At 47.0% G+C, this 144,179-nt stretch overlaps 2 protein-coding genes and 1 long non-coding RNA gene across 7 annotated transcripts; all 3 read left to right on the plus strand.

Annotated features, from left to right (window-relative positions):
• The first annotated feature begins 7,187 nt into the window (after nt 1-7,187).
• On the plus strand, nt 7,188-18,671 carry hmgn7 (high mobility group nucleosomal binding domain 7). The gene is made up of 6 exons (XM_085995342.1): nt 7,188-7,388; nt 9,767-9,790; nt 9,911-9,940; nt 10,030-10,080; nt 15,793-15,936; nt 17,980-18,671. The coding sequence occupies exons 1-6, from the start codon at nt 7,374-7,376 to the stop codon at nt 18,025-18,027; spliced, it is 312 nt and encodes a 103-aa protein (XP_085851468.1). The 5' UTR covers nt 7,188-7,373; the 3' UTR covers nt 18,028-18,671.
• Nucleotides 18,672-18,795: 124 nt separating this feature from the next.
• On the plus strand, nt 18,796-95,466 carry LOC147124960 (uncharacterized). 5 transcript variants are annotated; one of them, XM_085995329.1, is made up of 4 exons: nt 18,796-27,087; nt 27,458-27,566; nt 50,970-51,132; nt 51,280-52,493. In XM_085995329.1, exons 2-4 carry the CDS (start codon nt 27,516-27,518, stop codon nt 51,975-51,977), a joined length of 912 nt encoding a protein of 303 aa, XP_085851455.1. In that variant the 5' UTR covers nt 18,796-27,087; nt 27,458-27,515; the 3' UTR covers nt 51,978-52,493. The 5 variants fall into 5 exon arrangements, with proteins under 5 accessions (XP_085851455.1, XP_085851437.1, XP_085851447.1 ...); XM_085995311.1 differs by lacking the exons at nt 50,970-51,132; nt 51,280-52,493 and adding an exon at nt 88,053-95,466; XM_085995321.1 differs by having other exon boundaries at nt 18,796-27,566.
• Nucleotides 40,588-48,796, plus strand: LOC147124961 (uncharacterized). Its single transcript, XR_015079311.1, has 2 exons — nt 40,588-42,846; nt 48,191-48,796. It is a non-coding gene; the product is annotated as an uncharacterized LOC147124961 (long non-coding RNA).
• Nucleotides 95,467-144,179: the final 48,713 nt, after the last annotated feature.

The raw sequence follows: 144,179 nt of genomic DNA on the forward strand, positions 1-144,179 counted from the left end.
TTGAAGAACACATCAGATCACAACCCAGAAAGCAGAACTTAATACCAAACTTACTACTACGTGTTAAAATTCAAGAAATGAACATTTTGAACATTAGATATTGTAAAGCATCTTGCTTATTAACCCTCCCACCCCAAGAAAGAAATCAACTTGAAAGAACAATTTTGCTAAGTTTACCTTGCTACAACCTACAAGCTGTGTTTGAGGAAAAAAAATATGCAGTTATACTTTTTTAAAGCAAAACTTAACATGACATTAACATCTTGGGAATAACAACAGAAAACGCTGGAAAATCTCAGCAGGCCAGGCAGCATCTGTGGAGAGAGAAACAGAGTTAACGTTTCAGGTTGAAGACCTTTCGTCGAAGACCTTTCGTCTGTTTCTCTCTCCACGGATGCTGCCTGGCCTGCTGAGTTTTTCCAGCGTTTTCTGTTGTTATTTCAGATTTCCAACATCCGCAGTATTTTGCTATTGTATTAACATCTTGGGGCCTTGTGGTTAAAATGTGCATAAAGTCTATTTATTAAAAAGTGACACATCATAAAAAATGAAACATTTATTATTCAGAAAGATGAAGCTTGAGTTTAGGATCCCTACTTCATCATTGTGTTGCGACATACTGAAGGTGGCACTACTTCTAACTGCACACATAGCAGTAAATAGAAAATATATTAGAATTAATTAAAAATATATGGACCATTTGTTATTCTGCATCTCTACTTCTGGACTGAGTGCTTGGACAGGGCAGCCAAACAATGCATTCAAAGATCCACAATTGGACTCACGAGACATCAGTTGGCCACTCTATCCAAGTGTTCAGCTGTTCAGTTTGCTGTCGAAAGACTGCTAGTAATTCCGGGAATACCATAAAAAAGTGTTCATCATCCCTAACAGCTGGAGCCAAGCAAGAAAATAGATATTCCACTGAACAGAAGAATCTAGACACAAGAATACCTGGGGTGCAAACTTCCTGAGCAGCCGAAGAAAATCCCTGGCTCATAGAATCATAGAAATTTACAGCACAGAAGGAGGCCATTCAGCCCATCTTGTCCATGCTGGCCGACAAAGAGCTATCCACCCTAATCTCACTTTCCAGCACTTGGAATAGAAAAGCAAAATATTATTTAAATGGAGAGAGACTACAGAATGCTGCAGTACAGAAGGATCTGGGTGTCCTCGTACATGAAACACAAAAAGTTAGCATGCAGGTATAGGAAGGCAAATGGAATGTTGGCCTTTATTGCTAGGGGGATGGAGTATAAAAGTAGGGAAGTCTTGCTACAACTGTACAGGGCGTTGGTGAGACCACACCTGGAGTACTGCGCACAGTTTTGGTCACCTTATTTAAGGAGGGATATATTTGCATTGGAGGCAGTTCAGCGAAGGTTCACTAGGTTGATTCCTGAGATGAAAGGGTTGTCTTATGAGGAAAGGTTGAGCAGGTTGGGCCTATACTCATTGGAGTTTAGAAGAATGAGAGATGATTCTGAGGGGACTGGACAGGGTAAATGCTGAGAGGATGTTTCCCCTCGTGGGGGAATCTAGAATGAGGGGGCATAGTTTCAGGATAAGGGGTCGCCCATTTAAGATGGAGATGAGGAGGAATTTCCTCTCTCAGAGGGTCGTGAATCTTTGGAATTCTCTACCCCAGAGAGCTGTGGAGGCTGAGTCAGTGAATATATTCCAGGCTGAGATAGACAGATATTTGAGCTACAGGGGAGTCGACGGTTATGGGGAACAGGCAGGAAAGTGCAGTTGAGGTCAAGATCAGATCAGCCATGATCATATTGAATGGCGGAGCAGGCTCGAGGGGCCGAATGGCCTGCTCCTGCTCCTATTTCTTAAGTTCTTATGGTCCATAGCCTTGTAGATTACGGCACTTCAAGTGCATATCCAAGTTCTTTTTAAATGTGATTAGGGTTTCTGCCTCTACCACCCTTTCAGGCAGTGAATTCCAGACCCTCACCGCCCTCTGGGTGAAAACATTTCTCCTCAAATCCCCTCTAAACCTCCTACCAATTACTTTAAATCTATGCCCCCTGGTTATCGATCCCTCTGCTAAGGGAAATAGGTCCTTCCTATCCACTCTATCTCGGCCCCTCATAATTTTATACACCTCAATTAGGTCTCCCCTCAGCCTCCTCTGTTCCAAAGAAAACAACCCTAGCCTATCCAATCTTTCCTCATAGCTAAAATTCCCCAGCCCAGGCAACATTCTCGTAAATCTCCTCTGCACCCCCTCTAGAGCAATCACATCCTTCCTGTAATGTGGTGACCAGAACTGCACGCAGTATTCTAGCTGTGGCCTAACTAGAGTTTTATACAGTTCAAGCATAACCCCCCTGCTCTTATATTCCATGCCTCGGCTAATAAAGGCAAGGATCCCGTATGCGTTCTTAACCACCTCATCTACCTGTCCTGTTACCTTCAGGGATCTGTGGACATGCACTCCAAGGTCCCTCTGATCCTCTGCACTTCTGAGTGTCCTACCATTTATTGTGTATTCTCTTGCCTTGTTAGCCCTCCCCAAATGCATTACCTCACACTTCTCTGGGTTGAATTCCATTTGCCACTGTTCTGGCCACCTGACCAGTCCATTGATATCTTCCTGCAGTCTACAGCTCTCTTCTTCATTATCAACCATACGGCCAATTTTTGTATCATCTGCAAACTTCTTAATCATACTTCCTACATTCAAATCCAAATCATTGATATATACCACAAAAAGCAAAGGACCTAGTACTGAGCCCTGCGGAACCCCACTGGAAACAGCCTTCCAGTCACAAAAACACCCTTCAATCATTACCCTTTGTTTCCTGCCTCTGAGCCAATTTCAGATCCAACTTGCCACTTTGCCTTGGATCCCATGGGCTTTTACTTTCGTGACCAGTCTGCCATGCGGGACCTTATCAAAAGCCTTGCTAAAATCCATATAGACTACATCAAATGCACTACTCTCATCAACCCTCCTTGTTACCTCCTCAAAAAATGTAATCAAGTTAGTCAGACATGACCTTTCCTTAACAAATCCATGCTGACTGTTCCTGATGAATCTGTGTCATTCTAAATGAAGATTTATCCTGTCCCTCAGAATTTTTTCCAATAATTTTCCCACCGCCGAGGTTAGGCTGACTGGCCTGTAATTACTCGGTCTATCCCTTTCTCCCATTTTAAACAACGGTACCACATTAGCAGTCCTCCAGTCCTCCGGCACCACACCTGTAGCCAGAGAGGATTGGAAAATCGGGGCACCTGACTGAACTACCTGAAAAAGGATTAGCATGCTTTCTAATCAATCCGTGAGCAGTAAGACCACTCTGGCCAAGGTGTTGAATAACTCCCCACATGTGATGGGTCCTTAAAGAGCGGCTTGTGACTTTGGGAAAGCTTCAGATCAGATCTGTGGTAAATGGACAGTACAGGAAGTTGGCTTTCATTTGTTCTTCAGGATTTGTCTCATTGAGTCAGTTGTCCAAACAGATACCCATGGATCTTCACTTCTGCTCAGATCATTATCACTTCCAAATGACCCCACTGAGGGTATCAAATCCACACTTTCCCAAGTATTAATGCACAACAATCCTATCACCAATTGGGCAAAATTTTGAGATTTGATTCTTGATTGGGTTTTGATTGTGGAACAATTCAGGAGAACAGTTCAGAACTAATGATGGCAGGGGGCTATATGATGGGAAAGTCATGACTGAAGGAATGAAACAAGTACCGATTAGGGTATCTGGAATTATCTGCTGAAAGCACATTTGCTTTTAAAAAAAATAAATGTTTAACGACATATTTATTTAAAGTAACAGTTTTTGCAGGGGAGAGGATTAAGTGATGTAGTGGGTTAGCACACTATCTTATCTCCTCTGAAGAACCTGAGTTCAAATCTAGTCGGAACTGTTGGGATGAATTTGGCAGTCTTAATTTGGTTCCCAGAGGACACAGCCCACAAACGAATCACTGCCTCCAATTTACCACAAATTAGCAAATTCTCTCAGAGAAGCCACAATGAAGGCTGGGAGATAGAAAAATAACATTCGTGCAGATGAAGATAGTCTTTTGAAACCTGTTGTTGGAGCAGAGTAATGCAATGTTTACTCTGCATCTGGCCATTGCTATACCTGGGGAGTGTTTGATGCTGGCACTGGGTGCTCAATATGCTATTTTTTTCTGATTTTCCTGTACTGACATTGATAATGAGCATAAGAATTACATAATTTTTAAAAAACATTCTTTGAAGCTATGTCAAATATTGACAGATTTAATGGGCTCAACGTGCAGAATGAATTCCAGTTAGTAGATCAGTTGTGTCCTTATACAAAACAGTTGGACACCAATTTCAGGAACCTCTATTCTAATCCTGCAGCCACCAGATATAAGGTGGAGAACATATCTGTCCCACTTCTGCAAACGTCCAGTCATCGACTGCTGTCAGGCAGGGTCCACAGCTGGATGGACACTGAGGAATAATGAGTTTATCTAATAAGAAGCTACTGAAAGCCTGTAGCCTAGAGAAAAACTACTTTTATAGAAAGGTTTTACAAAGCTGTGACATCACTTTACCAAAAACTGTTAGAAGGTAAAAGCTGTCATGTAAGGTGCTTCAAATGGGATTATAGAATATTCTGGCTATAGGAATGATAAACAGCAAAGCAGAAAAACATCAGACAAGATAGTAGTTGTGGAATAATGGGACTACCTATGTTGGTTCCCCTTTTTTTTTAACCACCGATGTCTATGAAATCTGTGCACAGTAAAGTATTGAAGAAAAAAACTATTCATAGTAACAATTCCAATGTCAGGCAATATTGAAGATATTTTACAGCATTCATTATTTTCTGATATTCTGTCAAGTAAAATATTGTCTACACATCCAATATTCAGTATCCTTTGTCTTAAATCAATGGAAACATTTTGCTGGGGCTCATAGCAGGCTTGAGCAACACTAAACTTATGTTGGGGGGTCACTTTTTATTACATGAAATTCTGGGGGATTTGCTGTCGTTTTAAGGATTCACAATCCTATCTGTGTACATTTGAGAACATGAGTTCATGGTAACTAAGTCAAATTCTGATTTTTTTAAAGGAGGAATTCTGTGGTGATTTTGGCGGTGGAATTCGGTGATTCCCGATATCTCTCTGCGAAAACCATAAATCAGTGGCCTTGTTTTGTGTTCAAATACCCCTTCATGTGGGAAATTGTTCATTTGATAAATGAGTACGTACCTATACTGATGAATATTATGAGCCCAATTAGTCCCACACACAGTCTAGCACATAGACTTCTTCTGAGTTTGCAAAGGGAATGATAATGTTTGTAGCCACTTGTTTTGGTTGATTGGGAAGGGGACGAGTTGGTTTAAAAATATTGTGGCGGGGGGAGTGGGATATCTTAGACTGCCGACTCCTGTTGATTTTACAATACAGGGTACTTGAAAATGTGTCAACCTCCCACCACCACCCCCAACGTTGTTTATGAAGGAGAAAACCTCCCGTTCGGGACCAGGGCTTTCATTTTTCTCATACCTGGCTTCACATTGCAAATAATGTCGCGGCGTTTTTAAAAAATGTATCAACCAAAGTCATTCCAATTAACACAGCATCTTCGATTTGTCAGAAGATATACGTATGTTTTTCGAGAAAGTTGATGTGAACTACCGCTGCAACCTTCTCTCCACCCCCCCCCCCCGCCACCCTGTTCACGATCGTTCTTTGCAAATTACCCACGCAGAATTTCAGATCATTTGCACTGTACTAAGGGGAGTGTGAATACTCGACCGTGTACTGTCAGATCATCGTCTAATTAAAATATCGCCCGCAGTTTTGACTTTTAACAAACTCGTTAGGTTGCAAAAGCAACGCCGATAAGCTTTAGCGCAAATTGACTCCACAGCACTGCCGATTAACGTCCCATCGCTCTTTATCTTGCATTTCATCCATAAAATTCTTTACAATTAAATGATTTATTCGCTGTTTTACTTATATTGTTTGCTTAGACCACCCGAAAAGGATTTGAATTTCGAGCTGCAGAGTCTGGGATAGTGACTGCACGTTCGTTGCATGCCCATCACCAATGTCAAGATTTGGGGCAGAATAATTCTGCAAGGATTCCTCCACGAGTATCGTGGTAACGAAGCAATGGAAACACACAAATTTGCCGATACATCAACATATTATTCTGGCGTGCTTAGGAGCCTTGCGTTTTAAATCTACGAATATCAAAAGATGCAATAGTTGGAAGGACCAATCCTTTTTGAGTGTTGTACAGTGGTCAAACAAATATGGAGCTTTTTAAGCCACCAGCTAAATCTCAAGCCATATGGAATCCGAGGCGTTTAGCATTCATTGCCAATGGGTTTCAGAAATAAAGAGATGTAGGTTGCTCGACATTGAACACAATAGCAAAGCACAAACGTGTAAGTTTGCACAATGTGACGTGCGTGTTTGTGTGTGTGTATATACACAAGTTGCACTGTCTGCAATTCACCTTTCAAACTGGCTCAATTGAAAAATCAATGCAGAGCATGGACATTTAGTAATGAAACGCAATTTGAGCATTTTATTATAAAATGGATTACAAATATATAAATAAAACCGATAAAATAATGCAGAAAATCGATTATTTTCGGTCATAGTAACGGCTGTGCTGCGACTTGACGGCGTTAGTAGCGTAGCAGTTTGATGTAAAATAAATTATTTTAAAAGACTGGATCTTAAATTTGTCCTAACGGTCAAGGGTCATTTATATTTTGGGCCATCACGTGACCTGGTCATATCCAACCACGGCCCCGCTTTGCTCAGATCTGGTTTGAGCCGGTTTGAGCAGATTAAACGTTTTTATTTTTTTAAAATATAACGGATCTTTCATTTAGCATTATTGTCCTGCAATTAAGAATCACATTATTCGCCCCCAATTGCGTCGTCACCCAACGCAACATTTATGTAAAGCTTCTTAAAAAAAAATTTTTTGCATTTAAAAAAATCACGGCCAGCGGCGATGGGCATTGGCTTGTTTTGCACAAACCGCTGCTCGCACCAACCTGGCGAGCGCGCGCCCAGGTCCCGCCCAGCCGCGCCTCCGATTGGCCGAACCTCGGCGGGGGGCGGCGCCCGGCCGCTGGGCCCGTGCCCGTCGATTGGCGGAGAGCGCCGTCAGTCAGCGCGGCGCAGCGCGCCGCACCAGGGTTGGTTGCAGTGTGCGACTTGCTGTGAGTGGCCATTGGTGGTACTAGTGTGCAAAGGGGGGAGGAAAAAAAACCTGTGGGTTTTTAAAAAAATATATTAACCGTTTGCACGAAAAACCGCTCTTCGGGTCTTTTTTACCCCTTTATTTTTTTTTGGAATTGATTATTTTGCTCAATCGAGTCACCATGCCCAAGAGAAAGGTACGTGGAGTAAGCGCCGAGGTGTCGTGTTAAAGTTGCGTTAATGGCAGTTGCGAGTTGGGCAGCGTTTGACATTGGTGCCGATGCTGTGCATTTTCCACTTCCACACGCCCTTCCCCCACCCCCTCCCTTTGGAGTGCGCTAACTGGCTGTCCGTCTCCCTGCCGGACACCCGAGTTCGCGGGGGCCGCTCTGGTGTCTTTTCCCTCACAATCCCCCTTCCTTCTCTCCCTTTTCCTTCATGGTCGGGGATCGTTGCAGCGGTGGCTGGGCGGGCAGGGAGAGGGGGAAGGGAGTGACTGAGCCGCGCGGTCCTTTGTTCTCGGGTCCTGGCTTGTGGCGCAGTGTCGCCTCCGGCCGTTAGACGGCGTACGGCCGGGAGGTGAACGGTGGAGGTGATTGAACATTTGAAACAGTGGGGGGAGGGGCGGAGGGCTCATAACGACGTTGAGGTTCGCGCGCGCGCTTTTCTCTCTAGGGGAGGAGCCGATAACACGCGAAACCCCACCAACATGCCCGGCGGGCCCCTCCGACTACAGCATCGCTTTGCCGTGTGAAGTGACGGGAGGGGGCGGGGTGTTTGATTGACGGCCGCCTTCGCAGTTTCTAAAGTGGCTGCAAGCCTGGCCGCGCTTCCGCCGGCCGCCTGGGCTGTCGGATGGGAGGCGGCGGGCTCAGCCTTTCCGTCACCGAGTGGAGGAAAAACGGCGGGAAGCGGGACTGGGCGCGCTGACGTCATGGCGTCGAGCCGCCGGCCCGGCCTGGGTCAATGGGCTGGCGGGGCCGCCAGGATAAAGCAAAAGCGCCGCTTCCCGTGTGCACAGTAGATAACATCCACCCCCATGTCTCTTAACTGGGGCCCCTAAATAAGCACCCGTTCAAAATTATATTTTCAAATCACTGGTCTCCTACTCTGCAGGATTTATGACGCACCGTTTAAACGCCAGTTGAATCACGCAGCCTTAACGTAATGTCTAAATGGGTACCCCATCCCCTCCAAATAAAGCTTCCCACATTACAACAGTGATTACACTCCAAAAGTACTAATTGGTTGGAAAGCGCTTTGGGGGACGAAAGGCGCTATATAAATGCAAGTGTTTAATGCTAAATCTCCATCATTGATATAGATGGACACTTTGGGGCAACTGTATTAAGAGCATTTTTTTTGTGGTTAACGCCAGCATATTGACAGAATCGTGCCTAGATCTGTTAATAACTTGTCGCAGTGTTCCGGCAGATATCTTTTAACTTCCCTCCCTTCCCATCCCCGTACCCCTGGAGAGGAGAGTAATTTCAGCGGGGTTAGTTATATAGATTTACATATTATAGAATTTGTTTCAATAAGTATTTGGGAGATTTCGTTTTAGCTTTTAGCTCACATTGAACGTATTTTTGCGCATGCCTTTTGGATTGTTCAGACGCAAAAGTCTGCAGCTGATACTTAAATTTACTTAAGGTCCACTGTTGCTATCCAATGCCTAATTCTAAGACTACTTCTTCAGCTGTTGGATGTTTGAGTCTGCATTATTATGCTTATGGAAGAGTTCTGTTTATTTAGAGGTAGTTTGCTGAAAGTGCTGCAGAATAGAATGTTTTCTGGCTTTTTTCTATTCACAGATTGGATTTTAATCTGTTGTATGATTTTCCTGTAGTGCGATTATCTAATTAGTGTTATATACTTTTACTTTTATCTGCTGGTCATGCTGGGTTGGAACTGCTCAAATGATTTCAGGTGGAGCTGGTGTTTCATCCTCTTATCCGGAACCTGTACTTTGATTGACTGTCAGCCAATCTCATTGTTGGGTTATTGGGTGGGTAATTTTTAAAGCCAAAACTGCACCTGTACAGCATGGACATATACTTCTTGGAATTGAAGGAATATTGGATGCATGAAGACTCCTTCCAAATTCATGTAGCTCATGACTTGCATGTGGATTACAACATTGAGAATTGATTGTAACACTTCATGTTTTGTGTTGATTCTCAACTGTCCCCTGTATTTGGAGAGACTCATCATCCAGTAGAACAGGTTTTATGAGGAGCATAGTAAAATTGTAAATGTCATGGCTAACTGCAGAACACTGATTTTTAGATAAAGAAATTACTTAAGGAGGTTTTAATAACAGGAAAATCTGAATTCATTTTTTTTGAAAGGCCATCATATTCAAAGTGTTTTGAGGTAAGCTATGTTTTAAAGCTGTTATAGATTTACTTACATCTAGATAATCTACCTTTGGTGAATAATGGCACTATTGTAAATGACTAGATCAGAACAGGAGTCTGGAACTGCAGCTTAGTTTCAATCACTTTGTTTTTGAGAACTTTTTTATTAAACTGGCAGGTGTAATCAATAAAAATGTATTCTTTTGTTTTTGCAGACTGATGGCGAGGCAAAAGAGGAGGTTGGTGTCTTTGCTTTTGTCAATTTTAACAGGGCTAAAAACCTGTAAGCTTTTGGACATTTCTTGTGTAAATACAGATTTAAGCTGTTATAAAATCAATGTATCTTTTATTTTCTAAAGCCAAAAAGGAGGTCAGCAAGATTGTCAGCGGTAAGTAACTCTTGTGTACAGTATAATTCAATATTTTATGAAGTAATTGATGGGCAGAAGATTAGTTGTATGTCTTTGCTTTATTGCAGAAACCTTCACTTCCAAAACCGGAGCCAAAACAAAAGAAGGTGCCAGCTAAAGTAAGTGGCTTGGTTTTACTGTTATAGCACTTCGTAATGCATGCAAAGCATGATGTACAAGTTGTTTGTTCTTGCACCCTGAGACTTTAAAAAAAATAATCATAGTTGTTTACTATTTGAGGAAGGGAAAGGAATTTCATGAGAATTCATAGAATCATACAACACAGACGGAGCTCATTCGACCCACCGTGCCTGTGCCGGCTCTCTGAAAGAACTACCAATTAGTCCCACTCCACACGCTTTCCCCATAGCCCTGCAGTTTTTTTTCCTTTAAGTATATATCCAATTCCATTTTGAAAGTTACTATTGAATCTGCTTCCACTACCCTTTCAGACAGTGCATTCCAGATCATCATAACTTAGAGTTTAAAAAAAAAAAAAAAAAAATCTCCCCTCTCCTCTGTCTTTTTTGCCAATTATCTTAAATCTGTGTCATCTACCACTGACCCTCATGCCACTGGAAACAGTTTCTCGCTATCTACTCAAAACCCCTCCATTTTGAACAGCTCTATTAAATGCCCCCTTAACCGCCTTTGCTCATAGGAGAGCAATCGCAGCCTCTCTCGTTTCTCCACATACTGAATTCCCTCCACCCTCTCCAAGGCCTTGACATCCTAAGTGTGGTCTTCAGAATGGGACACAATACTCCAACTGAGGCCTAAACTGTGATTTTATAAAGGTTTACCATAACTTTCTTGCTTTTGTACACTCTGCCTCTATTTATAAAGCCAAGGATCCTGTATGCTTTATGAACAGCCAAATCAACTTGTTCTGCCACCTTCAAAGATTTGTGTATGTGAACCCCCCAGGTCTCTGTTCCTGCACCTCCATTAAAATTTAACCATTTAGCTTATACTGCCTCCTAATTTTTCCTTCCAAACTGCATCACTTCACACTTGTCTGCATTACATTTCAGCTGTCTTTGAAATTGCACCAAAATTGTCATTGAAAAGTTTGTGCAGCCACTAATCATCGTTTGTTTTCTGGTTTTTCAAACTTGTCTGCTTTTTGTTAAACTTGTTAAATTTTCACAGCAACTCTATTTAATGTCCACCCGCCCCCATGTTAAGAATTGTAAGTGTGTATACTGTACATCGAAGTCTGTCATGCTAGTCTGAGGTAAAATGACATTTTAACACCCAATCTTTTCTTTCGCTCTTCCTTTCCCTTTCTCCCCTTCCAAATTTTGTCTATTTCTGGCCAACATAGTGAGTTTTGTTGTGATGCTGTTCCACTGGTGTTTCTCTGGTATCTCATCCAAGTGGTCCTTCTTTATTTTTATTTGAGATGCTGACTTTTGCAGTTAGCTGATCTTGGCTGGGGTTAAGATGACTGCAATGCCTCCTAGGTTAGGGAAGATGGATAACAATATTTCACTCTCAGTAACCCATGTATGAAGTAGCCTGTAGGCATTATTGTCTTGGCTAAAGTGAAGATCACCACTTGAGTGAGTATGAGAGATATTCTGGCATTGGGATCCATAAGCTACCGTAGGTCAGTGCTTTCAGGAGAGTAGGAGAGAGGGGATGAAGATTTAATAGAAAAGTGGCTTGTCTTTAATATAAAGAATTTTTTTAATACACAAATTTAGTACTTCCTATTTAGCAATTGACTGACTGTTTTTAGTTGACTTTTTAGAAATATTTCTGAACGTATCTAATTTACTGAACCGTAGCTGTTGGACTTTAACACAGTTTTGTCATGCCTCCCAAGTCATTTGTCATTAGCACTTGCTGATCTTAGGTTGTGGGTTCATAAGCTAAGCTGACACAAGTTTAGTACTGCGAATGTGCTAGTTTTTCCAGAGATGACCTTTCTGATGAGATGTAAAACCAAGGCTTTGGCTGACTTGTTACCTGCTTTGAAGATATCAAGAGGGACAGAAAGAGTGAAGGAAATTATCATTGCAGTTTATTTTAGAAACCTATAATAACATAAGTAGCGATTTGGAAAGCTCATTTTTTACAATTCAAATTTAGATTTGGTGAGTTTTGTGGAAGAGGCAAGTTCTTTCGAAGAGATGTGCTAAAGCTAGATACAATATATTTTTGATTCAAAGTTAGCTTTTTTGCTCTTTAAAAAAAATAAAATAAAAATTGAATTATCCAGTAATTTAAATAAAGAAACATAAATAACTCGAACTGGGAATTCAGTGTTAAAATTTGGATTGTCGGATAAATTGAATTAAGGAGTAGATTGCATACACGAGGACGGAGTAGAAAATTAAATTTACTTCAATTAGGAAATAATTTAAATCAGAAAGTAGAAGAGAATGAAGCAGTTCCTGCTGACATGCAGCAAGACCTGGGTAACATCCAGGCTTGGGCTGATAAGTGGCAAGTAACATGTGTGCCACAAAGTGCCAGGCAATGACCATCTACAACAACGGAGAACATAACCACTTCCCCATGATATTAAATGGAATTGCCATTGCCGGATCCCCCACCATCAGCACGGGGTGGGGAGCAGTGGGAGAGGGTCGCTGTTGAATAGAAACTGAACTGGGCTAGCCACTCAAATACCATGGCTACTAGAGCAGGTCAGCGGCTGGGTATTTTGCAGTGACAAGCTTGCCTCCTGACTCCCCAAAGCCTCTACCACCTGCAAGGCACAAGTTAGGAGTGTGATGGAATACACTCTCCTTGTCTAGGTGAGTTCGAACAACACTCAAGAAACTAGACACTATCGGCAGCACCTCCCAAACCCGTGATTTCCACCACCTCGAAGGACACCAGCAGCAGGATAATGGGAGCACTATCCCCCTCCAAATCATATACCATCCTAACTTGGACATATATCGCCATTTCTTCATTGTCGCTGTGTCAAAATCCTGGCGCTCCCTCCCTCCCTAACGGCATCGTGGGAGCACCTTCACCACATGGCCTGCAGCGGCTCAAGAAGGCCCACTACCGCCACCGCCTTGAGGGCAACTAGAGATGGGCAATAAATGCTAGCCTTGTCAGCAATGCCCACTTTCTGAGAATTTTTTTTTTAATGATCTGGAGAATTAGATATATAATGAGTTAAATAGATCTGATGGGTAAGGTGACGATGCTTTAAACTAAAGCCAAATGAATATAGTGGAACCTATTTGGGATTACTAATGAGAAACTTAAGTCGGCTTACAAACTAGGTCAGTTAGTATGGTTCTCTTTGCTTCAGAAGGTTGTGGGTTTAAGTCCTACTCCAGGATAATCTAAGATGGCACTGTGGTGTAGTCTGCCAGTTATGGTGGTTTTGGGTAGATAGTAAACGATCCTGTGGTACTGTCCAAAGAGTAAGGAGTTCTGGAGTCTTGGCCAACATTCCTCTTTCAATGAATAAACCCCCCCCCCCAAAAAAAAACCTAGTTATTCATAATGTAATTTATGGAATAGCACTGTCAGCAAAAAGCTGCACTGTTAAATGCATAATAGTCACTGCACTTCAAAGTTATTCATTGCACGTGAAGCATTTTGTGGTATTTCTGAAAGACATGCTTTGTAAATGGAAGTCTTTCAGTTAAAGATCATGAAGAGTGTGTAGTAGATAATGGTCACATGGTTAAAACCAGAGGATATGGGTATGAGTTTCACATGGTTGGCTTAAAATATTAAGTGAGGATCTGGGTGTGGCATAATATGTTTTAAAAATTGGCCCAGAAATTCGGGTCTCCACGGGCGAGTACGCACGGGGTACTCACCTGTAGGCCCAATGGAAGTGCCGGTTTCCTGCATGCACTGCGCATGTGTGGGAAACCGGCACTTCCGTTCCCCTGCAAGCAGGGGTTCAGAGGTCGTGCGCGGGGGAGGCTGCGCATGCGCATCGAACTTCGTTTTTTTTTCCAGGTTTGCCCAGGAGGGTAAGCCTGCAGAAGTTAGACATGTAAAAAGCAGGCGTATGGCCTGCTTTTTACAAGGTAAGTGGTGAAGTAATTAAAATTAAAACATTTTTTCCGCAGGTTTATTATTTTTAAATACTTTAAAGAAAGTTAAGTTTATTTAGCCCTGTTAGAAAATAAAATAATTTTTTTCAAAAATTTAAATTATTGTTTAAAATTGTTATTTCATGTAATTTATAGTTTATTTAAAAAATGTGATTTAAAAAAAATAAATTAAAAAAAATTATTTGAAGATTTAGTGATGTTTTGGGGCCCGTAGTATTTCTAAGTTTGACAGCTCTTCCTGTGAGACTTATGAATGGAGCATTCCCTGCTCCGATTGGCTCTCCATGGCCCACGTGATCCCAGGGGACGCATCGAACGAACTGCGTCCCTGGGATACGCAAGCACTGTGCGCCGGCAGCCGGACCAGGCCCCGGATCTGAATTCCATGGGGGCCCACAAGCTCAACGGCCGGCGCGTAAAGTAAGTGCAGGTCGGGGGGGCTTGCACCCGCGGGAAGCCCCGACCCGAATTTCTGGGCCAATAAGAGCAGTCTATTTGAGTGGAAACGTGGCACCTTGATAGATAAATTAGTAACCCGAGAAGAGGAAACCTTTCGGTGGGAGGGGGTGGGGGGACTAATGGTGAAGGACAAAGCATCTTGCAGCTTAATTGTTGTATATGACAGCGACTCAGAATTACATAGAATTTACAGCACAGATATAGGTCATTCAGCCCAACAGGTCTATACCAGTGTTTATGCTCCACACCTTACTTCATCGCCAACCTATCAATCCTTCTATTCCTTTCACCCTCATGTACTTATCTAGCTTCCTCAGAAGTGGCTAAAAATGGAAAATATGCATGAATAAACTGGTATCTAATTTTTTTAATCTGTTAAATATTTTAAACTATTGATGCATACAAGCACATTTCTTTTTGGGAATGAGCTGTTTATTTCTGAAGTTTTTAAAATTCTTCCCCCTTTTTAGACCTCCATTCCCCATGTGTGATACAAGACAAGCCTTTAGCTTCTGGTAGAGTCAGCAAAGAGAGCTGCTTATCTTGATGCCACAAAATGAATTTAATTACAAAAACATTTTTGTGAATCATTTGGAGCATTACTACTTAAGTTCCTTCATTTATTACATCATTATCTCATAACTGCTAATGCGCAGTTCAATGTTTTTTCGTGAAGTGCTTATACCAGCATCTTTTTTTAATAGTGAACAGGTCCCTGAAATTGAAATAGTTAATTAGTTAAACATTTTACAGTAATGGAAGATTGGAATGTAAACTATAAAGTTTATTTTTTTTAAATACGTATAATTTTACATTTTTTCAGTTATGACATCTAATGGTTTTCAATTTTTGCTGGAATGTAAAATTTTGAATTGTACAGTTTGCATCAAAACATTAACTGAACAGACTTATTTCCAACACACACAAATTTCACTAACTTGTTGCGCTACTCCCCTGCACTGTTCCTGCCATATTGGAATTGAGATAATGGAGCAAGAGCTGTATGTAGACAGATACAATTAGCACACTATTATATCTGGCTGCTCCAGCACTTGAATAAGTACCAAAGCTAATAGGTGTACTTTTTATTCCAGTTTTTATCATTTTGGAAAATAACTGAAGCCAAAGTACCAAGTAGGGCTATAAGCAACTTTACTGTTGTACTATGAATATTTCAGTACTATGAATACTCCAGTAGTAATCTATCACACAGCTTTAATGAAACGTGAAATGAGCTAATGTAAATGTTTTTCAAATATATTCAGAAATGACCTGGTTACACTGCAGCAATTAGTTTGGTTATAACATGTGCTGGATTCATTTTAATAGAAAGAGAAAGCTGCTAATGACAAGAAGGAGGAAAAGAAAGCACCAGCAAAAGGAAAAAAAGGAGCTAAAGGCAAAGAAGAGACTAACCAAGAGGATGCAAAAGAAGAAACTCCCTCTGAGAATGGAGAAGCCAAAAATGATGAGGTAAATTTGAGTGGAAAGCAGCAATGTTAAGCTGTGTCTGCTTCACAATAGTGATTACCTACATGTGTTTCTAAAATCTATCCAATTGGGTTTTTTTTGGCTCCCGCTATTTGAACGGTTTCAGTTTGGGTTTTTGCTCATCAAGTCCTCTCGTCGTCTCTTTCCCTCTTCCATTTTACTTCCGACCCCCCTTACTCAAAGATTCATAATTTGGAAAGGCCTAAAATGCATAGCTGGTTTAAAGATGAGATGTCATTTGATCCATCTTGACGCATCCATCCAGAAAGACCGTGGTCACCTTTCCTTGTATGTTATAAACAGTGTTCACCTCCAGTACCTGATCCAGAAGTCTATTTAGTGTTACAAAAGCAAAATACTGCGGATGCTGGAAATCTGAAATAAAAACAGAAGATGCTGGAAATACTCAGCAGGTCAGGCAGCATCTTTGGAGAGAGAAACAGAGTTAATGTTTCAGGTCGATGACCCTTCATCAGAACTGGATTGACCTGAAACGTTAACTCTGTTCCTCTCGCTCCACAGATGCTGCCTGACCTGCTGAGTATTTCCAGCATTTTCTGTTTTTATTTCTATTTAGTGTTAATCACTTTGTTTAAAAAAAACTTCTGATGTCTGTCAAGAGTTCCAGAATCACCTTTTACAATACCATATACAATCGTGTTTACCATACTACGGTCACTTCTCAAATCACCTCTTTCCGAGGCTGAAAATCCCCAAGTTTCTCCAGTCAACAGCTGCCAGATTTTTAATGTCTCCCTTGTCTGGGTGACCAGATACTCAAGGTGTGGTCATTAAATTTCCTGTGAATTGTACTTGAACATTTTGGTGATATAGTTCAGCACTTTTTGTGTGCTGCTCTGCAGTGATTGGGCGTGTTCAGTTCAGTGCTAAACAGATCTTTCAACTTCATTTTTAGCTATTTCAGCATCATTTGTGCACTATTGAATGCCTATTACTTTTTTGTGTTCTGTTCATCTAGTAAAATACAGTAATTTTAAAACTTGCTAGAGCTACTGGTCAGCTGTGGGAGAATGCCTGACTGGGTCCCAGGATGCTGTCTGTTTATTTCTGGGAGATGCTTTGTCTCTGCTTCCAGCTTGCCAGATAGTGCAGCAAAGGTCAGAAACGCTTCAGGAGAAAGTCTCCTGTATGTAATTCAGATACAAGCATATTTTTACTGAGTCCTAATTTTTGGCTAACCGTGCATAACTAGCCTGTTTGTATGCACCTTTTTAAGAAGAAAAATGCAAATATACTTTTTAATAAACTTGATTTCAAAAATTCTAAGTATATTAAAAATCCAAACCGGAAAACAATCAAGCATTTAACAATTATCAGTCGAGGGATCAACTTGTTAAATTGTGACTCGTGGCCCATGCCCGGATGTGGGAAGGTAAAAAGTTCTTGGAAGTCCACACAATACATTGACGCAGGAGGATCTAGTTGATGCTGAGGTTGGGATGGGTGTATGCCCTTTTCTCCCCCACCCCCACCCCCACCCAGTTTCAAAAGAAAAGTGGTTCAACCCGGCAGTGCTTTCAATAGATAGACTAACATATGTCCAATCGTTTTTTTCCCCTAATCTCCTTTCCGGTGTTGTCAACTGTATGAAAATTTATTTGCTTAATGGGCTTTACTTGTTTACCTGCTGAAGGTGTAAGTAGTAACCCTAACCCACCTGCTCTCACCGGTGGCTACACACTTCTGGTGAATAAGACAAATATGGAATGAGAAGGGGAGCATTTACTTCATCTCTTATAACCAACAGAAAGTAACATTCAGTAATCTAAAATGCTTGGCTGAGAGTTATGTCTAAGATTTTTGATATGGGAATGTCAGCGTGACAGTTCAAACCACAACACAATTTTGCATATCAGCCTGTTCGGAATACTGTGAGCTTAATGAGCAAGGATATACTTGACATTTTTCAATTGTTTACGCACTGGTTACAAATAGAAGTAATATCCATTAAATCCAACACTCCTTTTCTACAATTTATGTTTTAACTTTTTTTTTACATTTCAGGCACAGTCCACTGAAAGCTGTGAAGAGAAAGAAGCCAAGTCAGAGTAACTGCATCTGCCCGTCATCTCCATCAATGGCATCCATACCTCCATACTGTATTGTTAACAGAGAGGAATATTTTTATCAACTATTTTATAAATACAAGGTTTTTTTAGCATGAACTTAATTATGGAAACACCCACATCTCAAGATTATTTGGGGGTATGAAACCCTAAAGAATCATTGTTTTAAAATTGTGATTGTTGTAGTTAGTGTGATATGTGGGACAAGTAAATGGTGGTAGTTATTGACTTCTGTCAATGTTTGTCTTGTGTCATACTCAAAAGGTCTGATATTTTAATTCACCAGGTATTTTGTGGTGTTAGGCTATTACAAGTGGGGAAGAGTAAGGAGAAAGTTGTTTGTGTCAAAACATTCCAGTGGTTTTGTGGGTTAGTTTTGTAACCAGGTAAAATATTTTGGTGAAAAAAAAATAAAAATGTGGGGCCTGGAAATCTAATGTGAAAAATATTTTAATTTTAAATTTGTCATTTTTGTAAAGAAAAAACTTTGCAATCATGTAAAACTAGTTTCTAATGGAAATTAACATCTCTTTTAAAAGGGCAGATGGCTGTGTGTCCCCACTTCCTGTCAGAATTTTTGCTGGATGATTTACCTTAATAAAAAAAAAAGCTCCCCAAAGTTTCTCTACATGAAGTATCACTTATGCTATTTCATTCCATTATTCAGTGCATTTTTTAAGAATTGAACAGTACAAAAGCACAATCCATCAATTTATACTTTGCTATAAAATCTTCTGTTGGTGAATATATTCCCTCTGCACTATTTGTAGCACAGTTGTGAACTAGTTTATAAAAAATGTATTTACAATTTTGCTGCAAACAGTGTCTGTATAATATACTTCCTCTTACTATGTGGTATGATATTTCCTACCGAGAACATTTTTGACATAGAGAGCAGCCTGCTTTTTAAAATGGCATGTCATGACAGTTGAGGTGTCTTATATGGAGGCATCCTGCTCCTATATTTATAAAAAAAAAAAAAAAAAATGCCTATTCTTCCATGGACTCGGTTCACTTTTTTTAGCATAAGGTAAATGGGTGTTGCTCTCAAATCTTTCTCTTCCTCTCTGCCCCCACCCCCCCAACACCAAATAACTTTAGAACTGATTATTTTCTTTGTTATCATCTTCCTCTGGAATGTATTTCTTTACTTTAAAAAAAAAACTTGTGCTAGCTTCAAGGGTTGTTTGAAACATCCAAGCCATTTGTTGTGGACGTACATGATTGTTATCTCTAAATATATGACTGCCTGTAACATAGCTGGGCTTCTGTCCAAATGGTAATGGGGTTTGTTCACTTCAAGTCATTGTTACAGAAGAAAAATTGTCAAGTCGCAAACTGCATATCTGTTGGTATCACTCAAATCTCTGACACTGTTCATTTTGGTGTGACCGCACAACCTGTGGTGTCTGGTCTCAGTGAGGAGACCGGTCATTGCTCTAAGGCTGTGATTCTTTGATTCCTGTGTCAGCCCTCATCCAAGGATGCTGCGCTGGATTGTCTTTGAGCATTGGTTCATGTAGTCTTCCCAGCCAGTGCAAGTAAAGAGTCTATTGGTCGATACCAATAAGTATGTTCCAGTCACTGCCTTGTCTGTGATCAAAATAAATTGGCTGATGCATTTTTGCACTCTCTTAACTTTCAGTCTTGGAATGCAGCATGAGGGAAGGCCCCGGTAACCATTGTTATTAACTCAACTTTTTGAAGTCCCAAGTTTAGTGCATCTCTGCCAATCCCCACCATAGCACAGCCTGTGTGTCATGCCATGGTTATCCATAGCATAGTTGGCTCAGATGCTATTTGTTGGTGCAGTTAGGTTCATGACAAGCTTGCAGTATCTTTCAGCTGCAGCCTGTTCGGAGGGTGAGCTTTGGAGTGAGTTGGTGAGTGGCTACTTGATCATTTATAAATCTGCTTCACTATCCAATGTTTGAGTGTCATTGGTGTACTGAGCTGTGTGCAGAGCTGGGAGCATCTGCTAAATGGCGTGGCTTGATAAATAGAGTAGCAACTGGAATTTGATGAGTGGGAATTCAGTGCAGAGAGGGAAGGAGGTACTAAATGCTTTAAACCAAGGGGCAACAGTAAATAAGTAAGTAATCAAACCGGAGGAAATAGAAAAAGTAACACGAGTGACCGAACCCAAGGAAATTAAGATAAGTATATAGGTAAGTATCTAGATATCCCTTTGTGTTTAGTATCTTTAGTGGCAAGTGTTAAGCTTGACTTAGTGTAAGTCAAAGGAAATTGAGGTAAGTGATTAAATTCTAACTGCATATAAAGATGCTAATAACTGATGTTAAATAAATTAGTAATTAATTAACTACATTAAGCTAAATCCACCTATTTAATAAATCTAGACCTCGTGAACATTAGTTCAAGAAATAAACTGCAGGTAGCTAACATCCTAATTAATTAAGCCCAGGCAGTGTTGGGATTGTAGTACATGGGAGATTGTGGACCTTGAGACACTCCAGCTCAGTCGTTGAGCTAGAGACACTCCCAACACATAAGGGAGGGGGAGGAATTACTGGGTAATTTACTTGAGTACAGTCGAGCACCAGAGGAAGCACAGGAAGGGGCTAGTGTAATTTTCCGTTAGCCAGGTAAGGAATGTAGGAGAGGACAGAGGTCCAGCAGACATTGCACCTGTCCAACAGGTACAAAGTACTCAATACTTGTGAGGATAAGGAGAAAGACTGGGAAAGACAGCCAGAATGCTGACCAAGGCACCATGGAGGAGGAAGAGGTGGAGTAGAAAGGTTGTAGTTATAGGGAATTCTGGGAAAGAGCCAGAACGCTGACAAAGGCACCATGGAGGAGGAAGAGGTGCAGAGTAGAAAGGTTGTAGTTATAGGGAATTCTATTAGGGTGAGAAAGTTTCCTTTGCAGTCAAGATCGAGAATCCTGAAGGGTGTGGCCTACCCAGTGCCAGGGTCGGACATCTTGAAACAGCTGGAAAAGAATCTGGAAAGGGAAGAGGAAGGATCCAGTTGTGCTCCTTGTTGGAACCAACAACATGCGAAACAGAGAAGAGGTTCTTCTACGGGAGTATCGGGTGTTAGGCGCTAAATTGAAAAGCAGGACTTCACTGGTATTACCTGAACCACATGCAATTTGGCACGGGGTCAAACCGATTGGGGAAAGTCAACGTGGCTAAAGGAGTGGTGTGGGAAGCAGGGGTTCCATAGAGGACGGAATAATGCCAGAGAACTGGTGGACAGCTAATGTTCTTGTATACAAAGAGGGTGATAGAACCAAACCTGGAAATGAGTCTTGACATCAGTGATAGGAAGGACATGGGATTCTATACTAAGTGATGGAAGAGACAGAAAATACAATTTGAAACGGCAGCAAGGCTAAGTCCTGCTTAACTAACCTGATAGAATTCTTTGAAGAGGTAATGGAAAGAGTAGACCAGGGTAATGCAATTGATGTCATATACTTGGATTTTCAAAAGGCCTCTGAAAAGGTACCACACGGTAGGCTCTTGACAAAGGTTAGGGCATGTGGAGTCAGATGACAAGTAGCTGAATGGATCGCAAATTGGCTTTTTAAAAAAAAAAAAGCCGAGTATGGGTAAAGGGTAGTTATTCAGATTGGAGGAAGGTAGAAAGTGGTGTTCCACAAGGATCAGTGCTGGGACCACTTACTCAATTTACATTAATGATTTGGAATTAGGAATAAGTAACTAGGAAAAATTTGCAGTCTTGTATTATGTTGCATTCTTCCAGTGTTGGCTATACCCCCCCCCCCTGTTTGGTATAGCTAACTGGGGAAGATTGCAATATAATACAAGAAAATATTCAAAAACTTGCAAACTGGACAGTTAAATGGCAAATAAACTTTATTGTGAGGTGATGTACTTTGTAGGGAAAGCAGAAATATCACCTACATTTTGGAAAATAAGAGAAGACTTGGAGGTGACCTAAGAGTGGGTTGGATAGGGTAGATGTGGAGAGAATATTTCCACTTGTATTCATGGCTCAGTTTTTGATTCTCCCACAAGATAGTTTCTAATAATTCCAATAGGGAAATGAGAAATTTCTTTATTCATAGTGGTGTTATAATGTGGAACTTGCTACCACAGGAACTGATTGAGGCAAATTGTTTTGATGCTTGCAAAAGGAAATTAGATGAATACATGAGAGAAAAGGGAATAGATACGATGGGCTGAGATGAGGTAGATGGAAGGGGAGGAGACTTGTGTGAAGTATAAACGCCAGCACAGACTAGCTGGGCCGAATGACCCGTTTCAGTGCTGTATGTTCTATGTAATACTTTCTCCAACTCTTAGGGATTATTGTAAGTTTCTTTGGCAACCCCCCAGTGAAACAGTTGTTCCCTTCCCTCTGCCCCTCTTTATAAAAATAGATAGAAGGTGCTAAATAGGTTGGCATTGTTCAAAGTTAACAAGTCACCTGGCCCAGATGGGATATATCCTCGGTTGCTGAAGGAAGCAAAGGTGGACATAGAAGCTCTGTCCACAATCTTTCAATCCTGTTTGGATATGGGAGTGGTGCAGGAGGATTGCAAGTGTTGCATCCCTATTCAAAAAAGACGATAGAGATGCGCGCATGTTTTTCTAACTGGAGAGAAGTGCAGTGGAGTCCCCCAGGGGTCGGTATTGGGACTATTGCTGTTTTTATATATAAATGACCTGAACTTGAGTATAGGGAGTACAATTTTGATTTGGGGATGGTACAAAACTTGGCAATGTAGTAAATAGTGAGGATAGTAGCAGACTTCAGGAGCCTATAGACTGGTAAAATGGGGAGGAACATGGCAGATACAATTTAATGTGAATATGTGTGAAGTGATGCACATTGGGAGAAATAACACGGGGAAGCGGTATATTCTAAATGGCGCTATTTTGTGGAGGGTGCAAGAGCAGAGGGACCTGGGGTGCATATTCACAAATCTTTGATGAAGGCAGGGCAAGTTGATAAGGCGGTTAAGAAAGTGTATAGGATACTTGGCTTTGTTAATGGGGGCATTGAATAAAAAACCCCAAGGAAGATATGCGAAACCTTTACAAATCACTGTTAGGTCTCAGCTGCAGTATTGTATATCATTCTGGACACCACACTTTAGCAAGAATGTCAAGGCGTTGGGGTACAGAGGATGTTTACCCGAGATGAGAGACTTCAGTTACAGGGAGAGATTGGAGAAGTTGGAATTGTTCTTGGAGCAGAGAAGGCTATGGGGAGACCGAATAATAGGTATTCAAAATTATGAGGGGTTTTGATAGAGCAAATGGGGAGAAATTGTTTCCTGTGGCAAATGGGTCAGTAACCAGAGGTCATAGATTTAAAGTAATTGGCAAAAGAAGTAGAGGGGAGTCAGGATTTTTGTTTTCAGAGGATTAAAATCTTTAATGTACTACCTAAAAGGGTGGTGGAAGCAGATCCCATAGGAAATTTCAAAAGAAAATTAGACATGTACTTAAAAGGACTAATTTGCAGGATTATGGGAAAAGGCTGGGGTGTGGGACTAAATTGGACAATCCTTTCAAAGAGCTGGCACAAGTATGATGGGCTGAATGGGCTCCTGTGCTGTAAGACACTATAATCATGTCCTATTGATGCCCAAGGAAGATAAAAAATCATTTGGACCTTGTGCCCCACACTTCCTATACATTTTGTTAGCACTGATCTCTTTTCTGTGTTCAACTGGCTTAAATTTCATGTAGGAGATAAATCTTGCTCTATACCCCACTGAGTTCAAACAGTCCTTTGCACGTCAGCAACAGAAAACTTAGCACCAAATCCATTAAGTTGGTTTTTCACTAATGGTCATTCCAGTTCTATGCCTTCCCTCAAGCCTTTCTGGCATTTGAGGCTGCCTCTGGTAAAAAAGACCACCCTAATAGAAGACCTAAACATACAAATGAGGTCTGTTTGGTCTACTGTTGGCTATGTCTTTTGGGTTGCCCCATGAGCTGCAGCTGTAAATATGTTTTTCATGCTTTTACGTTATGCGGTGTTGCTGTTGGAGGGCAATAAATGCCACCAACTGAAGCTTGAGTTCCAGGAGAGGTTCAACAGGTAGACCACCTCATTGCAGCAGTGGTTGTCAAACCTACAGGTGTGATGGAGACTGCAGCCCTTGTGCAGCCTATCAATATGGGCCATAACCTGACCTGTACGATTTTCACTGCAGCCACTGAAACCAGGAAAAGCTCTTTAGTCAAACTGGAAGCTAAGTGCAGGTGCTGCTTGATACCTTTCGCACCCAGTTAGCTCTTTCAAAGAGCTGGCACAGCCACGATGGGCCAAATGGCCTTTTTCTGTGCTGTATCATTCTATGATTCTAAATGGAAAGATCACAACAGATGCTTGGATCCAGGCAACCAACAGCAGGGGATAACCTGCATTTTTGAGCCACGAACCATATTTTGAGCGTGGCCTGATCAGCTAAGAGAGCCTCAGCTGCTAGGACCATTTGCGGCGATTGAGCAAGTTCATCTGGATCAGGAATTAGATGTTTTTATTCAATTTGTGCAGTCTTCAAATGTTGAGTGGGTTCTGGCCCATCTTCAGTCTTGGAGCAATGACTAATTTTTTTCTACTTCACAAGTATCTTAAGTACAATAAAGAGTTGCATCTACTAGTGAGGTGCTTTTCTCTAGACTTAGCTTGGCCTCCAGCATGTTCACAAAATATTCATTGTTCCAATACTTCTTAGATAACTGGCTCGTGAAAGCTTCCTGTTGAGACAGTGGATGGCTGTCGAGTTGGTGCTCAGCAAATTACATCGACTGAGAGGTTGCATCTAGAGCCAAAGAACACGATGTTCATACGAGCTTGGAAAACTATTCTTATTCTCGGACTGCTTTGTAGTCCTTCAGAAAGTGGTGCCTTTCTTAACAAAAAGTCAAGGATCACAGCTAAACAGTATCTTTCTGTTTTGCTTTTATGGCAGTAGCCATCTTCATTTACCAGAATGCTAATTTATTCATTACTGGTCTTGCAGGTCGGTTTGTCCCAGCTGGTGGAGATAATCTGAGATTCAGCCTGAACTTAGTTGGTAGTTCCAGGTGCAAAAGCGGGGTTTTGTTTCAACCACCCCATTCTAGACTGTTACTGATGACATGTCTTGCTGTCGAGGCATACACTCAACTGAGCTCAGAGCTAACGGATTACAAAGTTGTCAGTGGTACAACTAGCCCTCAAACATTTTTAGGGTGAGTCACTGTTTTTTGATAGGCACACAACAGTCAGCCAGTATGTTAACAAGCGATGGAACCCAATCTTGGTGCCTATGTCAAGATGCAACATTGTCTGATGGTGCCTGAACCATAAGGGTGGTATTCCTGGCATAATGCCTGACCATGGTGGACAACAGATGATGCTTCAATTCACTTGTTGATTCAACTGCACGAGTAGAAGACCACATTGAGAAGTTAAGAACATATTCTGAAGATGGGGTTACCCCTTTCACATCACTGAACAATCACCCATGTTTCTGCTCAAAGACAGGATCAGTCATTGTGGAGTCTGGAAAATCTTTATTTCTGTGCATGTTTCAGAAGATCAGAGCAGAGGGGTAATAGTGATTATAGTAAGCCCTTGCTGGCTTCACAAACTGACCTTTTAATATCCTAGCATTGAACAGTACCTGTTTGATGTCACTAACTTATGGGAGAGACATTCACTCACAAATACAAGGCAGTAATCTGCATCCAGATCTGGCAGACCTATTAATGGCCTGCCTGTTGAGAGGGAGTGATGGTTGGACCGAGGTCTACCGTTGTTGGTAAAGCACATGCTTCTGGCTACTGGTAAAGCAGCTACTAATAAGGCATCTAATTTCAAATGGATTTTTCTTGTGATCCCTCTTCTGAATACTAATCCTTTCTATTTTAATCCATTTATTTAAGAACACCTGTAACATCTTGTTAACCTATGTGTGAAACCCAGCTCTGTGTTGATGTGGCTGTCATTTCAGCCTTTTGTGATCTTTTTGCCTTGGGTTCATTATATAAAAAAACTGGTGTTCTAGTTCATAAAAGTCGTCTGGTAACTAAATCCAGATAATTCTTCTCTTATCAAATTAGGACTTTAATTTGGTCTTAAATAAATGAATATACACCCGTTACAAACATCGACACCCAATGGTCCAAGATATTTGCCATGGAAAATTACTGCTGGAGGGTCTGATGTGGGCTTAATGAGATTAATGACTGCGTGTTGATCAGCTTGACAATATTGGCCAATTCATCATAAGAACATAAGAAATAGGAGCAGGAGTAGGCCATTTGGCCCTTCGCGCTTGCTCCGCCATTCAGTAAGATGGCTGATCTTCTACCTCATCTCCACTTTCCTGCACTATCCCCATATCCCTTGAATCCCTTAATATTCAAAAATCATGCAGCACTTAGGAGTTTCCTGCCAAAGGTTATATCCCATTTTCGTTTAGGGTAGAGAATGTGACCCCTAATTTTTACCCCCTTTCTCATGGGAGATTGAAAAACATTCTCGTGTATGGACACTTGTAGAGAAGCTTGCCTATGTTGACTATACCAAATCCTTCCACCAATCCTAGCAGTTATTTCTTTTGTAGGGTCCAAGGTATTTGGTGAACTCGTCACCAACTTGTGCCTTGCCAGATTGCTCATAGAGTGTATTTTGCACTATTACCATTTTGCTGGCAGGAGACCAGTGGGATCAGCGAAGGGCCATTCTACCTGTTCCACTATCTTGCAGGGCCTTCTTCGTTCTTCTAAAGAGATTCCTCCAAACACCCTTCACTTACCTAATTATCCTCTTAGGCCTTTCAGGGTGTCCAGTGACATTATTTTCCATGGTATCTTTGGATAAAACAACCTGATGTTCCAGTGCAGAGCCAGCCATTCTGTACTGCACATAAGCTGGATGAGCTACATGGGGCACCTCCTATGTGAAGTCATGACATCGCAAAATGTCTTAAAAGCAGGTCATTCCTTGTGATTTTTTGTTTCCCCAGTAAAAACATGGTCTGGTATTTTTCCATTCCAGTGATGTGTAGAGGATGCTCTTTAGAAGAATTACGGAAAACCTTTAAGGTAGGTAATCTTTCATGTTGCTCCACATTTTGTACCTCACTTTCAATCCATAGAAATAGAATGCATTGTACTCTTGTTTGCCTGCATCCCCTTTTTTAACTTTCCATCTCTACACCAAAAAAAGACTTACTTTGTTAATTTATAATTTTTGTGCTGAGATGTGTAGATCATTTTAATCTTGTTCTCACATTGACGAAAAATCAAACATGATTGAGAGTGTATAGCGTAATTGCGCTCAAATTTCCAAGCACTTTTTGTGATAGTTATTACAGTCTAAATCATAATAGCATGGCTTTTCTAATTTCAGTTTTAGAGCATATATTGAAAATTCTTTGAATGTTTTTTTATTTTCTCAATCAAATCAATTTAGTGTAATTAATAGGTCCTAAAGCGACTGGCTCCACATAACCCTTAAAGCCTGTGCCCTAATGGATAGAGTCGACTTCACTGGACAAGCAGCAGAAGTATTTCCAGCACTGGTGAGCTGTATGGGTTTAGCTGGTTAAATTTCAGCAGCAACAACAACTTGCATTTACATAATGGTTTTAATGTAGTAAAACGTCCCAAGGCGCTTCACCAGAGTGTTATCAAACAAAATTTGACACCGAACAACATAGAGATATTGGGACAGGTGGCCAAAAGCTTGGTCAAAGAGGTAGGTTTTAAGGAACACCTTAAAGGAGGGGAGAAAGGTGGAGAGATTTAAGGAGGGAATTCTAGATCTTAGGGCTTAGGCAGCTGAAGGTACAGACAGCAATGGTGGGGTGATGGAAATTGGGGATGCGCAAGAAGCCAGAATTGGAAGCTTGCAGAGATCTTGGAGCTTTCAAGGGCTGGGGAAGGTTACAGAGATAGGGAGGGGCAAGGCCATGGAGGGATTTGAACACAAGGATGAGAATTTTAATTTTGAGGGATGCTGGACCGGGAGCCAATGTAAATTAGCGAACACAGGACTGATGGGTGAATGGGACTTGGTACAAGTTAGGATACAGCAGCAGAGTTTTGGATGAGCTGAAGTTTACCGATAGTGGAAGGTGGCAGGCTGGCCAAAAGAGCATTGGAATAGTCGAGTCTGGAGGTAACAACAGCATGGATGAGGGTTTCAGCAGCCAATGCGCCAAGGCAGGGACAGAGAAGGGCGATACTGTGGAGGTGGAAGTAGGCGGTCTTGGTGATGGAGCGGATATGGGGTCAGAAGCTCAGTTCAGGATGTCAAGGTTGTGAACAGAAAAGCCTCAGACAGTGGCTAGGATGGGAATGGAGTCAGTGGCTAGAGAACGAGAACAGCAGTGTCCCTGGACAAGTTTGGAGGTCCCTAAGGCTTAGCTGTTTCCATTCTGCACCTAAGATCACTGGACTTGGAAAAGGGGTATGTGAAATTAACGTTGACAATGTTAGCAGACGAGCACTTAATGTGTTTCTATGACTGCTCTATCCACTATTTTAATGGGTATCAACCCATTTATTTTAAGTGAGTTAATACCTGTGCTAAAATAGCTGACATAAGAGCATAGAAATTTGCTAACATTACCAACAGTAACTTCTAGGCTTATATTGGGCAAACAAAAACTCTACATGTGAGAACTTCTCAGCAGCATGGTTTGGAGACTCTAGAGCACAATGATAGGTTTTACGAATGTCAGACACTTGAGTGACCAAAAAACAAAAATTATGGATATGTTGGGATCTTAGAGGACAAGAGTAATGAGATATTGAGCACTTGAGGCCCACAAAAGGTTTTAATCTTGGCAGTGTTTATTTGCAACACCAGTTGGGTTGGACCAAATATCTGATTGGTCCCCTTGGAGGACAAGACACACTCAACAGTTTGTCTGGAATGTGTAACTTGATTCTTCCTGCTGTAGAGTACCTGCAATGTATAATTTGATCCAGTCTTGTCAGACAGCTTACAGAAAGTGAAAGTGTAGTTAGCTTTGTGAAGATCCTCTGTTATCTTTTGATTGGCAATTGTAATTTACCTTGGTTGGTAAAATAAAAGACTTTATACTCTAATTAGTGGGTTAGTTACTTCTTTGAGGTTTTATGTTTTTTTTCCTTCTGGAAGTGATAAAAAAAATTAAATTCAGAATTAAGGTCTGTGTGTGTGGGGTGCATTTGTGTGTGGGTGTGTTTTTTTAAATTCATTCATGGGATGTGGGCGTCGCTGGCAAGGCCAGTATTTATTTCCATCCCTAATTGCCCTTGAGAAGGTGGTGGTGAGCCACCTTCTTGAACCGTTGCAGTCTGTGGGGTGAAGGTACTCCCACAGTGTTGTTCGGGAGTTCCAGGGTTTTGATCGAGCGATGATGAAGGAACGACGATATATTTCCAAGTTAGGATGGTGTGTGACTTGGAGGGGAACTTGGAGGTGATGGTATTCCCATGAGCCTGCTGCCCTTGTCCTTCTAGGTGGTAGAGGTCGCGAGTTTGGGAGGTGCTGTCGAAGAAGCCTTGGCGAGTTGCTGCAGTGCATCTTGTAGATAGTACACACTGCAGCTATGGTGCGCCAGTGTTGGAGGAAGTGAATGTTTAAAGTGGTGGATGTGGTGCCAATCAAGCAGGCTGCTTTGCCCTGGATAGTGTCGAGCTTCTTGAGTGTTGTTGGAGCTGCACTCATCCAGGCAAGTGGAGCGTATTCCATCACACTCCTGAATTGTGCCTTGTAGATGGTGGAAAGGTTTTGGGGAGTCAGGAGGTGAGACATTTGCCGCAGAATACTCAGCCTCTGACCTGCTCTTGTAGCCACAATATTTATGTGGCTGGTCCAGTTAAGTTTCTGGTCAATGGTGACGCCCCCCAGGATGTTGATGGTGGGGGTTTCGGTGAATCCCGTTGAATGTCAAGGGGCGTTGGTGAGACTCTCTCTTGTTGGAGATAGTCATTGCCTGGCACTTGTGTGGCGTGAATGTTACTTACCACTTATCAGCCCAAGCCTGAATGTTGTCCAGGTCTTGCTGCTAGTGGGCACGGACTGCTTCATTATGTGAGGAGTTGCGAATGGAACTGAACACTGCAATCATCAGCGAACATCCCCACATCTGACCTTATGATGGTGGGAAGGTCATTGATGAAGCAGCTGAAGATGGTTGGGCCTAGGACACTGCCCTGAGGAACTCCTGCAGCGATGTCCTGCGGCTGAGATGATTGGCCTCCAACAACCACAACCATCTTCCTTTGTGCTAGGTATGACTCCAGCCAGTGAAGAGTTTTCTCCCTGATTCCCATTGACTTCAATTTTACTAGGGCTCCTGATGCCGCACTCGGTCAAATACTGCCTTGATGTCAAGGACAGTCACTCTCAACTCACCTCACCTCTGGAATTCAGCTCTTTTGTCCATGTTTGGTCTAAGGCTGCAATGAGGTCTGGAGCCGGGTGATCCTGGCAGAACCCAAACTGCATTGGTGAGCAGGTTATTTGTGAGTAAGTGCTGCTTGATAGCACTGTTGATGACAACTTCCATCACTTTGCTGATGATTGAGAGTAGACAGATGGTGCGGTTATTGGCCGGGTTGGATTTGTCCTTTTTGTGGACAGGACATTCCTGGGCAAGTTTCCACATTGTTGGGTAGATGCCAGTGTTGTAGCTGTACTGGAACAGCTTGGCTAGAGGTGCAGTTAGTTCTGGAGCACTAGTGTTCAGCACGACAGCTGGGATTGTTGTTGAGGCCCAAAGCCTTTGTGCTCAGCCGTTACTTGATATCATGTGGAGTGAATCGAATTGGCTGAAGACTGGCTTCTGTAATGGTGGGGACGTCAGGAGGAGGCTGAGATGGATCATCCACTCAGCACTTCTGGCTGAAGGTGGTTGCGAACGCTTCAGTCTTGTCTCACGTGTTGAGCTCCACCATCGTTGAGGATGGGGATGTTCATAGCGCCGCCTCCTCCCGTTAGTTGTTTAATTGTCCACCACCATTCGCGACTGGATGTGGCAGGACTGCAGAACTTTGATCTGATCCATTGGTTGTGGGATGGCTTAGCTCTGCCTATAGCATGCTGTTTCTGCTGTTTAGCATGTACGTAGTCCTGTGTAGTTGCTTCACTAGGTTTGCACCTCATTTTTAGGTATGCCTGGTTCTACTCCTGGCGTGCTCTTCTACACTTATCATTGAACCAGGGTTGGTTCCCTGGCTTGATGGTAATGTTAGAGTCAGGGATATGCTGGGACATGAGGTTACAGATTGTGGTGGAATACAATTCTGCTGCGGCAGATGGCCCACAGCGCCTCATGGATGTCCAGTTTCGAGTTGCTAGATCTGTTCTGAATCTATCCCATTTAGCACGGTTGCAGTGCCACACAACATGATGGAGAGTGTCCTCATTGTGAAGACAGGACATTGTGTCCACAAGGATTGTGCAGTGGTCACTCCTACCAATACTGTCATGGAAAGATGCATCTGCGACAGGTAGATTGGTGAGAACGAGGTGAAATTCCCTTGTGTTGGTTCTCTCACCACCTGCCGCAGGCTCAGTCTGGCAGCTATGTCCTTCAGGACTCGGCCAGCTCGGTCAGTAGTGGTGTTGCTGAGTCACTCTTGGTAATGGACATTGAACTCCCCCACCCAGAGTACATTCTGTGCCCTCGCTACCCTCAGTGCTTCTTCCAAGTGGTGTTCCACATGGAGGAGGACTGATTCATCAGCTGAGGGAGGGCGGTAGGTGGTAATCAGCAGGAGGTTTCTTTGCCTGTGTTTGACCTGAAGCCATGAGACTTCATGGGGTCCAGAGTCAATGTTGAGGACTCCCAGGGCCACTCCCTATCACTGTGCTGCCACCTCTGGTGGGTCTCCCAGGGATAGTGACGGAGAAGTCTGGGATCCTGGCTGAAAGGTATGATTCTGTGAGTATTTTGTTTGTGTTTGGGGTGCATGTGTGTGGGGTGGGAAGGAATTCAGTTCCCCATCTGCATTGAAAGTTCATTGGTGTAGTCACACCAGGGACAATCCGTTCACCTGCTTCGTGTGTGGACAGGGATTCACCCAGACATCATACCTGCTGACACACCAGCGAGTTCACACTGATGAGAGACCGTTTAAATGTTCTAAATGTGGGAAGAGCTTTAAAAGCCCCCGGGATCTGCGGATACACCAGCATGCTCACACTGGAGAGATGCCATTTCCCTGCTCCGTGTGTGGGAAGGGAGTTACTCTGTCCAACAACTTGCTGGCACACCAGCGAGTTCACACTGGGGAGAGGCTGTTCACCTGCTCAGTGTGTGAGAAGGGATTCATTAATTCAGCCGGTTGGAAAAACGTGATCCACGTCTAACAGGGGGGAGAACTTAATCCATCTTCCCATCTGAATCACGTTCTTGCTCTCATTCTCCCACACCGCCCCCCCCCCCCCCCCAAAGACCTGGATCATGTTCTTCTCCCATCCTCACTGTTCTCTCCATGTTATAAACCCCCATCCCGAGCTTCTGACCTCTCTCACCCCTCCGATCCCCTCTCCTCTCCCCGCTCTGAGCTTCTCTCCCCCTTCCAATCCGCTGACCTTCGCCACAGGGAGGAAAAGGTGGTTGAGGCCGCAGTACATCCCTCTGCGACTAGGTGCATGCACATTTGGGACCTCCGGTGCGCATGCACAGCTGCAACGTTGGGTGCGCATGCACGGTTTCAGTGGGGGCAGGACCGTGTCCGCCATATAGACCTTTGAGGTTCTTGAAGATCCTTACAAAGCAACTTAATACAGTAATCTATTTACCAGCAAGAGGGAGGGAGGGAGAATTGCTAATATTACTGGCTGAGTCTGAAGGGAAGGGATACAGGGGCTCTCAGTCTGAAGCTGAGACTAGTTCACCAACATTGTGTCTGAAGGAATATATCTTTAATGAATTCAACATTTTGAGATGCCCTGAGCCCTGAAGGTTCCCCAATAATTCAAAATTATGAGGGATTTTGATAGAGCAAGTAGGGAGTTTCCTCTGGCAAGTGAGTCAATAACCAGAGGTCACAGATTTAAAATAATTGGCAAAAAACTAGAGGGGAAATGAGGAGAATTTTTTCACACAGAGGGTTGTTAAGATCTGGAATGCACTCATGAAAGAGTGGTGGAAGCAGATTCCACAGGAACTTTGAAGCAATTGGACATGTACTTGATCATCAATGAGAATGGTGATTAAAAACCTCTACCTACCCATAGTGCAAATTAAAAATGGGAAAGAACATCTTAACACTATGTACAGCAGCTCAAATATCGTTACTTCAGTTCAGTTTCTAATCCATAAATCCACACTATTTTGGACTAATTACTAATTTGCAGGGTTATTGGGGAAAAAGCTGAGGTGTGAGACTAAATTGGACAGCTCTTTCAAAGACACGACGGGTCATCAAACGAAGCTGAGGAGTGGTACAATGTCAGCCACATTTCCACCAGAAGCATCATCGAGCAAACCATCGGCTTGCTCAAAATGCGCTTCCGATGCCTGGACAGATCTAGTAGAGCTTTGCAGTATGCACCAACCAGGGTGTCCAGAATTGTCATGGTCTGCTGTGCACTGCACAACATCGCACAGCAGCATGGCTTAGTGCTGCCGGACGAACAAGTGGCTCAGCACACAGCCTCCTCGGAAGAAGAGGACGAGGAGGAGAAGGAGCAGGATGAGGAGGAGGACAGGGAGTGACGCCTTGCGGGGCCGGATGTGGCTAATCCAGCAGCGCGTGACCACATTGCTGGCCGTCAGGCAAGGGATGCACTCATCCATGCCAGATTCGAGTAAGCTTATGCTTCAACCACAGGTGGCTGGCACATGGAGATGAATATAAGTCCGACATTCTCAAAACCCCAGGCATCATCTGTCAAATAAACGGTGGTTTGCGCTCAGTGTCACCACCAACATTCTAAATGGAATTCTCCGAGCCCTCACTCTTGAATTTCCATTTCCCAAAACATAGAGGCCACACTTTAGATGATCTCAGCAGATCATGAAACCTTTTTCGCCACTGAACCCATGTGTGTCTGCACACAGACCTCGAACTCACCTCCTCAGCAATTTACAGCCAAGCTGCCTTGCTTTGCTGAGGAGGCCTCCTCCTTCCGTTTCCAGGGAAGAGGACCTCCTGATGATCTATAACTCCCTCCACAAGAGCATGGAGGGAGCCCTCATTGAATCTGGGTGCAGCCGTATTTTTGGCGCTGCCATTCCTGCAGCAGCCAGCACTTTTATCAGAAAAAAGCTAATGCTTCACAAAGGGGACATGGCATCAGAGGCGAGAATCTGACACTCTGCAAGCAATTGCCTGGAGGGAGCAGCACGTCGGATGTAACAAGGCCAATCAACCTAAAATCTTATCGGCGGAGCGGGTCCGGAAGACACCGAGCAGCGGGCCCGCCGTCAGCCCGCCTCCTTCATAAATTTCGAGCCCTAAGATTCTAGATTTGGGTAAGGTTGACTTCAAAGGGATGAGACAGAGATTGTCCCAGTAAACTGGGCAAATCTGTTAATGGGTAAAACGACAAGATCAGTGGGAGATGTTTAAAAAAGAATTTAATGTGATACAAAACCAGTTTATACCCCGAGGGGCAGGAGCTCTACTTGCCAATAAAAAAGCCATGGAGGTCTAAAGATGTAAGGGACATAATAAAACTAAAAGAAAAAGCATACAAAAATGCAAAAAATAGCAGAGATCCTGGCGAATGGGAAAGATACAGAGAACAGCAAAGGGTCACAAAACAGATAGTAAGAGCTACAAAAAGGGATATGAAAAGAAACTTGCAAGGAATATCGAAATCAATACAAAGAATTTTTTACAATTACATAAGGGAAAAGAGGGTAGTTGGCCCTTTAAAAACAAAGTAGCGATATTGTCAATGATAAGGAAATGGCGGACATACTGAATAATTAATTTGCATCAGTATTTACAGTAGAAGAAGAGGATATCATGCCAGAAATCCCAAGGAAACTAATATTCAGTCGGGACAGGGACTCAATCAAATTAACGTAAGTAAAATAACAGTAATGAAGAAAATAATGGCACAAAAGAGTGACAAATCCCCAGGACCAGATGGTTTCCATCCCAGGATTTTAAAGAAAGTGGGTGAGCACATTGCAGATGCCCTAACTATAATCTTCTGTTGTGGAGTATTTTAAACCAACACTCGACACAAGGTTTTAGATCGATAGTCAAGTTGTCTTTATTGCACCGGTGGGGAAACAGTCTGATCTGTCTTAGCCAGACCGTTCCAAATTGGTACAGCAAACACTACATTTTTATACATTACAATACACATGTCAAAATTCATTTCTGCCACCTGATTGGATCTTGGCCCGCATGCAACTTCACTGATTGGTTGCCTATGCCGCATTACATTAAAGCACCGCCTTTATTATCTGAAAAGTATCTGTCAAGCTGTTGTTGCACCTATGACCTCTGTTTATGCCAAATGGGTCTCATACTTCTGGTTCATTTTTCCTCTTTTCCTGCCCCTCTAGGCCTCTTTTACTTCCAGCTCGTTGTTTTACTTTCCTGTCAGAACAGAACTTACATCCTCTTAGGCCTCTTATGGTTCCATGTCCAGTTATGTTATCTCCACTGCCAATTCAGCATAAGAACATAAGAAGTAGGAGCAGGAGTAGGCCATACGGCCCCTCGGGCCTGCTCCGCAATTCAATGGGATCATGGCTGATCCGAATCTAGACTCACATCCACTTCCCTGCCCTGTCCCCGTAACCCCTAATTCCCTTATCTGCTAGGAAACTGTCTATCTCTGTTTCAAATTTATTTAATGTTGCAGCTTCCACAGCTCTCTGGGGTAGCAAATTCCATAGATTTACTACCCTCTGAGTGAAGAAGTTTCTCCTCATCTCAGTTTTGAAAGGGCAGCCCCTTATTCTAAGATTATGCCCCCTAGTTCTAGTCTCACCCATCAGTGGAAACATCCTCACCGCATCCATCCGATCAAGCCCCCTCACAATCTTATATGTTTCGATAAGATCGCCTCTCATTCTTCTGAACTCCAATGAGTAGAGGCCCAACCTACTCAATCTTTCCTCATACGTCAACCCCTCATCTCCGGAATCAACCGAGTGAACCTTCTCTGAACCGCCTCAAGAGCAAGTATATCTTCTTAAATATGGAAACCAAAACTGCAAGCAGTATTCCAGGTGTGGCCTCACCAATACCCTGTATAACTGCAGCAAGACTTCCCTGTTTTTATACTCCATCCCCCTTGCAATAAAAGCCAAGATTCCATTGGCCTTCCTGATCACCTGCTGCACCTGCATACTAACTTTTTGTGTTTCATGCACCAGGACCCCCAGATCCCTTTGTACTGTAGCACTTTGCAGTTTCTCTCCATTTAGATAATAACTTGCTCTTTGATTTTTTCTGCCAAAGTGCATAACCTCACACTTTCCAACATCATATTGCATCTGCCAAATCTCTGCCCACTCACTTAGCCTGTCTATGTCCTTTTGCAGGTTTTTTATGTCCTCCTCACTCACTGCTTTCCCTCCCATTGTTGTATCGTCGGCAAACTTGGATATGTTGCACTCGGTCCCTTCCTCCAAATCGTTAATATAGATTGTAAAGAGTTGGGGTCCCAGCACTGACCCCTGTGGAACACCACTAGTTACTGATTGCCAGCCCGAGAACGAACCATTTATCCCAACTCTTTGTTTTCTGTTAGATAGCCAATCTTCCACCCATGCCAGTATATTACCCCCAATCCTGTGATTTTTTATCTTGATCAGTAATCTTTTGTGTGGAACCTTGTCAAACGCCTTTTGGAAGTCCAAATACACTACATCCACTGGTTCCCCTTTATCCACCCTGTATGTTACATCCTCAAAGAATTCGAGCACATTTGTCAAACATGACTTCCCCTTCATAAAACCATGCTGACTCTGTCCTATTAAATTATATTTGTCCAAATGCTCTGTTACTGTTTCCTTAATAATGGACTCCAACATTTTGCCAACCACAGATGTTAGGCTAACTGGTCTATAGTTTCCAGCTTTTTGTCTACTTCCCTTCTTAAATAAGGGTGTTACATTAGCAGTTTTCCAATCTGCCGGGACCTTTCCTGAGTCCAGGGAGTTTTGGAAAATAATCACCAATGCATCCACAATCCCTACCGCCACTTCTCTCAAGACCCTCGGATGTAGGCCATCAGGTCCGGGGGATTTATCCGCCTTAAGTCCCATTATTTTACCGAGTACTATCTCCTTAGTGATTTTAATCGTGTTTAGCTCCTCCCCCCCCCCCATTGCCCCCTGTTTGTCCAGTGTTGGGATATTTTTAGTGTCCTCTACTGTAAAGACTGATACAAAATATTTGTTCAGCGTCTTTGCCATCTCCATGTTCCCCACCACTAGTTTCCCGGTCTTATCCGCTAAGGGACCAACGTTCACTTTAGCCACCCTTTTTCTTTTTATATAGCTGTAGAAACTCTTGCTATCTGTTTTTATATTTTTTGCTAGTTTACTTTCATAACCTATCTTCCCTTTCTTAATTAATCTTTTAGTTATTGTTTGCTGGCTTTTAAATGCTTCCCAACCTTCTATCCTCCCACTAGATTTGGCTACTTTATATGCCCTTGTTTTCAGTCGGATACTATCCTTTATTACTTTACTAAGCCACGGATGGCTGTCTTTTCTTTTACTCCCCTTTTTCCTCAGTGGAATATATTTATCTTGAAAGATGTGAAATATCTCCTTGAATGTAGACCACTGCTTTTGTACCGTCTTACACTTTAATCTGTTTTCCCAGTCCACTTTAGTCAATTCTACTTTCATACCTTCATAGTCTCCTTTATTTAAGCTTAGTACGCTGGTTTGAGATCCAACTCTCTCACCCTCAAACTGAATTTGGAACTCAACCATGTTATGGTCACTCATTCCAAGGGGATCCTTTACTAGGACATTTTTTATTAATCCTGTCTCATTACACAGGACCAGATCTAAGATTGCCTGCCCCTGGTTGGTTCAGTTACATACTGCTCAAGGAACCTGTCCCTAATACACTCTATGAACTCTTCCTCAAGGCTGCCATGCCTAATTTGATTAGTCCAGTCAATATGAAAGTTAAAATCCCCCATGATTATAGCTGTTCCCTTATTACAAGCCCCAACTATTTCCTGATTTATACTCTGACCAACAGAGTTGCAACTGTTAGGAGGCCTATAGACTACGCCCACTAGTGACTTTTTCCCCTTATTATTCCTTATCTCCACCCAAACTGTTTCACTATCCTGATCCTTTGACCCAATATCATTTCTGACTATTGCAGTGATTCCATCCTTGATTAACATAGCAACCCCAACCCCCTTTCCTTCCTGTCTGTCCTTCCTAATTGTCAAATACCCTTGTATGTTTAGTTCCCAGTCATGATCATCTTGCAGCCATGTTTCCGTAATGGCCACCAGATCATACCATGTGTAGTTATTTGTACCGTCAACTCGTCTATTTTGTTACGAATGCTGCGTACTTTCAAATATGTTTTCTGACAATTTATTCCTGCTTTTACCCCTTTTACTACTTTACCTTTATCATTATACATTCTGTCCCTTCCTGACATGCTCTGGTTTTTAATTCCCCCACTGCTACCTTGCTCTCTTGCCTTCTCAGCTGTCATTTTTATTTTCGCTCTCTTAAAACCTCCCCCCACTAATTAGTTTAAAACCCTCTCTGCAGCCCTAGTTATTCGATTCGCCAGGATTCTAGTCCCAGCACTGGCCAAGTGAAGTCCGTCCCAACGGAACAGCTCTTAGAAAAACAGCAACTTAGAAAAAGATGGTCTTTATTACACCATTCAGTGAAACTGCCAGCGATGTCAGTTTAACTCTTTCCCCACTGCACTTCCAAAGTTTTCTCAATTCAGGAACCGTTCCTTTAGGTTGGAAAGTTGTTCATGTCACTCTGCTATTTAAGAATGGCGAGAGAGGAAAACAGGAAATTATAGACCAGTTAGCCTAACATCTGTTGTCAGGAAATTGCTGGAGTCTATAATTAAGGATAGGGTGACTGAACACCTCGAAAATTTTCAGTTGATCAGAGAGAGCCAGCATGGATTTGTGAAAGGTAGGTCATGTCATGCCTGACAAACCTGATTGAATTTTTTGAAGCGGTGACTAAAGTAGTGGACAAGGGAATGTGTATGGATGTTCTTTATATGGACTTCCAGAAGGCATTTGATAAAATTTCACATAAGAGACTGCTATCTAAGGTAGAAGCCCATGGAATTGAGGGCAAATTATTGACCTCGTTAGGAAATTGGCTGAGTGGCAGGAGACAGAGAGTAGGGATAATGGGTAGGTACTCTACTTGGCAGGATGTGACTAGTGGTATCCTGGGGCCTCAACTATTCACAATATTTATTAAGAACTTAGATGATGGCATAGAAAGTCATATATCCAAATTTGCCGATGACACAAAGATAGGTGGCATTGTAGGCAGTGTATATGAAAGCATAAAATTACAAAGGGATATTGATAGATTAAATGAATGGGCAAAACTGTGGCAAATGGATTTCAATGTAAGCAAATGTGAGGTCATCCACTTTGGACCTAAAAAGGATAGAACAGGGTACTTTCTAAATGGTGAAAAGCTAAAAACAGTGGAGGTCCAAAGAGACTTGGGAGTTCAGGTACATCGATCATTAAAATGCCATGAACAGGTTCAGAAAATAATCAAAAAGGCTAATGGAATGCTGGCCTTTATATCTAGAGGACTTGAATTCAAGGGGGTAGAAGTTATGTTGCAGCTATACAAAACCCTAGTTAGACCACACCTGGAGTACTGTGAGCCGTTCTGGGCACCACACCTTAGGCTTTGGAGGGAGTGCAGTGTAGGTTTACCAGAATAATACCAGAACTTCAAGGGTTGCTATGAGGAGAAATTACACAAATAAGGGTTGTGATCCCTAGAATTTAGAAGGTTAAGGGGTGATCTGATCGAAGTTTTCAAGATATTAAGAGGAACAGATAGGGTAAATAGAGAGAAACTATTTCCGCTGGTTGGGGATTCTAGGACTAGGGGACGTAGTCTAAAAATTAGAGCCAGACCTTTTAGGTGCGAAAATAGAAAACACTTCTACACACAAAGGGTGGTAGAAGTTTGGAACTCTCTTCCACAAACGGCAATTGTTCGATCAATTGTTAATTTTAAATCTGAGACCGATAACTTTTTGTTAACCAAAGGTATAAAGGGATATGGGCCAAAGGTGGGTTTATGGAGTTAGGTTACAGATCAGCCATGAACTCATTGAATGGCGGAACAGGCTCGAGGGGCTGAATGGCCTACTCCTGTTCCTATGTTTCCTATGATAGGGGGGATGAAGGGAAGATTGGGGCCGGCCATCGGAGGATCAGGCTCGGCCACTGGAGGATCGTGGGGGGGGGGGGGGGGAGAGAAAATCGTTGCTGGCCACCGGAGGATCGGTGGGGGAGAGAAGATCATGGCAGGCCTCCGGAGGATCAGTGGGGGGGAAGAGAAGATCATGGCCGGCCTTAGCATCATTGCTGGTGGGGGAGGGGGAGGGGGCAGAATGCCTGGGGGATGATCGGAGGCCTCTTGAGGGGGGTCTCCGATCGCAGGGGATGTATTTGTCAGGGACCCTGGATCCAGGAGGTAGGTATAAAGGCACTTACCTCCTGGATCCAGCAGTCCCTGTCTTGCTGTAACTGCCGGGTTTTACAATTTGTGCTGTATGTTTTTATTCTATGTTCAAAATCCTGGTAACGAAGCTTTTTTGTAACACGTGTTGCCCCTAAGAAGGAAGATAGTCATCTGTATGCAACGGCAGAACGTATGAACTTAGTTGGCAATAATTGCTGGTGGTAATAGGAAATCGGTATCTGCATGGTGATATTCTGTGGCATTAATGGAATATGTGAGTAAAAAATTGGTATGTCAAGATAACTGTATAAGATGTCAACAGAATCACTCAGTCACACTGCTGCCTTGCAGAACACTCTAAGCAACTTTTATTCTTGGTAGGACTGTTACGATGCAATTGCTCTATTTTAAATTGCTAAAATTATTGTCTATATTAACTTTAAATCACTAATAGTGGAAGAAGATGAAAGAAATGTTAATGACATACATAGAAAAGATACACAAAAGAATAATTTTCCATATGCATAATAACATCATGGGTTTAGATAGTTAAGAATTATTATGTAGATGGTATTGTACAATGAAGATTTCCAATAAATAAATACTGTATGACAGGCTAGCAACTCAATTCCCGTGTAAAACAGGAATAAATCACTAGCGGTTACGGGTGGGGTGAAAACTTGTTGCTGCAGGATTTAAAAGCCTACAGCAACTTAAAGTGGTAGCAGCTTCTGGCAGCACAGCAGGTAAATGCTGGTTTGTTCTCTAGCTTTTGTCGCAATGCACGACTGCAGTGGTTTCTTAGCAGTTGATAGCTATGCTTTCTCAAGATTTAAAGGATGGCATCAACCTCAGGCAATGATGATGGATCCCAAGGAAGATCTTGATAACAAGTAGCAGTACGAAGAGGCCATTCCAGCATTTTAGTGAAATTAGACAGCGGAGAGTCTGCCTGCTGAAAGGAAGCCATTTTGAAGGGAGTTGCCAGAACCGTGTGGAGGGAGGTGGCAGTGGCACTCAGTGCCACTTCTGTAACCCCTAGGTCAGTGGACCAGTGCCGGAAGAAGTTCATGACCTGACAAAAGCAAGCAATGTAAGAGAACTAACACTGTCCATTTTTCACTTGGATACCATGGCACTTCCTGCACTGATCACTCTCACTTCTTAAATGAAATATAAAGGTCTTCATTCCAGTGCACCATGTTTCAATAGCTCTATAACTCCTCCACATGCAACCTGTATTTGGAACTTCTCTCACAAGCCTTTCTTGCATGCAACATCTTATAATTCTCTCATATTACAGGATCCTTCTAGCCTTGTCTTCCATGTTACGTCAGCTGTTTGCTGCCACTTGGGAAAAATCAGTTGGATGCTTGCTTTCATCTAATGCTGTTAATATTGTTCCAGAAGAAACTGGCACACACTGCCCAGTATGTCCATCTCAGAGGATGTGCAGCAAATGACAGCAATTACAGGGCTATGGAGAAAGAACAGGAGAGTGGAACTAATTGGATAGCTCTTTCAAAGAGCCAGCACAGGCACGATTGACTAAATGGCCTCCTTCTGTGCTGTAAGATTCTATGACAGCGGTTGCAGTAGAATCCACTGCCCTCATATCCTGCAACAGCAGGGAAGCATTTTCCTTACTGCAGACATCAGTGGCAGCTTCATTGGAGTTTGCGACTATCCACCTACCCCAGCAACGCCCCAGGACAAGTCAGTGCCTCCTCATCAGAAGCATCAGCCCATGACCACCACTCCCATTTTCTCTCCTACAACACGTGCTGGTAATGTAGGATGGGTGCACCAGAGCTAATGACATGGGGCAGGTGTGGGCTGGTGCTTGTGATGAGGATTCCCTATTGGTACACGGCTGACAGGGTAGTCCGCACCCCTGGGGTGTACCTGCCTTTTGTCCGCCACATTCCAGGGCCACGGGAGCCATCTCCATTTAGATGTAGAATACTTGGAGTTGGCAGGAAGGTTGGGGACATGTAGTGATGGAATGTTTCAAAGGGGTCAAATTTAATCCAAGGATAATGTATTACTAATGATCTCGCTGCGAATTTCCCTTGCAGTCAGCATGGAAGATTTTTCCACATCGCAAACCTCTTGAAGTTGAATTCCATGTTCCTCAGATTCCACATCTTCCTGGAATTCCATTTCAATTCCTTTCTGAATAGTGAAGTTATGAACAACCATTCAGGTGCGTACTGCATTGCCCCTTCAGATCTTTCAAAGCAGCAAAACCATGCCTTCTTGACCCCAACAGTCTTCTCGATAAATGGGCCTTGTGGTAGCAATATTCTGTTGGTGAGTTTGGGCAATTGAACTGAAGTCATGAGTCATGGCAGGAAGTTTGTTTCCTAGAAGCCATCTCGGTACTGACTATCTTCCTTGAATGGAGATGAGTGGCTGCAGTTCCTAATGATGAAAGCATTGTGACTACTCCCTGCTAATTTGTATTGACCTGCAGGTTCATTGTAACTGCTCACAAATTATTTAAGCATTGAAGGAGTGGAATCCCTTTCTATTTAGGACATTCATTGGTTCCACAGGAGCCTCAAGTGCAAATTGGGTTCCATCTATTGACCCCTGAACATTGAGACCAGCAACATCATAGAACTGGCTGACCCTTTCTCCCGTTTTCAGAATTCTCGTTCTACCTGGACACCCTCCCTCTGGCCTCTTACCCACTCTAGATCTTTTCATTGTGAATTGCCGGCGTGACATCGGCCATCTCAATTTCTCTGCTCCCCTCACTCACTCCAACCTACCTTCCTCTGAACTTGCAGCACTCCGTTCTCTCATATCCAAACCCAACATTGTCATTAAACCTGCTGACAAGAGTGGCGCTGTTGTTTGGCGAACTGACCTCTACCTTGTGAAGGCTGAACACTAACTCTCTGACACCTCCTACCTCCCCCTGGACCATGACCCCACTAGCAAACATCAAGCCATCGTTTCCAAGACTGTTACTGACCTCATCTCCTCTGGAGATCTTCCCTCCACGGCCGCCAACCTCATAGTCCCCCCAACCCTGCACGGCCCACTTCTACCTACTTCCCAAGATCCACAAACAGGACTGCCCTGGTAGACCCATTGTTTCAGCCTGTTCTTGCCGCACGGAAATTATTTCTTCCTATCTCGACTCTATTTTTTCTCCTGTTGTCCAGACTCTTCCCACCTACATCCGCGACTCTTCCGACGCCCTCCACCACTTTTAATAGTTTCCAGTTTCCCCAACCGTCTCTTTTCACTATGGACGTCCAATCCCTCTACACCTCCATCGCCCACCAGGACGGCCTGAGGGTGCTCCGCTTCTTCCTTAAACAAAGGACCAACCAGCCCCCATCCACCACCACCCTCCTCCGCCTGGCTGAACTTGTTCTCACGTTGAACAACTTCTCCTTTGACTCCACTCACTTCCTCCAAATTAAAGGTGTTGCTATGGGAACCCACATGGGTCCTAGCTATGCCTGCCTTTTCGTGGGCTATGTGGAACATTCTTTGTTTCACCTCGTTTTCCGGTACATTAATGACTGTATTGGTGCCGTTTCCTGCTTTTGCCCTGAACTTTCACTTTGCTTCCAATTTCCACCCTTCCCTCACGTTCACATGGTCCATCTCTGACTCTTTCCTTCCCTTCCTCGACTTCTCTGTCACCCTTTCTGGGGATAGGCTATCGACAAACATCCACTATAAGCCCACTGATTCCCACAGCTACCTGGACTGCACTTCCTCCCACCCTGCTCCCCATAAGGACTCTTATCGCATTCTCCCAGTTTCTCCGTCTCTGTCACATCTGTTCTGACGACGCCACCTTCCATACTAGTGCTTCCAATATGTCTTCCTTTGCCTCAACTGAGGCTTCTCCTCTACCGTGGTTGACATGGCTCTCGACCATGTCCGTTCCATTTCCCACACTTCTGCTCTCACCTCTCCCTCCTTCCCATAACCACAATAGGGTTCCTCTTATCTTCACCTTTCCTCCCACCAGCTTCCACATTCAACGGATCATCCTCCGTCACCTCCAGCGTGATCCCACCATCAAACACATCTTCCCCTCCCCTTTCAGCATTCTGAAGGGACCGCTCCCTCCGCGACACCCTGGTCCACTCCTCAATCATCCCCAACACCCCTTCCCATGGCACCTTCCCTTGCAAGCTCAGGAGATGCAACACCTGCCGTTTTGCTTCCTCCCCAGTGTCCAGGCCCCCAAACATTCCTTCCAGGTGAAACAATGATTTACTTGTACTTCTTGCAATTTAGTATACAGTATTCGCTGCTCACGATGCGGCCTCCTCTACATTGGGGAGACCAAACGCAGGTTGGGTGACCGCTTTGCGGAACACCTCCATTCAGTCTGTAAGCGTAACCCCAAGCTTCCGGTCGCCTGTCACTTTAATTCACTGTTCCACTCCCACTCTGACCTCTTCGTCCTCGGCCTCTTACACTGTTCCAATGAAGCTCAACATAAACTCGAGGAACAGTACCTCATCTTTCGATTAGGCACTTTACAGCCTTCTGGACTCAACATCAAGTTCAACAATTTTAGACCATAATCTCTTGTGAAGGAATAAGCTATATTCAGAAAAATACACCATTCTATGAAAGAATTCTGGCCTTTGTAACATGACAAACTGGGCTCGAAAATCTAAAAACCTAACGATGGAGAAGCTGTAAACAGCATACAGGCTATTGAGATAAGTTGTTGACACTGAATCAATAACCTTATTGAAACAGGAGGTTGGAGGTTCCTGATAGTCTGAGGCCTTGGAAAGAACACAATGGTACACCCTGTTAAGGTGTTTTAAATTACACTTTGGAAAGAATCACATAAGATTAAGAAATACAGGAAACTTTGTGATATCCGGCACCGACGGGACCGGCGTGTTGCCGATCTATCAAAACTGCTGGACATACAAAATTAATGTTGAAGCATACGGAGGTTTTCATCTCCGTATCTGACAACAAACACTGTTGCTTAGCAACAGCTTCTAAAGAGTCGGCTGCAGCTGCAAGCGTCTCTAGCTGAAGCTGTTGCTATAGCTACAGACCTTGCAGTGCCTGACTGGGAAAAAAAAGAACGAGAACTAAAAAAACTTATAGAAAACGGCTCCTGATTTTTGCCATTAGATCGAGTATTCCGGACATACAATCTCCGGATAAACCAAAGTTTCCTGTATATGCCTTCGTGAAAATGACATCAAATGAAACACAGGAGACACGAGTCTGTGTTACAACCAGCTGAGGTAACTAAGAAGACAATGGTGCACCTGGTTGAGGTGTTTTTAATTTACACATCGTAAAAAGACACAAATAGAAGACCTTGGTAAAAATGACTTCAAATAGATGCAACTGCTCCATACTTTTTTATGATAAGCTTCAAACACCTAGGGTAGAGACATAATTCTTAATGCTACCAGCTGATCTAACTGTAAAAATAGTAGGGGTCAGCAGAAAAATGACTAGAGATAATTAGCTTACATCAGCAGAAAACTTCAAAGGAAATACCACTGCAAAAGGGTATAAAAATTGAACTTTCAAATGGGATGATAGATTTGCTGTAAAGGGGCAAAGCGATTCTCGGCTTCAGAGCTAGCTCTGTAAGTCTTCAACTCTTTGTATCTTGGGGATCAAGGTATTGTATTTGATTTTGGTGGATATCCTGGAATAAAGACTAAGAACTGTAAAAAACTAGCGAAGTTAAGATTTGAGAATAAGGATCTCTGATAATAGAATTGTAAGCTTTTTGTATTTGGAACTGTTAATGTTGCGATTGAAACACCTACTGTAATTACATGTCGGTTCTTTAATAAATCTATATATTTTTAGAATTGTCTCACATAATACTTCTGTATCAAACTCACAAACTCAATCTCTTTGGTGAGGAGTTGCAGAATTCTGGGGGAGTTTTCCGGACCCTCATAATATCCGGAACGTTACAGTCTAGCTAAATTTATTAAAAGTGCTATCTGGAGGACGGTAACATCTTCAGGTTGTTCCTTTCCTTTAGGGAGAGATAGTCTGGACTTTAGACCCAATTAAGCGTCTTTAGGACGATAGCAAAATACTGCAGATGTTGGAAATCCGAAATAACAACAGAAAATGCTGGAAAAACTCAGCAAGTCAGGCAACATCCGTGGAGAGAAATTTGAATTGACGTTTCGGGTTTGACCCTTCTTCAAAACTGGAGAGAAAAGGAACTAGATCGAAGGCAGGGCTGCGATCGGACAAAAGAATAAAAGAACCAAAAGAAGTAAAAGAGATTAGAAGCTAGACGAGATGGTAATAGGCTGTGATTAGGTGTAAAGTGTACTGGCAGGGTAAAAGATAGCTGCCAGGTGTGAGAGAGAAACAAAAGGAAAGGGGGGGGGGAAGGAAAGGAGTGGAAAAATATAAGTGAAAATGAAATAGGGGCCGAGGTTATGATCTGAAATTGTTGAACTCAATATTGAGACCGGAAGGCTGCAGAGTGCCTAATCGGAAGATGAGGTGCTGTTCCTCGAGTTTACGTTGAGCTTCCGTGGAACAGTGGGGAGACCAAACGCAGATTGGGTGACCGCTTTGCGGAACACCTCCGTTCAGTCCGTAAGGGTGACCCCGAGCTTCCGGTTGCCTGTCATTTCAATTCACCGCTCCATTCCCACTCGGACCTCACCGTCCTTGGCCTCTTGTACTGTTCCGCGGAAGCTCAACGTAAACTCGAGGAACAGCACCTCATCTTCCGATTAGGCACTCTGCAGCCTTCCGGTCTCAATATTGAGTTCAACAATTTCAGATCATAACCTCGGCCCCTATTTCATTTTCACTTATATTTTTCCACTCCTTTCCTTCCCCCCCCCCTTTCCTTTTGTTTCTCTCTCACACCTGGCAGCTATCTTTTACCCTGCCAGTACACTTTACACCTAATCACAGCCTATTACCATCTCGTCTAGCTTCTAATCTCTTTTACTTCTTTTGGTTCTTTTATTCTTTTGTCCGATCGCAGCCCTGCCTTCGATCTAGTTCCTTTTCTCTCCAGTTTTGAAGAAGGGTCAAACCCGAAACGTCAACTCAAATTTCTCTCCACGGATGTTGCCTGACTTGCTGAGTTTTTCCAGCATTTTCTGTTGTTATTAAGCGTCTTTAGGATTCGGCTACCTCAAACTTTAGTTGAAAGTGAACGTCTGGGGAATATGCCTGATCTGGGGTAGCCCTAAAGGGGCTAGGACTAGTAATTAGTTATCCCTTCACTCTGACCCTATTTTTTCAGATGGTAGCTGTTGATTATTCTGCCATTCCCATTTACACCTCTTCTAGACTCGTCTTTTGTTTCTTTATCTGTCCCACGACCATCTCCTTTTGTTTTGTACAATCATACCTTTTGTCATTTAATCACTCCAGCCTTCCACCCTATCACAGGAGGACCTTCCCTTTTGTTCTTTCTTCCCCTCCCCCCTTTCCCTGCCCATGCACTTGCTTAAAATCTGTTATGTCTCTAACTTTTTCCAGTTCTGATGAAAGGTCATCAACCTGAAACGGTAACTCTGTTTCTCTCTCCACAGATGCTACCTGACCTGCTGAGTATTTCCAGCATTTTCTGTTTTTATATCATAGAACTAGTGTTCTGTTGCCTGGGAATGAATGAACTCCCCAGCTCTACTGAGGATGGTATCAGTGACCTGTGTGTGCAGGACCGCACAGCATCTTGGGTGATTTTTCAGAAGTCCCCTGTTGCAGCCTGGAAGGAGCCAGTGGCATGAAACAAAACTTTGACAACCACTGGCAAAGCCATATGACAGTTTATCTGGGCCTCAGGCCATCATGCAGAAGTTGGCACAGTTCATTCAAGGTTTCCTTACTGAATCAAATTTGGCAAAGGCACCGCTCCACACTGATGCCCTCATAAGATCTCATATGCCTATAGGCATATTGTTTGAATAATATTGATTCAGCTTTATCCTTCTTTGATGCTGCCTCACTCTTTGCTCTTCCTCAATCAAGATTGGAAACGGGAATCCCCATAGGGAAACTCATTCTGCTCTATGGTATCCTTGGGGGTAGAAAATGTTCTGGTGACCAGAGAGTCCTAAACTCTGACAGTTTAAAATGCATATCAGTAACTCCATAAAATAAAAAAATAAATTCCTGATATTTTCAGGCAAACCTGAGATATGATTAACTTTTTCTTGTTGAAAACAGTAAGCTGTGAACATTGTGGTAAAGTCCTGAGCAGAGGTAAACCTCATGTTAGCCTAAATAATTTATTCTTTTGTGTTCAATTTATGTTTATCAATCCAAATGTGAAAAGTAATGTTTGTGCCAGTTCTATATATTCCTAGATATACAACAACAACTTGTATTTATATAGCACCTTTAACGTAGTAAAATGTCCCAAGGCACTTCACAGGAGTATTAAAAGACAAAAAAATTGACACCGAGCCACATAAGGAGAAATTAGAGCAAGTGACCAAAAGTTTGGTCAAAGAGGTAGGTTTTAAGGAGCATCTTAAAGGAGGAAAGAGAGGCGGAGAGGTTTAGGCAGGGAATTCCAGAGCTTAGGGCCTAGGCAACAGAAGGCACGGCCACCAATGGTTGAGTGATTATAATCAGGGATGCTCAAGAGGGCAGAATTAGAGGAGTGCAGATATCTCGGGGGGGGGGGGGATTGTGGGGCTGAAGGAGATTACAGAAATAGGGAGGGGTGAGGCCATGGAGGGATTTGAAAACAAGGATGAGAATTTTGAAATCGAGGCGTTGCTTAACGGGGAGCCAATATAGGTCAGCGAGCACGGGGGTGATGGGTGAACGGGACTTGGTGCAAGTTAGGACATGGGCAGCCGAGTTTTGAATATATACTTGAAAAGGGGAAATTTGCAGGGCTAAGGGGAAAGAGCAGGTGAGTGGGAATAATTGACAGCTTTCTCAAAGAACTGGTAAGTTTCCACTCAAACTCATGTGCATATCTCCGATTGCAAAATCTGCCATGAACCAGTGCAATCAGGAAGCTAAAAAAAAATTTGCTTTAAAAAATATTCCTTGATATATTTAAGAGTGGTGACTTGGTAAAGTTTGATTAATACAGCTGAAAATTGATTTTTCACCAAAAATAAGCATTTTCAATCAGTTTTAATCCACCACCTGTGAATAACCCAATTTTAAATGACTGAAAATGACTTTTAAAAATATACAGAACCATTTGCTTTTTATATTGGTGCACAGTAGTCAATTCCTTAGTAAATTTTTTAAAAATTACATTAAAACCTTTCAAAATGTACCTATTAGTGTCCTTGCACCCAAAAGCTCCAGATTAGTTTTTCGAGCCTCCTCGAAGGCCTGCAAACGAGCACAATTAGCGGAAACTCCCAATGGTGATTACTTCACCCTGGGGTTTTGTGGGCGTCTTAACACAATGGAGGAGAAATTGGGTATAGCCCCGCTCGGGGCGCTAGAATTGGCGATGCGCAAATTTTATCGCCAGGCGCAACTTATCGCCACCTCCAGCGATATTGGGTTGCTGCGCCCCTGAGGGTGATTGCGGCGTTAAATCAGGCGCTGCACGGGACTCCTAAGGCGCTAACCTGCCGGCGCTACTCAACATCTGGGCAGACGGGCGCAGCGCAGGTGCTGTCAATAATCGATGACCACGAGACATGCAGGCACCGGCCAGCTCTTAAAGGGGCGGGTCATTTAGGTTCAGCAGCCAGACTCATCGCCCTGTAGGCCTCAATTTCGGCGCTGTGCAAACTGAGGCGTTGCAAACTTTGACAAGATGGAGAGGGTGAGGCAGAGAGCGGAGCGCTTTTCCCAAAGGGCATTGGATGCTTTGGTTGACGCAGTGGAGCGCCGGCGAGCAGTGCTGTACCCTGACAATGGCAAGAGGCCTCCTCAGAACGAGTACCGCAGAGCTTGGAGGGACGTTTGTCAAAGAGTCAACTCCAGCAGCGTGGTGCCCAGGACTCCTGTGCAATGCAGGAAGAAGTTCAACGATCTCACTCGGGTCGTTAGGGTGAGTGGCTTGTTGGCAATCTTCTTCATCCCTCCATCTGCACCTGACTTTATGGCCAGAGGGTGCGCGATGCCCCAATGGCCATCTGTCAGCCAGGACCCATGGCCCTTTCTGGGAACGCACACGCACATTCAATTCAGGGCATACTGTAAGGGCTGATCCACCATGGGGGGGCATGAGATGACAACTCAGGGCATACTGTAAGGGCTGATCCACCATGGGGGGGCATGAGATGACAACTCAGGGCATACTGTAAGGGCTGATCCACCATGGGGGGGCATGAGATGACAACTCAGGGCAGCATGTTTCAGACCTTCCTGTCCTTTCTCCTGCAGGGCAAGCTGGCCAGGAACCGGAGGGAACAGAATCGTACTGGCGGGGGCCCTCCTCAGCTGCAGGAACTGACGGACCTGGAGGAAAGAGTCCACCAGATTGCTGGAGGCCGGATGATAGGTCCTGTCACCACTGGAGCTGCCGACCCCATTGTGCACAGCGATGGTAAGGTCATCACCTTTTTGAACTCTCTCCTTCCACTTGTTCCCCCCACCAGCATGCTTTTTCAGCCTGGACCCATGTCAGAGCATTGCAGCACTCTTGCATCCCTGGCCTTTCGCTAAATCCACTCTTCAACCTCCCTGCTTTCAGATGCTGCATCACCAGCTTGGGAGCCGGGCCATCTAGCTGCCAGGGACACTGACTCCGGAGGCGACGACCAGGAGGAAGCCGGACCATCCGTCCCACCCTCAGGCGAGCCAGCCCATCTGCAGACTGGGGATAGTGCTTCCCTGGAAGGGAGTGGGGGGGATGGATCTGAGGAGGAACCAGTTGCAGGAACCAGCGGCCTCCAGCAGCGCAAGGGGGGGAGGGAAGTTCGGGAGATTGTGCAGGACTTCGGGGCAGCACAGGAAAGGATTGTGCAGGACTTCGGGGCAGCACAGGAAAGGAGTGCCCAGGGCTTCGGGGCAGCCCTGGAAAAGACTGCCCAGGGCGTCGCGACATCATTGGAAAGGACTGTCCAGGGCGTTGCGACATCACTGGAAAGGACTGTCCAGGGTGTCGCGACATCACTGGAAAGGACTGTCCAGGGCTTCACCGATGCACTGGCACCTGCCATGCAGTCCCTTGCTGGCCTCATGCAGAGGCAGATTGAGGCTACACAAGCACTGACTGCTGACACCCTCCATGGTTCAGGCAGGATTACCCGGGGCCCTTGCAGCACCACATCAGGCCAGCAATCTGGACCAGCCGATGGGTCCGCATGCTGCGGTGCTGCCCCGTCAGAGTGCCACTGTGTCGGCCGACCACGGAGCTGGTGTCTGCTCTCAGGATGTCAGCATTCCTGATGCCAACGCTGGCACGTCGTCACTGCAGCTGCCATCACCTGCAGGACAGACTGCTTCCACCCATGCCCAATTGGAGCAGTCAGCATCCGGCCCATCCAAGCCCAGAGTCCGTCCAGGCCGTCCCTCAGGGGCATCAGCGTGTTCGGACAGTCAGCAGGCGCCCCACAGCCTTCATGCAGCCACTGGGGTCCCATTACGGAGGAGCTGCAGGGAGGGAAGGGGCCGTTCTCGCAAGAGAAGTAGATCTCCATCAAAGGGGAAAGAGTAGAAGGAGCTGCAGAAACGTCCTATTTCTAGAAATCAAGGCCGTGGATGGTGGTCTGAATGTTAGTCATGTTTTGGATAGTCTCCCGGGTGTGCGAGTCACGTGTTCTGAATGTTATTCATGTTTTGGATAGTCTCCCAGGTGTGCGAGGCACTTATGTGTTAGTTTGTTAGTTAAGCTTTCAGTTGCCATTGCTTTGTCATGTTGGAAGGAAGCACAGTTTTCAAAATAAACAAAGAATTTTAATGTCATTGGCCATGTCTGCTATTTACAATCATTGTGGCTTTCATAGGCTTTGGGTTATCCGAATGGTTCCATTCGTTGTCTTCCAATGGCACCAAGCAGTCCGTGAGAGGGCCCTAGAACAACAACAACAACTCCTCCTCCTCCATCTCCATCATCTCCATCTCCATCATCATCATCATCATCTCTATCATTAGCTTTTGGCAGAATCTCCTCCCCTATAACATCAATTCTGATCAATGGACAACTTTCAAGCCTCTTACTGCTCACCCTGTTTGCTCAATTGATGTCTGCTAGCTTTAGGACGATTGCAATGCCTGAAACTACTTAAGGATCTCACAGAATCTAAAACATATAGATTGGAGGGGTTTTCCATAAAGTAAGTTTGAATGGTGATATTTTATAGTTATTGTTACAATTCAGGCTGCTTCCCACTACTCTTTATTAATGCTCTCCTCATAGGCAAACCTGTTAACTGAAACTACATTATGTGTAAAATATCTGGAATAGCGGGCTGCGTGGTGAGGAATAAACCATTATACCATTGAGATATGCACTGGAAATAGGGGATGGCAATACATGTTCCTGATAGCTCCAAATCAGTGGAATTTTATGAAATCTAGATGGGGCAAGAGTTAAATCCTTAAATATCTCATCTGGCTCCACTTCATAGAAAAGAGCCTCTATAGGGTGTCTGTTTGGAGTGTAGCTTCTAACTTGTTCCAATTTATTTTTAAAAAGGTATCGGGTAACTATTATATGGGAACTTTAAGCATGCTTTTAATCTTGATTCATTTTAGGTTACTATGAGAACTATGATAGTTCTAGGATCCATCCTGTTTCAATTCGTAAGGAAGTCGGAGCCATTATGTAATGACTGAGGGGGGGAGGGGTGAGTTAGGTGAGGTGAGGTTATTAGGTGAGTTTTTTTAAATAACAGGTTGTTACATACCCCATTACATATGAACTTTGAGTTCAGGCAGATAACAAGCGTCTAGAAAACAAGATAAGGACCAAACAATTGATAAAGGTAATCAGGCTTCTTTAAATCAGGATCATAATGCTTCTTTCAGGCACAAGAGGATAAACTTCATAATCCCACACTCCCAGCAGGGAGCCACTTTTGGAAGGAGCTAGAAATGAGGGATTGTAGAATTATCCTGCATAAATCTACTCAATTTCTTTGAGGAAGTAATCAAATTCTGAAACAAATGCTATCTAGTGAATTTGTTAAAGAAAGAAGATTATCATGGAACAAATATCATGGCTATTGAAAATTGATCTAACAATATAAAGGTGACAACAAATTGAAAAGGCTCTGAACTGAATAAGCTTGTGCACTTATCAGCTCATGCATTTCCCCCTGAATGGAAAACCCCAGGCTCTGTATTACTTGTCTAATGTTGCTTCCGTGGCTCTCACTTTAAAAATCAGTAATTGTGCAAAGGGATTATAACAGACAGCTAAAGCCCACAATGGCTTGGATTTTCCAATCCATCAGGAGTCCATCCATGTTTTTAAATTCATTTAAAAAAATAATTTATTCATGCTCAGGATATGGGCATCACTGGCCAACATTTATTGCTCAGGTTGGCGATGTTGGCAAGACCCCATTTACTGCCCATTCCTAGTTGACCTGAGGGCATGAAGAGTTAACCATGTAATGTGGGACTGGAGTCAAATCTAGGCCAGACCAGATAGGGGTGCAGGTTCCCTTTCCTGAAGGACATTAGTGAACCAGTTGGGTTTTTACAATGATTCCTTTCATGGTTATTTTATCTGGTGCCAGATCACAAATGATAAGATTGTAAATGAATTCAATTTCCAAAATTGCCGTAGTACGATTTGAACTCACAACCTCTAGATTGCTAGTCCAGTACCATAACCACTAGGGTACCACACCCATTAATGAGTGGTGGTGGGCAGCCAGTGGGTCCCAATACGGACCCTGGTGGCTTTTCCAGGATCAGTTAATGTTAGGCAGGGTACTGGAGATTTTTCTGGTTCCCTGCTTTGGGTGGGGCAGGGGTGGGGTTGGGTGGATTACGGGGAGAGAAATTGTTGCAGCACTTGCCGCAGTTTAGCATGGCTAGTGGTGCTGTCTCGAGCAAAAATGCCTTTTTGGTTTTTTTTGCAACTTGAATGGCCCACCTAGTGCAATCGATCACTCTGCAATCAATTACACTTGTCTCTGCCTCCCCTTTAATTTTAAACATGCCCCCACCCCCCGCCACATCCACTGTCAGAAATGCAATGATTTGCTGATGCCCAACGTTGCTAAGGTATTAATGATGGATGATATATATCTGTCATTAAGAGTTAATTTGAATATGCCTGCTCAAAATGGGCATAAAAGGCTAGAAAATCCAGGGCAATTTTGCAAAGTTTATTATTGTAGTTTCCCTGGTAACATGCTTGAGAGGGAATCGAACACTGTTTTCAAATACATATAGACTTCATGATTGATTCAGTTTGGATTTCACTGACGGTTCCTTGTTGAATTTGAGAGATCAGGTATTCAAAAGCCAGGATGTCCCGGTAACCGATTTCCAGGATATAAGAGCCAATTTTCTTTGAATTTGAACAATTAGCAGTTGGAGAATATCATGAGAAATGACAGCTTGAAAATGTCAGAAAAACAGCAAGAGACAGTCTGAAAAAAATTGAGAAGATTGATATTCCTGAAAAGCCAGTTATAAAAATTTAGACTCGCGCTTAGAGTTGCCATCTTTTACATATAGATAAAACACATTCTGTTGTAAATATATATGGGAAGAACTTGGATAAGACCTGAAAACGGACACAGGCATCGCGGTACGTGATTAACCCGTGCCCGTACATAACATTGCAGACAGCATGTCAAATTTGTGCCTGCTCTTTTAAAAGATTGCTGTGTGCAGCCAGCGCTACCCGCGCTGTTCATTGGCTGCACGCATGAGCAGGGGGCCCGATATCGCAATATCGAATTCTACTTAAAGGGGAGGTGCATTGTGGCTGCAACAAGTGGTGGGAGTTTTTTCAAAACTGAATCAGTGCTGTGATACTTTGAGCAATGGCTGAACGTGCAAGAGAGTGAGCACCAAGGTTGTGAGACAATGCACTGCAGGTCTTGGTGGAAGAGGTGGAATGGAGGAGAGATGTCCTGTATCTGCAGGGGGGCAGGAGGCCCTCCAGACACATGCTCAGGAGGCAGTGGGAAGAAATAGTGCAGAGGTCAATGCCAGGAGTGTTGCTCCAACAACATGGATGCAGTGCAGGAAGAAGTGTAACGATTATCCCACGAATTGTCAAGGTCAGTAAGTTCATCTTCAAATGGCATACTATACCAACTGCACCATTAGCCTCATCCGCTGCTCAGTTCACTACACTCACTTACCGACAATCTATATCAATCAGTACTCAATCCTAACATTCATATGCTTTACCTCACCCTCACACACCTAGCACTATTGCAAGCCTCACACCCAAAAATCACAGCTCACACACACTGGCAGCTATTCAACCATGACAGCCACATCACCCAAACATATTGCATGACACACACTGACAATCACTTCCCTCTTGTGAAGGTGACGCATATCAGCACGCAGCAGCAACGAACTGGAGGAGGACAATCGCACCTGCATGTTTTAACCCTTATGGAGGAGACAGTGCTGGCCATCATGTAAAGGAGCATTGTTGAGGCCTTGGCCACTGGCGAGGCTGAAGTGATTTGAAGATGAGGGTATCCGCATACCCAATCCTCCTTCTCTCATCCCATTTCTCCCTCATCCCTCAATCTCTTCTGACTGAGAGGCTGCAGAGTGTGTAAGCTCACACTTCTTACTTTCTCCTCTTCCCCTCACCACAACCCAACCCTTTTTTTTTCATTTTAGATACCCAGAACTGGAACCTGCTCAGTAGAGGAAGGGGTAGAAGAAAGTGAAGATGAGCGTCACTCGATCTCACAGCGTTTATTTTAGAGGCTAGGATAGAGGAGGGATCTGCATGTGGTGAGACTCCAGGCACAAGTGTGCAGGAGCCGGGGCAGAGGGAAAGGATAGCACAGGTGGTCACCTCCATCAGCATACCTGTGGAATCCACCATGATGCAGCACCTGATGGCCTATGTCTCCGCTTCCATTGCAGCACAAACAGATTCCACCAAAGGTGTGAGCAACGCAGAGGCAGCTCAGACTGCTGCCATGGGAGATCATACTGCTGCCATCATGCCTTTGGAAACTAGTGTTCAAAGGCATTTCCGGGGCATCACAGCAGTTCAGCAATCTGTTCTCCAACAGATTACTATGGTGCCGCCCCAGGATACTGGCAGTGGCTCCTTGGAGTACGAGCCTGCTGTCCTCGATCAGGATGACAGCATTTGTGCTCCCACTACTGCCACTCCCCCAATGCCATTGCTGTTGCCTGTCAGCCAACCAGCCCAGACAGTTGCAGCTCAGGCTGAGATGGTGCAGTCTGAAGGCAGACCTTCTAGAACCAGAGCTGCTTGAGGTTGCCCTCCAAGGCCATCTGCAGTCTCTTCAGTTGAAACTCAGCAGCCTCCCACCACCTGTGCTGCAGCTACTGGGGAAGCATCTCGTAGGAGCACTTGGAGAGACAAAGACCCACGGAAGAGGCACTAAGGAAACGCATAAGCGTGATTAGTTTACTATTATATGTATTATGTCGTGATTTAATTTATAAATTTGGACTGGAATGTGCATTTCTTGTTGGCTTTTATTTTTGTGTTGTTGGAAAGAGGACGATGTGATGATTAGTGATAGAGGAAAGGTAAGAGTGTGAGACTTGGTGAATGGAGAGTTGTGGTTGAAGTTACTGGTATCACTCATGAATTATTTAATCACGTAGAGCCCGGGTAGAAAGGAGCTGACTACTTTGTATCCTCCCTCCTGTTTCTCCACTTCCTGTTGCACTTCCTCCCCCTTGCCCACATCCTCATGCCCTCTCGCATGATAGGTGCTGGCAAAGGCTGTTCCTGTATAATGGCCAGGTTGTGAAGCATGCAACATACTACCAGAAATATTGATACCCGCTCTGCTGAGTACTGCAGGGCTCCTCCAGAGTAGTCCAGGCAGTGGAATCCCGATGGTCTGCTCGATGAGGTTTCTCATGGCAACATCTCATTTCCTCTTGCCAGAGACAAGCAGGAGGAGTGAGCACAAGGTTTTGCATTATTGCAGACTTCTCCATGGTGCCGGGTGCACATTGCCTTGCGTGCTCCTCATCCTCCAGAATCATCAATAGAGAGGATTCTGTTGGCATATTATAGATTATATGTTCAAGTCTCTCGAGTAGGGCTTGAACTTACGACTTTCTGCTCAGAGCCGAGTGCCACCACTGAGCCAAGGCTGTCCATCAGAGGAACAAAAGTTTGGAGTTCCACAATGTGCAGTTGGTGTGCGACCACAGGCAGCGTATCATGCAGGCAAATGCCCGTTATCATGGAAGCAATCACGGTTCCTTCATTCTGTGGTTGTCCTCTGTGCTACCTGTATTTGACCCACCACGGCAAGTCAAAGGCTGGCTACAGGGCAACAAGGGTTATCCACTCATGACATGACTCCAGTCCGAAATCTACGCACATGTGCACAGCACGCCTACAGTGAGAGCCATGCTGCCACAAGGGTCATAGAGCATACCATCGGCATCCTCAAGAAACGCTTCCGCTGCCTGGACCGCTCTGGAGGACCCCTGCAGTACTGAGCTGAGAGGGTATCAAGATTTGTGGTAGTATGCTGCATGCTGCACAACCTGGCCATTATGAGGAAACAGCCCTTGCCACCATTTATCAGGCGAGATGATGAGCTCGAGAGGGAGGAGGAGGAGGAGGAAGTGCAAGAGGAATTGGAGGAAAAGGAAGGGAGGATATAACATACACAGCCCCTTCCTGCCCAGGCTCTACGTGATCTCATTATTCATGAGCAATACCAGTAACCTCAACCACAGCTCCCCATTCACCAACAGTCTTACACTGCTTACCGTTCCTCTATCAGTGACCATCACATTGTCCTCTTTCTGACAACACAGAAATAAAAACCACCAGAAAATTTTAATTTATCAATTCACTCATTGAATAAAATGAAACTAATCACCCTTGTGCATTTCCTCAGTACCTGTCTTTGGTGTGCCTTTATCTTTCCCAGTGGCTGCAGCATTGATGATGACCTTCAATTGAGCAGCTCGCCTTGGAGGAAGACCTAGAAAGCCCAGCTTCAGACTGCGCCATCTCGGCACTGGCGGCTGCAATTTGGGCTGGCTAGCTGACAGGCAACAGCAAGGGCAATGGTTGAGTGGCAGGGGTGTGAGTATACATGCTGTCATCCTAAGAGGGGACAGCAGGTTCGTGTTCCATGGAGCCACTGCCACTCTCCCGGGGCGCTCCTCAGCAATCCTGGTGATTTGTTGGAGAACAGATTGATAGATTGCTGTGATACCCTGGAAGCCCCTTTCAACAGTGGTATCTAGAGCCCTGATGGCAGCAGTCTGAGCTTGCAAGGCAGCAGTCCAAGATTCCAATGCAGCAGTCAGTGCTTTAATGGAAGCTGTTTGTGCTGCAATGCAAGCTGTGACATTGGCCATCAGACATTGCATCATGGTGGGTTCCACAGGTGTGCTGATGGAGGTGACCACCCGTTATATGTTGGAAAGGATGGGCTCCAAGCTTTGTGCAAAGCCCTGTGCCAAGTTCCTGTGCCATGCTCCTTGACATTGAGCGCAGGCTTTCCAGTGCACCAAGCATTTGGTTGTGTATACCCATCAGCCTTCTGTAGCCTGGCCCATTGAAGTCCTCATCTGAGTCCTCTGCAGCAGAACTCGTGTGCGACCCCGCCCCCTGACAAGCTGGCACTTGCGCTATCTTTTCCCCCCTCCCTGGCTCCTGCGCACTTGGTGCCTCCTGGTGTCTCACACATGCAGATCTTGCCACTATCCAAGCCTCTAAAATACGGGCAGTGTCATTCTCTGAGCTGGTGGCTGTGAGTGTAAGATTGAGTGACAATGTCTCTTTATCTTCATTGTCTTCTTCCTCTTGGTCCTTTGACTGGGAAGGTTCCAGTTCTTGGGTATCTGAAATGAAAAAGGGACAAGCGTTGGGTTGTGGTGAGGGGAGAGGAGAAAGTAAGAAGTGCATGCTTGCACCATCTGCAGCTTGTGAGTCAGAAAAGATTGTGGGATTAGGGAGAAGTAGGCAGAGAGGCATAGGATTAGGTGTGTAGAGACCTTCATCATTGACTTCCACCACTACTTCCTCCCACTGCCTCCTGAGCATATGTCTTGAGGGCCTCCTGCCCCCCTGTGGATACAGGATGTCTCTCCTTCTCTCCACGTCTTACACCAAGACCACTAGTGCATTGTCAGAAAACCTTGGTACTCGCGCTCTCGCATGTTCAGCCATTCTTCAAAGTATCAGATTGAGTTTGCAAATGACTCCCACCACTTCTTGCAGCCACAATGCACCTCCCCTTTAAAAGATGAAAGTTGTCTTTACGTAGCGCTAACCACTCGCGATACCGGGCCCCCTGCTGATACGTGCAGCCAATATACAGCGCAGGGAGCACTGGCTGCATGCAGTAATGTAAATCAGCAGGCAGCACCAATCTAACGTGCTGCCTGCAGCGCAATGAACGGGTGCAGGTTAATCACGAACCCTGCACCCGTTTTCGTGGGTTATCTAATTTAACCCCCCCTTATCTGGTCATTTATCTTATTGCTGTGTGTGGGACCTTGCTGTTTGCAAATTAGCTGCTGTATGTCCCTACATTACAACAGTGACTACACTTCAAAAGTATTTAATTGGCTAAGTGCTTTGCAGCATCCTGAGGATATGAAAGATGCTATATACATGTAAGTTCTGCCCCCTTTTTTTCTCTCTCTTTGAAGACAGATACTTGTTTATATTCCAGTGATAATAGTTTTCCTAAGCACACTGGCCTGCTTAAAATAGGACTCACCCATTGTGTTCCCATTTTATCATTTCCTACAGCCACTGCTTATGCTTATAAAGATTAACGTGTGCACCCTTCATAGCATTGTACCCTTCAATAAGCAACCAGAGTCCTAACAGGAAATCACTTTATAAGTTATTGGAGTGGCAATTGTTCATGGATGCTTGTATAGATGCACACAAACCTATATTTGAATGGAACTTCCATTGTCGGTAAAATACACTAAAATATTTGTAAGTTACCTCTGGAGTCCCCCAAGGATCTTTTAAATGCTGTCCCTCCTATTGCTCATGCACATGCTGCCCCTCAGCGACATCATCTGAAGACATGACGTCAGGTTCCATATGCATACTGATAACATCCAGCTCTACCTCACCACCACCTCTCTCGACCCCTCCACTGCCTCTGATTTGTCACACTGCTTATCCAACATCCAATATTGGATGAGCAGAAATTTCCCCGACTACATATTGGGAAGAGAAAAGCCATTGGGCTGGATTTTCATTGAGGAGGCGGGACTACAACTTTCGGTGTTGTAGTCCCGCCTCCATCGAGTTGTAGCCAACCCACGCGATTTTAACTTGATTGGCCTTGTGGCTCAGCAGGCCAATTAAGGGCCACCCGTCAACAGGTGACGTCACAGATTGATACAGGGCCTTTTGACAGATGAAATACCAGCGTTTCACAGCTGTTTGAAGCTGTCAAACACTGACAATCTAGATCTTTCTGAAACAGAAAGCTGAATGCTGCAATTTTTGACACATCGCGGCCATTCTGCTCTCTGCCGGTGAGACGAGGGACTCCCGAGACCTGAAGGAAGGAAGGTTGTAAAGGTAAGTAAAACTTCTTTAAACACACCAAACACACTTACCTCTGCACTCATGCACCCATCACTCACCTGAACACTGGACATCTCGACCCCTCAAAGCCCGACAGCCCGCCTCGCTATCTTGTCATGGTTTGGAGCTGTCGGGAATCCCACACTTCAAGAATGAAAATAGGGATTAGGCTAAAAACTGCCTGTTAACTAGCTGTTAACAGGCAGTTAATTGGCACTAATCCGCTTCCTGCCTCGGGGAGGTGGGTCCCAGTGCGGGTCGGGTACCCGCCTCCTTTGAAACTGACATGGCGGCGGGATGGGTTCGTGCCCCCCGATTTTGGGATTTTAACCCCCCACACGCCTCCAATCCTGCCTCCACGGCCCAATGAAAATCCTGCCCCTTGTCTTCAGTCCCAGCCACAAACTTTGTTCCCTTGCGTCCAACTCCATCCCTCTGCCTGGCCACTGTTTGAGGCTGATCCAGACTACTTGTAACCTTGGCGCCCTATTTGATCCTGAGCTGAGCTTCTGACCCCATATCCTCTCCATCACCAAGACTGCCTAATTCCACCTCCGTAACATCACCCATCTCCGCCCCTGCCTCAGTTCATCTGCCGCTGAAATGCTCATCCATGCCTTTTTTACCTCTAGATGTGACTATTCCAATGCTCTCCTGGCCAACCTCCTACCTTGTACCTTCCAGAAACTTGAGCTCATCCAAAACAAGCTGCCCATATCCTAAATAACAGCAGAAAATGCTGGAAAAACTCAGCAGGCCAGGCAACATCTGTGGAGAGAGAAATAGAGTCAACGTTTCAGGTCAAAACCCTTTGTCAAGACTGAAAAAGCACAGGAAATGAAATAGATTAAAAGGCCAGGTAGGGGGCTGGGAGAGAACAAAAGAGAAGTGAGACATTAAGAGGTATTCAAAACGAGACGAGATGGTGATAGGACTAGTGGAGACAAAAGACGGCTCTAGATTAGGTGTGAAATGCGCTGGCAGAATGGGAGACAGCTGCCATATGGGAGAGAAAAAAAGGGGGCGGAGGGCCAAAACAAAGGTGTGGATAAAAAATATAAGTAAAAATGTAATGGGGGCCGAGGTTATGATCTGAAATTGTTGAACTCGATATTGAGTCCGGAAGGCTGCAAAGTGCCTAATCGGAAGATGAGATGCTGTTCCTCGAGCTTACGCTGAGCTTCCGTGGAACAGTGCAAGAGCCCGAGTACAGTGAGGTCTGAGTGGAAATGGGGCGGTGAATTAAAATGACAGGCGACCGGAAGCTCGGGGTCATCCTTACGGACTGAACAGAGGTGTTCTGCAAAGCGGTCACCCAATCTGCGTTTGGTCTCCCCAGTGTAGAGGAGACCACATCGTGAGCAGCGAATACAGTATACTAGATTGCAAGAAGTACAAGTAAATCGCTGTTTCGCCTGGAAGGGGTGTTTGGGGCCCTGGACAGTGGGAAGAAGGGAGGTATAGGGGCAGGTGTTGCATCTCCTGCACTTGCACGGGAAGGTGCCGGGGGAAGGGGCGCTGGGGGTGATAGAGGAGTGGACTAGGTTGTCTCGGAGGGAGCGGTCCCTACGGAATGCTGAAAGTGGAGGGGAAGATGCGTTTAGTGGTGGGATCACTTTGGAGGTGGCGGAAATGGCGGAGGATGATCCGTTGAATGTGGAGGCTGGTGGGGTGAAAGGTGAGGACAAGGGGAACCCTATCGTGGTTCCGGGAGGGATGGGCAGGGGTGAGGGCAGAAGTGCGAGAGATACAATGGACACGGTCGAGGGCCGTGTCAACCATGGTAGAGGGGAATCCTCGGTCGAGGAAAAACGAAGACATGTCGGAAGCCCTGCTGTGGAAGGTGGCATCGTCGGAGCAGATGCAGCAGAGATGGAGAAACTTGGAGAATGGAATAGAGTCCTTACAGGAGGCAGGGTGGGAGGAAGTGTAGTCCAGGTAGCTGTGGGAGTCAGTGGGCTTGTAGTGAATGTTGGTCAATAACCTATCCCCAGAGATGGAGACAGAGAAGTCGAGGAAGGGAAGGGAAGAGTTGGAGATGGACCATGTGAAGATGAGGGAATAGAGTTATACAGCACGGAAAGAGGCCCTTCGGCCCATCGTGTCCGCGCCGGCCATCAGGCCCTGTCTAATCTAATCCCATTTTCCAGCATTTGGTCCGTAGCCTTGTATGCTATGGCATTTCAAGTGCTCATCCAAATGCTTATTGAATGTTGTGAGGGTTCCTGCCTCTACTACCCTTTCAGGCAGTGAGTTCCAGATTCCAACCACCCTCTGGGTGAAAAAGTTCTTCCTCAAATCCCCTCTAAACCTCCTGCCCCTTACCTTGAATCTATGCCCCCTTGTTATTGACCCCTCTACTAAGGGAAAAAGTTCCTTTCTATCTACCCTATCTATGCCCCTCATAATTTTGTACACCTCAATCAGGTCCCCCCTCAGCCTTGTCTGCTCCAAGGAAAACAACCCCAGCCTGTCCAGTCTTTCTTCATAGCTGAAGCGCTCCAGCCAGGTAACATCCTGGTGAATCTCCTCTGCACCCTCTCCAAAGCAATCACATCCTTCCTACAGTGTGGCGACCAGAACTGCACACAGTATTCCAGCTGTGGCCTGACCAGCGTTTTGTACAGCTCCATCATAACCTACCTGCTCTTATATTCTATGCCTCGGCTAATGAAGGCAAGTATCCCATATGCCTTTTTAACCACCTTATCCACCTGTTCTGCTGCCTTCAGGGATCTATGTACATGCACACCAAGGTCCCTCTGATCTTTTGTCTTACCTAGGATCTTACCATTCATTGTGTATTCCCTTGCCTTGTTAATCCCTCCAAAATGCATCACCTCACACTTTTCAAGGTTAAATTCCATTTGCCACTGTTCCGCCCATCTGACCAACCCATCTATATCGTCCTGCAGACTGAGGCTACCCTCCTCGCTATTTACCACCCCACCAATTTTCATGTCATCTGCGAACTTACTGATCATACCTTTTACATTCACATCCAAATCATTAATGTAGACCACAAACAGCAAGGGACCCAGCACCGATCCCTGCGGTACCCCACTGGACACAGGCTTCCAGTCACAAAAACAACCTTCGACCATCACCCTCTGCCTTCTGCCACTAAGCCAGTTTTGGATCCAATGTGCCAAGGCACCCTGGATCCCATGGGCTCTTACCTTCTTGACCAGTCTCCTATGCGGGACTTTATCGAAAGCCTTACTGAAATCCATGTATACCACATCCACTGCACTACCCTCATCCACACACCTAGTCACCCCCTCAAAAAATTCAATCAAATTAGTCAGACATGATCTTCCCTTGACAAAGCCATGCTGACTATCCCTGATTAATCCTTGCCTCTCCAAGTGGAGACTAATTCTGTCCCTCAGAATTTTTTCCAATAATTTCCCTACCACTGATGTTAGGCTCACTGGCCTGTAATTCCCTGGTTTATCCCTACTACCCTTCTTGAATAATGGTACTATGTTAGCTATTCTCCAGTCCTCTGGCACATCCCCTGTGGCCAGAGAGGTTCTGAAAATTTGTGTCAGAGCCCATGCAATCTCCTCCTTTGCCTCACACAGCAGCCTGGGATACATCTCGTCCGGGCCTGGGGATTTATCCACTTTTAAGCCTGCTAAAACCGCCAGTACCTCCTCCCTCTCGATGCTAATATGTTCAAGTATATCACAGTCCCCCTGCCCGATTTCTATGTCTACATTGTCCTTCTCCATAGTGAACACAGATGCAAAAAATTCATTTAAAACCCCACCTACATCTTCTGGCTACACACACAGATTGCCACTTTGATCCCTAATGGGCCCTACTCTTTCCCTAGTTCTCTCGCTCTCTTCCCCACCAGTCGCTCTCTCTCTTCCCCCAGTCGCTCTCTCTCTTCCCCCCAGTCGCTCTCTCTCTTCCCCCCGTCGCTCTCTCTTCCCCCAGTCGCTCTCTCTCTTCCCCCCAGTCGCTCTCTCTCTCTCTTCCCCCAGTCTCTCACTCTCTCTCTTCCCCCCAGTCTCTCGCTCTCTCTCTTCCCCCCAGTCTCTCGCTCTCTCTCTTCCCCCCAGTCTCTCGCTCTCTCTCTTCCCCCCGTCTCTTGCTCTCTTTCTTCCCCCCCAGTCTCTCGCTCTCTTCCCCCCGTCGCTCTCTCTTCCCCCCCAGTCGCGCTCACTCCCCCCGTCTCTCGCTCTCTCTCTTCCCCCCCAGTCGCTCTCTCTCTTCCCCCCCAGTCGCTCTCTCTCTTCCCCCCCAGTCGCTCTCTCTCTTCCCCCCCAGTCGCTCTCCCTCTTCCCCCCCAGTCGCTCTCTCTCTTCCCCCCCGGTCGCCCTCTCTCTTCCCCCCCGGTCGCTCTCTCTCTTCCCCCCCAGTCGCTCTCTCTTCCCCCCCAGTCTCTCTCTCTCTCCCCCAGTCTCTCTCTCCCCCAGTCTCTCTCTCTCCCCCAGTCTCTCTCTCGCTCTCCCCCAGTCGCTCTCTCTCTTCCCCCCCAGTCGCTCTCTCTCGTCCCCCCCAGTCGCTCTCTCTCTTCCCCCCAGTCGCTCTCTCTCTTCCCCCCCAGTCGCTCTCTCTCTTCCCCCCCAGTCGCTCTCTCTCTTCCCCCCCAGTCGCTCTCTCTTCCCCCCAGTCGCTGTCTCTTCCCCCCCAATCGATCTCTCTCTTCCCCCCCCAGTCGATCTCTCTCTTCCCCCCAGTCGCTCTCTCTCTTCCCCCCCAGTCGCTCTCTCTCTTCCCCCCCAGTCGCTCTCTCTCTTCCCCCCCAGTCGCTCTCTCTCTTCCCCCCAGTCGCTCTCTCTCTTCCCCCCCAGTCGCTCTCTCTTCCCCCCCAGTCGCTCTCTCTTCCCCCCCAGTCTCTCTCTCACTCTCTCCCCCAGTCTCTCTCTCTCTCTCTCCCCCAGTCTCTCTCTCTCTCTCCCCCAGTCTCTCTCTCTCTCCCCCAGTCGCTCTCTCTTCCCCCCCAGTCGCTCTCTCTCTTCCCCCCCAGTCGCTCTCTCTTCCCCCCCAGTCTCTCTCTCTCTCTCTCCCCCAGTCTCTCTCTTCCCTGTCGCTCTCTCTTCCTCCCCAGTATCTCTCTCTCTCTCCCCCAGTCTCTCTCTCTCCCCCAGCCTCTCTCTCTCCCAGTCTCTCTCTCTCCCCTCAGTCTCTCTCTCTCCCCCTCAGTCTCTCTCTCTCTATCTCCCCATTCTCTCTCTCTCTCCCCATTCTCTCTCTCTCTCTCTCTCTCCCCCCTCAGTCGCACTCTCTCTCCCCCCAGTTTCTCTCTCTCTCTCCCAGTGTCTCTCTCTCCCCCCCAGTCTCTCTCTCTCCCCCCAGTCTCTCTCTCTCCCCCGTCTCTCTCTCCCCCCAGTCTCTCTTTCCCCAGTCTCTCTCCCCCCCAGTCTCTCTCTCTCCCCCCAGTCTCTCTCTCTCTCCCCCAGTCTCTCTCCCCCCGTCTCTCTCTCTCCCCCCAGTCTCTCTCTCTCCCCCCCAGTTTCTCTCCCCCCAGTCTCTCTCTCTCTCTCTCTCTCACTCCCAATCTCTCTCTCTCTCTCTCACTCCCAATCTCTCTCTCTCTCACACTCCCAATCTCTCTCTCTCTCACACTCCCAATCTCTCTCTCTCACACTCCCAATCTCTCTCTCTCTCTCCTTCCCTCTCTCTCTCCTTCCCTCTCTCTCTCTGTCTCTCTCTCCTTCCCTTTCTTTCTCTCTCCTTCCGTCTCCTTCCCTCTCTCTCGCTCCTTCCATCTCTCTCTCTCTTTCCTTCCATCTCTCTCTCTCTCTCTCTCTCCCCCAGTCTCTCTCCTCTCTCCCCCCAGTCTCTCTACTCTCTCTCTCTCTCTCTCTACCGGCTCTCTCTCTCTCCCCCAGTCTCTCTCTCTCTCTCCCAGTCTCTCTCTCCCCCCCAGTCTCTCTCTCTCCCCCTCAGTCTCTCTCTATCTCCCCATTCTCTCTCTCTCCCCGTCTCTCTCTCTCCCCCCTCAGTCGCACTCTCTCTCCCCCCAGTTTCTCTCTCTCTCCCAGTCTCTCTCTCTCCCCCCGGTCTCTCTCTCTCCCCCCAGTCTCTCTCTCTCCCCCCCCAGTCTCTCTCTCTCCCCCAGTCTCTCTCTCTCCCCCAGTCTCTCTCCCCCTTGTCTCTCTCTCTCTCCCCCCCAGTCTCTCTCTCTCTATCTATCTCCCCAGTCTCTCTCCTCTCTCTCCCCCCAGTCTCTCTCTCTCACACTCCCAATCTCTCTCTCTCACACTCCCAATCTCTCTCTCTCTCACACTCCCAATCTCTCTCTCACACTCCCAATCTCTCTCTCACACTCCCAATCTCGCTCTCTCTCACACTCCCAATCTCTCTCTCTCTCACACTCCCAATCTCTCTCTCTCACACTCCCAATCTCTCTCTCTCACACTCCCAATCTCTCTCTCTCTCACACTCCCAATCTCTCTCTCACACTCCCAATCTCTCTCTCTCTCTCACACTCCCAATCTCTCTCTCACACTCCCAATCTCTCTCTCTCACACTCCCAATCTCTCTCTCTCTCACACTCCCAATCTCTCTCTCACACTCCCAATCTCTCTCACACTCCCAATCTCTCTCTCTCTCTCACACTCCCAATCTCTCTCACACTCCCAATCTCTCTCTCTCACACTCCCAATCTCTCTCTCTCTCACACTCCCAATCTCTCTCTCTCTCACACTCCCAATCTCTCTCTCTCTCACACTCCCAATCTCTCTCTCACACTCCCAATCTCTCTCTCTCTCACACTCCCAATCTCTCTCTCTCACACTCCCAATCTCTCTCTCTCTCACACTCCCAATCTCTCTCTCTCTCACACTCCCAATCTCTCTCTCACTCCCAATCTCTCTCTCTCTCACACTCCCAATCTCTCTCTCTCTCACACTCCCAATCTCTCTCTCACACTCCCAATCTCTCTCTCACACTCCCAATCTCTCTCTCTCTCACACTCCCAAGCTCTCTCTCTCTCACACTCCCAATCTCTCTCTCTCTCACACTCCCAATCTCTCTCTCTCTCTCACACTCCCAATCTCTCTCTCTCACACTCCCAATCTCTCTCTCTCCCACTCCCAATCTCTCTCACACTCCCAGTCTCTCTTTCTCACTCCCAATCTCTCTCTCTCACACTCCCAATCTCTCTCTCTCTCTCCTTCTCTCTGTCTCTCTGCTTCCCTCTCTTTCTCTCTCCTTCCCTCTCTCTCCTTCCCTCTCTCTCCTTCCCTCTCTCTCCTTCCATCTCTCTCTCTCCTTCCATCTCTCTCTCTCCTTCCATCTCTCTCTCTCTTTCCTTCCATCTCTCTCTCTCTCCTTCCCCCTCTCTCTCACTCCTTCCCTCTCTCTCTCTCCTGCCCTCTGTCTCTCTCCTTCCCTCTCTCTCTCTTTCCCTCTTTCTCATTCCCTCTCTCTCTCTCTCTCCTTCCCTCTCTCTCTTCCCCCCAGTCGCTCTCTCTCTCTCTTCCAACAACAACATGCCCTCGAAAAAGCCTCGGAACCGCCGGGCACCCCCGGCTGGTATATAATAATTGCTCTTCTGTCTGTTTGTCTGTCTGTCCGTTCTCTATACACGCAAACGTTATAGAGCGTACCTACACGTGTGTTACATCAAAAGAAAGCTTACGATTCCGGAACGGTCATAAGCATATTTACTTTTCCGTCGGACAAAAATTGTGCCAATGGTATGCAAAAAACGTTCAAAATTCCGCTCATTATCCGCTCATTAGCATTGAGTGACGTGAAGGTTGACCAATCGTACAGTCGAGCGACCTGACGGTCGACCAATCGCTGCGTCACGGGGGCGGGTTCATTGCGTGTGCGGGCGGGCCATCCTACAGTTGAGTGACGTGACCATTGACCAATCCTACAGTTCAGTGACCTGACGGTTGACCAATCGGTGCTTGTGTGGGCGGGCCTTATCATTCTTAACCGAGGTGAGTCGCCGCCATCTTGACTCCAAACTTTTCATTTCTTTTTCCCACTTTCTGCGTGTTTCTTTTCAAATCTACATTTCCAGCAAAAAAAAAGTTGCTTTTAAAACACAAAGGCCTAGAAATTCAGTTTGGGCCCACCAGCTCGCTTGCGCCCAGAAGTTACCGCTGCGTGCGGAGCCACTTGCGCCCGCCGGAAATTCAGTTTCAGCGCCCCAAGTCGAAGCCGGCCGCTATTCAAGGGTGTGGCCGCCCCCGCTTGGGGCGCTGAAACTAAATTTTGGCGCGCTAGGTGCCGCAGCGCCACCCGCTGCGGAGCGGCAGGCTGCGGTACTGCAGGCCTTCCTCCCTCTCTTAAGGGGGAGGTGCCTGCAACAGCGAGATCGCCGCTCGCTAGTGCCGGCAAATGAGCCCGGCACCACGGAGAAGTGCCGGGCTCCCGGAAAACAGCTGGCAATGCCGCGGGGGGCGGGTGGAGGAGGCCGGGGAAGGAGGTGCGGGCAGGCGGCCGCCGAAAAAGCGGCCGGCTGCACCTCCGCCTTAACTCGCCCCACTAAGGCTGCAGGACGGCCCTGTTTTCAGATCGCTGTTTGCGGCCGCTGCGGAAGAGGCGGCCGCAACTAAATATGGCGGGCGGGGCGGTAGTGCGGCACTGCGCACACCGATGACGTCATCGGTGGCGGCGCAGCGCTACTGGCTAACGCCGCCATTACCGCAGCGCTGAATATCGGCGCAATCTCAGCAAGTGGCGCAAAAGCCCTCTTTGGGCGAAAACTGGGCGCAAAGCCTACTGAATTTCTAGCTCAAATTGTTTTTAAAAAAAGTTAATTAATTTGTAAATCTTTTGTCCGGCATCTAGAATTTTCCTACCTTTCACCGTTTTTCCAGGCCTGTAAATCTGGGCCTCTGTTGCCCAGCCACGCCCAAGCTAGGCACCACCCATCACGCTCAACAAGCGGCTCGCTATTGCCGCCATCTTTGTGAAGGCTGGAGGGGGCGGGCCTGAGCCAAGCATCGCCACCACCGCCATCTTAGTAAAGGGGGGTGGGGCAGGAGTCAGCACGCGACTTGAGTCCGGCCGGACCTCACGCAGTAGGTTGCGCGGCGGCGTCTCTCTCTCTGCTCTTGAAGCCGGCTCGGGTGGGGGGCGGGGCTCGGGAGATCGGGGTTCGGCAGATCGGGGCTGGGCTTGTGAGATTGGCCCTCGAGAGATCGGGGCGGGGGGGCGAGCCTCGGGAGATGGGGGGGGCGGAGCTCGGGAGATCGGGCCTCAGGAGATCAGCGCTCGGGAGATGCGGCTCGGGAGATCGGGCCTCGGCAGGGCGGGGGGCGGGGCTCGGGACATCGGGGGGCGGGGCTCGGGACATCCAGAGATCAGGGGGCGGGACATCGGGGGGCGGGGCTCGGGGACTCCCCCCCTCTCCCCCTCCTTCCCCCCCATCGCCGGCAGAGGGGAGAGGGTCTGCTGGCTGCCCCCTCCCCTCCTCTCCCCCCCTCCACCCCTGCAAACACCTCCTCCCCCCTCCTCCCCCCTCCTCCTCCTCCCCTACTCCTCCTCCTCCTCCCCCCTCCTCCTCCACCCCCCTCCTCCTCCCCCTCTCCCTCTTCTCCACCCCCCTCCTCCTTCCCCTCCCCACCCCCCTTCACCCCTCCCTCCCTCCTCCCCTTCCCCTCCTCCCCTCCCCCCTCCTCCTCCTCCACCCCCCCTCCTCCTCCTCCACCCCCTCCCTCCACCCCTCCCTCCTCCCCACTCCCCCCTTTCCCCCCTCCCCTCCCACCCCTTCCCCCCTCCCTCCTCCCCTTCCCCCTCCCTCCTCCCCTCCCCCACTTTCCCCCCTTTCCTCCCTTCCCCCTCCCTTTTCCCCCCCTTCCCCCCAGTCGCGCTCTCTCTCTTCCCCCCAGTCGCGCTCTCTCTTCCCCCCAGTCGCGCTCTCTCTTACCTCCAGTCGCTCTCTCTCTTCCAACAACATGCCCTCAAAAATCCCTCGGCACCGCCGGGCACCCCCAGCTAGTATACTTATAAAACACCGTAGGATTTTCCTTTATTTTGCTCGCCAGTGTTATTTCATGGCCCTTCCTCGCTCTCCTAATTTCTTTTTTAAGTATCCCCCTGCACTTTTTATACTCCTCTAGGGCTTCCTCTGTCTTTAGTCCTTTGTATCTGCCAAAAGCCCTCCTTTTTTTCCTAATCCATTCTCGTATATCTCTTGACATCCAAGGTTCCCTGGGCTTGTTGGTCCCACCCTTGACCTTTACGGGAACATGTTGCCATTGTACTCTCTCAATTTCCTTTCTGAAAGGCTCCCATTGCTCCGATGTGGATTTTCCTACAAGTAGCTGATCCCAGTCCACTTTGGCCAGATCCTGCCTTATCATATTAAAATCGGCCTTCCCCCAATTTAGAACCTTTATTTCAGGTCCATCTCTGTCCTTTTCCATGACTACCTTAAATCTCACCAAATTATGGTCACTGTCACCAAAGTGCTCACCTACTGACACTTCTACCACTTGCCCGGCCACATTCCCTAGAATTAGGTCCAGTACCGCCCCCTCTCTTGTAGGTGTAGTGTCCGTGTGTAGATAAAGACACTGAAGACAGGAGTTGGTTCATAGGTATTTACTAAGCAAGTCTGGGGGGGGGTTCTAAAGGATATACACAATACACAGGCTTATATAGCCCAAGTGGCAATTACCGGCATTACGCACACCTGGGGCTCTTAAAGGCACATACACCACAATTGCACTTAAAGGCACATACACCACAATTCCTCCCCTTCTAGCTAACTAGTACATCATATTTTAAGTAATTATTAATTACATGTTATATGCAAAATAATATACATTGCTGTATTAATTAATTATAAGTTAGTCTCTCAGGAGGCTTCCTGACTCGGTCCGGATAACGCCTCGGGGGTGTAGTAGTTTCTGGTGGTGTAGTAGGTTCTTCTGGCAAGGCTGATTCGGCTTGAAGGCCAGTATCGGGTTCCAGTATCACCGGATCGGAGGTAGATATGGGTATCTCTACTTCATCGTTAGATGTATAGCGTGGTGGTGTAGGTTGTCCCTTTTCAGATGACTTGATGATTTGGTCAGCATGGCGCCTTATTATGCTTTCTCCGATGTCCACGGTATACATCAGTGGTCCTAGTCGTGTGCAGATAGTTCCAGGCTGCCATTTCTCGGTACGGTAGTCCCGGGCCAAAACCGGTTGGCCTATCTGGAAGGCCCTAGTTGGCCTTTCATTCATGCCCTGAAACTGCCGGTTCTCCACGTCCCTTCGGATGTTGGGCTTGACCAAATCCAGCCGGCATCTTAGGTTTCTATTGTAGAACATCATGGCGGGAGTTTGGTTTGTAACCATATGTGTTGCATTCCTATATGCAAATAAGAAGTTATCCACCTTGTGCTGAAGTTTTATGTCTTCATTACCCATGGCCTTGATGGCCTTCTTGAAGGTCTGGACAAACCTTTCAGCCAATCCATTGGTGGCGGGATGGTATGGGGCGGACGTGTAGTGCTTTACCCCATTGTTCTTTAAGAACTTTCTGAATTCTTCGGACACAAATTGCGGTCCATTATCAGAACATATCTGTTCCGGCAGCCCATTCCTGGCAAATATGGTCCTTAATACTGTGATGGTTTTTTCCGTGGTGGTGGAGGACATCTTTATTACCTCCGGCCACTTGGAGTGTGCATCAACCGCGATTAAGAACATTGAATCCATAAATGGACCAGCAAAGTTGATGTGCACCCTTTGCCAGGGAGATGAGGGCCACTCCCATGGATGTAGAGGGGCCTGTGGCGGAGCATTTTGGACCTTCTGGCATCCTAGGCAGCTCTTGGTCATGTCTTCGATGTCTCCATCGATACCTGGCCACCATACAAACGCCCTAGCTAGGTTCTTCATTTTCACTCCACCCAGATGCCCCTCGTGAAGCTCCTTTAGCACTTTATCCTGGAGTTTGGGTGGAATCACCACTCTGGATCCACACATCAAGGTTCCTCGGCACACTGACAGCAGTTCTCTTCTTTGTGAGAATGCTGGCAACAGTGGTTCGCCATGTGCTGGCCATCCCTTCATTGTTAAATCGTAGACCCGTGAGAGAGTAGGGTCATTTCTGGTCTCCCTTTCAATGGCAGAATTTGTCACCGGTAGACATTCCACTATGGTAGAGTGGAATATCTCTACTGGGTCTACTGTAGGTGCCTCTTCTATCGTTGACAACGGCAGGCGCGATAAGCCGTCAGCATTCCCATGCTGTTTTGACCCTTTGTATTCAATGTTGTATTGGTGTGCCCCTAGAAAAAGGGACCACCTCTGTAGTCTTTGTGCCGTCATAATGGGGACACCTTTTTTAGGGTTGAATATGGAGATGAGGGGTTGATGGTCAGTCAGCAAGGTAAATTTTTGTCCGTGTAGGTAATGGTTGAATTTCTTCACTCCCCATACCAGGCTGAGTGCTTCCCTGTCTATCTGGGAATAGTTACGCTCAGCTGAGTTCAATGAGCGTGACGCAAAAGTTATCGGCCGTTCCGAGCCATCAGGAAATCTATGGGACAATACCGCTCCTATGCCGTAAGGGGATGCATCGCACGCCAGTCTGATTGGTAGTGATGGGTTGTAATGAGCCAAAACTTTCTCGGATGTGATTAAGTCTTTACATTTATGGAAGGCACGTTTACAGTCTTCGTTCCATTTCCAAATCACTCCTGTGTGTAGAAGATCATTAAGAGGGTGTAGAATAGTTGATAAGTTCGGTAAAAATTTATGATAGTAATTTATTAATCCCAGGAATGACCTCAATTGTGAAACATTTTCAGGTGCTGGGGCTTTTATAACTGCTTCAATTTTTTCAGGTGACTTATGCAACCCTTCCTTATTAATTATGTGGCCACAATATGATATCTGATTTTGGAAAAATTCGCACTTGGGGCGATTTGCTCGTAGGCCCCGTTCTTTCAGCCTAGTGAGCACCTGCTCCAAATTGGCAAGGTGCTCGTTGTCGTTTTCTCCTGTTATAAGGATGTCGTCTAGGTAACACTGAGTCCCCGGAATCCCTTGCAGGACTTGCTCCATAGCTCTTTGCCAGATAGCTGGAGCTGATGCTACTCCAAAAACCAGTCGATTGTACTGGTACAGGCCTTTGTGTGTGTTTATTGTGAGATACTTTTTGGAGGTCTCCTCAACCTCCATCTGTAGATATGCCTGTGCCAAGTCAATTTTTGTGAAACGTTTTCCTCCAGATAGTGAGGCGAAAATATCTTCTATCCTCGGAAGAGGATACTGTACCGTGTGAAGGACCGGGTTTACAGTCACCTTAAAGTCCCCACAGATGCGAATTTTTCTCTGTTCCTCAGAGTTATTTTTCAATGCTTTTTTCATGACTGGAACGATGGGTGTTGCCCATTTGCTCCAATCTATTTTGGATAATACGCCTGCCTTTTCCAAATTTTCCAGCTCTGCCTCGACTGCCGGACGTATTGCGTATGGCACCGGTCTTGCCTTAAAAAATTTTGGAATTGCTGCATCTTCCACTTTTATTGAGGCGGTGATGCCTTTCAAGGTTCCTAGTTTCTCTTGAAACACTTCTTTGGCGTTGGCCAAGATGTCTTTTAATCGTTCAGGTATGATGTCATCATTGTTTTTTTCCTTACTGGTCACCGTCAGTGCCTGAATGGAGTGCCAGTCTAAACGTATCTTCCTTATCCATTCACGTCCCAACAACGGTGGACCACCATCTTGTAGAATGTATAAATACAACTTTTGTATTTCTTTGCCGTTGTATACCACAGGCACCTTTATTTTTCCTTTGGGGTATACTTTCTGCCCCGTATATGTTTTTAAGATAATGGATGTGTCTTTTAGAGGTATATGCGAAAATAGCCTCTCGTAATCTCGTCGATTTATTACGGTTAGAGCTGATCCTGTATCTAGCTCCATTTTAACTGGGGACCCTGCTATTATGAGGGTAACCCAAATGGTCTGGTAATCTTCATTGGCAATTACATTATGTAATTTGAGAGAGCTTAGTCTCTTGTTTCCGGAGTCGCTATCGCTCTTCTGGTCTTTGGAGCTATTGTCCGTCATCATTTGTACCTTTCTGTGCTTTTCCTTATTGATTCTTTTCCCGTTAGTGGATTTTTTATTTTCAGATCGGCATACACGTGGAATGTGTCCCATCTTTCCGCATCGCCTGCATGCTTTTTCTTTGAACCAACAATCCCTCTGGTCATGGTTGGATCTGCCGCAGCGATAACATCTCTCGAAACCCCGTGTCATTTCATGGGTGCCGAAGTCCTGTGGCCTTTGCTGCATCTTTGCCGCTCCTATTGCACTGAAAGCCTTGTCCAGTGTTAAATCTTTTCCAGAAGATACCTTTTTTTGTGTTTCTACACTTAGGGGATCGCAGATGAATTTGTCTTGCAGAGAATCTGCCACTCCTGCCTCGAATTGGCAGTGTAGTGTATCAACAATCTCCTCAAAATTCTTGTCCATCGGTTCGGCTGGAGTGATTAAGTTGCGTAACAGCTTGTATGTTTCTGCGCCCATTAGATCCAGAAGCACTGAAGCTTTTTTTTCATCTTCTATTCCATTTGCGGTGCAAAACACCTCCACTCTTTCTACATATGTGGTCCAATCCTCTATCTTGTTATCAAAAACATCAATATTGCCAAAGTTAGGCTCTGTTTCGTTATCAAAAGCATCAATATTGCCAGACTTAGGCATTTCAAAAAAAGATATGGCGCTTCCCGCGCTTTTTTTTTTCTCTGTGGCAACGATATGGCGCTTCCTGCGCTTTCCCGCCGATGCTACCGATAACAACGCTGTTTTACTGTGGTTTCCGTTTATTCACTGTTGGAGACTCGTTCCCGACGGAGGTCTAAACGCTGACCTGCTTGCCGCGCCGGCCGTCTCCCGAGTGCACCCTCCCAGTCCGTTATTGCTTGCCTCCGATTTCGCTGCCTGTCTCAGCTGTAGAGCCCGCCGCTGGAGCCCCAGCCTGACGCCCAGGAAGGATTAGCGCAGTACCTGCCACCAGCTTGGCCAGCTGGTGAAACCACAGTTTCTATTACTTCCTTGAGTCTTCTGGATGCTGGAGGAATCGATGTCCTTGAGGTGCTGCCGAATTGCAGGTAAGTCCGTTTCCACTTCGTCGCCACTGTAGTGTCCGTGTGTAGATAAAGACACTGAAGACAGGAGTTGGTTCATAGGTATTTACTAAGCAAGTCTGGGGGGGGTTCTAAAGGATATACACAATACACAGGCTTATATAGCCCAAGTGGCTGTTGTGTATGTAACCTGTTCCACCTTAAGAGAGCTTAAGCCTGTTCCACCTTAAGAGATGTACTACTTTCTCAGGCTGCTGTAGACGTAATACCGGGGGTGAACACACTGGTATATAAGCACTGTGCAGTAATCTTGTATTCAGTGTAGTCCCTACCTCCAACCAGTAAAGACCTGTTTTATTGTTACTGATTAAGTCTGAGTATTAATTACTTGAACAACTCACAGACTTAACACTGGCGACGAGTCAGGTTCTTACCCTGCGGCAGTTATTCCACGGCGGCTTCGTCCACAGACAGGACGTTGAAGAGAGGTTTCAAATCTCACCACCCCACTGGAAGCGACAGGCATTAGGACCCTGAAGCCTCCATCAGCGACTGAAAACTGGAGGACAGAAGACATCCTGCAGCTTCTTTTTCAACCTCGGTGGTGGGTAAGCCGAGCAGCGTTGGCTGCAAAGACAGGGCTGGGGAAAGTCGGAGGTAGAAGGGCCATCGATCGCAATCCCTGATAAGGGCCGCACTCGGGCTGAAAGGCGCAGTGTCGGCAGACACTGAAAGCGCGAGAGCCGCGGTGAAAAGCGCGGGCCATCGATCGCGGCGGAGATAAGGGCCGCACTCGGGGCTGAAGGGAGACGGCGTCGGGGGACGGGTGAAGACCGCCAAGCGCGGGAAAACCGCCATTTTGTGGGCGGAGGACGACGGCAAGAGCGGGAAGCTGCCATCTTGGATAGCAGTTAAAAAAAAAAATCTGAGAAATTGCAAATCTGATAAAGTACTACAATGCCTAAACACGGGAATATTAGCAACTTTGATAGTGACATCGAAGATTGGGCCATATATGTTGAACGAGTTAAAAATTATTGTAAGGCCAATAAAATTCGTGAGGCTGATAAAGCACTAACATTATTAAATTTAATGGGTGCGAAGACATACGGGCAATTGAAACACCTGTTATCACCAGATGAACCGGCGGATAAGACGTTCGATGAGATTGTTACTGTCCTGAAAGATCATCTAAACCCCACGCCGCTGATGCTAGCGGAACAATTTAAATTTTACGACAGAAGGCAGCTACAGCATGAAAGCAATGCTGAATATTTGCTGGAATTGCGTAAATTAGCGAAATATTGCCAGTTTGGAACGGGACTGACAGATGCACTACGAGACAAATTTGTGTGTGGTTTATTTAAACAGGATACACAAAAGCGACTGCTCGAGGAGAATGAGCTGACGCTTGAGAAGGCGGTCACTATGGCAGCAGCACACGAAGCCGCAGCGAGAGGCACGGCAGTAATGCAGCTACGGTCACCGGAGCTCAGTGCACACAAATTGGGTGTGAGTTCTGGCAAATGTTATCGTTGTGGAAAGACAACGCATGATCAGAACCAGTGTTGGTTTAAAAACCAAGAATGTAGAACTTGTGGTAGGCTTGGACATATAGCTAGAGTATGCAGGTCAGGGAAGAAGACCAGCAACAAGAAGTCACCGCAAGGAAAATACGCAAAAGTACACAAGGTGGCCGAACAGGAGTCCGATTCAGACGCTAGCAGTAATGAACTGGCTGGCTTAAGCAGTATTGAACTGGCTAGCTTAAGGGTACTCAACGTTGGTAAGGGTGCAGACCTCCAGACAATTTGGGTTACTCTTCAGATAGAAGGAGTCCAAGTAAAAATGGAATTGGACACTGGATCGGCATTGTCGGTCATGAATAAGAAGGATTACAGAAGGTTATTCCAACATATTCCCCTACAGGATACGGAGATTATATTGACAACCTACACGGGGCAGAGAGTGTACCCCATCGGGACAATAAAGGTTGCAGTGGCCAACAAGGGCGAAGGAAGTCAAATAATGGACTTATATGTGCTACCGGAGGGAGGTCCACCACTACTAGGCCGGGAGTGGTTTAGAAACATAAATATGGACTGGCATTCGCTAAAAGCCATAAAGAGTGAGAACTCGGTGCAGATAATCAGCCCAGACTCTAGAACTGATGATGGTAAGACCAACCCATGTGCAAAAGACAAAGTTTCAGCACAGAATTCCACTGAGCAACAACAACATAGTTTAACAGAGAATTCTGAGTCTGTCAAGTCTACTGATATGCACATTTTTGAGGGACACTGGGCTCGAACTCAACTCCATTTCAAACTACAACAGCAATTAGAACAAATGATTCGCCGTTTTGAGCAAGAGATGAATGAAATAAAAAAGTTCTTTGTTACAGAGTGGGAGAATCTGGAAAGGCAACAGAAGATGACCCATCTGAACCATTATCACCTCTACCAGATCACACACGTGGTCCCTCCGAACGGAGCCAAATCAGTTCGGAAGTTCAAGCTGTTAAATCCATGAAAGGACTATTGAATGAGTAACGTGAACCGACTACACCACAGAGATTGAATCTGTGAACTGTTTTCCGCAGAGACTGAATCTGTGATATGTTACGTTAAACATGAAGTTATATATGTATATATGTTATTACGTTATGTTAAATGGGGGGGATGACTATAAAGCTAAGAAGGGAGGAGTGTTGTGTATGTAACCTGTTCCACCTTAAGAGAGCTTAAGCCTGTTCCACCTTAAGAGATGTACTACTTTCTCAGGCTGCTGTAGACGTAATACCGGGGGTGAACACACCGGTATATAAGCACTGTGCAGTAATCTTGTATTCAGTGTAGTCCCTACCTCCAACCAGTAAAGACCTGTTTTATTGTTACTGATTAAGTCTGAGTATTAATTACTTGAACAACTCACAGACTTAACAGTGGCAATTACCGGCATTACGCACACCTGGGGCTCTTAAAGGCACATACACCACAATTGCACTTAAAGGCACATACACCACAGTAGGACTTTCTACATGCTGACTCAAAAAGCTCTCCTGGATGCACTTTAAGAATTCTGCACCCTCTAAGCCTTTCACACTCTGACTATCCCAGTTAATATTGGGGAAGTTGAAATCCCCCACTATTATTACCCTATTATTTGCACATTTCTCTGAGATTTGCCTACATATCTGTTCCTCTATCTCCCCCTGACTGTTTGTGGGCCTATAGTACACTCTCAGCAAAGTGCTTGCCCCCTTTTTGTTTTTAAGTTCTACCCATATGGCCTAATTAGAGGAACCTGCTAATATATCATCCCTCCTTACAGCAGTAATTGGCTCCTTAATTAATATTGCAACACCCCCTCCTCTTTTACCCCCCCCCGCCCCCCCTCTGTCTCGCCTGAAGATTCTATACCCCGGAATATTGAGCTGCCAGTCTTGCCCCTCCCTCAACCATGTCTCCGTGATAGCAACAACATCATACTCCCTTGTGTTCATCAACACCTTCAGTTCATCCACCTTATTCGCAAGACTCCTTGCATTAAAATAAATGCCATCCAGCCTTGCCCTACTCCCTTGTGCCGTTACATATTTGCTCTACCTTCCAATCTGACTTGTTTTTTCCTCTATATTTGGCTGTACATCACCCCCTATTATAGCTCCACTCTGTATCCCATCCCCCTGCCAAGTTAGTTTAAACCCCCCCCAACAGTGCTAGCAAACTTCCCCACAAGGATATTTGTCCCGTTCTGGTTCAGGTGCAACCCGTCCGACTTGTACAAGTCCCACCTTCCCCAGAAGCAGACCCAGTGATCCAGGAAACTAAAGCCCTCCCTCCTGCACCAACTCTTTAGCCATGCATTCATCTGCTCTATCCTCCTATTCCTATACTCACTAGCACGTGGCACTGGGAGTAATCCAGAGATTGCAACCTTTGAGGTCCTGCTCTTTAATCTGCTACCTAGCTCCCTAAATTCTTGCTGCAGGACCTCATCCCTCTTCCTACCCATGTCGTTGGTCCCAATGTGAACCACGACCTCTGACTGTTCACCCTCCCCCTTCAGAATGCCCTGCAGCCATTCAGTGACACCCTTGACCCTGGCACCAGGGAGGCAACAACCCATCCTGGAGTCACGTCTACGGCCACAGAAACGCCTATCTGTTCCCCTTACGATAGAATCCCCTACCACTATTGCTCTCCCACTCTTTTTCCTCCCTTCCTGAGCAGCAGAAGCACCCCTGGTGCCAGGAAGTTGGCTGCTGCTGCCTTCCCCTGGTAAGTCATCCCCCTCAACAGTATCCAAATCGGTATACCTGTTTGAGAGGGGGATGGCCACAGGGGTCCCCTGCACTACCTGCCTGCTCTATTGCTCCGCCTGATGGTCACCCATTTCCCTTCTGCCTGTGCAGCCCTTACCTGCGGTGTGACCAACTCACTAAACGTGTTATCCACGACCCTCTCAGCATTGCGAATGCTCCAAAACTCATCCATCCGCAGCTCCAGCGCCTCAATGTGGTCCGCTAGTAGCTGAAGCTGGATACATTTCCGGCACACATGGTCATCAGGGACACTGGCAGTGTCCCTGAATTCCCACATAGTGCAGGTGGAGCATAACACGGGGCTGGGCTGTCCTGACATGACTTACCCTTTAATTAATTTAAATTAATTCAATACCACCAATTAAAGATATACTCTAGGGCGCTTATTTACCAACTGTCCCCACTGCACCACAGAGACCGTAGTAACTATAAACCACAGAGTTTAAGTTTAAAAAGAGAGAAATACTCACCAACCAATCACTTACCTGCTTTCTGGTGACGTCACACTTTGATTACTTTTTACCTCTCCCCCGCTGCTGAATTGGTAAACCTCGTTTGCTGCTCCTTTTATCCTCTGCCTCACCTCGCTGTTCCACTCCTAGGTCCGCTCTGGTCAGGCCTCGTTCGCTGCTCCTTTTATCCTCCGCCTCACCTCGCTGTTCCACTCCTAGGTCCGCTCTGGTCGGGCCTCGTTCGCTGCTCCTTTTATCCTCCACCTCACCTCGCTGTTCCACTCCTAGGTTTGCTCTGGTCGGGCCTCATTCGCTGCTCCTTTTATCCTCTGCCTCACCTCACTGTTCCACTCCTAGGTCCGCTCTGGTCGGGCCTCGTTCGCTGCTCCTTTTATCCTCCGCCTCACCTTGCTGTTCCACTCCCAGGTCCGCTCCTAGGGAAGGGTGGAAATTGGAGGCAAAGTGAATGAAATTGTCTAGTTCAGCGTGAGAGCAGGAAATGGCACCGATACAATCATCAATGTACCGGAAAAAGAGGTGAGGGAGGGGACCTGAGTACGACTGGAACAAAGAGTGTTCCACATATCCCACGAAAAGGCAGGCATAGCTAGGACCCATGCGGGTATCCATAGTAAGACCTTTGATTTGGAGGAAATGAGTGGAGTCAAAGGAGAAGTTGTTCAATGTGAGAACAAGTTCAGCCAGGAGGAGGAGGGTAGTGGTGGATGGGGACTAGTCGGGCCTCTGTTCAAGGAAGAAGCGGAGTGCCCTAAGGCCATCCTGGTGGGGGATGGAGGTGTAGAGGGATTGTACGCCCATGGTGAATAGGAGGCGGTTGGGGCCAGGAAACTGGAAACTGTTAAAGTGGCGGAGGGCGTCCAAAGAGTCGCAGATGTAGAAGAGACTGGACAAGGGGAGAAAAGATAGAGTCGAGATAGGAAGAGATAAGTTCCGTGGGGCAAGAACAGGCTGAAACGATGGGTCTACCAGGGCAGTCCTATTTGTGGATCTTGGGAAGGAGGTAGAAGTGGGCTGTGCGGGGTTGGAGAACTAAGAGGTTGGTGGCTGCGAGGGGAAGATCTCCAGAGGAGATGAGGTCAGTGACAGTCTTGGAAACGATGGTTTGATGTTTGGTAGTGGGGTCATGGTCCAGGTGGAGGTAGGAGGAGGTGTCGGAGAGTTGGTGTTCAGCTTCCGCTAGGTAGAGGTCAGTTTGCCAAACAACAACAGCACCACCCTTGTCAGCAGGTATAATGACAATTTCAGGGTTGGATCTAAGAGAATGGAGTGCTGCAAGTTCAGAGGGAGGTAGGTTGGTGTGAGTGAGGGGAGCAGAGAAATGGAGACGGCCGATGTCACGGCAGCAGTTAGCGATGAAAATATCTAGAGAGGGTAAGAGGCCAGGGGGAGGGGTCCAGATAGAACGGGAATTCTGAAAGCGGGAGAAAGTGTCAGCTGTGCGGGGGGAAGACTCCTGGCCATAGAAGTGGGCATGGAGATGAAGGCGGTGGAAAAAGAGCTCAACATTGTGCTGAACTCGAAATCCATATCCTAACTTGCACCAAGTCCCATTCACCCATCACCCCTGTGCCCGCTGAACTACATTGGCTCTCAGTCCGGCTGCAGCGCAATTTTTAAATTCTCATCCTTGTCTTCAAATCACTCCATTGTCTTACCCCTTCCTATCTCTGTAACCTCCTCCAGCCTTACAACCCTCCGCGATCTCTGCGCTCCTCCAATTCTGGCTTGTTGCACATCCCCAATTTAAAATGCTCCACCATTAATGGCCGTGCCTTTAGCTGACTAGGCTCTAAACTCTGGAATTCCCTCCTGAGCGGGGAGACAGAGGAAAGGGAAACAAGGATAAAAGCAAAAGACAGGAAGGAGGAAAACAAAAGTGGCAGGCAGAGAAATCAAGGGTTTAAATCAAACATGGCCACAGTAAATAATAATTCTAAAAGATCTAAGAGCGTTAAAAAAACAAGCCTGAAGGCTTTGTGTCTTAATGCGAGAAGCATTCGTAATAAGGTGGATGAATTAGCTGCGTAAATAGAGGTAAACGAATATGATATGATTGGGATTACGGAAACATGGCTCCAGGGTGGCCAAGGCTGGGAACTCAACATCCAGGGGTATTCAATATTCAGGAAAGATAGGCAAAAAGGAAAAGGAGGTGGGATAGTATTGCTGGTTAAAGAGGAGATTAACACAATTGAAAGGAAGGATATTAGCTCTGATGATGTGGAATCTGTATGGGTAGAACTGAGAAATACCATGGGGCAGAAAACGTTAGTGGGAGTTGTATATAGACCCCCCAAACAGTAATGCGGAGGCCAGGATGGCATTAAATGGGAAATTAGAGAAGAGTGCAATAAGGGCACAGCAGTTATCATGGGTGGCTTTAATCTACATATAGATTGGGCTAACCAAATTAGTAACAATACTGTGGAGGAGGAATTCCTGGAGTGTATACGGGATGGTTTCCTGGACCAATATGTCGAGGAATCAACTAGAGATCAAGCCATCTTAGACTGGGTATTATGTAATGAGAAAGGATTAATTAGCAATCTTGTTGTGCAAGGCCCCTTGGGTTAGAGCGATCATAATATGATCGAATTCTTCATTAAGATGGAGAATGAAATAGTTGACTCAGAGACTAGGGTCCTGAATTTAAATAAAGGAGACTACGATGGTATGAGGTGCGAGTTGGGTAGGATTGATTGGGGAATGTCACTCAAAGGGTTGACGGTGGATGGGCAATGGCAAACAATGGCAACAAAGATCGCATGGATGAACTACAGAATTTGTTCATCCCAGTTTGGCATAAAAATAAAACAAAAAAGGTGACTCAACCGTGGCTAACAAGGGAAATTAGGGATAGCATAAGATCCAAGGAGAGGACAAATAAATTGGCCAGAAAAAGCAGTAAACCTGAGGATTGGGAGCAGTTTAGGATTCAACAAAGGAGGACAAAGGGATTAATTAAGAGGGGGAAAATAGAGTATGAGAGTAAGCTTTCAGGGAACATAAAAACTGACTAAAAGCTTTTATAGATATGTGAAGAGAAAAAGATTGGTGAAGTCAAGCATAGGTCCCTTGCAGTCAGAATCAGGGGAATTTATAATGGGGAACAAAGAAATGGCGGACCAATTAACTACATACTTTGGTTCTGTCTTCACAAAGGAGGACACAAATAACCTCCCAAAGATGTCAGGGAACATAGGGTCTAATGAAAGGGAGGAACTGATAGAAATCAGTATTTGTAGGGAAATGGTGTTAGGGAAATTGATGGGATTGAGGGCCGATAAATCCCCAAGGCCTGATAATCTACATTCTAGGGTACTTAAGGAAGTGGCCCTAGAAATAGTAGATGCATTGCTGGTCATCTTCCAAAATTCAATAGACTCTGGAACAGTACCCATGGATTGGAGGGTAGCTAATGTTACCCCACTGCTCAAAAAGGGTGGTAGAGAGAAAACGGGGAATTACAGACCGGTAAGCCTGACATCGGTAGTGGGGAAAATGCTAGAGTCCATTATAAAGGATGTAATATCAGAGCACTCGGAAAAAAGTGACCGGATCGGACAAAGTCAACATGGATTTACAAAAGGTAAATTGTGCTTGACTAATCTACTGGAATTTTTTGAGGATGTAACTGGTAAAATAGATAAGGGAGAACCAGTGGATGTGGTGTATTTGGATTTCCAAAAGGCTTTCGATAAGGTCCCGCATAAGAGATTAGCGTGTAAAATTAAGGCACATAGGATTGGGGGCAAGGTATTGACTTGGATAGAGAACTGGTTGGCAGACAGAAAGCAAAGATAAACGGGTCTTTTTCCGAGTGGCAGGCAGTGACTAGTGGGGTACTGCAGGGATCGGTCCTTGGACCCCAGCTATTCACAATATATATTAATGATCTGGACGAGGGAACTAGATGTAACATCTCCAAGTTTGCAGACGACACAAAGCTGGGTGGGCGTGTGTGCTGTGAGGAGGATGCCGAGAAACTCCAGGATGATTTGGACAGGTTGGGTGATTGGGCAGAAGCATGGCAGATGCAATATAACGTGGATAAATGCGAGGTTATCCACTTTGGTGTCAAAAACAGGAAGGCAGATTATTATCTGAACGGCAATAGATTGGGAGAAGGGGAAGTGCAACGAGACCTGGGCGTCCTTGTGCACCAGTCACTGAAAGTAAGCATGCAGGTGCAGCAGGCGATTAAGAAGGCAAATGGTATGTTGGCCTTCGTAGCGAGAGGGTTTGAGTACAGGAACAAGGATGTCTTGCTGCAGTTGTACAGGGCCTTGGTGAGACCACATCTTGAGTATTGTGTGCAGTTTTGGTCGCCTTATCTGAGGAAGGATGTTCTTGCCATGGAAGGAGTGCAGCAAAGATTCACCAGGCTGATACCTGGGATGGCAGGAATGACGTATGAGGAGAGATTGGGTCGATTGGGCTTGTACTCGCTGGAGTTTAGAAGAATGAGAGTGGATCTCATCGAAACTTATAAAATTCTAACAGGACTAGACAGACTAGATGCTGGAAGGATGTTCCCGATGGTCGGGGAGGCCAGAACCAGGGTTCACAGTCTAAGGATAAGGGGTAAGCCATTTAGGACAGAGATGAGGAGGAATTTCTTCACCCAGAGAGTCGTGAACCTGTGGAATTCTCTACCAAAGAAGGCAGTAGAGGCCAATTCATTCAATATATTCAAGAAGGAGTTGGATATATTTCTTAAGGCTAAAGGGATATAGGGATATGGAGAGAAGGCAGGAACAGGGTACTGAATTTGGATGATCAGCCATGATCTCATTGAATGGCAGAGCAGGCTCGAGGGGCCAAATGGCCTACTCCTGCTCCTATCTTCTATGTTTCTATGTAAACCTCTTCGCCTCTCTACCACTCTCTCCTCCTTGAAGACACTCCTTAAAACCTACCTCTTTGACCAAACTATTGGTCACCTGTCATAATATCTCCTTACGTGGCTCGGTGTCAAATTTTGTTTGATAACGCTCTTGTGAAGCGCCTCGGGATGTTTTACTACGTTAAGGCATTATAAAAATTCAAATTGTTATTGTTGTTGTTGTAAGTTTTGCAGTGGAAGTATTTTTTACAAAATTCAGGTCTAATTCATTCCAGTTTGTACCACTTTTGTGGAGGGGAGGGAATAATCAGTCGCTCCCATTGCCAAACTTTGCCAAAATTCCTGTCTCTGGGATGGGGCTGCCAAAGCATAATCTGGGTGGACAACCCAAAATTTTGGGTGGGACCGTTTCACCAGGTCTCTGACCCTCTTTAACGATGTCAGGAAAGTCTACCACAAGTCAGGGCAAACACTTTTTGCACCAGCCTAGGGATGGGACTGGTGAGATGCCCCCAACACAAAGTATAGCCACATGATACCAAGATACGTGCAAGCTGCAAAAGCTAGTTTCCTAATCACCAAGTGATTAATTGCTGTTGGGAAAGCGACAACTTCAAAATGGAAACTTTTCTGAAAATTACAGAACTTCTTTGTCTTGACTGGCCCACCCTCAGCTGGACTGTTAAGGTATTGCTGGGAAATGGTTGGCTCCTCCCACAGGCCAGATCCCCTGAGAACACCGAAAATGGCACAGGTTGTTGTCCACTGTATGCAAATGACCTCAACCCTAGGATTGTACTGGGCAGGCAGAAGTATTGCACCTCTGCACTTCCAGAGACAAAATGGGGCCCAAGGAATGTGTGGGTCAGATTGTTTTCTTCCATTTCTTATAGTTATAGAGTTTCTATTGTGCAAAGTTAATGGTAGATCCAGTGCCTTCAGTCAGGTATGTCAATTTAAAAGCTGAGGGCTAGAAATTCTTTATAACCAAAAAATGGGCAGTGTTTAGACTAAAAAATGTTACGCTGCACTACCTGAAAATCGTCTAGGATGCACACAAAATTCATGCTCATTCCTCATTAAAATGATTGTAGTCATGATTCTAATCTAAAAGCTCAAGCTCATTGACGTTAAACTGAAAAGCTGGACTATAATCGGGGGGCAGTCTAATTGCAAATAGTGATTGCCACAGGCTTTTTCGACTACATAAAGGGGAGGTTCATTGATGCTGCAGCACCTCATTCTCAGGATTGTTGGGTGTGCAGCTACCCCAACAACCATAAGAAGAAGGTCAAGGAGAAGGAAGAGTTCTTTACAAATCCTGATGGCAGATTGTCGCGCCAGGGAGGGAGCCTAGTGGTTCTCCGATGAAGCTCTGGAGGCATTGGTTTTCGCGTTGGAGAGAAGGTGGGCAGTCCTGGACCCGCCAACTGGCAGGAGGCCCTCGCCACTAGTCTGCCGCACCATGTGGAGGGAGGTAGCACACCATGTCACGGGTAGCACTATGGTCCCCAGAACCCACACCCAGTGCAGGAAGAAGTTTAACAACCTCACACGGGTGTTCAGGGTGAGTGAAGGCTTCAACAAATGCTACCTATAGTACGAGCTTCACTCACTGCTCAATGCACCACACCCCCAGTACTCACCCACCAACAATCTCTACCTATCGACACTCACATCCACATTTCACACCTTGCACACAATAACAGCTATTCAACTATGGCAGGCACATCACCCAAAACATATTGCATTACACTCACACATATTTCCCTTTCTCTTATAGGCCAAGGTGGTGCATAATCACTGGGAGCAGGAGCGGGGTGGGGTGGCGGAGGTGGGGGTGGAGGCCAAGCCCACATTGAAGAGCTGAGCCAGCTGGAGACAAGAGTGCTGCAGATCATTGGGCACCAGGTTGTTGGCACCGTGGCCACCAGTGACGTTGACCCCCCTTTGGGACAACAATGGTATGGTCATTCCTAATCCTCCTTTTCGCATCCCATTTCCCCCTCAGCCCACAATCTTTTCTCACTTTCAAGCTATTCATGCTGTATGCATGCATTTCTGCCTTCCCGGCCCCCTCCCCTCACCATAACCCAACTCTTGTACCTTTCTGCTTTCAGATAATCAGCAAGCACCTGATCAGCCTGTCCCCGAGGGCACAGCAGAGAGCGAGGGGAAGAGAAGGAAGAAGACATGGCATCACTGCATCTGTCACTCGCTGACACCAGCTCAGAACCTGGCACTACGCAAACTTTAGAGGCGAGTGTAGTAGCAGGTTCTGCACAGGGTGAGGCACCGCGCATGAGTGCGCTGCAGTAAGGCCAGGGGGAAAGGGTAGCTCGAGTACTCCCTTTATGAGTCCTTCAAATACAGTTTCTGACTTACCCATTGTGATCAAGTCATCAGTGACATCCTTTGTGACTGTGATCATGACTCATTGTCCTTCCTCATTCGACTTGAACTCTCGCTGTCTGCGATACTGTTGATTGCCTCAGTTTCCTCCATTGCTTTGCCTCCATTTTAAATGTCCTGGTCTCATTTCTAGCTGGCCAAATGCAGCCACTATATCTTCTCAAATGTTTTCTTTTCCTGTATCCAGACATTCACCTGTTCCAACTTAGTGCTTTTATTTTACATCTACATGCTACCCCTTAGCAACAGCATCTGCAAGCAATGATACCCACCTCTACCTCTTCACCTCCACCATTCAACTCCATGCTTACTGCTGTACTATCCAAATGCCTGCCCAACATGAAGATATGGATGAGATGAAATTTGCTGCAGCTCAGTGCCAGTCATCTGTGGAATATATTTTTCTAATGCTTTCCCTGCTTGCTCCCAGAAGTTAGAACTGAAAATTTGTCAGACCCGTGCTCATTCTACTAATGTCAATTTATGCTCAAATTTCCTGAGAATCTCATTAGAATACACCCAAACATAAAATGGACGTAGATCAGAGCAAACAATTGGGGACCAAGGAAACTGCCAAACTCACACCATATATTTCTCTTTTTCAAGTATGAAAATTGATGTTTCAACTCATTCAATCATCATTAATGCACATCAGGCACAGCATGTGTAAGTGCCTGCAATCGGGGAAACTTTTTACTTTTTAATTTGACTTATACTTATGCCATAAAAATGCATTGAAAGAAACAAAAAAAGCAGAGCAGGTCTCAGTGAGAATAAATTAAATGTAAAATGCTCAAAAAATTGCAATAAAACACCAGAAAAATTACTTTATTTGCTGTTGAGCCTGAAAATCTAGTCATAAGTTGAAGAGAGCCTGTAAGCAAGTGTAATTGCAGGAAACATGTCTAGGAGGTTCTATAACTTGGGGGCATGGCAAGTTTATGAGCAGGGATGCATTTTGGCGGAGGGATCAATAGACGGCCACAAAAGATTGAGGAGATTTGGGCGTATTGTACATATGCGCTTAACTCATGCCCAAAATTCCGCAATGTTTTAGGCCATGCAATTGATTTTCGTCCCGGTTATGTGTGTCTATGGGTACAAATACGGACAAATTCAAGGCAATAGATTTTAAGTCAACTTTTTCTTCCTTGCTACATCTACAATGTGTTGGAACTGAGGTTCATCATACAGTCTCCTACTCCTTGTCTCTGTCAGTCTTTTGACCCTCCTACAAATCTCCAATCTTTAAAAACCCATGCTTGGCAGCAGTTAATCATTGGCCCAGAAATTCGGGTCGGGGGCTTCCCGCAGGTGCAAGCCCCCGACCTGCACTTACCTTGCGCGCCGGTAGTTGAGCTGTAGGGCCCCGTGGAATTCCGCTCCGGGGCCTGGCCCAGCTGCCGGCGCGCTGTGCTTGAGTGTCCCAGGGGCGTAGTTAGTGCGATGCGTCCCCTGGGATCACATGAGCCATGGGCAGCCAATCGGAGGAGGGAAAAGCCCATTCATAAGATTGACAGGAAGACCTGTCTAAACTTATGAATACTACGGGCTTCAAAATAGCATTAAACCTTCAAATAATTTTTTTTTTAAATCACACTTTTTCAATAATCCACAAATTACATTAAATAACTATTTTAAACAATAATTTAAATTTTTGAAAAACATAATTTTATAAAAAAACGGGGCTAAAAATAAACTTACCTTGCTTTAAAGTATTTAAAAATAATAAACCTGTGGAAAAAATGTTTTAATTTTAATTAATTGACCACTTACCTTGTAAAAAGCAGGCCTTACGCCTGCTTTTTAAATGTGTAAATCCTACAGGCTTAACCTCGCGTGAAAACCTGCAAAAAAAACCTAAGTTCAAAGCGCACGCGCAGCCTCCCCTGCGCGTGCATTCGACCTCTGAACCCCTTTGTTCAGAGGATCGGAAGTGTCGGTTTCCCGCGCATGCGCAGTGCATGCAGGAAACCCGCACTTCCATTCGGCCTACGGGTGAGTATCCCGTGCGTACTCACCCGTGGAGAGCCGAATTTCTGGGCCATTACTTCTTAACTGACCTCATCTTTGATTTATTCTTTTTAACTTTGGATTTGTGTTTGTGGCAAAAATTGATTTTTGCCTGTGTTGGATCTGTGTTGGATTTCTTAACTTATAGGGGTCAATTTTAACTCAGGTGCGGGGAATTGTCGGGTTCCCCGAATTTAGTGTTTCCCACATGAATCTAAATGGATCTGTGAGATTGATGCAATTTTAACTCAATTGGCCAATTGATTTCCAACATGTGGGAAGCCTTGGCAATTGAGTATTTCCAGTCAGAAAGTCGCAGAATATGACGTCATCATTGCTGCTGCTTTTAAGGTCCACAGCAAGCCTTGCTTCTTCTGCAGGCTTCCAAACTTAACCATTAAGATGGCACAGGAGCCTGCAGGAGCAACGGCCAGCGGGAGGGCAAGAGCTGCCCCAAAATTTGATGAGGCTTCACTCCAGGCATTGCTGGATGGTGCTAGGGGCCACAGGGAGGTCCTGTTCCCTTCTTCAGGGAGGAAGAGGCCTCCCAGTCAGTCCAAGGCTGTGTGGCTACAGGTGGCTGGGGAAGTCAATTCCTTGGGGCTCACACAGCGCACCTGGATGCAGTGCAGGAAAAGATTCCATGACCTTCATCGCACTGGAAAAGTAAGTACTGTATGAAGTTTCCATCACCCTCAATCTGATCCCCATTGCCTTTCCTCACCAGCACTCAGCTTTAGCAATCTCTTCCTCCACATCCCACTTGACACTCACATCCATGCACCCTTATCCATTCCCTCTCTCTCTATGCTCACATTCACATAACTATTCCACCATGCAGCCCTCACACTCCCTCTCACTCTGATGCTTTGAACACAACTGACAACACACAGGGAGGGCCCTTGGTCTTGCAACCTCACTCCATCTTTGCCTCCTAAGTATCTATGCTATGCAATCTCTGCACTCACTCCTTCAGTCTCACTCAACCTCCACTTGTCTCCCTCATTGCAGGAAAAGAGAGCTCACAACAGGAGAGAGAGAGCCAGGACAGGAGGAGGGCTGCCCACATTAGCCCAGCTCACCCCTGGGAGGAAGCCGTCCTGGAGATTGTCGGGGCTGACAGAGATGCGGAAGTTGGGGAAGGACAGACAGGTGCATCCCCGCAAGCTGGTGACAGAATAGTTTTCCATCTCATTGGCATTGCATGAGTCGCTGATAATGATTCTGAAGCTACATCATATGGACTTATGATCATCTGCAAAATGCAATGTGCATGCAACCTTGGCATCACATCTCTAACTTTTCCTTGACTCCCCCACAGGACCATCGAGAGCCCCCGTCCCCAGTGTGCAGGAGGAAGAGCCTGAGATGCCAGACTCCTCAGAGGAATCTGCAACCTCTGAGGGCACAACGTCAGCAGAAATAAGCGCACCCAGCACCAGTGCAGACACTCACACCTCGGTGGGACCTTCAGGACATAGAGTAGAGTTGTCAGCTGGTGTATCACAGCTCACAAGTGAGCATCAGCAGATTGTGGAGACAGGGACAGCAGTGGAGAGTCCTCGTTGGAGGGCGCAGGACTCTGCCAGCTCGGCTCAGCTGCATGTCGACCCTTTGCTTCTGGGTCCATCCGTAAGATCAGAGGTGATGGAACTCCATGCACAGATGCAGGAGTCTCTGGCAGGTTTTGTCTCCAGGGTCGCTGCGAGTGTGGAGCAAATGGAGGAATCCATAGTGAACATGAGCAGAGCTTTTGTGGAGTCAGTGGCGCATGAACGTATCAACACGGAAAGGATGGCTACCTACGTGGAAATTATTGCTGCCTCCGTGGTAAGGCTGGCTACCGTAGAGGAGAGGATGACTATGGTAGAGGAGAAGAGGGCTACGGTAGAGGAGAGGAGGGCTACGGCCATGGAGGAGGTTAGTCGCCTGGGTATGGAAAACATGGTGAGTGTTCAGAATAGAATGACATCTCTTGAGGAGCGATGGGCATCTATTGAACAAAGAAACCAGACCTTCATGGAAGTCCTTCTGAGTAAGACTGCCATTGCAGATACGGGTCCCCATGGTCCCCCTGATGTGCAGCAAGGTGCTCTCAAGCCACTTGCAGGCACTGAGGGGGACCTGACCCATGAGAGGGAGGTTGTTGGCAGACCTCAAGGAAGTGGGGGCTCCTCTCCAAGCGCACACACTTCCATGCCACTGCAGAGCCATCGGTCAGAGCCCCGCCGGAGTCCACACCCAACTGAGATAGACGTCTCAACTCCTGCACAGCCGCAGGAGCAGCAGACTTTCGACGAGCCCTCACAGGCTCACCACCCTAGAGGACGCCCGGCAAAGGTATCGAGACAGGACCAGCAGGAAAGTGAGCAAGGGGCCTCCACATCTGCTGAAGCCAAAGGGGAACCACTATGTAGGAGCACGTGTAAGAGGAAAATAAAGCACAAATAGTCACAAGGGTAGTCACTTGGGTGAAATGTGTATTTTGTAAAAATGCCATCAGTTGTTTGTTTTGCATAAAAATTCTGATGGCAACTGCTGCAGTTCTGGCGTGTGTCATTTCGCGAATTGGCCTTTCACATTGAGGGCTTAGGATTACTTGCAGTTGTCAGGATGCTGGTCAAGTAGCTCGGAATCCGTAGGGTTTGGCCATTGTCGATGCTCAGGTAAGAAGCTGCGAGGCAAAAGAATTTGATTTACTAGGCTAAGCACATCTGGCCAGGATGAGTGCGTTCCTTGCATCCCGGGCAGCAATGTTCTCGTGTAATGCTGCCGCTGGTTGATGGGCCTCTGCAGGATGCTCGTTCTCGCCCTCCTCCTCCTCCTCCTCATCATCATCATCATCTGAGGAGAGTATGTGAGGAGCCACTTGGTCCTCAGGAATCTGCAAGCCACGATGCTGTGCCATGTTGTGGAGTACACAGCAAACCACAACAATTCTGGAGACCCTGGCTGCTGAGTACGGTAGGACTCCACCTGATCTATCCAGGCATCTGAAACGCATCTTCAGCAAGCTGATGGTTTGCTCGATTATGGATCTAGTGGAAATGTGGCTGGAGTTGTAGCGCTCATCAGCTTCGTTGGCTGGCCTTGTAGGATTCACAAAATTCCCACATCTCCCAAGTTATTAATAAGGGACCCTGAAGGACAAGTTATTAACACGGGTACCCTAGAGGGAAATGGCTTTTGGACTTCCTGACAAAACCTGCAAGGTTAAAGGCAGGACCCTGCAAAAAGCATGTCAAGTTCAAAGCTGAAAACTTGACATGCCCGGGCCTGTAGGAGACAGCTTTAATTTGTGATTTCAAACCAGACAGCTAAAGGAGACAGAACACGCATTCTTCCATTTAAAACAAATCAACCCAGGAAACGACTTAATCATGCACAAAGTTAAAGCCATCAAGACTGTGAATATACAATCGCCTACAGTTCAAACTAGCTACCAAGCCAGGAAGATAGCGATTTACATTATGCATAACAAACACCGAGACATTAAAGACCATTTAGCAACGGGACAACCACCCAAAAATCAGTTAAGGTGAACGACTATAATCACCTTAAACGAGCCCGCCAAAATTAGACAAAGAACTAGCCCTGATTTGGCGCGCAGATAACGAACTCGGAAATAGTATAATTGTAGGCCCACCGGTAAACAAGGGCAAGCAGACGAGCAAGCAGAGAATAGCGGTATGGTGAAGCATTGGGGATAAGCAGGCACACACTCAGGTCCAGGGTCGCTCGAAACTCAAAGAAGCAGACGGAACATCACGGCGAGGCGGCACGGTGGAGCAGGCTTGACCAAAGACGACTAGGCCACAACCGCAGCCTTACACGAGGACCGACCATGAGCACCACGGTAACAAAGGGCCAGGTAAACCATACCTTCAGATCATTACCGCTGCACAGGTAATGATCTAGGCCACCGTGACCGAGCTGACCGAAGACCACCAGCCGAACCCCAACCACAAAAAAACTCGACGACCAGACCACCACCAGAAGAACAAAACCCGAAGTTTTCCACTCTACAAGCTAAAGTACCCAACAAAGATTTTACCCCCTATCTCTAACAGAGAAAAGAAGGTACTTACTCAGACAAATCCACAACCGCGCCCTTACCGCATCTGCGGACGCCACCCAACTGAAGAATCTTCGCAGATTCTAAGACTGGGACCACGTGGCGACGGCAGGCCCCAAAGGACACAAAGAGCGAACCCCAAAAACGCAACTGGCTTAATTGACAGGATTCGAACTGTCAAGAAACCCCTATTGGTGAGCATAATCCCTGGCTCTTGTAGTGCAATTTAGTTAGGTATTGGGGGTGGGACAAGGGTAGGGGGATTATTAATGTGATTTTCCCTCATTGTGCCGTGTATTCCCCATTCTTAATTAAGTGTACTTTTGTATGCCTGTAATCACTCCAGTAATATAAGTGTGTAATTTTAAGTGTGTGTCTAAATAAAATACAGTTTTCTTGCACCAAACCAGTTGTCTACTCCAATTCTGTATCACCGCCTGTACCTAAGTCCGGTGTCTAGAACCCAGGGGTGTGGGAGCGATTCGAACCGCTCAAAAACAGTCAGGGGCAAAGCTGAATGCACACGCCACCCCCTACAGCCTCCTCAATGGCGTCATTAGCCAAGTCCTCAGGGGATAGCCCTTGTCTTCAAGCAGCCATCCATGAAGTTGGTCTGGTGGACTGAATAGCGGAGGCACACTAGACTGGCGCAGTATGAAGGAGTCATGGCAACTGCCAGGGTACTTGGTACAAACATGCAAAATCTCCTTCGTGTGGTCACACACCAGCTGAACGTTAAAGGAATGGAAGCCTTTGCGGTTGACAAAAATACCTGGATTGCGATGGGGTGCCCTAAGGGCCACATGTGTGCAGTCAATGACGCCGTGCAGCCTTGGAAAGTCTGCCGGATGAGCTAATCCAACCGCTCGCGCCGTCACATTTGCACGATCCCTGGTGAAATGGATGTGATTGTGCGCAAGGGCAAAGGGGGCATCGGTTACCTGTGTGATGCAAGTGTGTGCGGCCGACTGCGAGATGCCGCTGATGTCTGCTGCTGATCCCTGGAATGAGCCTGAGGCAAAAAAGTTGAGTGCGGTGGTGACTTTGATGGCCACTAGTAAGGAGTGTCCACCTGGTCCTCTGGGCAGCAGGTCTTGCTGTATCATTGCGCAGATGTCAGTCACTACCTGTCACGAAAGTTGGAGCCGCCTTTGGCACTGCTGCTCAGTTATGTTGAGGTAGCTGACCCTGTGTCTGTAGACCCTGTTTGGGGGGTATCTCCTGCGCCGACGGGCTTCCATGCGTTGGCCCCTTCTGGCCTGTGCTCCCTCAGGTGGGTGAGCAGCAGCCTGTCGCTCCTGCTCCTGTGGCTGCTGCTGTTGCTGGTGCTGCTGTTGTTCCTGGTTCTGCTGCTGCCGCGCCTGGTGCTAGAGGTCCTCTAATGCCAAGAAGGGAAGGAAAAAAGGCCTCCCATGCTTCTGGTAGATGCCTCAGTTGAGGAAGCGCTGAGTGAGGGTGGCGAGAGGTGTTTCGCAGGACGTCACACTAGAGAAGTGTGTGAGGCTCCAACCTTCCACAGGTGTAGTTAGGCCTGGTTAAAGTTGCCCCAGGCCTGGGACAACAAAGTCCTGCCACCTGCAAATGATGACTGATCAAATCTCCTCTTTAATGGTTGACCTGCAGCTGATAGTCAGCAAGCCAATAGTGCTCACGCCAGGTTTCACAGGAGTGATCCCCACCAGGCGTGTTTTACGTGCGAAAAGGGTTAAACAGGCAAGGGCCTGTTAAAATGGGATTATAAAGGCCAATTAGTGCTGTTTAAGGGCCCTAAAGATTCAGGACCATCAGACACGCCTGGGTTAAAATGGCTAGGTGTCGGGAACCAGGCGGGGGGGGACACCAACCCCCAGGTTTTGTGATTTTAACCCCCCACACACCTCAAAGCCCGCCTGACGGCTGAGTTAAAATTGAGCCCATAGTATTTCTGTAATGCTGGATTCAGCATGTAAGGAGTAAATTTACACGGCTACAGTTTCTTATTTAACAGTAAGCCAGCTGCTTGAATTTGGAATGCACTGCCTGATAGGGTGGTGGACACTGATTCAATAGTAGCCTTCAAAAGGGAATTGGATAAATACTTGAAGGAGAAATATTGCAGGGATATGGGGATAGAGCCGGGAGTGGGACTAACTGGATTGCTCTTCGAAAGAGCTGGTGCAGACTCCATGGGCTGAATGGCCTCCTTCTGTGCTGTACTATTCTATGATTCTATGAAACCAGTCTGCTTCTCCATCAGATTTTCTCAATATGCAAATTAATTTAAGCTTACTAATAGTGATTTGAAGTGTGAATTAGTTATCCACTGGGTTCATTATTGTGAGAGATGGTTCCTTGTGATACCTGATGATACATTCACATAGTGGGGAAGGGCTTAATAACAGACACATGAGAGCCTCTTGGCAATGCATCAAAGGGCCAGCTGTCATCTCAGGGTAGTAACTGATTGACAACTCTGTCTGAGTCACTTGAAGAAAGGAGCAGGTCATTGTTTGGCTGGAGCCCACTGTAATTGACAGGTTAGGGGGCAGAGATCCCCAACTCATAGGCTTAAGGGACAGAGAGACTGAGCCTTGTGGCTTTTGCAAAAGGCAGTCTGTCTTTTAAAATCTGAGCCAGCTTAGCTTCAAAGGGTTAAACTAGTTTAAGTGGTCTTTAGTCTTAGGGCCTATGTTTAGAGAGTAAGGAAGTTGTGTCTTTATTGTTTTCATAAACCGAGGAATGTAGGCAAATATATGTTCTCTCTGAAAGCTGAATACAGTTTGTTCATACGTCTAAAGTCTGTGCCTCGCCTTGCTAGATTCTGGATGGAAGATGGGTGATAGTTTTTAGAATCTTCTTAATCCTAAAATACAAGAAAAAAACGCTTTGCGGCTACGCTAAGGTTGTAGTGTAAATGCACCTAAATCTACCAATCACTGGCCTTAGGTTCTCTCCACAATGCATACCATTCCCCAAGAATCCTACTCTGCAAACATGCCTATATTCACAAGTAGGTGTGCAAGAATTATTTAACTTAATTAGCCTTCCTCTAGAGTATTATTTTTATGAAAGTGAACTGGGTATGAAGTTTCATTAGTCCTGGATTAGGCCACTAGATGGAGAACTTCACTCTAGCGAGATGGTCCACCTTGAGAGGAAGGGAAAAAGTACTGGCATTGTAGGCTCAGCCCAATCTAAAGGCCTGTGCTGTCATATGATTGATGAATGATGCCATTGAGAAGCTCACAGTCCAGAAAGTCTCCCCCCACCGCTTGTTAAAGGAGGCTACATATCAGTGAGTGGTTCTTGTGGGATAGAGATCAGCTTCACAGTTGTGTCTGACCAAAATTGATCCAAGTTTGGTTCCAATGTATTTTCTTCTTTTAAAAAATAGTTCTGGATAGTAGCACTACTACTAATTTATAAAGGCAAATACTTTTTCTGCTTCTTTGAAAAATTTTAAAAGATTTGTCCCTTTGTGCCGTAAATCAAATCTGACAATGCCTGGATTTTCCTCTGAGTCACTGCCTATTTTGGGGTTGCAAACGAGTAAAACCATCTCAAATCCACTGCAAAAAAATTGTGTCTCTATTAATCTCTCAAAAAAGACCTGTGCCTTTTTAGGCACACCAGGAGCCTGATCCACCTCATGTCAATGGGGTCAACTCCTCCAACCCATTTCTCTCAACGTCCACCTCAACCCCCAAATAATTTTCACCAATTGTAGAAGCTTTACAATGTATCCCTGATGCGGATAGAACATTGAAGAAGCTATTTTATGTGCTATTACTGAAGTTTGGTGTTAAAGTGCCTGCATATCGATTTCCTTAGTATTTTGGAGAGTCAGTCAAGACTTCTGCTAGTTTCACTCAGCTCTACTCAAAGTACTGCTTTGCACTGGAGACCAAGATTTTCTATCGGAAATACCACTATTCTTATGCTATGAAGAGGAGGGTGAGGACATAGAAGATACTAGATTGGGGGCTCTTAGAGTCAGGCTTCACAGAAAGCATTTCTTTGCTGCATGCTCGTACCCATTCACCTGGATCTTTAGACCAAGAAGGTCTTTCTGAGACTTTCTGACCATCAGTGCCTCAGTAGGCTGTGCTTCCCTCTGGAGGGGGAAATATGTCAACTGCTGGATGAAGACTGCAGTCCACTTCCACCAGGATAACAGCATTGTCTATCAGTCAAAGTTACCACTGTCTTGTATTTCTTCGGCCGCGATTTTGCCGGCGCTCAGAGGGCGGGTTTGGAGGCGGGTCATAGGTTAAATTAGTTTTGATTGACAGCGGGTTCTGATCAATAAGATCCCGCATAAGAGACTAGCGTGCAAAGTTAAAGCACATGGGATTGGGGGTAAGGTACTGACTTGGATAGAAAACTGGTTGGCAGACAGGAAGCAAAGAGTTGGAATAAACGGGTCTTTTTCTGAGTGGAAGGCAGTGACTACTGGGGTACCGCAGGGATCGGTGCTAGGACCCCAGTTATTCACAATATAATTTAATGATCTAGACGAGGGAACTAGATGTAATATCTCCAAGTTTGCAGATGATACAAAGCTGGGTGGGCGTGTGTGCTGTGAGAAGGATGCAGAGAAACTCCAGTACGATTTGGACAGGTTGGGCGATTGGGCAGATGCATGGCAGGTGCAGTATAATGTGGATAAATGCGAGGTTATCCACTTTGGTGGCAAAAACAGAAAGATTATTATCTGAATGGCAATAGATTGGGAAAAGGGGAAGTGCAACGAGACCTGGGTGTCCTTGTGCACCAGTCGCTGAAGGTAAGCATGCAGGTGCAGCAGGGCGTTAAGAAGACAAATGGTATGCTGGCCTTCATAGCGAGAGGATTCGAGTGCAGGAGCAAGGATGTATTGCTGCAGTTGTACAGGGCCTTGGTGAGACCACACCTTGAGTATTGTGTGCAGTTTTGGTCGCCTTATCTGAGGAAGGATGTTCTTGCCATGGAGGGAGTGCAGCGAAGATTCACCAGACTGATACCTGGGATGGCAGGAATGACGTATGAAGAGAGATTGGGTCGATTAGGCTTATATTCGCTAGAGTTTAGAAGAATGAGAGGGGATCTCATTGAAACTTATATAATTCTAACAGGACTAGATAGACTAGATGCAGGAAGGCTGTTCCCGATGGCAGGGGAGTCCAGAACCAGGGGTCACAGTCTAAGGATAAGAGGTAATCCATTTAGGACTGAGATGAGGAGGAATTTCTTTACCCAGAGAGTGGTGAACCTATGGAATTCTCTACCACAGAAGACAGTTGAGGCCAATTCATTAAATATATTCAAGAAGGGCAGCACGGTGGCATAGTGGTTAGCACTGTTGCCTCACAGCGCCAGAGACCCGGGTTCAAATCCGGCCTCGGGTGACTGTCTGTGTGGAGTTTGCACATTCTCCCCGTGTTTGCGTGGGTTTCCTCCGGGTGCTCCGGTTTCCTCCCACAGTCCAAAGATGTGCGGGTGAGGTTGATTGACTATGATAAATTGACCCTTAGTGTTAGGGGGATTAAATACGTGGGGTTACGGGGATAGGGTGGAATATGTGTTGATGTAGGGGTTACGGGGTTCGGGTGGGATGTGTGTCGGTGCAGGCTCGATGGGCCGAAATGGCCTCTATCTGCACTGTGGGGTTTCTGTGATCTGTGAAGGAGTTAGATATATTTCTTAAGGCTAAGGGGATCAAGGGATATGGGGAGAAAGCAGGGACAGGGTACTGAATTTGGATGATCAGCCATGATCGCATTGAATGGCGGAGCAGGCTCGAGGGGCTGAATGGCCTACTCCTGCTCCTATCTTGTATGTGTGGCATGTTGTGGGTCTGCTGTAATGTTTGTGGAATGATGACAGCTGCAGAAGTGGTATGAAGGATCCAATGTTACACATGGTGAGTTTCAGAGGAACGAAAATGTTGGTTGCTGCATTTTTAATACATTTACAGATTTCTTTAGCTTACAAGTTTTAAAATCCATGTCCAGTGTCACCTCATTGGGAGAACCTCTCTCACCAGTGGCAGATCGCTTCTGTCACCTCACCTGCAGCTGCCATCTATTCCAGCCTATGGAGGGAGTCATTGGAGAGTCTGGGTGCAAGAGGTCACCTTTGTGCAGTGATTGTCAGTGTTTTCAGCACCTCAATGCTGTAAACACTGAGAAATCAACTGTCAAAATAAAATTGTGCGTGGTCCCTTTAAGGAAACTGGCAGATGACGCGTCATCAAATGACGTAATTTGACCCGCTTCCTGTTAATTGGCCGGCAAGCCCGCAAGGCAGGCTTAACAAGGTCAATCAAGGCAAAATCACATCTGTGGAGGGGATGCAGCTGGGGGCGGGATTGGAAGCCGGAAACCATATGACCCGCACCGAACCCGCCTCCATTAATAAAATCGCGGCCTTTGTGTTTGGATCCTTCCAGACTATAGCAGGTGATCTTTGCAACTTTGTCGCATTAATCAGACAGTTGCATCAAGAAGGTCACTGATCCATGTTCAGAAAAGCTGCTCAATTTATATCCTTCCTGATGGAGCCAAGCAAACAAAGAGAGAGAGAGTGAACCAGTTCTACAGATTGACAGGGTTTCGATAGGAACATAGGAGCAGGAGCAGGCCATTCAGCCCCTCGAGCCTGTTTTGCCATTCAATTAGATCGTGGCTGAACTTTATCTCAACTCCATTTACCCACCTTGGTTCCATATCCCTTAATACCCTTACCCAACAAAGATCTATCAATCTCTGTTTTGAATTTTCATTTGACCTACCCTCAACAGGTTTTTGGAGGAGAGAGTTCCAGATTTCCACCACCCTTTGTGTGAAGAAGTGCTTCCTGACATCACCCCTGAAAGGCCTAGCTCTAATTTTAAGGTTATGCCCCTTTGTTCTGGACTCTCCCACCAGAGAAAATGGTTTCTCCCCATCTACCCTATCAAATCCTTTAATTTTCTTAATCACCTCAATTAGATCACTACTCAATCTTCTATACTCAAGGGAATACAAACCAATCTATGCAACCTGTCTTTGCTCCAGGACCATTCTGGTGAATCTGCACTGCACCCCTTCCAAGGCCAATATATCCTTCCTGAGGTGCGGTGCCCAGAACTGAATGCAGTATTCCGAATGCGGTCTAACTAGATCTGAATACAACTGTAACACAACTTCTATCCCTTTGTATTCCCGCCCCCTTTGAGATAAAGGCCAACATTCTATTAGCCTTTTAAAAAAAATTTTTGCAGCTGTCCACTAGCTTTGAGTCATTTCTGTACATGGGCCCCTAAATCTCTCTGCTCCTCTACAGTTCCTAGCTTATTACCATTTAGAAAATAATCTAATCTATCTTTCATAGGTCCAAAGTGGATGCCCTCACACTTTCCCACATCTGCCACAGTTTTGCCCACTCACTTAATCTCTCAATGTCCCTTTGCAACTTTCTGCTCCCATCTACACTAGTTACTGTGCCACCTAATTCAGTGTCGCCAGCAAACTTGGAAACAGGGCTCTCTATTCCTTCATCTAAATCACAGGTGCCAGGAGCAATTGACAATACTTACGGCACGAAAAGCTCCATATAAGTAGGAAAGGCTTTTATTACCTTGTTAATGCTAGGTACCCAGGAAGCTGCCATGCTACTTTCATCATGCAACAATCCATCATGCCAGGCCTCGTGAGCTATGTATCCAGATGGCTGATCGCTGATCGGTAAAGCTTCCACAGTGAGGGGAAACAACAGATACAATGAGGCCCATGGCAATGCAAGAAGTGTCATAAAGCAAACTAGGAATTCTCAAGTCCCATTTTAGATGCCTGAATAAATATGGTGGACCCCACAATATAACCCTGTGTGAGTCTCAGCAATCACTGTAGCTTGCTGCATTCTGCATAATATTACAATGAAGAAAGGCTTGTTGTTTCCAGAAGGTGAAAGAAATAGTGATGAAGAGGGAGTGAAATGAGTTCCTTTTTCTTAACTTGTGAAGGATGCACAGAAGCGAGAGGACGTGGGAGGACAGCAAGCAACCAACAGCCAGAGATAGGAGGGTGCAACCGATACCCTGGTGTTTTCAATAAATAAAGGTTCACTCACCAATAAAAGTCACTTCACATCTGCCTATTCCCCCAAACACCTTCACAAAGTCCATCACTGACAAACACTTCTGTCAAGTTCCTTCATAAGATAGAAGTTTACATTTTCCCTGTCATCATTGCAACCCCCAAAAACTGAAAGCATGCACAGAAAAGAACTCAGAACTCTAACGCTGGGAATTTCTTGGGGTTTCTCCTGATCGGCTGCCGCAACAACAACAACTTGCATTTATGTAGCACCTTTAAAATGTCCCAAGGCACGTCACAGGAGCGTTATCAAACACAATATGACACCGAGGCACATAAGGAGATATTAGGACAGGTGACCAAAAGCTTGCTCAAAGATGTAGGGGGCTAAATTTGGTTGATTTGCGCAAATCAACTAGCGCCTGGGCGAGGCGCCGCTAATGCCTCCTGCGAAATTCAGCAGGAGGTTAGCAGCGGCACTAACCATTGGCGCTGTGCCGCCGTCGATGATGTCATTGCCATGTGCCGTGCCCCAGCTCTAATATTGGGTGGCACCCCCCCCCCCGACTTACCGCCGGACGCTATGTCCGCCGGGTCAGGGGGGCCTACCTGCGGCCGTGGCGATGCTACTTAAAGGGGAGGTGGCGGGCGGTCATTTTTGCTGCTGGCCACCTGCCAGCACCTGCCCCTATGAAGCCCACCGGCGGGGTGCTGGCTACTCTCCGTGAGTGCCGGCCTTGTTTGCCAGCACTCCCAATCCCTGGTGGCCCAGCTGGGCCCCGGGACACGCTGCACCAGGCCACTCCTCTTTAATATTGGCTCGCAGCGTCCCAAGAGGGACACGGGGTGCTTCTAGTAGTGCCCCTCCTCCCTCTCGGGGCACTACCTGGGAGAGTCGGCCGCGAGGGCGCTAACTTTTTCAGGGTGCTAAAATTAGTGCCCCGACGAAGGTAGCGCCCCCCAATTTTTACCTCGTAGGTTTTAAGGAGCATCTTAAAGCAGCAGCGAGAGGTGGAGAGGTTTAGGGAGGAAATACCAGAGTTTAAGGCCTAGGGAGCTGGAGTTATGGCCACCAATGGTGGAGGGATTAAAATCAGCGATGCGCAAGAGGCCAGAATTGGAAGAGCGCAGAGATCTCAGAGGGTTGTAGGGCTGGAGGGGGTTACACAGATAGGGAGGGGTGAGGCCATGGAGGGATTTGAAAACAAGGATGAAAATTTTAAAATCGAGGTGTTGCCGAACTGGGAGCCAATGCAGGTCAGCGAGCACAAGGGTGATGGCTGCACAGAATTTGGTATGAATTAGGATGCAGCCAGCAGAGCTTTGGATGAGCTCAAGTTAACCGAGGGTGCAAGGTGGGAGGCCGGCCAGGAGAGCATTGGAATAGTCAAGTCTAAAAGTCACAAAGGCCTGGATGAGGGTTTCAGCAGCAGATGAGCTGAGGCAGGGGCGGTGTTACGGAGGTTGAAGTTGGCGGTCTTGGTGATGGAGCAGATATGTGGTCAGAAGTTCAGCTCAGTAACGTCTATGGAAGACGGCAGAAACTTCAGATACATGTGTAAACAGCATCCTGACTCACTAGCTACTTCCTCCTCAGTGGGCATCTCTATGCCGGAGCTTGAGCGGGTAAGATGCCATAACGCAGTTGGTAAGGAAGTAGGAGCAGTTGAGCCTATGGTTCCAGTGGAAGTGCCTGGATGGTCATCATCATGGTCAGCTGCTTCTTGTTAGTCACCCCCTATAATGTGAAATAGCTTGTTTAGCTGCGCACACATTGATGTTCCCTTTGAAGAAATAGTAGCTGAGGGGAAAGTTATTGCAATACTTTGAGAAAGCACATAAAGCTACAGACTATGGTGATCATTTCCCAGGTCCTATCAACCTTCTGTTGCTACTTTGCCTCTACCTCATCCTTTCTCACAGGATCTCCTGTCTGCATACCCATGATGTGCAGCACTTTCTCTTTTCAGCCACCTCTTCCTTTTGGAGGGAGAGAAGACAATGTCAAGAGCATGTGAGTGGCATAGACACTTTCCACCATGCATCATATGATAATGACATGTGGAACTGTATTCGCCATCAAAAAAAATGTACTTGGAGACCAGCTGTAGCTCTTGTGGTAGGCAATGTAAGTTGGCAGTGATAGAAACATAGAAAAATAGGAGCAGGAGTAGGCCATTCAGCCCTTCGAGCCTGTTCTGCCATTCAATATGATCATGGCTGATCCTCTATCTCAATACCATATTCCCGTTCTCTCCCCATACCCCTTGACGCCTTTTGCGTCTAGAAATCTATCTACTTCTTAAATATATTCAGTGACTTGGCCTCCACAGCCTTCTGTGGTAGAGAGTTCCACAGGTTCACCGCCCTCTGAGTGAAGAAATTTCTCCTCATCTCAGTCCGAAATGTCCTACCCCGTATCCTGAGACTGTGACCCCTCATTCTAGACCCCCCAGCCAGGGGAAACATCCTCCCTGCATCCAGTCTGTCTAGCCCTGTCAGAAGTTTATATGTTTCAATGAGATCCCCTCTCGTTCTTCTAAACTCTAGTGAATAGTGATTTTGAGTAAAAAAGGTGCTTCAGTGTTTGCAGAGGTTTATCTTTGTAGAAGTGAGTTCTTTTGACATCCTGGTGCTGAGAGAGAAAGTGTATGCTAACTAAGGAGGTGACTGAAGGTTATCTGAATGGTAGAACATGGGTCTTGGCAATTGTACTTAGACTTACCTCAGCTACCCTTGTGAGGTTGTTGAACCTTTTCTGGCACTGGGTAACAATTCTTGAGGTGGTGGAGGTAACACTGACAGTGTCTACCACCTCCCTCCATGCAGGCTGCACCACTCTCTTATCAGATCTCCTGCCCTGAATGTCCAACAATCCTATTCTTCTTTCCCTGACGTCTGCCAAAAGGATCTCCTGGGATGCGTCTGATAAACTGGGAGCAATTCCACATGCTGACACCTCTGATGCTGCTGCTGCATTAGCCATTTTTGCAGAAGAGGCTTTTAAAGGCTGCACAGAACTGTATTTCCCTCCCTTCCAGTGGCAGTAACCTTATCAGGAGCGATATTACCACTCCAAAGATGCACCACATAGCAAATAAGTGCTCTGGGAGGAAAATAGAGAGGGTTAACAATGGATTCCCTATCTGCCACTAACCCATCAACAGAAGGGCAATCCAGGCTGATTTTTCTTTCAGTAAAGGGGTGCTGTCATCTTCTTAGGGAATTTGTTGGGCAAGTTCTATCCTGTGCTGAAATGGATACTTGAGAGCAATTCAGATGGTAGCAGACACCAGACAACCACCTTTGAAAATCTTGCAGTGAAAACAATGTACGAACATACGAATCATGACGGACAGGAAAAGACCCTCTGCTCCATCCAGCCTGCCCCACATAACTGCGATGCCTTGTGCATCACAATGAATACACTCCCCATCCCACCTGAAACTTGTGATCTCCCGGGAGAGGCGAAAAACCAGATAAAACCCAGGCCAATTAGGAGGGAACATACCTGGAAAATTCATCTTCAACCCCCTTACGCAATAGAATCTATTCCAGGAGATCCCTCTGGCCCTGAATTAATGTAACATAACTTTTATATGAGGTGATCTCTACTCCAGCCAGAAACAGGACCAGTTCTCACTTAAAGGAACTCAGTGAATCAGTATTCACCACACAAGCTGGAAGTCTGTTCCACTGGTCGAATATTTTCTGGGAAAAGAACCACCTCCTGACATCTAACCTAGTTCTGGCCTTTTACAACTTAAAATTGTGGCCCCAGTCCTCCCTAACCTATGTAATTGAAACAAGCTGTCTACATGAACACAATCTATTTCTTTAATCATCAGATAAACTCGATCAAATCACTCATAAGTCAATGCTTCTCTTTGAGCCTACCTTGATAACTAAGATGCTTCAAACTGGGAATCAATCTACTCGCTCTCCTCTGCACCCTTTCCAAAGTCTCAATATCACCCAGCATGTGAGGAGACCTAAACTGGACACAGTATTCTAACTGAGGCCCAACCAAGGTCTTGTATAAGGATAAAATGGTATGCTTTGTCTTATTGTCCTATAAGTACACCCTAACAACCTAGGCTCTACCTATTGTTTTATGGCATTATATTTTAAAGGAAGTTTGCAAAATTGTGTAGGGCATAATTGATTGGGAATACAATACCACCTTTACAAAAGGACACATAGAAATTCGGTGGGCTGCACCACCAGTTAGTGCCTAAAGAGGGCACTTAGTGGCTTTAGCGCCACTGGCCACGCCTCCCGCAATATTTAGCTGGGGCGCTAATGGCGGCGTTAGCCTGTTGCACTGCGCCACCACCGATGATGTCATCGGTGTGTGCAGTGCACTGCTACCGCCCCGATCGCGATATTTGGTAGCGCCCGCCTCTGTAGCGCCGTTCGCAAATCGCGCCCGGTTCACGGGGCCTACCTGTGGCGGGAGTGGCGCAAATTAAGGTGGAGGTGCGGGGCGGCTGTTTTTTTCGGCGGCCGCCTGCCAGCACCTCCGTCCCCAGCCTCCTGATCTCCCCCCACGGCAGTGCCGGCTGTTTTCCGAGAGCCCGGCACTTTTCCTCGGTGCCGGGCTCTTTTGCTGGCACTCGCGATCTCTGATCGCGCTGGTGCAGGCCCCTCCCCCTTAAGAATGGGAGGAAGGCCTGCAGTACCGCAGCGCACCGTGTCACAGCATGTGGCGCTGCGGCATGTTTCGCTGCGATATTGTTTCAACGCCGTAAGAGGGACGCGGAGTGCCTCGAGCAGCGCCCCGTGTCCCTCTTGGGACGCACAAGCTGAATTTCCGGCGGTCGCAACTGCTCAGATCGCAGCGGTAATTCCGCCGCCCAGGCGAGCTGGGCGCCCCGTTTGCGGCTCCGCCGAATTTCTCCCCCATGGAATTTGAAAAGGTTGTTAGACCCATCACACTCACCTCTTCCATAGACCATATACACCAATTTATATAAATAGTACAATGTCATGTAAGCACTTTATAAATATGACAATCTGTTTAGCTGGTACTGCATTTTGCTATCGTACTGCATTTTCCTGCCTTGCAAGCTTCCCAATCAGCATCCAGGGCAGAAAGGAATTCCCTATGGAATTGTTCCATGGTCTTTCTTAGGCAGTCCCTCGGAACTGAGGATGACTTGCTTCCACATTAAAAATGAGTTCTCAGGTGACTGATGAGTCCAATGCGGGACCTACAGTCTCTGTCACAGGTGGGGCAGACGGTGGTTGAAGGGGCGGGTGGGTGGGGTGCTTGGGTTGATGTGCGCTCCTTCCGCTGTTTGTGCTTGGCTTCCGCTTGCTCCCGGAGAAGAGACTTGAGGTGTCCAGCGCCTTCCCGGATGCTTCTCCTCCACTTTGTGTGGTCTTGGGCCAGGGATTCCCAGGTGTCGGTGGGGATGTTGCACTTTTTCAAGGAGGCTTTGAGGGTGTCCTTGAAGCATTTCCTCTGCCCACCTGGGGCTCTCTTGCTGTGTCGGAGCTCCGAGTAGAGCACTTGTTTTGGGAGTGTCGTGTTGGGCATGCGGACGATGTGGCCCGTCCATCGAAGCTGATCGAGCATGGTCAAAGCTTCGATGCAGGGGATGTTGGCCTGAGCGAGAACACTGACGTTTGTGCACCTATCCTGCCAATGGATTTGCAGGATCTTTCGGAGGCAGTGTTGGTGGTACCACTCCAGTGCTTTGAGGTGCCTGCTCCCTATGGAATTCCCTGTGGAATAGTTCCATGGTACCCTAGTAGCTGATGTCAAGTGAAAAAGGGATTTACAAGGATGGTACTAGAACTGAGAGGTTACAGCTATTGGGAAAAATTGAACATGTTGGGCCTTTTTTCTTTAGAAAAGAGAAGACTTAGTTAGAGATGACCTGATAGAGGTCTTCAAAATTATGAAAGGGTTGGACAGGGTAGATATGGAGAGAATAGGCTAGAAATTCATCTACTTACTGTCACTCCGTAGAGCAGTATGGTGGAAAAATGGTGGCAGCTGCTCTTTCACCAGTTGGTGGCGGGACCCGTAGCGGCTGCCATTTTCCTCCCTCCCTTTGCACTGCCCGTAACTATCAGCACCCTGAGAAAAAATTGACGGCGTGGTGACGTCAATGCAATGCCAACTTAACATCACCACTCCGAAATTCGCCTCCAGCGCTGGGTCATAAGCATGCTAGGTAAACCTGGCATGCAAGCAGGCTGACAGTGGTGATGTCAGCACCTCTTAAAGGGACCCACACATCTTTCAGGTAAGTTTGGATTAAAGCTTTTGGACAGGTTTTTTTTGTTGATTTTATTGAAGGAGTGGCTTGCTGCAATAGACGTTTAACAAAATTTAAGTGCATAGGGAGTGCTGCTGGATGCATGCAAGGCCTTGGATGGTAAAGGCATAAATAATTACACTTATATGGGAATGGGGAACACACGGCACATTGAGGGAAACAAATACATTAAAAATCCCCTTATCCTTATCCCACCCCCTAATACCTAACTAGATTAAGCTACGAGGGGCCATGAATTCATGCTCACCAATTCGAAACCTGTTGATTTAAACTGGTAGTGGGTTTTGAAGTTCACTCTTGTTGTCCTTTGGGGTTCGTCGTTGTCACGTGGTCGCAGGGCGCGGTGATGGAGTTGTTTGTGCGAAGCACCCTCCTTTTCCTCTGTTAACGTCTTCGTCGAGTACTTTGTTGCGATGGGTCTTCTTCTTCTTCGGGCGGTCGCCGACGGTATTACTGCGGTTGGGGTTCGGTTGGCGGTTTTTACCGTTAAGATTTTCCTACCCAAGCTTCGAACACCAGTTTATTCTCAATTGGGCTTTTCTGTCCATGCATCAAACGCCAGCTTATAACTAGGCTGTTTGTTCCCCAACACGTCTTTCCGCTGCCCTTCTCTGCCTTTACCAGTTTTACCGTTTTTCTCGTCTCGTCTCATCTGTTTGTGGCCCCGTGTGTCCTGTGCGTTTTTGATTCGGGCTCTCGTTCTCCTCCCGTGTTTGGCCCCGGTGTAATGGGCGTCCTTGGTGTTGAGCGGCGCGGGGAGGGAGAAGAGGGCCCGCCACGAGGCATGAGAGCGAGAGGCAGGAGCCCAGAGCAGGAGGCAAGCGGCAAGAGCTGAGAGATAAGAGACCGGTGGGCCTACAATTATACCCGGTTCTTCACCCCTTATCTGCGTGCCAAATCAGGTCAGTCCTTTGTCTAACTTTTGGCGGGCTTGTTTAAATTGATTACAGCCATTTACTTTAACGACTTCTGGGGCGGTTGTCTCCTGGTATAATGGCTTCGATATCCTGGCTGTTTGTCATTTATGAAACTTAATCGGGTTTCCTGGCTTGGCAGCTACCTGTGAGCTGTTACCGATTATTTATGCGAAGAGTTGATGGCTTTCAGATTAGAGCCATCCTGGCTTGATCTGTTCCAAGGTGAAGAATGCATATTCTGTGTTTACCTAGCTGTCTGGCTTTACAAAGTCTTTTCACAGATTCATGCATGTTAGGTTTCGTTTCAGGGCTTGCCTTTTTCAGAGCCTTGCTTTTAAAATCCTGTCGGTTTTGGTCACGAGGTTTCAGAAGCCATTTTGGGTACCCTTTTTAATAACTTGTCCATACAGGGTCCCTTTATCCATAACTTTCGGGGAATGTGGGAATTTTGAGAACCATACACTCCCCCCTGTTGATACTAAACTCGCTTTAAGTATCATCCTGACAAGGTGAGCAAAATTTCCGATCCTCCATAGTCAATCTTCCCCTGTAATTACCTATACTAATGATACCCATGACACATGCACTTCCCATTCTGTAAAATGTAGTGTACATAAGCATGCATAGAATAATTACAGTCATTTACACACATCCAAGCATGGAGGGGGTGCAACACCCCTGCACCACTTGGTACACATACATCTTTATTAAAACAACACATCGAAAATCTTTATTAAAAACAACAAAAATACAAAAAAAAACAATCTTTATTCAGAAATACAAAAACTCAAACAGGTGTATCTCCCTCCACCTTCACATAATTTTCCTTCCAGGTCCTCTGGTTTTGGAATTCTAGTATCTGACCTTTTCCCTTGCACTGAGTGCAGACTAGGTACAATACTATTCCCAGCTGGCAAACCACAAGGATGTGGGAAGCCAGTCTAATCCACGAAGGGACCTCTATGTTTTCAAAAATGTCCCACCAGGGTGGAATCACAGTGTCCAATATCTTAGCCCCTATCTCTACCGTCTTCTGCTCTAACGTGTAGAAATGTTTCTGCGAGATATTTACTGCTTTGAGTATTTTGGTAAGGTGTTCTGGGAGAGGGGGAATTTCATAGCCGAAATGCACTACATACTTTTGCAGGTTGGTGAAATTCTCTTTTACAGTGAGGTGAACAGTGGAGGGTTCAGGAATGGGGCCAATTCGTTCCTGGGCCGCTTGAACTTCTGCCTCGGGTTTAAAGCAGAAACTGCTGTCACTTACCGGACACCAGCTATGCTGTCCATGCTGGTAGTGGGGCGCACCTGTGGTGACAATATGTCCCACCTCCTATATATGCTACCTGTGGGGGAACATGGCCTTGTGCCATTGCCTCCATGGTACAATTTATAGATTTTGCGCCAACAGCTTTGAACCCGCACTGTGGTTTTGAATAGGCATTCAAGTGCTGGGGACACAGTATTATGTGCGCTCCCCGGCTCCGGCACCCCGAGAGGTCAGTACCTGTCATAGCATGCTCCCACTTTATGACGTAAGGTGGGACCGCTGTGAAACGAATGTGTGCACCCCCTTGAATGACTCCAATGTTCTCTACCCTGTATACCGGTGCGGGTCGGGCTGTCCTACCCATGACCGGCATTCTCACTACTATCCCCATGATGGTGTGGTTGGACCATCCGCAATCCACTGGGGCCGGGTAGGCCTCAGAAACTAGCCAGAGTTGATACGGGCTTAATGCATTCTCAAATGGATGGAGGGCTGCGAGGTGTTTGTTGCTGATCCAGGAGGGGACTAAACCCTGTTTTAAATCCTCCAGATTACTGCGGCCCTCGCCCAGCAACCATGCCCCATACAGCACGCACACCTTGTTCTGTGCAGCCTGGTCAGAAGCATTTCTGTCCTCTCTTATGAGGGCATTTACAGTCTTTGCGTGCTTCTCCAGCTCCGCTATAATTTCCTTTAAATGGACCGTCATGGCCTGGTCCTCATGTAACTCCGAGCCTACTACCTTGTTCTCATCCATTAATATTTTCCTTAACTATGTTTTTAAACCGTTTATCTGGATCTGCAGCTCTATGTCATCCAGACTGTTGATGACAGAGGACCTGGTGTTAAACGCAGTAAAAACATCATTCCATACTCCCCTTCTTTGTCTCCCCGTATTACCAAAGTACTCGCGGTATGTGGTGTACAGTTCAGTTTTGTCTACATTAGCAAAATCGAACTCGTAAAACTTCCTAAACATGTCCTTTAACAGGGCCTGGTATAGCTGCTCTGTCTCTTTGGAGCACCACTCCGGTAAGTGTATCTCGGTGAGGTTTAAAATCACGGAGGCTACCGCGTAGTGTACCCCCTGGTATAGCACCTGATCCGTATGCACTCCCTGATCCCTTGGTGGTGGCAGGGCACCCCTCTCTGTGTGCCCTTGCTACCTAAGTCGTGGGCAAGGACTTCTGGGTGCGTGCCATTAGCTCAGTGGCTTTAACTGGGGCTGGGTAATGTGGGACTATGCAGGTGTGTAGGTGGGAATCCCATTCCACCCCCTTCCCCTTATCCTGCCATGATGCGGAGAAGAAGATAGATATGCCTGTGGGGCAGGCCTTTTGTGACCCCCACATGCAGACATAAATTCCGTTCCGACTCCCACGACTTATCCCAACATACGCTAGTTCCTCCTTGGGTCGCGGTGACCGTCCCCATTCGTTCCCAGTCAGCTGTATGGTCCCCCATGTCTGTGCTCAGCTTTCTGAGCCACCACCATCTTCCCAGGGGAATCTGTCCTTTACATGTCAGGCACACGCGTTTCCCCTCAGTGACCCCGACCCGTGAGGCCACGACATGTACGCTGGGGCAGGAGAGGGAGGCCTCCCCGTAGGTGAATCCGGTCTGGCTGGAGTACCGGGTGGAGTTGGATCCCAACCACCCGGGCCATCTTCCCTCATGGGAATAGATGGCGGGCTCCTCCGCGCCTTGTTCGCTGCTCCCAGCAGTCACAACTGGTGCTTTCTCTCCCGAGCACCCATAGATGTGGGAGTCCTCCATGTCACCTCGCTTTCCAACGCTCATCCCTATCAGGGCAAGTAGGAGTACGCCCCCCTTCATCCTCAAATTCTTTCCTGCAAAGAGACACAAGAGCATATAGCCAGGTCCCGAGGAGATTCTCTGGCTTGGGTGAAGCATAGTCGAGTCTCGCGACCTCGACTTAATATAAACATTCTTAAAATACTACTACTGTATTAAAACTACCCATCACCTTATTTAAACTTAAACTAAACACCCAAACTTAACAATATCACACTTAAATTACATAACTATGTACATCCGCTGCCCGTCTCCGGGCGGCCAGGCTAATCTCTGTTCAGGCTGCGGCACACCGCTCCCTTCGGTGTGGCCGCACTGTCCTGTACTGTCGGTCCCTCGCAGGCTATGGCTGCTGGCTGGGGACCTCTGTCCTTAGACTTCCCCCTGACTCGGGAGGCTGTCCCTTTAAAATGGGGAGCTGGTGACCATGGTTTTCTTGGCTGGGGCATCCGTGGGGACCTTCTGAGGACTTTGGCGGGTGGGGTTTTCTTGGCTGGTGGGGCTTTAACCCGAACCGCTGCCCCCTCCGGTGTGGTCTGTGGGCTTACCACTGCCGCTGGCTGGGGGTCCTCGCCCTCAGGTCCCAAATCTGGGTCCGGGGCGGGGTCTTCACCCTCGGGTCCCTCCTCCTCTAACCCTGGGTCAGGGGAGGGGTCTTCGCCCTCGGGTCCCTCCTCATCTGGAGCCCAGAAGAGTGGGGGAGTGTCCCAATCAGTGGGCTGGATGGCTGCTCCCCTTAAGCAAGCTACAGCGCCTGCCTGTGCAGTCTGTGAACTCACTCCCACTGCCGGCTGAGGATTTCTATCCTCAGACCCTACCCCAACTGACTGTTTTCTCTTCTCGGGTTTAAACAGTTTACACTGATTAATATGGAACCATTTGGTGCGTCGAGGCATCTTAATGGCGTATACCATGGGGCTTGCCTTGTCTACAATGCAGTAGGGCCCCATGTATAATGGTTCTAGACTCCCTATCCGAGCAAAATTCCTCACCATGACCTGATCCCCTACCTCCCACTCATGGTGTTTTCGGGGTTCTAACAGCAATCGATTTCTCCGATGCTGCTTTCCCAAGTTCCCAGCCGCCTGCCCGTGGACCTGCTTAAGGTGCTCGAAGAGGTTTCGGGAAAACCTGTCCTGGTTTACCTCTCTGAACTGACCTTCTGTGAGCACCGGGGCTAGTACATGGGTGGAGGTCCACATAACTCTGCCAGTCATCAGCTCGTACGGGGAGTACCCCGTGCTTTTTGACTGGCTGGCCCGGATCCCCATCAGGACCAACGGTAGGATCTCGGACCATTTTCTAGGTGAGTCCACCGTCTCTTTCCTCAGCCTTTCCTTTAAGGTCCTATTCATTCTTTCCACAATCCCTGATGACTGTGGGTTGTGGGCAATGTGTCACTTCCCCTCGATGCCTAGCAGCATAAGGATATTCTGCATTACCTGTCCAGTAAAGTGACTCCCTTGGTCGGACTCCACATACTGTGGTAGCTCCCACCGCGAGAACACCTCCCGGACCAGGATCCTGGCTGTACCCAGAGCTGTGGCTGCTCTGCAGGGGAAGGCTTCTACCCATTTCGTGAACACATCCACCAGGATTAGGCAGTACTTATAGCCTCCCTGGGCGGTGGGCAGGGGAGAGAGAGAGAGGGCAGAGCGCACAGGGCGCAGCCGGTGTTCAGGGGCTGAGCAGCGTCGGAGAGAGGGAGAGAGAGATGCACAGAAACCCGCGAGGCGCCGCCATTGCCACGAGGACCGCCGAGAGCGGCATTGGCAGCAGCGCAGGAGAAGCGCGCGAAACCTACAGGGTGCCGCCATTGCCACGAGAACCGCCGGGAGCGGCGTTGGCAGCAGCGGGGGAGGAAGGAAAGCGCGGGAGATGCCATTTTAAGTCATTGGGAGACGCCATTTTAAACCACACCCAAAATGCCGAAGAGTGGCAGTATCACCGCATTTGACAATGAAGTCGAAGATTGGACTACATATGTCGAACGAATAGAGGTATACTGCAAGGCAAATGAGACGTCAGATGATAAGAAAGTGTCGGTATTGTTAAATTTAATGGGTGCAAAGACGTATGGTTTATTACGAAATCTAGTAACCCCAACGAAGCCAATGGCAAAGAGTTTTGAAGACATAGTAACGATACTACAGGAACATTTAAACCCCACACCGCTGCTGATAGCAGAAAGATTCAAGTTTCACAAATGGAACCAGCATAAGGATGAAAGCAATGCTGATTATTTAACAGAACTGCGCAAACTATCGAAACACTGCCAGTTTGGAGCGGGACTGGCAGATACCTTAAGGGACAAGTATGTGTGTGGGTTTCAAAGTGAAGGAACCCAGAAACGGCTTTTATCTGAAAAGGACCTTACGCTGGAAAAGGCTTTCAGCATTGCGGTATCATTTGAAGCAGCAGCACGGGGCGCTGCAGAGATACAACAGAGACCGCAAGAATATGGCACAAACGAAATGTCATATGGAACAGAGAAGTGCTATCGCTGTGGCAGAACAACACACGACCAGAATGATTGCTGGTTCAAAGACAAAGTGTGCAGACAGTGTGGAAAAGTAGGACACATAGCACGAGTCTGCAGGTCGGGAAAGAAAACCAGCAATAAGAAACCTACCAAAGGAAAGTACAAGAAGGTACATAAGATGACGGAGAAAAGTTCAGACGAACAAAAGAGTGATAACGACTCCGAAAGCAGGGAACTGAGTTGTCTGAAACTACATAATGTGATCACAATGGAGGATCACCGAACCATTTGGGTCACTCTCAAGATAGCAGGAGTCCAGGTAAAGATGGAATTGGACACAGGATCAGCCCTAACAGTCATAAACTGACGGGACTACAGGCGGCTATTCTCACACATACCCTTGAGAGACACAAAAATTATTTTGAAGACGTACACGGGGCAAAAAGTCTACCCCAAAGGAAAAATAAGGGTGACCGTTATATATAACGGTAAGGAAACACCAAAACTAGACCTGTATGTATTGCAAGATGGAGGACCACCATTACTGGGACGTGAATGGATCCGGAAAATACACTGGATTGGCATTCCATACAGGCACTGACTGTGGCTGACAAAAAAGATGACGACGTCACACCTGGGCGACTGTCAAAGATCCTAACTGATGCGAAAGAAGTGTTCCAGCAAGGACTCGGAACACTGAAAGGCATGACAGCGACGATTAAAATTGAAGAAAACGCAAGCCCAAAATTTTTTAAGGCCAGACCGGTACCTTATGCGATCCACCCAGCCGTCGAAGCAGAGCTGGAGAGTCTGGAACGTTCAGGTGCACTGTCCAAGGTAGACTGGAGCGAGTGGGCTACACCCATCATCCCTGTGATAAAAAAGCCGTTGAGCAGCACGCCTGGGGAATCAAGGAAGGTTCGCATCTGTGGGGATTTTAAGGTAACAGTGAACCCGGTCCTTCACACCGTACAATATCCACTTCCACGGATTGAAGATATTTTCGCCTCGCTATCTGGAGGGAAACGCTTCACTAAGATTGATCTGGCCCAGGCGTATCTGCAAATGGAGGTAGAAGAAGCATCAAAAATATACCTCACAATCAACACCCATAAAGGTCTCTACCAATACAACCGGCTGGTATTCGGGGTAGCATCAGCTCCGGCTATTTGGCAGAAGGCAATGGAACAAGTCCTGCAAGGGATCTCAGGGACCCAGTGTTATTTGGACGACATCCTGGTCACGGGCGAAAATGACAGTGATCACCTTGCCAACCTGGAGCAGGGGCTCACTAGATTGCAGGAATATGGGCTCCGAGCTAACCGCCCCAAATGCGAGTTTTTTAGAAAACAGATCTCGTATTGTGGCCACGTTATCGATAAAGAGGGGTTACATAAGTCCCCAGAGAAGATTGAGGCAGTAGTCAAGGCTCCAGCACCGGAAAATGTGTCACAACTGAGGTCGTTCCTCGGGCTGGTAAACTACTAACATAAGTTCTTGCCAAATTTGTCTACAACACTACACGCACTGAACACCCTACTGCAAACTGGGGTGCCATGGAAGTGGAGTGACGAATGTAGACGAGCTTTCCAGAAGAGCAAAACACTAATCACATCGAAAGAGGTATTGGCCCATTACAACCCAGCATTACCAATTCAGTTGGCATGTGATGCGTCACCCTACGGCATTGGAGCGGTGCTGTCGCACAAATTCTCAGATGGCTCAGAGAGGCCAATAGCCTTTGCGTCACGATCACTAACCTCAGCCGAGCGTAACTACGCCCAGATTGACAGGGAGGCCCTCAGCCTAGTGTGGGGAGTGAAAAAGTTCAATCACTATCTGCACGGGCAGAAATTCACCTTGCTGACTGATCACCAGCCTCTTGTCTCCATTTTTAATCCGAAGAAGGGCGTTCCGGTGATGACTGCGCAATGACTACAAAGATGGTCACTTTTTCTAGGGCGCACCACTATGAGATTGAATATAAGGGCACGAAACAGCATGGAAATGCTGATGGGCTATCACGCCTGCCACTGCCTACTGCGGAGGAAGCACCAGCAGTGGATCCTGTCGAAATATTCCATTCGACTATAGTTGAATACTGTAGGGAGTTTGCAAAATTCCCCCACCTCGCCTGCTTTCCGAATCAAACAAAGTTGGTCACTTTTTAAACATACAAAATGGAGTTCTGGGACACGTGACCAGAAAGCTGCTGGAAGCGAGTCATTTTTCTCCCCAGCAACAAGACTGGAGACAGGGCCTGGAGTTTGACAGTCCCTATGTGGATTCCAGGCCAGACATGGAATTGAATATGTAATAGCAAGTTGCCAGTAGGCCAGTAAGAACAATGAACCTGGTTGCACTGCAATCAGAGTTAAGCTAGTTAAAACCATCATCGGGCCCATCCTAACAGATCCAATCATATCAGAAACCGTTTTAGAGGACTAGGCACCAGAGACACCATCGTGTGACTGAAACCAAAAACAATGAGGGCCGGTGATAAGGCCGTTAGTGGGAAATCGGCCATTTTGCAGCCATTTACAGTTAACGAAGTAACCTGGGACACCTCTCGATCTGGGGGAGGCAAGGCAGATCGAGAGAGTATAACTATTTTTAGTAAGCAGAAAGAAAGGGCAGTTCGAGACACTTCGACTTGGAACACACTTCGGGAGAGACAGCTTCTACACTTCACTTCGATTTCATCCTGGGACTTCGCTGCAAAAGGGAACCTTCGAGGACTCTACTGGGAGAAGCAGTCTCCAAGACGGGGAAGGCTATGCGCAGCAGGCCCATGCTTTGGTAAGCAGGCGAAGCTCCCGGTCCGTACTGCCTCCCGATTTAAACCTGAATGTTCCCCGCCCCCTCCGTGCCCACCACCTCAGGCAGGGATTCAGAATGGAACCAGGAAGACACGGGACGGAGTGCACCATCCCGGTACGGACCGGAGCCCAGAGCGGGCCTCGCTAAACGGCGCAGCCCGACCCAGGAGGGAAGCCTTTTCGCCCAGCCAAGGAGGAAGATCGACTACCTGACTGACGGGAGAGTGTGTGGCCAGTGCACACTGAACTTTACCAGGCCAGACCAACTAAAGCTGCAGTCCCAGGACAACCTAAAGGCCTTTGTTCCAATGCGTTGGGTGAGCATGAGAGTCTGACCCCCCCTTTAGTTCGACCTAGGTTAGGGATAGTGTAGGAGGTGGTGATAAGGCTAAGGGGAGTGTTAATGTGTGATATACCTCGATGTGTCGTACTCCTTCCCGCACTCGCGTGCCCTCTGTTTTGAATATATAGTATTCCTTTTTTTTTCTTTTTAAAGTGAATAGAGCTGTAGCCTTGGTTTAGTATCGTTGAACCAATTAATTTCTCTGCTTGCTTGTTTTGTTTTATTTTTCTCTCAATAAAACCGTTATTATTTTAACCTTTCACCTGCTTGTCTGTCTCGAGCTTGTTATTCTGCGCATCAGCTGCCTAGTAGGATCCCAGTGTCAGAACTAAGTGGGAGTGTGGGGACGCCTCGAAAACGTCCACTGGGTCAGGCCCGGGCCAAACCGACCACCCAACCAACAACCCCTACAAAATGGCGACCGCGGCAGGACACTGGGCGCAGGCATCTGGTGCTGTAGATGGCGAGTCGAATGAGACAAGCTTGATGGACGAGAGAATCTCGGACTATGTGTTCAGGAAGGTGAATCTCACTAAGAAGTGGATCACCGCTCTGCTGAAGGCTGGCCGTCCGGTGGACGCCGCAGCTCAGTGGACGCAGGGGAGGGAACACAAGAGAGCTCTTGAAAAGGCTGTGTGGCTTTGCTGCTACAAAAAGCAGGTACAGCTCCTGGATGGGCTCGTCGCAGCCCAGGCAGCCAGGTTAAAGCAGCTGGAACTGGAAGTCCAGGAGAAGGCTCAGGCAGGAGAGAAGTTAGTTGTAGCGCTGCAGGCTCTCGCACAGGAGAGGGTGCAGCTCTTAGGGGATTATAATTCCCAGTTGGAATACCTGCGGTGTCAAGTCACCGAGGCCAAGGGGAATGAGTTTAGGCTGCAGGACAAAAGTGCCCGCTTGGTAAAGGAAGTAAAAGAACAGGAGGAGAAAGTCAGGGAAGTGAAGGCAGCCTATAAGCTGGCCAGTGAACAGGGGTTCGGGGAAGCTGACCACAGCCCCTGTCAGGAGAAGATAGAGAGTCTTAGCCGAGCCCTCCGGAATGCCTGATGAATCTGAAGGTGGGTCAGGCGGATTTTCTGGTGAATGAGGGTAGGACCATTTCACCATCCCAAGTGGTACCTAGGGAAGCAATAGAGGAAAGAGAGGAAACCGCGCGTCCACCACCCACTACTCCGAGTTTCGGGGAAGTGTGGCACCAAGGGGAGGTGAAGGCGGAGGTGGTCCAAGCCCCGGCTAGGACGGGAGCGGGGCCCATGTGCCCAGCCCGGCAGCTGAGGTTAGGTCCGCCCGCCGAAGGGGAAAGGGAAGGGCCTCTCCAGAACCAGTTTGTGGTCCCTTTTAAAACCCAACAGCTTAGGAGTATGGTGAGCCATATTCCAAAGCTTTCCCAGAAGGGAGATCCCTCGGTTCATTTTAGGGAGGTAGAGCAGGCAGCCAGCGTCAACGACTGTGATGACGCTGAGCAGGCCAAAATGCTGCTATTTTCCCTAGAAAGCAGCCTCCTCCAGTCCCTCTCTGACGGGGATAAAAGAGGTCAGAGTGGGTACGAGGAGCTCAAGGACGCAGTCTTAGAGGCATTGGGCATGGATGAGGGTAGTCCATTCTCCCGTGTGGAGAAAACGGTCCAATTGGTGGAAGAGACTCCGCAAGCTTTCGCGGACCGGCTGTGGCCGGTGTACCGGAGAGCTTGCCCAGGGACACCCAACCGGGCGTTCCTGAACGGAGATCTCCTGACCCATTGGCTCCGTTGCTTGTTGGCGAACAGCCTGCCGAAGGTTAGAGCAAAAGCGGAAGTTTGGTTCGACCCCAAGGACCCCGGGGCCACAGAAGCCGGGGTGATCCGGCAGCTCACCCTAGCCTACAAGAACGGTCGGGCAGCCGAAGCGCTCCCAGCGAAAGGGAAGCTGCATGAGGCAAAACCCGGGCCGGGTAGGAACGAGTGGCGCCAGGAAGGGTCTACCCCAACACACCCCAAACTTAATTGTTACGGGTGTGGTAAAGATGGCCACTGGTGGAAGGAGTGTAGAAACCCTTGGAAAGAGACCAGGGGGAAGGTGCCCACTGCCCCAGCCCAACCGGCGGGGGCAGGACCCAGCCAGGTCGAGATAATAGTGGACGCCGTACGGTCCGTATTGCCTGGCCAGGGGAAGGTAGCAATGGCCACCGGCGCTCTTACTCCGGCAGCCCCAGCCAATTCCCAACCCTGACTAGCAAGAATGCAACCGGTCCACCTGTGCTCTCTCCGCTATGACGAGTGGGGGAGACCCCTCGTGGAGATGGAGGTGAAGAGGCTGAAGGGGACCTATCTGCTGGATACGGGAGCATCAAGCACCATAATCTATGCAGATAACCCCGCCGCCTCGCCCCTCTCCAGCGGGGTCCCCTACAGTCTATCGGGATTTACAGGGAAGGAACAGGCTGGGTCGGTGTCCATCCCGCTTTCCATCAAGTTGGGACCACTCCACACCACATGGAAGTGCATCCTGATGAGGTGGGAGGTGGAGGGTGGAAGGGGAGTCCTGGGGGCCGACTTCATTGTAGGTCACGGGATTCTGGTGGATCTAAGGAACCACTGCTTGTGGGGAGCAGGTGGAATAAAGGATGGCGAGGTAGTAGTGATCCCGGGAAAGGAAGGGAAGGGGACTCTCTGCACCATGAAGCCAAAGGGAGGCTACGACCTCGGGCTTATGGTCAGTGGTGTCCCCGAGGAGTTTCGGGCATTCGTGAAGGCGCACCTGGCCACGTTTGCCACTCACCAGCACGACTGCGGTAGGGTCACGGGGTTTGAGGTCACGGTAGACGGGGATCCCATGGCCAGACCACAGAAACAGTATAATTTCCCAAGGGAAGCTGAGCCAGACATGGAAGCAGCCATGTCCTCCCTAGTGCAGCAGGGAGTTCTGAGACCTATAGCAACCCACGTGAACTCTCCATTGTGGCCGGTGAGGAAACCGGACGGTGCCTGGAGAGCCACGGTGGACTATCGGGTCCTCAATAGTAACATTCCTGCCTGCGCCCCCACCGTGGTAGCAGTCGCTGACCTAATTGGGAGTATCCCAGCATCTGCGACCACGTTCATGGTACTGGATATTTCAAACGGGTTTTGGTCCATCCCTGTATGGAGGGAGGACCAGTACAAGTTTGCCTTTACGTTTAGGGGGCAACAGTACACTTGGAACTGCTTGCCACAGGGCTTTCACAACAGCCCCAGCATCTTCCATCAGTGCATGGCAGGTAGCATCAAGGAGTTTAGCCAGCCCAGACAACTAGTCCAATATGTGGACGACCTACTCCTCTTCACCGATTCAAAGGAGGAGCATGGCCCACTATTGGCCGAGTTGCTGGAGCTGTTAGGGCAGAAGGGGTTTAAAGTTAACCCCAAGAAAGCGCAGATCGGCCGGCAGGAGGTAAAATTCCTGGGCCTGACCGTGCGCGCTGGAGAAAGGGCCATAGATAAGGCCAGGAGGGAGGCGGTGCAAGAGCTACCGATCCCAAAAACAGTATCGGGTGTGAGGTCATTTCTAGGACTGACCGGTTACTGTCGAGATTTTATTGAGGACTATGCAGCCTCGGCAGCTCCTCTGCTCCGACTCCTGCACAAGGGAGTGGAGTGGCGTTGGGATGAGGAGTGCCAGGCAGCATTTGGCGGGCTCAAAGAGAATCTGCAGACCGCACCAGCCCTGGGAGCCATAGATGAAGGAAAGGAGTTTTTTCTGGAGGTAGCAGCTAGCAGGGACAGCCTGAGCTCAGTGCTGCTTCAAGAGCGGCACGGCCGGCTGCAGCCCGTGGTATACTCCTCCAGGGTGCTCACTGATGTTGAGAGGAGCTACTCCAATTGCGAGAGGCATCTGTTAGCCATGCATTGGGCTGTGAAGAGGTCCCTAATCTTCACAGGCACCTCTCCCATCACCCTCCTCACGCATCACACGCCGACTCAGATGCTACTGGATGGGAGAATTAAGGATGGGACAGTGAGCAGTGCCCGCATTTCTCGCTGGACCTTGCTCCTCTCCCAGATGGATCTGAGGGTGAAGGGTCTCTGCGAGCCAAAGCTCGCGGCCAATTTGGTCTACTCGAGAACAGCCCATCGGTGTTCCGTAGAAGGGGTTTGGGAGGTGAACATAGGTTTACGGGCCGGGATACATCCCACAGGCCGCGAAATCTATGTTGATGGTGTAAGAGCCATAAAAGCTTAAGAAAATACTTTAAAATATTGGTTAAAAAGCATAATACAGTTAATTTACCTGATTGACTTATTGTATTAAGAAACCCCTTATTTTCTTGCTCCAGTAGTATAGTCCGAGACACCCCCTTCATTCTTGCCACAATGGTACAGTCCCTAAGCCACACATGGTATGCAGCCATTTTACAGTTTAAACTCCATGTGGCTGAAGGAGGCAGAAGTTGTGAGGTTTGGAGCAATACAGTTTTTGACCGTGTTCGTTTATACGTGTTTGCTTTGTAATTCCATTTGTGAAGTGTTATAGTAAACAGTTTAAAAGACAAAGCTACGTTTGGGAACGTTTTATTTCGACACGCGTCTACTCGTTGTTAACAGCCCCACAGCTCAGTGGCTGCCTGTTTGGAAACTAAGAAGCGCTACTACATTAGTCAAAAACTTGCTCCCTAAGAAGGAAAGGACGGAATCGTCGGCGAACGTATACATGAATGGTCACGGAGCCAGACGACAATATAAGAAAGCGAAGGTACAGTGACTGTTACTTGCTTTGTTCATTCTATTGAGAAGCTAAATAAGAGCTGCGGGTAAAATGGCCGAGGCCTTACGGAGCCAGGAGCTTCCCCCAGCCAGAAGGATTGCTGGCCAAAAGAGGGAAATAAAGCTCCCCCCAAAGGCAATGGAAGAGAAGTTACATAGAAGCATAGGTGCAAGGAAGGCTAAATTAGCTCAGATAACTGGAAAAATGAAGATAATTGATCGTCTCATGGAAGATAATGCTAATATTAAGAAAGCTGAAGATATAATGTATTACGATTTCTCCAAGCTGCATGAAGAATTTAATGTACTCAATGAAGATGTATTAGCACTTCTGTCTGAAGAAGAGGGAAACGCTGATCAGCACAACTGGTTTGATCTTAAATCAACCAGCATTAAGGACTATATCAAGGCCACAGAACAGTGGATGTTAAAGATTCGTCAAGATGCTGATACAGCAGAGAAAGATAAAGTTGATGATGAAGTCGGACCAGACGATAGCATTTCAGAGACTTCTGCCAGACCGAGCAAAAATCGAAAAGAAGGTAGCTCTGTTTCTGGACGCAGGTCAGTCGCTTCTACCACAAGCTCGTCGCGACGCATGAGAGAGGAGGTTGAACGGGCGGCGTTGATGGCGCGCGCAGCATCTTTAGCGGAGAAGCAAGCTCTTGAACGGGAATAGGCCCAACTGCAGGTCCAAGAGGCCCAACTGCAGGCCCAACAGGCCCAACTGCAGGCCCAAGTGCAGGCCCAACAGGCCCAACTGCAGGCCCAACAGGCCCAGGTGCAGGCAAAGAAAGAACAGCTGGAGATAAAAACAGCTATCGCGGTCTCAGACGCCAGGTTGAGTGCGTATGAAGATTATGAAGGCTCACGGGACGGCGGGAGCGAATACTGCCAGTCAATGTTGTCACATAGAGTTGGATCCAGGGCACCTTCAAGAGTTACAAGAGAGTCCGAAGGCAATCCCCTGGCATTACAGCATGGAAGAGTGGCCTCTCCACTAACAGGAGCACGTGATGCTACCCCAGACATCAGACAGTCTAGACTAGACCCTGCTGATGACCACCAGAGGCCTGAAGACACAGGGAGAAGCCTATACCGAGTGATGCAACGTCAGAACGAAATTACAGAGATGCTTGTAAAACAACAGAATCTGTTTCGACTCCCTCAAAGAGACATACCAGTGTTCCAAGGCGACCCACTCAAGTATAAGCTCTTCATCAGATCCTCTGAACAAGCCATTGACTCCAAAACAGAGAGCAGCAGTGATAAGTTGTACTACCTGGGACAGTACACCAGTGGTAAACCACAAGACCTGGTCAGAAGCTGTGAACACATGAGACCGGACCGGGGATACATAGAAGCCAGGAAGTTGCTGCAGGAGCACTATGGTAACGAGCTGAAGATAGCCACTGCATATATTGAAAAGGCTACCAAGTGGCCACAGATCAGATCGGAGGACGGAGAGGCATTGAACGCATATGTTCTTTTCCTCATAGGATGTCGCAACACCATGGAGGATGTTGAATTCATGGAAGAGATGGACAATCCTACGACTATGAGAATCATCATCTCTAAGCTTCCTTACAGGATGAGAGAACAATGGAGAAGAACAGCCTTTGAGATAATGGAGAGACGGAAAAGTAGAGCCAGGTTTACAGACTTAGTGAATTTCATAGACAAACAGGCTAAAATTGCTAGGGACCCATTGTTTGGAAACATCCAGGACGCCAGCCCGACCACCGATGGAAGAGTGAAAGCCAAGCCTGTTGAATCAAAGACTCTCAGGAAAGGTGGTTCCAGGGGAAGCAGCTTTGCAACTATTGTCACTCAGGCCGAGGAAGAAAGGCCCCAGAACTCATCTCCCAAAAAGAGCAGCACAGTGACGCCTGCTAATGCCTTTCAGAAGCCATGCTTATTCTGCCAGAAGAATCATACATTGGATTTCTGCAGCGACATCAAAGCACAGCCACATAAGGACAGAATCGAATTCCTGAAGTACAACGGCCTATGTTTTGGATGTCTCTCTCAGGGGCACCTGAGTAGAAACTGTAAGCAAAGAACAACATGCAGAGAGTGCACTCGGAAACATCCCAGTCTGCTGCATATCCATAAAGAAGAACAAGCCTCTAAGAAGAGTGAAGAAAACAATACCGACGAGAAGGTTGTTTCAAGTGCTCTGGTGTCGCTAGAACCAGAGACTTGTGGACTCACTGGGGCCGGTGACAGTGATTGTATTCTTGCCATCGTACCAGTAAAGATCAAGTCTAAGAGGAGCGAGAAGCTTGTGGAGACTTACGCCTTCATGGATCCAGGCAGTTCAGCAACGTTCTGCACAGAATCACTCATGCGACAGCTGAACGTTAGAGGCAGAAGAACAGAAATCCTATTACGCACCATGGGTCATGAGAAGTCAATGCAAAGTTATATCCTGTCAGACTTAGAAGTGTGTGGACTTGAAGAGAAGGACTTCATAGACCTGCCTAATGTTTTCACACAGAGGGAGATTCCTGTTAGAATAGGGAACTTAGCCCTGCAGAAGGATGTGGATAGATGGCCTTACATAGAAAAGGTGCGTCTCCCATACATTGAAGCAGAAATTGGCCTATTAATTGGAACCAATGCCTACAAAACTATGGAGCCATGGCAGGTGATAAACAGCAAGGATGACGGACCCTACGCCGTCAGGACAGCCCTTGGATGGGTAGTCAATGGACCGGTAAGGAGAGATGATGGCAACAAGTCGAACAAGGAGGAACGACAAAATGTCACAGTTAATCGCATCTCTATCGCAAGCATTGAAGAGCTGTTGATACAGCAGTTCAACGCAGACTTTTCAGAACGCAGCTGTGAGGAAAAGACAGAGATGTCACAAGAAGACCATCAGTTCATGGATTTAATGACAAGGTCTACACAGTTCATTGATGGCCACTATCACATTGGTTTGCCACTGAGAAGACAGACCGCGAAGATGCCGAACAATCGCTGCATAGCAGAGCAACGCGCCATCAGTCTAAAGAGAAAGCTGAACAAGAACCCCGACTTTCACGAAGACTACAAAGGCTTCATGAGAAACATCATAGCGAAAGGCTATGCTGTAAAAGTGCCCGAGGAACAGTTGAACAGAGACGATGGAAGGGTCTGGTACATTCCTCATCACGGTGTGTATCACCCAAAGAAGAAAAAGATCCGTGTAGTGTTTGACTGCGCCGCCTCATTCAGAGGAACTTCACTGAATGACCAGCTGCTTCAAGGTCCTGATCTTACTAATACCCTCATTGGCGTCTTGACTAGGTTTAGACAAGAGCTCGTTGCCATGATGGCAGACATAGAATCAATGTTCTACCAAGTCAGAATCCCTGATGAAGATGCTGATCTTCTGCGTTTCCTTTGGTGGCCAGATGGCGACGTTAGTCAAGCGATGGTGGAATGTAGAATGGCCGTACACTTGTTCGGAGCCACATCATCTCCCAGCTGTGCAAGCTACGCTCTCAGAAAAACTGCAGAAGATGGCAAAGGCAAAGCACCATCAGAGGCTGTGGAGACAATCTTCAGAAACTTTTATGTCGATGACTGTCTGAAGTCCGTGTCAACAGAAGACGATGCCATCGCACCGTCAAGAGACCTTAGAACTCTGTGTTCGAATGGAGGATTCCATCTGACTAAGTGGATAAGCAACAGCAGAGCAGTTCTAGCGTCTATCCCAGAAAAGGAAAGAGCCACTGAAGTCAAAGATCTGGACCTGAGCCACGATGTCCTTCCTATCGAGAGAGCTCTTGGTGTACAATGGTGCATTGAGTCAGACATGTTCAACTTCAGGATAATGGCGAACGAAAGACCATCCACAAGACGAGGGATTCTCTCCGTGGTCAGTTCCATCTACGACCCTCTTGGATTCCTGGCACCACTCATTATGCTGGTGAAGCTGATGCTACGAGAGCTGTGTAGAGACAAGAGAGGATGGGATGAAGATATCCCAGAAGGTCAAGCTCAGAGATGGCACAGATGGTTGACAGATTTGTAACAACTTTCTAGCTTCAACGTCAGTAGATGCATCAAGCCCGTGAGTTTTGGAGTTACAAAGACGGCTCAACTACATCATTTCTCGGACGCCAGTGAGGACGGCTATGGCACGGCTACTTACCTCTTGCTGACAAATCAACAGGGCCAGAAAAATTGTGCCTTCCTCATGGGGAAATCGAGGGTGGCTCCGCTGAAGCAGGTCACCATCCCGAGACTGGAGTTGACGGCAGTGGTTGTTGCAGTTAAAGTTGACCAGACGATGCGGAAAGAGTTACAGCTCCCACTAGAAGAATCTGTCTTCTGGACGGATAGCACGACGGTGCTGAAGTATATAGAGAACGAGAAGATACGCTTCAAGACCTTCGTAGCAAACAGAATCTCATCCATTAGAGAAGCTACACAACCATCTCAATGGAGGTATGTAAACACCTCATTAAACCCAGCAGATCAAGCCCCACGGGGATTGAAGGCTGAAAACTTCATGAGGAGTGAAACTTGGATACAAGGCCCAAGTTATCTGCTGGAAACAGGGAGATCATGGCCAGAAAGACCAGATATGCCAAGTCAGATTGCTGAAGACGACGTCGAAGTCAAGAGATCAGTCACAGTAAATCTCATAACTACGAAAGAGAACTTTGACACAGTGAACAAGCTTGTTAACCATTTCTCAGGATGGCACCAGTTGAGGAAAGCAGTTGCATGGTTTCTAAGGTTGAAAGAGTTGCTGCTACACCTGAGCGGTAAGAGAAAGGAGTACCGAGCCACTATCAGTCAGTCTGAAAGTAACCCCGATAAGCAGAGAATGCTTCTACAGCAGTATATGCATCAGCACAAGACCACATTGGGTAAGAATTCATTGACCGTGGAGGATTTGGCCAAGGCTGAGATGGAGATAGTTTGCTTCAGTCAAAGACAAAGATACCCAGAAGAAATCGAAGCTTTACAGCGAAATACTCCAATCAAGAAAGGTAGTCATATCTACAAGCTGGACCCTACACTGCAAGATGGAGTACCGAGGGTGGGAGGGAGACTAAACAAATCTGCTATGCCAGAGGAGGCCAAGCATCCTGCTATCCTTTCTAAGGACCTCTGGGTTGCTACTCTCATTCTTCAGCATATACACCAGAGTATTGGACACAGTGGGAGGAATCACGTGCTTGCGAAGCTAAGACAAAGATACTGGATTCCAGGAGCTAATTCTGTAATAAGAAAAATACTCTCTGAATGCATTGTTTGCAGACGGTTACACGCTAGAGCTGGGGAGCAGAAAATGGCAGACCTGCCTGAAGACCGTTTGTTACCAGACAAGCCCCCATTTACAAACGTAGGGGTGGACTATTTCGGGCCTTTCGAGGTAAAGCGAGGACGGAGCCTTGTCAAGAGATATGGTGTGCTTTTCACTTGTTTGACCATCAGAGCAGTTCATATTGAGGTGGCACACACGCTTGACACTGATTCCTGTATTAACGCCTTGCGGCGCTTTGTCTGTAGAAGAGGTCAAGTGTCCATTATGCGTTCTGATAATGGCACTAATTTCGTCGGAGCGGAGAGAGAACTACGGGAAGCTATTGAAGGTTGGAATCGGCTTAAAATACAGGAAGCCATGATGCAAACAGGAATTAAGTGGATCTTCAATCCTCCGGCTGCATCGCACCATGGAGGTGTCTGGGAAAGACAGATACGCACCGTAAGAAAACTACTCAGTTCTGTACTGAAGCAGCAAGCGCTCGACGACGAGGGACTCCAAACCGTTCTGTGCGAGGTCGAAGCCATCATTAATGACCGACCGATAACTAAGACATCAGATGATCCCAATGACCTCGAAGCCCTGACTCCGAACCACCTGTTGTTGTTGAAAACACAGCCAGCCATGCCCCCGGGAGTCTTCAAAAAGGAAGATCTGTATGCCCGTCGGAAGTGGAGGCAAGTTCAGTATATGTCAGACCTTTTCTGGACCAGATGGACAAGAGAATACTTACCTCTGCTACAGGAGCGTCAAAAATGGTCCAAAATAAAGAGGAACTTCATTGTCGGAGACATTGTCTTAATCGTGGATGATTCAGCCCCTAGAAATTCTTGGTTGATGGGAAAAATAATTAAGACCATGCCAGACTCCAGAGGCGTCGTTCGTCGCGTTTGTTTGCAAACCAAGACCAGTACCCTGGAAAGACCGATCACAAAGCTCTGCCTGCTACAAGAAGCAGCGTGAAAAGTTCCTGAACGAAAAAAGTGGACACTTATATTGTAAATATGTTGAACTCATTAGTTTATGACTCTTAATGTTTGAGTAATTGATACGCTTCATGTGCCTAGTCAATTAGGGGCCGGAATGTAAGAGCCATAAAAGCTTAAGAAAATACTTTAAAATATTGGTTAAAAAGCATAATACAGTTAATTTACCTGATTGACTTATTGTATTAAGAAACCCCCTATTTTCTTGCTCCAGTAGTATAGTCCGAGACACCCCCTTCATTCTTGCCACAATGGTACAGTCCCTAAGCCACACATGGTATGCAGCCATTTTACAGTTTAAACTCCACGTTGCTGAAGGAGGCAGAAGTTGTGAGGTTTGGAGCAATACAGTTTTTGACCGTGTTCGTTTATACGTGTTTGCTTTGTAATTCCGTTTGTGAAGTGTTATAGTAAACAGTTTAAAAGACAAAGCTACGTTTGGGAACGTTTTATTTTGACACGCGTCTACTCGTTGTTAACAGCCCCACAGCTCAGTGGCTGCCTGTTTGGAAACTAAAAAGCGCCACTACAGATGGTTCCAGCACGGTGTCCGCTGGCAAGCGTCTCACGGGATGTGGGATTTATAACCCTACGGTAAGCATTGCCCTGGCAATTAAACTCCCCAGCACCATGAGTGCCCAGCAGGCTGAACTGTCCGCGGTGGTGTATGTCGTTACACACCCCGAAATCTTCCCTACCCCCTACACGATTTGCTCGGACAGCATGTTCACGTGCAACTCGTGTACGGAATATTTGGCCATCTGGTCCTGCCGCGGATGCACCTCCGCTGACGGGAGACCCCTCACAGTGAAGCCCTTGCTGGAAAAGATTCTGGCAGCCGTGGGGGAGGAAGGGGACATGTTCATCCATAAGGTGAAAGCTCATTCCTCCACAGAACCCCGCGGTCAGGGTAACCAGCAGGCTGACCTGCTTGCCAAGGAGGGTGCCCGCACCGGCACTTTCTGGGATCCTTTCGGGTCCGGACCTGTGGCAGCGGTCAGAGGTAGGGACGGGACACAAAGGAGGGTAGGGGTAGCATTAGCCCCGGACCTTAAGTCCGTCCAGGCTCAGGACCCGGTCCTGAAGGCTGTCCTCAGCGCTGTCATTGAGGGCAGGAGGGTAGAGGGGCCATATGGGACAGCGACCCTCTCCGTTAAAGAGGGCATGCTGTTCAGGGGGGAGCAGTGGATTGTGCTGCAACAGCACCGGAGGGAGTTCCTGCAACTGGCCCATGAGGGACCGGGAGCGGGACACCCCGGGCCCGAGGCCACCTGGCAGCGGGTGGAACAGGCGGGATGGTGGCCGGGACTCAGGGAGGACGTCCGCGAGTTCTGTGCAGACTGTCTCATGTGCGCTGCAAACAACCCTGACCCCCGGAAAAGGAAGGTGCCCATCGGACACATCAGGCGGGTAGAGGGACCATGGCAGTCGATCCAGGTCGACTACATTGGGCCCCTGCCCACCACCCAGGGAGGCTTTAAGTACTGCCTAGTCCTGGTGGATGTGTTCACCAAGTGGGTGGAAGCCTTCCCCTGTAGAAATGCCACGGCTCTGGGAACTGCAAGGATCCTAGTCCGAGAGGTGTTCTCGCGGTGGGGACTACCACAGTATGTGGAGTCCGACCAGGGGAGTCACTTCACCGGACAGGTGATGCAGACGGCCCTTATGCTGTTGGGCATTGAGGGAAAGTGGCATGTCGCTCACAATCCACAGTCATCCGGGATTGTGGAGCGCATGAACCGGACCCTCAAGGAACGGTTGAGAAAGGAGAGGGTGGACTCGCCCCGCAAATGGGCTGAGATCCTGCCGTTAGTGTTGATGGGGATCCGGGTCAGCCAGTCAAAAAGCACGGGGTACTCCCCGTACGAGCTGATGACAGGCAGGGTCATGCGGACCCCCACCCATGTGTTAGCGCCGCTGCTTATGGAGGGGCAACTCCGGGAGGTGAATCGGGACAAGTTCGCCCGATCCCTCTATGAGCACCTGAAGCAGGTCCATGGGCAGGCAGTGGGGAACATGGGGAGGCAGCATCAGAGTAACCGATTGCTGCTGTAACCGAAAGGGCACCAAGAATGGGAAGTGGGAGACCAGGTCATGGTCAGGAATTATGCCAGAGTAGGAAGTTTGGAGCCTTTGTACATGGGGCCCTTTAGTGTGGTAGACAAAGCCAGCCCCATGGTGTACGCTGTGAAAATGCCCTGGCGTACAAAGTGGTTTCATATCAACCAGTGCAAGCTGTTTAAGCCAAGCAGGGCTGGACAGCTGGCTGGTCAGGGGTTGGGGCATAGAAATCCCCAGCCCGATATGGGAACCAGGTCACAGACCGCAGCAGGTCTGGTGACGTGTCTGAAGGGAGGAGCCACCGGCGAGTGGGGCGTTCCTCCACTTTTGTGGGATGTGGCTGAGGGGGAGGAACCCGAGAGCGGCGTCTCCAGCCTCAGCTCGGGTATAGAGGGGGAGGAGCCCGAGGGCAGCGCCTCCGCTCTCAGTTCGGATGAGGAGGGGGGAAGACCGAGGAGAGTAGCCCCGCCCCTAGCTCAGGTGTAGGGAAGGAGGGACCTGAGGTCAGGAACCCCGCCCCGGACCCCGTCGTGGGAACAGGGGACGGAGACCTGCGGGTCGCAGCAGTAGGCTGCAGCGGGACGTTTGTCCCAACGGTAGGAGGGGGGTATGGATGCAAGGGAGCGGCGGCCCGAGTCAGGGGACCACCGGCCAGGAAAGCTCCACCCACCCTCAGGAGGTCTTCCCGCACACCCCAGCCCAAGAAGACGTGGTCACCCGTCTTCCATTTGCCCAGGGCCGTCCCGAGGATTAGGAAAGCTGAGGACAGGGGTCCCCAGCGGCCGGCCACAGACCGCGAAGGGGCCATAGGTAGGGACACCGTGGGCCCGCCAGAAGCAATGGCAAGCCAAGGCCCTACCAGGGACTGACTTAGCCATCCGGAGACGGGCGGCGGATGTATATAGTATATTATAAGTTAAGTTAGGTTTATAAGTTTAGTGGTTAAGTAAGTCTTGTTGCTCACAGTGTATGTGTTTGGGTTCGAGGTCGAGGGACCCAACCACCGCTTAACCCAGGCCAGAGCATCTCCGGAGAGACCTGGCTGCATGTTCCTTTTTGTTTTACAGAGAGGCGTTCGCGCATGGCAGCTGGCCATCCTGCTCACCCTAATCGAGGGGAGCAGAGGACTCCGGGGAGACGTAGAAGACTCCCACGTTTTTGGGTGCTCCGGACCGAGAGCTCCGGTAGTCACTGCAGGGAGCTGTGAGAGAGACTCCGAGGGACCCGCCACCTACACCCACCAGGGGCGCTGGCCCGGATGGGTCGGGTCCAATTCCACCCGGTATTCTGACCAGCCCGATTTCACCTACGGCGAGGCATCCCTAGTGTGTCCCATGGTGGAAATAGTGGCTGTGCGTGTGGGAGTCATCGTTGGCAAGAAGGTCTGCCTGACCTGCACCGGAAGGATCCCGGCCGCGCGATGGTGGTGGATCCGCAAGTTAAAGAATGACTTAAAAGACGCTTCATCCACGTGGGTGCGAATGGACAATGACACCCACCGAACTGTCACTGCTACGGCAGAAAGGACAAGTGTCTGTTGGGACAAATGGTGGGAATCCGAGCAAGGGATTTATGTGTGTATGTGGGGATCGAAGGAGGCCTGCCCCGCAGGAATCTCAGTTGTCTTCTCTGCCGCCTGGCAGGACCAGGGGAAGGGGATAAGGTGGGGCTCTCATGTACGTTCATGCGTGGTTTTTCAAGGGGCAGCCCCAGTTAAAGCCACGGAACTGGTGGCGAGCACCCGCAAGCCGTTACCCACCAATCCACCTAATAGGACACCCCGGGAATGGTGCCCTACCACCACTAAGGGACCTGGGAATGGACTGGTACTAGTGCCTACCAATCAGGTGCTGTACCAGGGGGTACACTACGCGGTGGCCTCGGTGATCTTAAATCTCACCGAGGTACGTCTACCCGAGTGGTGCCCCAAGGAAACAGAACAGTTATACCAGGCCCTCTTAAAGGACATGTTCGGGAGATTTTACGAATTTGATTTTTCTAGTGGGGATAGGACTGAACTCTACACTACACCACGCGAGTTTTGGGGTGACACGGGAAGACAGAGAAGGGGTATTTTGGGTGATACTTTCACCGCGTTTAATACTGGGACTTCTGTCATCAACTCTTTAGACGACATTGAGTTACAGACCCAGATAAATTAGCTGAAAACACAGCTAAAGGGGATTCTCATGGATGAGAACAAAGTAGTGAGCTCGGAGTTGCATGAGGACCAGGCTATGACGGTCCATTTGAAGGAAATCATAGCAGAGTTGGAAAAGCATGCGAAAACGGTAAATGCTCTCATACGGGAGGACAAGAATGCGTCTGACCAAGCAGCGCAGAGCGCAGTGTGCGTACTGTACGGGGCATGGTTACTGGGCGAGGGCCGCAGTAATCTGGAGGACCTGAAACAGGGTTTGGTCCCCTCCTGGATCAGTAACAAACACCTCGCCGCCCTCCACCCGTATGAGAACGCATTGAGCCCGTGCCAACTCCGGCTAGCCTCCGAGGCTTATCCAGTTCCCGTGGACTGTGGTCAGTCTAACCACACAGTCATGGGGGTGGTTGTTAGGATGCCGGTCATGGGTAGGACAGGCCGACCCGCACCGGTGTACAGGGTGGAGAATATTGGAGTGATCCAAGGGGGTGCGCACATTCGTTTCGCCGCGGTCCCGCCTTACGTCATCAAGTGGGAGCACGAAATGACAGGCACGGACCTTTCAGGGTGCCGGAGCCAGGGAGCACACATAATCCTGTGTCCCCAGCACTTGAATGCCTTTTTAAGACCGCAGTGTGGGTTCAGAGCTGCTAGCGCGAAGCCTATAAATTGCACCATGGAGGCGATGGCACAAGGCCACGTTCCCCCCCAGGTGGCATATATAGGAGGTGGGACCTACTGTGTCACCACCGGCGCGTCCCACTACCGGCACGGACAGCACAGCTGGTGTGCGGTGAGTGATAACAGTTTCTGTTTCAAACCCGAGGCAGAAGTTCAAGTGGCCCAGGAATGAATTGTCCCCATCCCGGAGCCCTCCACCGTTCACCTCACTGTTAAATGAATGTAACCAACTTGTTACACTTCGGCTACAAGATTCCCCCTCTCCCTGAACACCTTGCAAAGCTACTGAAGGCCGTAGTGGTTTCCCAAAAACACTTTTACACCCTAGAGCAAAAGACGATAGATATAGGGTCCAAGATTTTGGATATAGTGGTTCCACCGTGGTGGGACATTTTTGAGAGTATAGAGGTCCCCTCATGGATCCGTCTGGCCTTCCACATCCTGGTGGTGTGTCAGATAGGGATCGTACTGTACCTAGTCTGCGTGCAGTGTAGAGGGAGGGGTCGGTTGACACAGTTCCGCAACCAAAGAACTTGGCAGGAACACTACGTGGGAATCAATGGGGATTCGTCTGCGTAAACCCTCCCAAGCGACTCTCCGTACTATGAGAATTCTTGCGGCGCGGTTGTTAATAAGGATTGTGAATGATGAATGTACCGAACTGAGCAGGGACGTCGGAGCCCCTCCATGTTTGGATGTAAGTAATGTAATGTACTTGGTTGATTTTTCCTTTTCTAGCTGCTTGTGTACACCACGGTCTCGCCTTATGGGAAGTGTGATGTATCGCGGGTATCTGTAGAGGGGAGAGATTAATCTAAGGGGAAGGTCGACTAAGGAGGGCCAGAGTTATGATACGTAATGGAATTTTCAAGAAAAATTATTATGTATCACAGGGGGGTGTAGGGAGTTTGCAAAATTCCCCCACCTCGCCTGCTTTCCGAATCAAACAAAGTTGGCCACTTTTTAAACGTACAAAATGGAGATCTGGGACACGTGACCAGAAAGCTGCTGGAAGCGAGTCATTTTTCTCCCCAGCAACAAGACTGGAGACAGGGCCTGGAATTCCACAGTCCCTATGTGGATTCCAGGCCAGACATGGAATTGAATATGTAATAGCAAGTCGCCAGTAGGCCGGTAAGAACAATGAACCTGGTTGCACTGCAATCAGGGTTAAGCTAGTTAAAACCATCATCGGGCCCATCCTAACAGATCCAATCATATCAGAAACCGTTTTAGAGGACTAGGCACCAGAGACACCATCGTGTGACTGAAACCAAAAACAATGAGGGCCGGTGATAAGGCCGTTAGTGGGAAATCGGCCGTTTTGCAGCCATTTACAGTTAACGAAGTAACCTGGGACACCTCTCGATCTGGGGGAGGCAAGGCAGATCGAGAGTATAACTGTTTTTAGTAAGCAGACAGAAAGGGCAGTTCGAGACACTTCGACTTGGAACACACTTCGGGAGAGACAGCTTCTACACTTCACTTCGATTTCATCCTGGGACTTCGCTGCAAAAGGGAACCTTCGAGGACTCTACTGGGAGAAGCAGTCTCCAAGACGGGGAAGGCTATGCGCAGCAGGCCCATGCTTTGGTAAGCAGGCGAAGCTCCCGGTCCGTACTGCCTCCCGATTTAAACCTGACTGTTCCCCGCCCCCCCCCGTGCCCACCACCTCAGGCAGGGATTCAGAGTGGAACCAGGAAGACACGGGACGGAGTGCACCATCCCAGTACGGACCGGAGCCCAGAGCGGGCCTCGCTAAACAGCGCAGCCCGACCCAGGAGGGAAGCCTTTTCACCCAGCCAAGGAGGAAGATCCACTACCTGACTGACGGGAGAGTGTGTGGCCAGTGCACACTGAACATTACCAGGCTAGACCAACTAAAGCTGCAGTCCCAGGACAACCTAAAGGCCTTTGTTCCAATGCGTTGGGTGAGCATGAGAGTCTGACCCCCCCTTTAGTTCGACCTAGGTTAGGGATAGTGTAGGAGGTGGGGATAAGGCTAAGGGGAGTGTTAATGTGTGATACCCCTCGATGTGTCGTACTCCTTCCCGCACTCGCATGCCCTCTGTTTTGAATATATAGTATTCCTTTTTTTTTCTTTTTAAAGTGAATAGAGCTGTAGCCTTGGTTTAGTATCGTTGAACCAATTAATTTCTCTGCTTGCTTGCTTTGTTTTATTTTTCTCTCAATAAAACCGTTATTATTTTAACCTTTCACCTGCTTGTCTGTCTCGAGCTTGTTATTCTGCGCATCAGCTGCCTGGTAGGATCCCAGTGTCAGAACTAAGTGGGAGTGTGGGGACGCCTCAAAAACGTCCACTGGGTCAGGCCCGGGCCAAACCGACCACCCAAACAACAACCCCTACAATACCTACCGGTAACTAATGCTTGTATCGAAAAGGAAACCCGAAATGACCCGACACTGTCTCGGGTATATGATTTGACGGTGAAGGGATGGCCAGCATATGGCGACTCACTGTTGCCAGCATTCTCGACAAGGAGAGAACAGCTGTCAGTGGGCCGGGGGACCTTGATGTGTGGATCCCGAGTGGTAATTCCACCCAAGTTAAGGGATAGAGTGCTCAATGAGCTTAATGAGGGTCATCTGGGAGGGGTAAAAATGAAAAGCCTAGCCAGGGCTTATGTGTGGTGGCCGGGAATCGATAAACAAATCAAGGACCTGACCAAGAGCTGCTCAGGATGCCAGAAAGTCAAAAATGCACCACCACATGCCCCTCTACACCCATGGGAGTGGCCCTCATCTCCATGGCAACGGGTGCATATTGATTTTGCTGGTCCATTCATGGACTCAATGTTTTTAATAGCTGTGGATGCGCACTCGAAATGGCCTGAGGTCATCAAAATGTCCTCCACCACCATGGAGCAAACTATTGCAGTCCTACGGACTATTTTTGCCAGGAATGGCTTGCCAGAACAGATTGGCTCCAACAACGGACCACAGTTTGTGTCCGAAGAGTTCTGGAGGTTCTTGAAAAAGAATGGGGTAAGGCATTACACATCCGCCCCGTACCATCCAGCCACAAATGGATTGGCTGAGAGGTTCGTACAAACCTTTAAGAAGGCAATAAAGGCTATGTACAATGATAACATTCCGTTGCAGCACAAGGTCGACAATTTCCCGTTCGCCTACCGGAATGCGACACATGCAGTCACCAACCAGGCCCCAGCCATGATGTTCTTTAACCGAAGGTTATGATCTCGCCTGGATTTGCTCAGACCAAATGTACGAAGAGATGTTGAGAGTAAGCAATTCCAGCACATCCATGAGAAGCCAACAAGGAGCTTCAATGTAGGGCAACCAGTCTTGGGCCGCGACTACCGAACAGAAAAATGGCAGCCAGGAATGATATGCACATGGCAGGGCCCACTAATGTACACAGTGGACATTGGGGAGAGCATCATGAGACGCCATGCTGACCAGATCCTAGAGTCACAGGAACAAGTCAACCCCATGCCTCACCCATACGTACCTGGTGATGAACCCGACGTACAGGTCGCATCTGCCCCAGAAACAGTAGCATCGGAAGCTGATGAACCAACCGACGACAGGGGGCCAGAATCGCCTCCGCACCAAGAGCAAGACACTCAGGAAAGGCGCTATCCAGAAAAGATCAGGAAGCCTCCCCAAAGACTGAATATATAAATAGACTATTTTCAGCTAATGTTGCATGTTAAAAGTGTTAATTGTAATTAGTTTGATATTTAATTGTTAAATGAGTGTTATGGTACTGTTAATCTAAAAGGGGAGGAATTGTAATGTATATACCTTTAAGGGGGGAACTATCTTTTACAGCTCATGTATACTGCAGTACCGGCAGTGACCACACCTGTATATAGCACTGAGTAGTAATCTGTGCAGATCAGTTCCAGTGTGAGCCACGTTTAGTAAACACCTGTTGTAGCATTCTCCTGCAGTCTGTGTCTTATTATACAAGGACACAACACTATCCCTGCACTCCCTTGTGTCCCGTCCCTACCTCTGACTGCTGCCATGGGTCTGGACCCATATGGGTCCCAGAAAGTGCCTGTGCGGGCACCCTCCTTAGCAAGCATGTCAGCCTGCTGGTTGCCTTGACTACGGGGTTCTGTGGAGGAATGGGCTTTCACCTTATGGATGAAAACCTCCCCTTCCTCCCCCACTGCTGCTAAGATCTTCTCCAGCAGGGGTTTCACTGTGAGGGGTCTCCCGTCGGCGGAGGTGTATCCGCGGTGGGACCAGATGGCCAGGTACTCCGTACACGAATTACACGTGAGCCTGCTGTCCGAGCAAATCATGTACGGGGTGGGGAAGATTTCGGGGTGTGCAACGACGTACACTACCGCGGACAGTTCAGCCTGCTGGGCGCTCATGGTGCTGGGGAGCTTAATCGCCAGGGCAATGTTTGCCGCTGGGTCATTGTGGTGATTATTCTTGTTTTATAAGAAGCATTGTAATTGGTTGCCTGTTTCCCTGCCTTGAGATATATGCTGTAAACTTATTGGTTAGTTGATTCCATGTGACCTGTGGTGGCCATCTTAAATTCAGTTTTCTACAGTTTGGTTGAGACTGGGTGCTCAACATGTACTTGCTGGTTTTTTAAGGTTAATAAAGCCTAGCTTTTGAAAGGCAATCTACTCTTTATTTCAATTTATTAACCTTTTGCTATAATGGAACGATATCTTTGACCGGAACGATTTAATGCTGACCCTAATTCTGCAGGAGTGGATGATCAATGGAAACATTGGTATCGTACATTTAAAAACTTTTTGGGTGTGTTGGATCAGCAATCTCTAAATAAGTTGGACATACTAATCAACTACATTGCTCCGGATGTGTATAAGTATATTTTGGACTGTGAAACTTATGAATTGGCTATTGCTACGTTGGAAATTTTTTTTGTTAAACCCAAAAATGAGGTATTTGCATGTCACCTTTTATCTGCCCGTAGGCAGCAGGCGGGAGAATCCTTGGATGCTTATTTACAAGCACTCCGGCGCCTTGGTGCTAACTGTAATTATAAGGCCGTGTCTGCAGAAGAACATAGGGAAGAGTCGGTACGGGATGCATTTATTAATGGATTACTGTCTAGATCAATTCGTCAGCGGTTATTAGAAAATAAGATCTTGGATCTTAAGAATGCTTTTGAGCAAGCCTCTACATTGGATTTGGCTCAGAGAAGTTCGGATTCTTATGCTCTTTTTGATCGGCCTGCGACCGTGGTTTCGGCCGTTCCAGATGAAAGGGAGTTACGTGGATTTAATAGGAGTGGTTTACCAGATTCTGAAACAGTTTCTACTTCAGCAGCTGTTGCCTCTAGGATTCAGAAGTGTTATTTTTGCGGGAACGCCCGGCACCCCCATCTGAAGTGCCCTGCCCGGGAGGCTGTGTGTAGTAAATGTGGCAAGGGAGGTCATTACGCACGTGTTTGCAAATCGGTTGCCTCCTCTGCGACCATTCAGCCTTTAAATAGGGTGTTTATTGCATCAGTTTCTGCTGCCTTTTCCCATGGCCTAAACAAAGCTATAGTTATGGCCCAAGTTAATGGGTTAGACGTGAAGGCCCTTATAGATATGGGCAGTACTGAGAGCTTTATAAGTCTTCAGTTTGTGAGGGAGAAGCGTTTGAAAATTTCGCCTGTTTCCTATCAGGTGTGTATGGCTCAGACGACTCTCACCTCACAAGTAGCTGGTTGTTGCCTTGTGAAATTAATTCTCCTAGGTAATACGTATACTGATATACGCCTATCCGTTCTGCCTAATCTCTGTGTGGACATTTTGATTGGTCATAATGTGCTTCAATTACATGAGTCCCTCAGTCTTTCTTTCGGAGGAACCAAGCCACCTTTGTCTATTTGTGGATTAACTTCTTTATTCATTTCTCCATTATCACTTTTTTCCAATTTGATGCCGGACTGTAAGCCAATTGCTACCAAGTCAAGAAGGTATAGCAGTCAGGATAAAGAATTTATTAATTCTGAAGTTCAACGTCTTTTATCGGAAGGAATCATTGAACCTAGTTTTTCGCCCTGGCTGGCACAGGTAGTTGTCACCACTAATGAGAGACATAAGAAGCGAATGGTGATAGACTACTCTCAAACTATTAACAGGTATACTCAATTAGATGCGTACCCCCTGCCTAAGATTGATGAGCTTATCAATAAAATATCTCAATATAAGGTTTTTTAGCACTATTGACCTAAAGAGTGCTTATCATCAGATTCCTATCGCTAAGAGGGACAAACCATATATGGCCTTTGAAGCTGGCGGAAAGCTGTACCAGTTTTGCTGAGTACCATTCGGTGTTACTAACAGTGTCGCCTGTTTTCAACGGGCAATGGATGCTTTTATAAGTGATAACTCTCTCTCTGACACCTTCTCATATTTAGATGACATCACGGTGTGTGGCAAATCAAGGGTGGAGCATGATTTTAATCTAGAAAGATTCCTTCAAGTTGCGGAAAAAGTTGGCTTAACTTTCAATAAAGAGAAGTGTATTTTTTCGACCACCGAGGTAAATTTACTGGGGTATATTATCTCGGGAAACAAGATTAAACCAGATCCAGAACGGCTGCGACCACTGATTGATTTACCTTGCCCTACTAATTCTAAGGCCTTGCAATGAGTTGTTGGACTGTTTTCTTATTATTCTAATTGGATTGCAAACTTCTCGCAGAAGATCCGGCCCCTTATTCGGGTTACGACATATCCTCTATCATGGGAGGCCAGGATGTGTTTTTATAATCTTAAAAAGGATATCCTTGGAGCAGTTGTGCATTCTATTGATGAGCAGGTTCCCTTTGTGATTGAGACGGACGCTTCCGATTTTGCAATGGGGGCTACCCTGAACCAAAATGGAAGACCTGTGGCCTTTTTCTCACGTACTCTGAGCAATAGTGAGCAGAGACATTCATCAATAGAGAAAGAGGCGTACGCAATAGTAGAAGCACTGCGTAAATGGAGACATTATTTATCTGGGTGACATTTTACATTAGTAACTGACCAAAAATCTGTGTCCTTCATGTTTGATGTCAAACATTTTGGAAAGATTAAGAATGATAAAATAATGAGGTGGAGGATCGAGTTGGCATGCTACCATTTCGATATAGTCTATCGTCCGGGGAAGGATAATGTTGCCGCTGATGCGCTGTTGAGGGTTTATTGTTCTGTGCTTCACGGAGATACGCTTATTAATCTTCATAATGCTTTGTGCCATCCTGGTGTTACGAGGATGATACACTTCGTACGCAGTAAGAATTTGCCCTTTTCAGTTGAAGACGTCAAGCGGATGACTTTGTCATGCTCTGTCTGCGCTCGGTGTAAACCAAATTTCTTTAAGCCTCAATGAGCTCATCTTATAAAGGCTACTTCTCCCTTTGAACACCTGAGCGTTGATTTTAAGGGGCCTCTTCCTTCAACGACTCAGAATCGATATATATTTACTGTTGTGGATGAGTTTTCAAGGTTCCCTTTTGCTTTTCCTTGTGCAGATGTATCAGCTGCTACAGTTATTAAATGTCTGACTCAACTTTTTGTCATCTTTGGGATGCCTGCGTATATCCATTCGGATCAGGGAAGTTCTTTTATGTCTTCCCAGTTGAAGGAATACCTCCAGAGTCGGGGAATTTCTGCTAGCAGAACTACCCCGTATAATCCCCAGGGTAATGGACAGTGCGAACGATAAAATGGGGTGATCTGGAAGGCAGTTATGTTGGCTTTGACATCCCGGAACCTTAAGAATACACAGTGGGAAATGGTACTGCCTGATGCCCTGCATTCCATTAGATCATTGCTTTCAACGACTACTAATGTGACCCCCCATGAAAGGCTCTTTAACTATCCGCGGAGATCCACTACAGGATATTCGGTACCTTCATGGCTTACTATGCAGGGACCTGTGCTGCTCCGACGCCATGTTAGACTGTCAAAGTATGATCCTTTAGTGGAGGAGGTGGAGCTATTGGAGGCAAATTCCCAATATGCTCACATTCGATTCCAAGATCGGAAAGAAAGTACGGTTTCAGTTAAAGACTTAGCTCCTTGTGGTGGCCAGCCCTCTCCTGAGGACATTAACAATAGCCATAATTCAGATAATGTTGATGTCGTCACAGATACTACGAACATTTCCAATCCTATTGCAGACACTTACAATTCTCTTAGTCTGCCCCCGATGGATGTTCATGACCCTCCCAGTCTACCTTCTAATGGGACTTCCAATCCGGAAACCGTTGATAATCGGGATATTGATAGTCTCCCTGCAGAAGATATTTCTGTGTCTCCTGGTGTGGTAGGGCAAGGAACTCCACCAAGGCTAAGAAGGTCGACACGAACAAGATATCCGGTCGACCGATTAAAAATGGACTTTTAAAATAATTAACAATTTAATAGCAAAATTTTCAAATTGTTGACGGCATTATACATGTATTGCTCTAGTCATAAATAACTAATTGTAAACTGTAAAGGCTACCTAGGTTGAAGTATATTTTAAAAGGAGGGGTGAATGTGGTGATTATTCTTGTTTTATAAGAAGCATTGTAATTGGTTGCCTGTTTCCCTGCCTTGAGATATATGCTGTAAACTTATTGGTTAGTTGATTCCATGTGACCTGTGGTGGCCATCTTAAATTCAGTTTTCTACAGTTTGGTTGAGACTGGGTGCTCAACATGTACTTGCTGGTTTTTTAAGGTTAATAAAGCCTAGCTTTTGAAAGGCAATCTACTCTTTATTTCAGTCATAAACTCCACACCCCGTGAGTCGCCCGCCAGCAGATACCGTGCTGGAGCCATCCACATAGATCTCGCGGCCTGTGGGGTTTATCCCGGCCCGTAAACCTATGTCCACATCCCAAACCCCTTCAATGGAACACCGGTGGGCTGTTGCAGGATATACCAGGTTGGCTGCGAGCTTTGGCTCGCAGAGACCCTTCACCTTTATGTCCATCTGTGAGAGGAGCAGTGTCCAGCAAGCAATGTGGGCACTGCTCACTGTCCCATCCTTGATACTCCCATCCAGGAGCATCTGGGTGGGTGTGTGATGGATGAGGAGGGTGATAGGAGAGGTGCCTGTGAAGATCAGCGATCTTTTCACAGCCCAATGTGTGGCCAAGAGATGCCTCTCACTGTTGGAGTAGCTCCCCTCCACATCCGTGGGTATCCTGGAGGAGTAGACCACCGGCCTCAGCCTGCCATGCCGCTCTTGGAGCAACACAGCACTCAGGCTGTCCCCGCTGGCTGCTACCTCCAGGAAAAACTCTTTCCCCCCATCTATGGCCCCTAGAGCTGGTGTGGTCTGCAAGTCCTTCTTGAGCCTGACAAATGCTGCCTGGCAACCCTCATCCCAAGCCCACTCCACTCCCTTGTGTAGGAGTCGGAGCAGAGGGGCTGCTGTGGCTGCATAGTCTTCAATGAAATCCCTGTGTAGTGTATGTACCTTTAAGAGCCCCTGTGTACTGTAATACAGGTAGTGACCACTCGGGTATATAAGCCTGTATAGCGTCTTGTATCTTTTAGTTCACCTCCAGACATTGTTCAGTAAACACCTGTTAAACCAACTCCGTGTCTCCATTAACACGCGGATACAACAGTGGCGACGAATTGGAAACGGACTTACCTGCAATTTGGCAGCGCCTTAAGGAGATCGATTCCTCAGACGAAGGTCGAAGAAAAAAAAACAAAAAACAAAAAAAACTGTGGTTTCACCAGCTAGCCGGGCTGGTGGCAGGTACTGCACTAATCCTTCCTGGGTGGCGGGCTGTGGCTCGATCGGGTGGCTCTGCAGCGGGGTCGAGCAGCGAGTCGGAAGGCAGAGGCAAACAGAGATGGAGGGTGGAGCACTCGGGAGACGGCCGGCGCTGCAAAGCAGGTCGGCATTCGGACCAAGCAGAGGGAGGGAAAAGTCCCAAAGAGTCCAG

The sequence above is a fragment of the Somniosus microcephalus genome, chromosome 1 (assembly GCF_052327205.1).
Source record: "Somniosus microcephalus isolate GS21.2 chromosome 1, FLI_Smic_1.0, whole genome shotgun sequence".
Classification (NCBI taxonomy): domain Eukaryota; kingdom Metazoa; phylum Chordata; class Chondrichthyes; order Squaliformes; family Somniosidae; genus Somniosus; species Somniosus microcephalus.

What these genes read in the sequence shown, in the direction of transcription:
- hmgn7 (XM_085995342.1), top strand. An exon ending in GGTCAGCAAGATTGTCAGCG is followed by an intron (nt 9,941 to 10,029) that starts GTAAGTAACTCT and finishes GCTTTATTGCAG; the next exon opens with AAACCTTCACTTCCAAAACC. An exon ending in AAAAGAAGGTGCCAGCTAAA is followed by an intron (nt 10,081 to 15,792) that starts GTAAGTGGCTTG and finishes TCATTTTAATAG; the next exon opens with AAAGAGAAAGCTGCTAATGA.
- LOC147124960 (XM_085995294.1), top strand. Translation starts at nt 50,398, where the DNA reads ATGGAGAGGGTGAGGCAGAGAGCGGAGCGCTTTTCCCAAAGGGCATTG. An exon ending in ATCTCACTCGGGTCGTTAGG is followed by an intron (nt 50,635 to 50,969) that starts GTGAGTGGCTTG and finishes TTTCTCCTGCAG; the next exon opens with GGCAAGCTGGCCAGGAACCG. An exon ending in CCCCATTGTGCACAGCGATG is followed by an intron (nt 51,133 to 51,279) that starts GTAAGGTCATCA and finishes CCCTGCTTTCAG; the next exon opens with ATGCTGCATCACCAGCTTGG.